Below are 117,320 nucleotides of genomic sequence, written 5' to 3'. Positions count from 1 at the left end.
GGGGACACACTGATGTTTCTGAACAGTCTCAGCACTGAGGCTTTTTAAGTTATCAACCCAGAGCTGTAATAGCCCACAGAAGGCTCGCTGTTTCCCGCTGATTCAGTTTGTCAGAACAGAAACATGAAATATATGTAAACAAGAGCCCCCAAAATAGTAGGTTCAGCCCAGTGAAAACAGCAGAAGAGACAGACACTCACTGACCGGATCTGAACAACTCCTGACTAAACTGGCTGGGGTCCAGTTTCATTGTTTGCCAGCTCAAACGGGGGAAAAAACTTTGTTCCGAAATGTTGAGGCATTTCAGCCTATACAGGGATGTTTATGAAACTTTTCAGTCTAGACCAACCAGAGGAAACCTGTATGGACGACATTGAAAGAAGCGGAAATCTTCGAAGACAGTTGGTCTTCTGGTGAGTGGGAGTCTGCTCAGTAAATCCCACATCGCTCTCCACAGGTGGAGACTGAGGAATCATCAGACAAACAGATTCATCTCACACAGCAGTTGACCTTTGGTCCTTCTGGAGGTGTCACTCACATTACCTAAAATAAATGAAATCCTGTAAGTCTGCTGGAATATTCATCAACATGAAAGGAATTTGCTCATCGTTGTTTGTGAACACTGAGATCATGTTGAAGTAAAAGTGAAGTGAAATCTCCAAATGAATCATAGCCATTCCCCGCAGTGTCAATGGGGGGAGGGCCAGGTGGAGTCAGGGTCAGACAGTTTACAAGTTGAGTCCAGCTGAAGTAACATCTCTGATGTAAAACAACATGACATCACGTCCAAGCCCTCCCAAAGAGCAGTGAGGTGGGGCACAGGGCCAATACTACAACAATACACGCAGTACTATGAATGAAATCGTGTTGCTTTTACTGCCTGGCTCCAACTGCAGCTGATTGTTCTCTTACAACATTTCAAATGACAGTAAATGAGAGTGATAGGAGCAGAGCAGAAAAGGCCCAGGCTTCCTGTTAACAGGGCCGGTTGCTTAAGGGCCCAGGAATGTGGAAACAAACTCATCCCCCAAAGCCAACACGAGAAATCCTTTGGGGAGGTGTGAGAAACTAAGCGTGATTCTGAATAGTAGTAATATTTCAGAAACAGAGAGGCTCAGGGAGGGACCACTGCAGCCTGTCTCAAAAACAACGCCGACAGGACTGAAAGCACGACGCCACAAACTGACAGACAAACCAGAATCAGAAGCCTCTCAGATTTGGCCTGGATCTGATTGCATCTTGTAATTTTAGTTACCACACACATACACAGTCCATGACAGAGGGAGGTAATTTTATCTAATTAACCTGGGAAAGTGACCAGAACTGCAGTGTAAAACTGACATTACATCAGAGAGCTACAGAAACATGTCAGTGTAAAGTAGATTCAGTCCGGACTTCATTTCGCTCATCGGGTTCATTTGCTTAATTATAGGCAGCCGCAAAATCATCAAAAGGGCCAGCAATATAACCCACAGATTTGTGTACCCAAAAATATTTAGTATTCAAGTATTTGAGTAAACAGCTTCAACACATTATCTTCAATCTCCTCTTTATGGAAATCTGTGATAGCCAAAGTAAAGTCGAAACAAGCAATTCAAACTCTATGTGTTGGCTTTTTCACTTTAATTTGAATTACTAATATAATACTAATAATATGGGGGGTCGAAGAAAGAATAACTATTTTATATTCAATAATAATAGTTGTTCTGGGATTGGCTGGTGACTGTCCAGGGTGTACCCCGCCTTCGCCCAGTGTGAGCTGGGAATGGCTCCAGCAACCCCACGACAGATAAACAGTAGAAGGGTTTTTGTTCAATCCTGTCATTAGACCATGGGGTGGGTTAGCATCCAGTGTGTTTAAAAATACTGTACAAATGTTGTACATTTATTTTATTTTTATTTTTTTTTCATTCAGCTTCATTACCTGCAACGGTGGAATGGACATTTAGTGACACTGACAATTAATTGTTAATTGTCAATCAATTCAAATTTTACAATGAATCATGCAGTTTTAAACACGAAAATGAAAATAAATTGGTTAAAAAAACGTTAAAAACGGTTAAAAAATTGACAGTTTCAGACTTCCATACAATTCTGCTACAACATATCTACACAACAGGAAACAAAGCCCCATGTCTGAAAAGGATTCTAACGATTTTAGTCCCTTTGAAAGTCAGTGGGCCCAGGGCCAACAAAATAAAGGAATAGTTTCGACATTTTTCTCTTGTTTGTTGTCATAATATTTGTGTTAAATCTTTTTGTTTTGGTATTTTCACACTCTTGAGAGGAATGCCTGTTTGTCCTGATGCAAAGTTAGCTGCAGGAATATAACTTTCATCTATAGTTCTCATTGGGTTTATCTTTAGTAGTAGATCTCTCTCTCTCTGAGAATTGATGTGCAGAAATAAAGGAACAGCACACAGACAAACTGGGCTTACACAGGCTTATTGAAAGTCAACCAACACAAACCGAGAGTGGTGAGAGTGAACACAAAGCAGCTAAAAGACATTAAAAGACTTTCATGGAGCTCAGGGAGACTGCTGACTCAGGCGATCGTTCTTTTGTGGATTTGCTGTGTTTCCCCAGCACCACTTTGAGGGGGCGGGGGAGCTGTTAGGGGTAGTGCCAAAAAAACAAAAGAATAAACAAAATGCAAACACATTTTCTGTGTTACTTATTCAACTCTTTCACTTGTTTCATTTCAGCTGAGTGAGAAATAAAATGAGAGACAATAATGTGTTTTGTGATAATGAATCATTTGCTCAGACTGGTCAACAACTCCTTGAGGGGCAAGATATTATCACCATATCCTTTATAATATATAAATATAATAAATATATATGAATATATTTATCAACACACACAATCTGACAGCAGGAGGAGGATGGTAGTATTCCTGAGACAGGTGAGTTTTGACGTGCATGCTATAACTATCTGAGGTACACTGGGACCTTTTTGGTTAGAAGGATTAATGTCACCTTACAGTGGAATCTCACACTTGGCAAGACCGAGAACCTGAAGTGCATTTTAAATCATTGAGCTATTCCTTTAATGAAATTCATCTGAAAAGATTTGCTTCTTCTTCAGACTTTGCTCATACAACGTCCCATTAAGTTGCTCTGCAGTTCCCTTTATGTGATTTTCCCAAAAGTAAAATATGTAATTTAAAATGTATAATTTAGCTTCATCGTTCACGGCACAGGAGGGGAGTGATGTACACACTCCCCTCTGATGCCTCATAGTCTAATGAATGTTTGCTCCACTTTGTTTATTTTTCAGTGGCACCATTTCATTAGCGTGCCGTAGCTGTGATTTGATGCTGTGTTTAGACAGCTACACAGCTACACAATCATAAGAGGAAAACATCTGTTTACAATATGTCCCTGTTTAATCGCCATTATAATCCTCTGTCTGATCCAGAGCAGCATAAAAAGTGCTTCACAATCTTTTGGACAACAAATCCTGAAACTCTGGTGTTTAAAAGTCTGGATTTGATTGAAATCCTCCAAAATGTGGAAGAACATCCCATCTAAACACCCTTATTGTTTGCTTTGTTGATGCTGAAATGTTTGGGCCTTGCATCCCCTGGTGGTAAAGTTGAGGGATAAATTGGACAGCAGGAGAGCATTTGGTCTGTTCGTAGGAGGCTCCTGGTCTACAAGGGTCAGGACCTACCGAAAGCGGCCGCAGGAAAGAAAAACACAGAACCACATGGTCGCTGGTCAAGGCTCATCGATGGTCGTGGGCAGTGAAGGCTGGAAATCCTGGGCCCATAATTCACGTGGATGACCTAAACTTTGCTCAGACCTGGTCCAGCCCTTCATGGAACAGTTCAGAATGGTTTAGCGAACAACAATCAGTTCAAGGTGTTGACTTGGCTCCAAATTCCTCAGATCTCAATCCAGTCCGGCATCTTTGGGCTGAGGTGGACCAATGAGTCTGATACACGGAGGCTCCAGCTCACAACACCCACACATATCCAGATATATCCAGACACTACGGCTCACCTTCAGGGGCAGGCAGAGGTGTCGAGGGAGACAAAAGCAATATTAGACAGGCGGTCTTAACGTCATGCCTGATAGTTGTCATGATTGTTTCGTGATGCGTTTCTAAAAAGTGTCTCTTCAATGATGTTGTTTTTCTTTTCCTTTTTTCAGAGAAAAGTTCATCTAAAGCTTACATCTACAGTAAGGTCTGTTGTTCCAAACGTGCTTTGGTTCTAACTTAACATTAGCGGCAGATTGTTCTTGTCATTGGGGCATCAAGCTCTTTTGTTAACCAGTTGCCTTTCCCTTCATCCATTCAGTCAGTTATCCTGTTCGAATGCACTCCATGCTTCCCTACACTCATTTGATTCTAATTTATTTCCCCAAAAAGCAGACTCTGATTAAAATCTGTTTTATTCTGAGATATTGTGATCAGTGTCATGAATGGATGGTGTCTTTGCCTCTTACATGGGAAACCTGAATGAGAGACCTCACACCCAACATTTGACTTTCAATACATCTGCGGACCTTTCTGGAAACATGTTTTAATTTTGGACAATTTAGGGTATTTGAGGGAAGAGAAATGTGAGGGAGTACCTGTGATGATGCGTCACTCGTCCTGAACGTACGCAGTTCAGTCGTATGGTCAGTATTCATCAAAATATATCGTTTCCTGAAAAAGTATCGTTATGTTAAAACAGACGAGTGACACTCAAAGTGTGAATCCATTTTTTTTTTAAGAATGAAAGAGCATGATATATTGTCTATTAATGAGTTACCTGGTAAACAATAAATATTCAACTACTTCTTGACTTTATTCACCAATGTTTTGCTTCAGTCTTCACTGGTTTATAGTCCACTTTAGTCCGGTTTATAAACCAGCACCACTTCCTGGAATACATTAGTCAGTTCAGCCTCAATGACCACGAGGCCCCCAGTTAACACTGCTGATGGATCCGTTATGTTTGTGGGCGTGATGCTGTGGTCTGGGTAAGTGATTTCATCTTAATGTACATGCATCCTAACAATAAACGAAAGACATTCACAATAATTTCCTTTTGTCCTTGAGATGAAAGAAAACCTTTATTTGATGTCATGATAGGTTGGGGACATAAAGCGGAGATACTTCCACTCTCTGTGACTGCAGCAAGGAACACAACATCACTGCTGCCCGGTAAAGACACCCTCAGTCAAGTGGCAGCCAGGAGAAGAGATGCTGCCAAGCTGACACAGATAAATCGACAGCTACTGAAAGAGTGTCAAGAGATGAAGTTTGGGCAGAATGCAATGAAGCTTTTGTTTGTTACTTCTCTAGTTGTGTACCTGTCATTTAGATTTGTCGGTCTCATGACTGAGAATTCAATCTAAGAAACCTGACCTTCATTTCTTGCACAGACTTCTGGAAGAGAAGCTCCCTGCTTCGTGCAACCAAAGAAAAAGACACGACCAGCTGTTTAATTGTAAAATACATTTAATCCCTTTATATTTGGGCAAACTGAAGTCTCCAAGAGTATTCAAGGGTTGAGGTTCAAGTGGCAGTGGCTGAGGGATACTGGACTGCTTCTGGCACTAAACCAGCTGTCGTACTGATAAATGTTTATAGTTCAACTCCCTCTCTGTTGCCACTGCCACTAAACCTTCCAGCCTTCCTGTCTAGACTCCAATGATGACGTACCACACAAAGATATCGCAATACAAAGAGGAAAAAAGGCATTACATTGTCTTTTTACAGCCTTCATAATTTTCATTAGCACAATACTTCAGAGCTGTAACCATTGCAAGACACTTTTACAGATTTTCTGTTTAAGTATGAGATGTTAACAATACAAGCTTTTTAGTTGGTTGACAAACACAGTGATAATATGGCAGTTTACACAAGATGACATGATGTTAAGTGCGAGTGTGTGTTTATGATGCGTGATGAGCAGTTAAGTGTCAGTGGCAGATGCATCTATCAGGAACCAAATGTTTTCAGCATTTGTGGTGGAATTAGGGGAAAAAATAAAAAAATAAAAAATAAAAAAAGCTGCCTGGATGTTGAGTTTCCAGACAACACCCCTTATCAGTGGGCAGAACTGATCTTAATGTGACTGCACTGACCTCTACGACTAATATTACCATTGAAGTTAGTCTGAAACTATTACACAATCAACTTGAAAGGAACAGATACAAAGACATGATTACTGGTAATAACGAATCTTATAAAACAGCTCTGAAAATATCATTGATTATTGAGTTGGACAAAAGTGATAGGATGGGTAGTTGAATATGGCTTAATTTGGTATCAATTATGAGCTACATTTAAGGGGACAGATTTGCTGGAACTATCCTCAGGCAGGTGTTGGTTTCTATGACATTATCAGTCAGTGTACTGACTAAGAAAACTATCCCAAGCAAACATTTCCCTTTCCTTCAAGTCTTTCTACTAAACCAAGCTAACCACCTAGCCCTAGCTTCATACTTCGCATACTTAAAAGACGAGAGTGATATCAATCCTCTCATCTTGCTTTTGACGGGCACGTGAACCGAGATGTGGACGGGGAGGTGCGTTTGTGTATGTTCACCTCAGTGCAGCATGGTGAGACCAACACCAGTGCCAGTCTTTTACACCATCATCTGGTTCGGTGTGGGGCAGGACGTATGAGCATAGTGCAGGAAGAGTACAGGAGAATTTACTGTCATATCCATGCTCATGCAGTCATAAAGCATTGCTAATATATATATTTATATACAGTTTATACATAAAACAGAGGGAAAAACATCCGTAAAACCAAGAGTATAAGAGCATGTTCATAGGCAAGGAGGCAATAAACAACTAATGAATCCCTAAAGGATTAGAGCACCAGGACTGGTGGAAATAATTCATGTGTGACACTGTGATATTATATCTACATATCAGGTTACAATAGCACTGGTCAAATATGCATAACGGCATCTGTGACTAACAAAAACTCATTGACAGTGTACTCAAAATGCTCAATAGAGAACAGTTTACATTGTCTTCTCAACGAGCTGACTAAATCCAGCAAGCAATAATATGTGACGTCTCCTGCTTATAAAAATAAAATAAAATAAATGAGACAGAGGCTGTGAGGTCATCCTTCTTTCATTGGCAAGTATACCATCACAGCCCGGCACTTCAGTACACGGGGCTGTTGCGGATCCCGCAGCACAACACCATGCTGAAGATCATCTCAAAGATCTGAGGGAAGACACAAACACCACAGATGGTCAGAGATTCTTGTCTACAGAGCACCTTCAATTTTCTCTTGGATAAATGTAACTGAAAAATATGATGCTGATTCAGGTTCTCACCATAATAACTGCGACCACCAAGGCAGCAATACCAATGAGATAAATCTTATCTGAGAACAAGTCATTGATCCTCTCATGGCAATTCTGCAAGGGAAAAACATCACAACATGAATTTATATCAGTAATAACCTGTTGATTGTGCTGTCCACGTCTGCTTTTGCTAATTAGTGTCTACGTTCTACAGAACAGTTATTCCATTTATAGCTGTCACCTTTTAAAAAACGAAGGTTGAACAAATTTGCTGGAGCTAAAAATTTACTAGCTGCACCCTCCCCCGAAAAAAAAAAATCTTATTACTTATGATTTTTATTACTCTAACGGAAGCCATCCATTTTACCAAGAAAACTACCATTTTCCTATTTTCAAATTTGGGGTAAAAAGTGAAGGGCTGTAATCTGAGTTCGGGCTCACACAGTGGCGAGGCTATACAACTAGAATTGCTCTCAGCTGTGGAAGACTGTTCACAAAGCCCTGCCGCCCTAGTTACTGTTGCTATGTTCTGACATTTACAGGGACCGTGGAGGCAGATTTATCTCGTACCTAAACCCGAGCCCTTTCAACTTTTGCCATAGCTACATTGCCGAGATTAGCATTAGCAGCTTTTACGACCCGAGCATGTTAACTTCAGTGGAAGAAAGTGATAGACGTAGAAAAAAAATCTGAAGGTGTTTTTCCCCACCCCTGACGATGTTTTTTCCCCAACCGCTAAGTGAGCAGCTGTTAATGCTCAGTATGTTATAACAGTTAAGTTTTCAAATAGCTTTTTGAAACACAAAAGTTTACTCAAGAGGTGCTAACTTTGCATGTCTCAGTCCAGGTTGTTTAAATTTTGACATTCTTTAATTTTGAGGTTATATGTAAATCTGTTGCGTCACGGCAAGAAGGTTGTCTTTCAGGTCAATTAAACAAAAATGATTAATCAGAATTCAAGCTATGATAACCAAAATTTGTTGAACCTTTTTGGATGTCAGCTTTGGCTATTAAGTCTGTATGGGATGTGCATCTCATTACTGACAGTTTTTTTTTTTTTTTTTCGGAAACTAAGATGACATGAAAAGATCATGTCATCTTAGTTTCAGAGAAAAGAGAAAAACATGTCCTAGTCAACAAATTGGTTCAATGCTTTAGAAAACTATTTAAACTTCTAACAATTATGTAAATAGACATAAGATCTCTTTCAAACTGTTGAGACTGTAACAAACAGGTCTTAACTTTGTAATGGTGTGCTGCACAACAATGCCAGAACATTTCGTAATTGACCAGCATCATGTGTTTTTTTTTTTTTTTTTTTTTTTAACAGTTGAAATTTAACTGCATTGTATTGTATTGGCTCTTATATATAAATTCCAGGTGGTGAAAGCAAAATACAAGCAGCCTAAAACAGGCTGTTAAAACTCACTATTACAGTCAACAAAGCTCTGCTTTTCATCCGTGGTTCTCAGCATAACCCAACCAGTGTGACTGATAAGCCATTAATAACTTGACCTTATGTTGTTTCTCTTTCTTGACAACACTCCAATGAGAAGATCCGGACCGCTCTTCACTGTGGAGTTGGAGCTGGATCTCATCTCAGCATAACAGAAGTGATAAAAGAAGCAGCTTGAAGCAGCCGAATGTTTCAAACAACATTAGCAGCTTTTCAGCAGCATTGTGCACACTGATTACGTTACATCTTGTTTCTTTAATACACAAGAAATCAGTGGTGATTTGTTTCATGGCTCCAGCTCTGTAATTATGAGAGTGGGATCAGTTTTCTCATCTGCCTCAGCAGGAATGTGAAATTCCCTGTTCAGATACTCTTTTTGGTATAAGTTACAGCTGCATCTAACAGAGCAGTCTTTACTGGTATTGGTTCCACCTGTGCTTTGACCAGCAGCATGGCAGCATAGTGGTTGGTGCTGTTGCCTCACAGCAAAGAAGGTCGTGGATTTGATCACTGGGCCGAGCGCTTTTCTGTGTGTGTGGAGTTTGCATGTTGCCCTTGTTCTGATTTCCTCCCACAGTGCACAGACATCCATGTTTAAGTAAATTGGTGACTCTAAAGGTCTGAGTGTGTGTTAGTAGTTGTACGTCGATGCTCTTTGACCAGACAAGATGGCGCCTTGTGAAGGACCGACAACATGACAACTCAGAAGGACCAAGGTGTCGCACGTTTGTGACAGATGACCGATTGTTATATTTTTGTGGGCATTGTGTCAAGTTCAAAACAATTTATCATTATCTGCTTATGTCTGATTGGTTAGTGTGTACATCACACAAGCTCAAATGCCCTGAGCTGAGTGCTTCCTGACTCCTAACCCCTTCTCCCTCCCAGCATTTCCTGTCTGTCTAAGGTACTACAATGTTCAAAGAACGCACAGAAAAAGCCAAAAATATTGCCCAGAACAAACCATCAAACCAAAGAGCTTTTACATTCTGACTGCCGTAAATACCCCTACTATCATTTTAAAACAATTTCATACTCAACACCTTCCCCATCAATTTATTTTCGAAAGAACTTTTTCTTTCTTGCTCTTCCCTCCCTTTAAAGCTTCATTTCAGATATATCCAAGTCACAAAATGAGTGTGTTGTCTTCTGACCAAGCTGAGGCTGTCGATAGTGGAAACGCTGTGGAGACGGACGGTTATACTTACATGCATTTGTATGCCGCTGGGGCAGAGGTCAGTAATACTTAACGCATCTGTGAGCTTTGTCAGAAAACTGCTCCCTGTGCCTTTACCGCAGCAGTTCAGCTGAAACACAACATCGACAACATTGTAAACATCCCAGGCAAAAATGCATTTTATCTAATCACCATCAGGGGGTGACTTCACTCGTAAAAGTCAGATTGTATTCAAGTTTATGTGAAAACGGCCCTATATATTTTCTTCAGGAGTTTATGGAAAATAGGGTAAAATAATAAAACAATACTATCCAGAGGCCTGAGTTACTCAGGCCTCTGGATTTAATCAACTTAAATCAACTGGATTTAATCAACTGGATTTAATCAACTTTAATCAATTTATAAATCGATTTAATCAATTTAATGGAGTTAATCAACACACATGTTAAATAAATTAAAAACTACACTTGTTAAGTGTCAATGAGGGAAAAGACTCCTGATCAGGGTCTCATTTCAGCACAGTACCATCTAGTGGTGAGATGCATGTTTCCCATGTGATATTTATCTGGGTCACTTGCTCTCCCGCTCCACCACTGAAAGGTTCCAGGAATCATATGAAGATTGGTGGAAGGTGCTTGCTTTTTATTCATGTGCAATAAATATCAAGATTTGAGGCAATTGTTTTCAAAAATTATTCTACAAAGTTCATTTCAAATCTTAATAAATATGGATGCGTTCCTACCGTCTCATGGAAGACCTTGAGCACAGTGACAGCGGCCTTCTGCTTGTTTTCATTAAAGCTCTCTGAGACGGCTTTGTCGTATGCAGAGTCATAGAAGGTGATCATTTCCTTTGCCACCTGGAACAGAACCAAGAAGGTTTTTGCAGACTCAAACTTAAAACTTAAAACAGCACATGTGTAAGTGACATGAATCTGAGTGTGCACAATAGACCTGTTGCAGCAGACACATCAGTCAACATGTTTTTCTTACCAATTGATACAGAATGAAAACTCACGCAATGTATACTGACTAATCTCCTGCAGACATCTGTCTGATATAAGCATAGAGTTTTCAGATTTCAGAGTTAAAAAACAAAGAAGATTGCCTCAGTAACCGAACGCCATATATTTGGCCCTCTGTAGACCATAATAAAACTGTACGAAGGCATAGGCCAAGGTGACATTATAAACAGCAGCAATGCCGGGCAGACGGTGGAGTTGTGGGAGGATTAATGTAGCTAAGAAAAGAAAGAAGTTAAATATGCATGCGAGTCGTATGCTCCATATAAAAGTGATGCAATATAAGCTACTTACATCAATGAGCTAAGAATACTTACTATGTATAATATATAATACTGATGGCTATTTTATATCCATTAACACTGCAATTAACAAGATTTTATTAGTATAGCATGCCCCAATACCATTAAAAAAGTACTTCTCATGGGTCACATATGAAACTAAGAAAAATTCTATTAGTTCTATTAACTCAAATGACTAAAATTAACTCTCAACCATAGACGATACATAAAAGTGGACATGGAGTATTGGTCTGTAAAGTGAAGCCAGTGCTGAAGAACCTTAAATCTGATTTATTAACCATTAGTGGTGGTTGTGAAAATAAGTGAAATTATCTTGAAATCTATGTGAAAATGTCCCAAAGGAATAACACTGAGTTAGAAATTATTTGCTCAGTAAATGCTTTCTTAGTGAGTTTATGGTCTCATTCTCTAGTTTGAAGTCTTCAATACAACATGATTGTCACTTTTTAATGAAGAAGGAAACTAGAGCACAAACACCATATGCATTTGGCTGTTGCTGCTGTGTGACTGACTGTTTCAGCCAATCAGGACAGAGTACAGAGCAGGTCAAATCCAGCCCTAACAAGTGTAGCTCTATGGTAAACCTACAACACATGGTGTGAATTGGTAGGTTCTGCGTTACATGTCCAATTCCAATAGAAAGAGCATGCAGTTTTACCCTCTCTCTGTGCATAAAGCCCCAGATTCCAGCTGCAACTTCACAGGCAAACAGGATGACCAGGCAGGCGAAGAACTGCAAGACAGAGAAACTTCAGCTGGTTCATTTAAAGATGAAGCTGACTCAGCTTTTACTTGATTGTGGAATGAAACAGAACAAAGGTTTATAAGTTACAGGAGCCATGTTTTGTTTGGTTGTAAACAAGACGTCTGTGTGTTATGCTACTCAAAACACGTTTATTTCTACACTATGAAGTCTATTGAACATGTCATCTAAATTTGAATCTTCAGATAACAAATACTTTTTCAAACCAGCTTTGTTTAAATCGGTGCTCACTGACTTCGTATCCTTATATGTCTTTGCCACTGCACTGAAGCAGATCTCAGACTGTTACTGTTGTGTTGACTTGCAGGGTGTTTTTGTGTACATTTGAAACAAACAAAGCTAGGACCAACTCATGGATATACATACGTCCAAAGAGTTCTAAAACTCCCCTATGACCTTTCAATGTTACTGTGACTTACCGTTCCCAATAGACACTGGGACTCCTGGATGGCACCATAGCAACCAAGGAATCCGACCACCATCATCACAGCACCAACGGCAATCAGGATGTGGATACCTAGATTTAACAGATACACAGCAAACCTTAGTATACGTTATAGATAGATCCACAGGTAAAAATAAGAGCGGCAAGAGAAAATTCTGCTGTTTAAATAGAGAGGCAAGTAAATACAGTGTTAAACTCCACCATGTGAGGGTGGTGGCAGATGCATTAACATCTGATGGACAATAGGGGGTGCAAGCTCATTTTTTTAAGCCAGTAGAAAACAGTGAGTCATTTTTACAGGGAGGTTTTTTTCTGTTTTTGTAGACAAAGCTGCTGCTCAATAACTCAACATGACTACTTTAAATCCAGGACATCAATCAGGTCTTGTTTCTTCCTCCCACTGTACAGTGCATGTGTAGAGATATCCATATGGTCTGCATTAAACTGCCAGATTCCTGCAGATTAATATTTTACTTTAAGGAGGGTGGATAGGATAGAGCAAAGAAAGAAAGTAAGAATGTTTTAATGTTCTCAGGCGACTCATCAATGGCAGTCAATCGAATACTTTCTGAGTAGTGTGACTGTAAACCTCAAGCTGTGCCTGCTGCAGCTGGATGGAGAGGACCGGACAGAAGAAACATGACTCTGCTTTAAGATAAATAAACAACTTCATATTCACTGATAATAACAATCTCTTTTAATAATAATATCCCAAATAATATCAGTTTGTTCAATAGTAACTCTATCAAGCAAAATGTGGCTCATTTACAGAAAATTGTCCCCCGCCCCAATCTGCTGTTTTTACTCCTGTAACTATAAAGGGCTGCGCTCCATTTGGTTTCCCTTCATTGCAAGAAACAGAAGTGCTTAAATAATTTATTGCACTAATTTGACTCATTTGAAAAGTCAACTGGTGCTGCTACATATGAATGTGGCGCGTTCATATGCAGCTCAAAGGCTCAGAAATGGGAGATATTAGCCTCAGCTAATGATGAACTTTGCTTCTACAAAGAAAAGGAACAAGGAATAGGATCAAGCTTGTGATGACAGCAGAAGTGTCAAATCCAAAGCTCCTTGAATTACAACATTCCTGTTCAGTAGCTGATTTTCATACTTTAAGGACAAAACAAAAAGACTGGGTTATAAGAGGAGCTGTACATACCAGACAGCCACAAGTCTGTGTTCACATATACAATGTTTTAATACAAATGTATTGATTTGAAACATGGTACATGTTAACCTGCGCTCACGTCCGGGCGCAACTAAAGTCTTGATCTTTTAACCAGGACTTCAACCAAAAGCATGATCAAAAACGTCAGTTGCAGACAAAGACGCTGCTGTGATTTCAGATGGATTTACTGATAAAATGATCACTCAGAGACAAGGACAGAACATCTTATTTTGTTGTTGTTAGACTAAATTTTATTGTGTTAATTTTATTAAAATAAATAAATAAATAAAAAATTATTAGCTAAGTGCATATTTCTTGAGAGTGGTGGGACTGGTCAATGTACAGCAAAGGAAGAAAGCTCTTTAGTAGGACAGCAGCAGAGATATATATATATAGGCAAGGATGGTGGTCAAATGGCACCATAGTAAATCAACAGAAATCTCAATCACATATTCACATTCACCTCTTTAACTCTATGTATATCATGCCATGAGAACACCATGTAAATAAAGAAATGTCAGAAGTAATCATCTGACTGAATGTTTCCAATAATTTTTCAGCAGCTCTTAAACCTAAAAGGCAACAGGTAAAACCTTTCTGACAGTGTCATCCTTGGACCACAACGCTGGTACGATTGATGGTAATGGTCTAAGTCATTCTGAAGCCAGGAGTTAGACGCTTTTGCTCTCATCAGGGTTCATGGCGCAGTAACAACCCTCATCCATATTTTAGTGCGACACATGCTTTGGCTACATATGCACCCACTGAGCCATCTGACTGTCTGGCCTGGGTCTGTTTGGATTATTGCCTTATGGATAATTCTGACTTACTCACTTTTTTCCCTTATATTATGCAACAAGAACTGCCGTACGCTAACAGTTAAAAGTTGCAGTTAAAGTTAAAAATTAACACTGAACAACCGAGGCCACATAAATAGTCCAACTCCCACGTCAATTTTCTCCAACCAAGCACATGGTTAGTTGGATAAATCCTGATGTCAGAGGAACAAACCTCAAAAGCCAGAAGCACAGATAAAGGTACAAGTGAGAACATGTTCATTCTCTCATGGTATCACTGTGCTTTATCAGGTAGAGAATGCAGCTCTCTGCTCTCAGTTTTCAGCCTCAGACATAATGTAGGTAGACATAATTTGATTCTGGACCAGTAACTGGTCCTGTACCTCTTATACCCCACCCCCATATCTCTCTTGCTACACACACACCCACCCCTGCACTCTCACTCTCACACACACACACACACACACACACACACACACACACACACACAGAAGCTAATTCCTAAATTGATATCTTGGTAACTGACCAAGTGCTCCCTCAATCTCATGTATTGTGGTTCTTGTCTATCTTGATTTAATTCTCTGCTGGACCACTCTTGCTTCCAATCATCTGATGGATGACAGGAATCTAAGCATTAGAGGTTTGCCATGAGTCGTGTCCATACCATCTGAAATTTCAAGGCTATTTATGTTAAGATCATTTCATGTGTTATCACGTGATAAAAGCTGGAATAAGAGTTGGTTCCCTAACTACGTAGCTCTACATTGCTATTGCTTAGCTTCAAGGCTTTATTGCTCTTTCAAGTATCATTTTGGGATGGTGGAAACCCACCATCAGGTCTGCGTAGGAGAGATAGTGGAAGCAGCAGCAAGAGCACCCAGACACAGAGAATCAGCTCTTTTTAACCAACTGGCTTGTTCCTGCATAACACTGACTTTAGTGAATAGACTCATTAATGAAGTAAAGTTAGATTTTGGATCAGTCTGACCCTTTGACTGGACATTTCTGCTTTACATCTAGGTGTTATCCATCAAATGTCATCTTCCATCTTTGACATCAAAAATCGTCTCTGTATTGGCCGTTCCAACCGACTCTAGTGGGTGATGTCAGCCAATCAGAGTGTCTCATTCAGATGCCTCGCTGTCAGCTGCTTACAGCCCAAGTCTCTTGGACCAGTACTGAATTTTTGACAGAATAAAGAACGAGAGATGTGGAAAATAAGATATTTAGAGCCTCAGAGGCTTTGGAGCCGATTTGTCATTACTGCTCAAAAGAATGAGCAGGACTACTGATCAGATGGAGACAGAAACTTCAAATAAGATCTGGAACAACACAAAAATACATGTGACTTTCTGTATTTTCTTTATAAAATATGGCAAATTACATTTCTGTGTTTGTATATCCCTGGTTTATGAAATACTATGCCCTATTAGGATGTCCAGGGTCCTGAGTGAGATATTTATATAATTAACTGAGATTTCAAAATGTGAAGACTCTCCAACCTGACCTGAAGTCGGCACATATCAATACAATGTCCGATGAATCACAGGTTTAATGAAGAAATAAATACGATTGGTTTTAAATCAATAATGGATTTACAGTCACATTTTAAGAAATAGTAGTGGAATTAAAGTATTATCTTCAATTCCATTTGTTTTTCATTGTATATATTGTAGACAAACAAAATAAAAAAAAAATATTTTCTTAAGATTGAGTACAGTACTGCTGTCCTCCTGATATGTACAAATACAAATTCTGCCAACTATTCGTTCATCTATTGTTAATAACATGTACAGGTGGAATTTCCTCCAATTATAAGGTTAATAAAAATAGGATGTCTCAAAATATTCTATGCAGGCATTTTAAGCCGCTTTGCTCAAGGCATTTGACCATTGTTTAATATATTGAAGCCTTCCTTCCATCACTTCCTGTACCATTCTCTGGGTTTTGCTGGGTTTTTGTGTGAATGCAGTTTAGTCATATTATGACATTAAGTCTGACCTGAGTTACAGGTCAGTGGAAGAAGTCTATAATGTGGCATATCCTGGAGGACACCAAATACAGCAGAGGAAAAACTGAAGGCCTGTGACCTTGATGATCTGAGCAGGATGTCAGGTCTCCACAAATCAGTTCACAACTGGGTTTATAATGAGTCCACTTGGGTTTAGTTCACTTCCCTACTTGGATGTAAGCAGGTATACATTGCTATCGTTACCGATCAGACGGATGTGTGTGTGGGTGGGGCTGTTAAGCAGTTGAGACTGATTGGGCTGAGTAACTGCATGAAATGAAGATTGCTCTTGATCTATCCATCCCCTCAGGTTAGAGTACACGCTGGACAGTCTGCCAGTCTATCAGAGTGGAGGACTTATAGACTGACCTGAACAAATATTCACACCTATCTGAGTCGACAGTGAACTGAAATGTGCATGTCTGTCAACTGGGGAAGGAAGCTGGGGAACAGTATACTATACTATATTACACTATCCTGCAGGAGGATATAAATCACGATAATTATAAACTTCCATTTATAATCAAAATTATACAGCATACTGGAGACACAAAAAAATAAATATAAATTACCCTATTCTGGACGGGTTGTCCATATTACGTCTCTACCATCGGCAAGACAAATATAAACTTGATCTTTAAAACTATGTCGATGTTTATGCCCAAAACCTACACACCTAAGTACCTACTGACCCATTTAAAACTAGAAAGCCCCCCCAAAGGGGGGGGGGGGGGGGGGGGGGGGAGCAACCACAGCTGTGCAAACATCAGCAATCCAAGCTGTGTTAATCTGCAGCTAACAAAATATACACAATCATGAGATATATGCCAGATATTTATTCAGCCAAGGAACAGAACAGCTACAATGGTGAAGAAAAAAAAAAAAAAACCTCTTTATTCTTGGATTTCTTTATTCAAACATAATAAACATTTAACAAGTGGACAACAGGAGATAATTTTTTTTTGCCAGATTTCTTTAAAAGATTTTTGGTAAACTAACAAGCAAACAATTTTACACAACACATCTCATTGACTTCAGATGAAATAATAACCTGAACTTGTGTTGATCTTAAATGCAGTTTGACACTAATGCCCTGTGTTGACCTGTCAACACGCTGCATGATACTGTTTTTCGTGATCTACAAATGGAGAAGGCAGATACAGAGGGGAATGAGACAGGAGTGCTCCCTCACAAAGTTTCCAGTGACCTGGGGGGGCCTCTCTATGAGCCTCTGTTAGGGAACCCAGGCATATGCTGTGGGAAAGAAAAATCTTTTTAGATAAAATCCAATGATAAGACAGTTGATTCCTGTGATATATATTAATACACAGGGAATAGTAAACTGGATTCTCCTGGATCAGGCAGACTATCCAGAGAGCTCACCATCGCTTCTCTGATGCTGATTTCAAGGTAAAAACCATTTTTACTCTTTTATTATGGAATACTGAGGGATCACTGCTTTCTACAACTAAAAAGTGCCACAAACTGTTGCCAGTAAGAAATGATCATAACCAATAAATATTTAGCTTGTAAAATTAATCACTTTTTGTTGCATTATCTTGTGTGACACATGGGCTGTCCAGCTGCAGAACCTTGGTTATATATACCCCCTGAGAATTTATAGATCTTGTGCAATGGAACCAAAATATACCCAGCACCAACCAGCACTTCAAGGGGCAGACCACTAACATTTTCAGACACATACTGGACACATTGTATTACACTTACTTTTACAACCAACCTCATAATTGACACGAGTTGCTCATGTAAAGAACCAGTACCTGCTGGACAATGGGAGACTCAGAGGCTGTACAGTTTTGCAACTACTCTAATAAGACCTGCAGTGTCTCAAGAAACCTTATAAGACCACAGTAAAATTAATCATTAATGAACTAGCTATGCAAATATGTCACAACTATACCAGTATGCTTAACAGTTGTAATGTTAGCAAACTGAAGTTATCAATCAGTAAATTTGAGAAAACAGCATGCTAATACTAGCTAGCATTAGACATTATGCTATGAAAATTGAATAAATCATTGTGAAAATAAGACTTACATGACACAGCTGGCATTTGTGTAAAGCTGGAATTTTCTCCTGTGGCAGAATCAGAGTTGCTCCTGATCATGGATTAATTTCAGCCTAGGGAACTGCACCACATGACGTTCGCGTGTAAAGTGAGCACCACATACGACCATCTTGACAGGTGCAGCAGGGAATCCCTGACTCTTTGCCTGTGCAAAATGTTTCCAGAGGGGAGGGCAAACAGCAAGCTGGCCCTCCCCTCTGGTGAATGAAGCGCACAGGACTCTGCAAGAAGATTAAAAAACTAGAAAACATTTTGGGCTTAAAGTAAATTACACTTAGTTTACATTTACACATATAGGTTTATAATTTTTTCTCTACATCATTTAAAAATTCTAATGTACAGCCTACAAGAAACACTGAGTGTAGCACAGTCTATAAAACACCAACGCCAAGACCTAAACAATATTACAGTTCAGCCACACTCCTGACAAAGCAGATCTTTTACTATGAGGGAGTCATCATTGGCCTGTTGCGTAGGGACCAATGATTTTTCTGGATATTCCAGTTTGTGTTATCACACTGGAAAGTTAAACTCAATGGTACCCGACAATGATTAACACATTTTAAGGATCTGGATTCCATTGCATTTCCTGGCACTGCTCAAACATTGCAGACCTGATTCCTTACTGTCTGTATTTGTTGCTTTAACTACAGATTGGGCATTTAATTTTAAATAAATTATTACTTAGCAATTATAAGTTCTGAACATGGGGTGACAGCCTTAGTAAGATATCATGGATGGCACATGGCTTTAGCTTTGCCTTTTTTTCCCTAAACATAATTTTGGGTTTGGTTAATTGTTTGGTTGGGCAGGTTGACAATGCAGGTTGTGGGAATGGCCTCATCCTGATGTCTCTGTACACAAAATTAAGCGTAACTTTAACAAATGAGACGACAACTGATTAAAAAAAAAAATAATAATAATAATAAAAATCTAGTGGAGTAAAAACTGCCTTTTTCGTCAATTAATATAAACTATATGACAAGTTGAAAAGAAAGCCAATCAGAACTTTTTTTTATTTTGTCAGTCAAGAGCAAGTCTTTTTTTTTTTTTGAGGTGGTGATGCAGCAACTTCAAATACTTTGGGTGTGGGAAAGTCAACAGCATCTATACTCTGAAACTCTTTGCGGCCATTGATAACAAATCTTGGTTGCAAGAGATGAGCAGACGACTGATTGAGTTTATTTTGTGTACTTGATTTGAAGCTTTGCAAAAATAAAAAGGGTGGTTTGTAGTCATAACACTTAAAATCATGTTTTCCAGTAGTGAGCAGAGCGCCTGCCTCATTAACAGGAGCTGTCTTGTTCAATAAAAGATGCCCCCCCCCCCCAAAAAAAAAAAAAAAAAAAAAAAAAAAAAAAATCAATCAATCCATAAATAAATTTGACCAGGTTAAAAGATGTTTCCAAAGAGTAGAAATCCAAATGAAATGTTTGACATTGCACTTAAACTAAACCTTTTACATTTGTAGATAACAGATTGAGTTATAAACGTTTTCTTGACCTTAAAAGAACAGATTCCTCAGCTACTGGTGGAACTGAAAAGCATTATGATTTAGCTGGAACTTACACATTAACTTCTAATATTCACATTTTCAACTGAGTTTAATAAAAAGGAAGAAAAAAAAAATCTGTTGACTTTCAACTGGATTTTCTGCTACAGTTCAATTAGTTTCTTTCATTGACTGACTTGGGCGATTGTCTGGAAATGTAAGTGTTTGAATTCATTTCTATTGGTCTGTACACTTCTGGGTGATGGTGTGTGTGAACAGTCGGGTAAGAGAAAGGAAAGCAGCAGATGTAAGACCTCATATTGAAAAGTTCCTGGCAACAGGAGACAAAAACAGGAGGGGAGGAGGGGAGTGGTGTAAAAAAAGGGCAGACAGAGGGAGGGTTTGGATACCAGGAGGGAGAGCGAGAGCTATGGAGGAATAAAAAGTGAGACAGCGTGACTAGAACACTAACCACAACCAGATGGGGAAGTAATGGTGAGCCACAGTGGAAAGAAACTGAGTGAGTCAAGGAAAAGAAACGTTTCAAAAGGCAAGGGGATGAGGGGTGGGGCTGAGGAAGAGAGACGGGGGCTGGTGAGGGGGCTTTTTTCCCTGCACAACTTCCCCCCCCCCCCTCATTCAAAGGGGGGGCCCTTTGGAATGAGAGGGAGGCTTTATGTAATGGGTAGGATGCAATCATTGGACTTTTTTTGAGAGAAAGTCCCAGAGGAGTTCCTCTTTTTTCCCCCCACAAAACACAACTCTTCTGCCTCAGAGGACGACAAAACAATCCTCCAAACAATCACTCTTTATATAAACAGACTATTTTCTAATGCATTTTCCTACTGTGTCTTTCATCCCTCCTCTCAGCTCAGGGCTTTTTAATCAGACTAATGTGGATGTTGATGCTAGTTTCCGAGTTGACTTTATGTGGGAGTGTCAGCTTTTTATAGAGTCATATGATGAGCTGTGTGTCCTCTGTTAGACCAGGTCAAAATGGTTTTCATGTGGGTGTGGCTGAGGCAGGGCCTTATGTATTTCAGAGCAGTCTCATACTCTCACATCCAGGTTCCTGAGGCTCAGCTGTCCAGTTGTGGACTGCTTGTGCAACACGAGTAAAACTGATTGATAAAACAAAACAGACGTAATACTGATTCAGAGACTTCACAGCTTTTCTCCGTTTTATGGCATAATGAAAATGTGCTGGGGACTTTGCAGGTTGGAGTCAGCTAAATAAAGCAATGGCCAGGAAACTTCACCACTTGACCAGCTGACCAGTGCAACTTGATCACTCAAACCCCTTCAGATTGTTGGCCATGCTCTAAGCTATCCCATACTGCGATGAACTGTCAACCACATGATGTTATGTAAAAACCAGATACCAGGTTTAAGACTCAGTTTTAAGTGGAGAAAACAAACATCCGCTCTCCCAGTACTAAACACCCAACGACAGACCACCAACAGACTCACATAAGTGTGACTTTTGGCTGCGTCTTTCACTTTGGTGTGACATGTTCCTTACCTTCCAGCTATTTTAGTGCACCATACAATTTTGACATTTGCATCAATTCATCACAATGTTAGAAAACAATACATGCCTAATTTCTGTTATTAGTGACCTACAGATTTTTGTCCGATTCTGTCCAGTGTTTTGTATAATTTTGTATAATTGTATAATTAAATAATCGACTATCGTGTAGTAAATTTCCTGCCTAAAAGATTGACTCACTGTGGACTGACTGTCTAATTTATTTGTTGGGTCTGATTTAAGAACCTTTTGCCAATTATTTATTTAAGAGAACCATCTTCAGTTTAATCACTGGGCCTCAAAGAAATACACTTGTTCTGGTCATTAATAGTTAATGTAACTTCTCAGTGTGTATATCCCTTGACTGCACATACAGCACATCAAATAATATTAAAAGATATGTCAATACTGGTTTCAATAATACAATTCCTTCTGGAGTTATTTAAAAGCAGCTTTATGTATGAAATGACCATTTATGAAGGCATGAACTTTAATAGTGATCACATAATCAATGATGATGTATTTAATCTTGATTTATTTATTTATTTATTTTTAAATAAGGCTACAGCATATCCTATGGTCTGAACAACCCAATGTGGGCATGGGTGTATTTTGTCCACCATAATGTGGCCCCATATGACACATTACAGAATTGTCAATATCAGGTTGTTTCTTGCCTCTATACAATTTGATGCCAGATAAGATCATTTCGAGCACAGAACAGTGTTTGAGTCCATGAACTGAAAGATTAAAGGAGGGGACTATTCAACTGATAATTACACGTAACAACAATGTGTTTGGTTAGTAGATGAAGATCAGTGCTGTCAAGTGGACGTGATGAAGATGAACACAAAACCGACACATTCCAGATGTAATTAACTGTGTTCACAAGGTTCGGCAGGAGTCTTGTCCATAAGACAAACACACCGTGAAGACAGACACAGAAACAGATGTAGTTGGTGCAGAGATACATACTAATGTAGAAGGTGCTGGGGGCATGGGCTCCCTCAAATTCCAGCCCCAGCAGGTTGCTTGTCTTGGGGTCATGCCTCAACCACAGGGCCACGCCCAAGATTACCCCTCCGGCAAGCTGCAACAAACAAAGCACATTTAATTTCATTCAGGATATCACACTACAAAATGCTGGTCACAATTTTTAAGCCTGCTTTAAAAGGTTTGCCATTTTCACATTTAATGGGCACTGACGTGAAATCCATACCCCAATACTTATGCACAGAGATGGAACAGATCTAACTTGCCTCTGCTGAAACCTCAGTTAAAAGGTGAAATTGCTATCTTAGATTTGTGACAAAATCTTCCTATTTTTGAATCACAGAGAAAGCTCTTTGTGCTGAGTTGCGTTAACATGTTGCAACTTAATATTTTATTCTCATCTGACTCTGGAGTAAGTGATTCAGGACACCTCCCTAAAAATTAAACAAGGGAGTTGATTTTAGGAGTTTTAGAACATGAAACATTTTACTTTACTTTAACATCATGTTGGCCTTCATGGACTTAGGGGCTGAATAATACAAATGAAAAATGCAGCTCTTGTGACTTGTACTCATGTCTATATTGTAAGTTTAATACTATTTAGATTGCTTATTGATGATTAAGTGAAAATCAAAATAAGACAAGCTGGATGAAAAGGGTTATTCAGATGGAATATACTTATACAAACTATTGTCAAATTACTGTGTATAACATCAGTTATTTTCATGACTTCAAGTTTACAGGAGTTGGTTAGTTTAACTTTGTATAAAGGCTAGAAGAAGGAGATTGTCTTGCTTTGCCCTGACATCTCTTGGTTCTCACCACATATTTTCCCAGTATTTTAAAAATGACAACTTGTTTTGGTGAAAGTTCATTCCTCTAAGTATTTCTTGGTGGACATTAGCTGGGATGCAGAAATTGTAACAATTCAGTATCCTAGGTTTCAAAAAAGCAGCCAGTCTCGGTTTTTGTGTATTTAGTGTTAATGTTAACACAACTGTTAAAGTCGAACTGACCTACTTGTCTAATAATTAGAGAAAAGCAAGCGTAATTCCTAAAACTGTTTAAAAACAAATGTCAATCTGTTCTCAGTTAGGTAAACCTACACTTCATCTATTGACCGATATCCAAGACATAGATATCCCCCACAAGATATCCCCTATGTGTTTGTCAGAGTAAGATATTGTTTTTTGGGTGGTTTTCTGAGTCCCTTTTGTTTGACGTCAGGACAAAGAAATCCTAAATATAACCAAAGTTAGCATATACCACAGCAGGCACACAGGACAAGCATCGCCAGACACAGCAGCAGTGAAATAAACCACCAGTAGAAACAACAAGCACCCCTTCGTCTCACACTTACATACATTCAAAAATAGACAATGTGGCTGAGGAGAAAATCTAAATGAAACTGGCTCGTTTCTGTGAGAAGATCTGAACCAAAGCAATCTGGGCAGTCTAACTCCTTCCCCATCTCTCTCGTCTCCAAGTGACGTCCATTCCACAGCTAAGGCCGACCACTGCCTAGCAACCAGATAAACAGCACAAATGACTGCAGAAATTCCACACACACACACACACACACACACACAACATACCAGAGTGACTTGACTTACTGACATTAAGAGAACTCCCCACCTCTGTACCACATGCTTCACCATCAGGATGAGTCACTGGAATGGCCACAGATAAACATTTGCTGTGACTGGTTGGGTAAAAAAAAACAAAAAACAAACTTTTCATTATCAGCTTGGTCACAACGCATGGATTTGCTCAGCCTCTCCTAACTCTCATGGTCTTTCTCACAGACAAGGCCAAAAACCTTTTTAAGAAGAACTGTGTCTTATGGTGGTGCCCAAAGACTTTTGGCACTCATGATACAAACTGAAACAACACATCACTCACTCAGCAACTGTAATGAATCCAGGGGTGTAGCCTGTACCACATTTTACTTTCCTTTTCTTTGTACTAAAATACATATTATTGCATTCTAGTCTACAGTAATGTGGCAGAGATGGAGACAGATGGGTAGGTGGAGCTTCAAATGAGACAACTTTCATGGTTCCATAGGAAAAACAAAGTGGGTCCATATTAACACACATGAAAGCATACACAAAAGTCCATTCATGCAAATGCAAGTCATTGTAAATAAGAAATGGATTGTATACTCTCAGTGACACTCAGCTGATTCATTGTACTGAGTACTGCGACTAAAGACAGTTGAACTGCACTGAACAGCTGCTACAGAGACCATAAAGTCAGGAGCACTTGTCATTACACATGTTGCTTTCAGTAAAGTGGGACCAGAAAAACCATGGGAACCATCCCTGTCTAAGGCAGACAGGGATGCATAAGGCAGACATAACTCAGTTGCAGTACAGAATGAAGTCAGCAATTGTGGATCCATCTTGCTTATTCATAATGCCCTGGTTGAATGATAGGTTCTGCGCTTGTTGAAGTTTTTCTATAACCTAATTAAGCCCGACAGCAGTTGACCACAGTTGTACACCTCCCACTTGGCAGGATAGTGCGAATAACTACTAGAAACACATGCTTACCATTTTGCTGTTGTTAGTTAGCAACAGAGCTAGTTAAAGCCACAGCTCCTCAGTAGAAGGCAGCTAATGAGCCGTGAAGGCAAGTTTACAGTTGCGGCTGTAACAATAAAAACACACATTCGTACAACAGTAGTTTTTCTGTAATGTTTAAAAATATATAAATATCTGAGAAAAAAAAAGTTGAGACAAAATGGGCACTCATGAAATAGCCTTGACAGTTATTAATTTCACACACCTTTACATTTCAGTTTTCAGTAATTGTTCAGCATGTGTTTGTTGCTGCTTTTGTTACCTTATCTGAAATCACTTTGTATCTGGATTATCATTACTATAAATTCTTTCGCAGCTGACCCAGGCCCATGACAAACCATTTACTGGTTGTTTACCCGGTGCATTTATTTTAATAAATTACATACCAAGGAAACGAAACATAAGGACAATTATTGTCATGTATACCACTGTCTGCGTTATTGAAGAGACTGCCCCTCCCTGTGTCCAAGCGTGTAAGGACGTTACGCTGCTTCTACCTAATGATGAAATAAAGGACCTTTTGAGTTTCTTGTAAGACAGGAAGCCAGTTTTAATGGCTCTGACTTAAGTTATCACACTTAGAAACAAACTAAAAGAAGAAGCAAAACACAGAAATGAGTGAAACCCAGGAAGTTGCTCACATACAAGTTTCCTTGCAAGCTTTTCCTCTGAAGTCTATTTCTGCATACAGCCCAGATACCGAAGGTTGTAAAATGCTGAGCATGTTGAACAACTCTACCAACACAGAGGGTCTCCTCCCCCCAACCCATCTAGTCACTTAGCCCTCTCAGAGTCGAGCTTGATTTATAGAAACAGGAGGTCTCCCTTTTAAAGTGGCTAGGTGCTCAGGAACTGCACATTAGACTCATAGTCTCTAATGATAAACTGGACAAGTCTGCCCTGATACATCATTTCAAAAAGCTGTTAGAGCAGCCAATAAAACAACTTTATCAATTTCTAATTTGTAAATCACACATCCCACAGGACATTATCTCTCAAAATAGGAGAGAAAAGTGCCACCAATGTAGTCCAAGTGAACATATCTTTCCAAACAAAATCCAGTTTCCTGGGGACATGCTGATTAAGTTTTTTCGTAGACCCTGTTACTGGTCCAAGTCCTTTAGTATTGGGCATCAGCTGCTGCAGAATTCACTCCAATATTTTGAAAACAGGTAAATGTGGATGGATTTGATACTTTATAAATCACAAAGGAAATTTAAGGCATCCAGGAGCTTCATCAAGAATAATATAGCAACAGACCCTCAACCCACATATCACCCCCATAACAAATATGCAACAATAGAGAGACAACCTACAATCATCCACATGAAAAATTATAAAGCAATATTAGAGGCAATAATATATTATAAATAGAAGTAGAGTACATATAGAGCTGATACCCATGAAACATAGGATTATTCAAAAACTAATAATATTAAGTGAAAGTTACTGTGTTGGATTTACTGAATGTCGGGGAAACCCAAACTTTGGGACCCCAAATGCCCCTTGCTCTTAAGACATATGTAGCTCTTGACTGATTCCTTGAACTGATTAACTTGGTGTTTGAAGGCCTCATTCGTGAAGATCTTGTGGACATATTCAGGACAGGAAGGCTCATCTAACCCCCCCCCCGGGAAACAATGGACAAAGGACTGTCAACATCCTTTGACCTCCCCATATGTTACATGCATAAAACTGAACTCAAGTCACAGGGTAATTGTCAGATTTCTCTTACCCACCTGAGAGGAGAAAAAAAAAAAAAAAAGTATGTGCCTACTCAGCTAACTAGATAGAAACGACTGACTTGTTGCTTGCTTGTAACTGTCAGAGTCATCTTGTCACTCTCAAAGCCTGGCAAACTAACTCTGGTTGAAGTAACAATCACATGCAAATACAAATGTGATGGTCCCTTGTAAGAGGGGGGCCACCAAGTACTAAGACCTGGTCCAACAATGTCAAAGGGGCAGGTCTGGCTATTTCAAGTTCAGGAGTTTTCCGGCACAGATGAATTGGGATTGAACTGTGTGATCACAGCAGCTTTGCACACCTAGATGGTAGCTACTAGCGGGGGTTTTGTACCATTTGTAAAGCAGGTGATCTTCAACGTGATGTCAGACAATTCCTCTACATGGCACATTTGTAAGGTAGGACTTGACTTGACTTGTAAGATTAGGACTGACGACGATGGCAATTTTATAAAAATCAACTTTCCTAAACTGCTTTGCTATAAATGCACCAGAAATTTTCCAATCCTAATTCCAAAATTATGGAGCCAGAAGATCACACAAACTCACACTCTCCTGGAAAACGTCGCCATTTGGCTGCTGTGGCCCTGTCAAGAGAAAAAGAGGTGCCAAAGCCTGATGGGCATTTTAACTGCCTTCGGCCCAAAACAGCTACTTCAGCAAAAACAAACCATGATGTCACATCAGTAGATCTGCTCAACCACAAAACCATGTAGATTGACACATGAAAGATTTTTATGACTTGCAACAAATAAAATCGTGTTTGTTACTTGCAACTTGTATGTGATTGATACAATGTTCATGAATTTCAGGGTTAAACTTATATACTGTTGATTATCTTAAACCATCATCTATAAAGGCTGGTTTAAATGATACCTAGAAAAGTGGGCGCAAAAACACTGCCCTGTGGAACACCACATTCCTTCAATCCCAGAGCCTTGTGATTCAGTGGAAAAAAAAGAAAAAAAAAAGGTGGGGGGGCGACTGAATGACTGTGGTCCATAAAGATTTGGACAAACTGCGTCCTTGACTTGGTTTACATAACAAGGCTCCCTTAAATTGCCTGCGAGTTTAGCAGACAACCCAAACAGCATGGCGGAAACAATCAGGATCAGATATTTCTGATGCCTGCAGTGTGGAGGTCTTGCCTGTCCTTACTTAATGCACCAGCTTTGATAAAAATTTTGACACAGCTATGCGAAAACAAAGAGTGTTGGTGGATTTTAGAGTTAATGCACTGGGGAGCCAAAACAGACAGAGCTGACAGGGAGAATGACAACATCACATATGAACATTAACCCCAAGAGCAGGAAACATTACTTTATCTGGAGCAGTACCAGTCCAGCATACTGACATGACACAATCTGGATTTTTCCTGTCAGTCTTAAAAAATAACCACATATTCTGTCTCTCTGATCCTTCTTCGTGTCACAGGATGCTGGTCTTACAGTCTGAACAAAACCTGGTAACAAAACCTATGACCTTTGGTTGTAATAGTAATCAGGGGGCTCTTAGAAAGTGCTGACTGGTATGAGATGGCTCACCACTTCCTCTCTCCCTCCCTGCAGCCCTTCCCCCCCTTCAGGTGTTGGGGCCCTCCTGTCCCACTCCGACATGTGCTTGCTTGGGCCAGTCAGTGGTGCTCGCCATTACCCGCAATGATCACTGGGGGCTGCAGCATGCAGCGTGGCTGAGGTGGCTCTGTGGGTTTGGTGCCTCTTGTGCTCGCACACAGACAGGGTGGCACGTCTGGGCCCCTGATCTGAGTCATCTTTGGACCAGCTCTGCTATTGGGACACCTTCACCATCTCTCCAGGGATCTACACAGAAACCCTCTGGATTCTCATTATCCTGAGTGAGGTGACAGGAAAAGCACAGCATCCTTCACTCCTCTAGCTCCTACCAGCACCGCCTGCTACCCTTCCCCTGTCCATCCTGTCCAAGATGCAGATACACCTCAGTGAATATCCCTCGATATTCACCGAGGCGTAGCACTGGCCTCCCTGCCACACAAACGCAATTTCACTCAAAGATCGAGAAACTAGCTTCCAGGGAGGGCTGGTGATTGTCACACACACCCTGCGGTGTTAAACTTCGAGAACAAATGCAAAAAGAAAATAAAGTGCAAAATCCAGCAGACTACGTTCTCAACAACCCTGACAGGCATTTTTCTTCAAGGGGATGAAGGAGGGCAGCACACTGTATGGCCATGCACAAGACTGGGTGGACCAAGTCTATTGATTCCTGGGTGGTTTCTCTTTTACTATCCAGGCTAGATAGTGTTGTCGCTGTACTTTTATTATTAACCCTCTACTCCCTGAACAGTCAGTATGAAGACAAGTGCAGTGAATGGGACATAAAAAGCTTTTCCACTCAAGTACTTTTGCTGCCATTCATCACGGATAATGGCTATTAGGCTTGGATGGTCATCAGGAGTAACAGCATATCCTGTTGGGCTCTGGGGGCGAGAACTGTGGCTAACCCATTTTCCTGTCACATGCCTGTTGGAAGCACTAGGATCTTAATAGGGGGAAAAGCCTACAGTGCATTATAGACAAATAATTTATGTTGTAATATAACAAATCGAGTTGGTGTTTCTGTATACAATCTAGAACCCATTTTCTAATTATCTGTAATAAATAAATAAATATTTAATCTAAATGTCACACAAAATATCACTCAAGAATGTTTGCTAGTATGAGAAGTCAATGTAAATGTGGCGATATTAAAATAGTAATGCAGGATAGGACAAATGTAATTGATGAGTCAAGCAAAAATATCAAATATTCTGGTTGCTTATCGCTTAAGTAACATGTTTGAGACTTCACAAATTTTTCTTAAAGAATTTCATGAAAAGTTCAAACTATTTATAATCTCAACAGCTCTCAAAGTGACTACAGATGACTGATGTACAGTGACATAGTAAATTCATTTCAGGGATGAAATAACTAACTTCCTCTTAACACTCAATCAGCCTTTAGCACTTAGAGGAATATAACACTTAAGCATTGTATAGTTGCATCAGGTTGTTTGAAAAAAAAAAGTTTATTATAGTTTCACTCAGCAGTGGGTGTTAGTGAGTGCCTTCAAATATTTGGTGAAAATTAAAAATAAAAAAGGTTGTAGGCAATGATTAAATGGATTGCTTTAAAACTGTGCACATAATCTCCTGGCTTTTGGGGATTCAAATGCTTTGGAACAATGGTCTCATCATACATTGTCATCATGCTGTATAAATTGTCAAATCTTCTTGAAGGGTTCATCTACACTTCAACCAATCAATAAGATTGGTTGAAGTTTATATTTGTCTAGTACTTTGGTTTATGACCAAACGGCTCATGACATCCCCATGAGCCTCAGCTGAATGATGTCTTTAGAGCTAACAGCTCAGAGTTTCTGTATTAGAGCTGGAACCCCGCCAGTGGAATGTCCATCGGCCTTACCGGCACAAATCTCAATACGGGTAAAAAAAAAATTTTTATAAAAACAAAACAAACAAACCATTAGACAACTTCTTCCTTTTTACTGTTCCTCTTAGTCATTTGCATATTCTGGGACAGGACTCACTTGATCAACCTGTGCACCCTGGAAAGCATAAAAATTATCTAAACAGTTGAGCCGCCATGTCTAGTAAGACACCCTTACACAATGTAAACTCAGAACAATCTGGAAAAAAAGATTCAAATAATTTTTGGCCACTGTATTGTGTGTTTGCTTCTGGGAGCCTTTAAATGTATTGATTTGTTCCTCCAACTAAAGTGTCTGGATCATATTTTATTGTCTGCAGAAGAACGGCACATGGTTTGAATCCCCAGTTAAGCCTCTTTTCCCTCCCATTTTAACCAGTGTACTAACAGGAGTCCAATCAGCCAATCAGGTTATTTGACATTCAGCTCTCAAAATAATAACGATAATAAATAGAATAAGCAGAGTCTGGTTTTCCTATTAAGAGTAAGACTGCTTTTTTTAAAACTGAAGGATGAGGGAAAAAATAGGAACCAGGCACCAAAGCAGATCAGTGAAAGAGTTGTTTGAGTCAAAACTAAACAGCAGCTCTTACATAAGAAGAGTAAAAACTAAACACCCACAAATGTTTCCATGAGCAATCGCTCAACTCTGACTCACCAAAAGAAAAACCACCAAGAGTCCCCTCTCCCCTCTCCTTCACACACACGGTGGAGATTTAAAAGCCATCGTCCAAACCTTCAAGCAAGCAGTCGAACAAATTAACACATTAGTCTACTTCTCAGGCCAATGTCTCCTCTGAGCTTCTGTCCGGGGCCTAAATCGTGCCCTGTTTTTGTCACGGCAGACTGCTGTTTGAGCGATGGAGCCTTTCTGTCCGTGTGAAGCCCTGAGCTGACTCCCTACAGGTCCGTTATGTGGGCTGAACACCGCACTCACTCCTGCGGCCAACACATGGCTCCGTAGCCCCTCGTCTTCTTCGGTTAGGGAGCAGATAATAACCAAATCTGGGGCGTAAGGGTCGTTTTGAGTTGCCCAGCGTCGTTCATTCATCGACGGCTCGGCGGCCGAACCAAACCCCGCGACAGACAAAGAGGAGGCGGCGCAGCGGCGTGGGGCGACACGGTGTGGGAGGACAACACGTTCAAAACAAAACAAAACAAGGTGGCCTCTTACCCAGAAGATAAAGTTGAGGAAGAAAAGCATATACTTGATGCATTTGGTGCAGCCTTCGACTCCCATGGTGCCTCAGACGGGAAAACTCGAGAGTAGACGAGACGGTGTTTGACGGCGGTCCGGACTCCTCGACGTGCAGCGGAGATGAATGCGATCCGGGAGTCCCGATTTCAGCTCTGAGACCGAGGCAACGCCCAACCCCCCCCCACATCCCTCCCCCCACACACCCTCCGGCCCCGCCCCCTCAAACTGCCCAACATTGTCCAGTTAGCCGTGTCGGATCTGACCGACAGCCCAATCAGAGCCCAGAGCCCGCCCCCGGGGAACATTTGTCCTGAGATGTACCGATCCGATACCGAGGGAACACTGGGCCAGCACCGAGACTTTTTCATGGTCAAGGTGATGGAGCTTCAAACTGCCAAATACAAATGAATTTTCACGCCCTTTCGGTGTTTTGGGGGGATTTTTTCTTGTGGATTATTAATTAGTTTAAATGTTGTTGTCGTTCACTGAGACTCTGAGGCGAACAGTGTTGACATGTAATCACAGGCTCTGGGAAACAGACCCAGAGACAGACAACTAAAATCCCCTGGATTTATAATCTGACATGACGCACCGCACGCTGCTTCCTCTGAACTCATGTGCCACACAGGCCCGGAGAGGCTAATCGGGAGGACCGGGACGATTCCCGGCGGGCCGGTGTTCGCTTATTTTTAGGCATTTCATGGCACCGGGTAGAAATATATCGCCTATGCTGCTCCTACCGGCCGCTGTCCCTGACCCCGGACCGCCTCCTCTGGCAGCTCGTTTTTTTTTTTTTTTTTTTTTGTTTATTTATTGTTTTGCAGTCGTGCACCCTAACGTAACAATGTGAACGTAACACGTCCGTGCAGGGGTGCATGAAGAAAAGGTGGTGATGTTTGAAAAATGGGAAGTGGAAACAGCAATGCTGGCGCTGAGAAGGTCGGGACTGGAAAGAGGACGCAGCCAAATGTGCCAAAATTGGCAACTTTTTTTTTAACAGAGCGAGCTTGCGGTTTGAAATGACAAAATGAAACGGACAAGGCGAGATGCTGAACAAGGCTTCAGAGAGCAGTGCGCTATTGTAGACTTAACACGTAACGTTATAATTACATGATCTTCATATGATAGGTCGTGATCTAAAGTGGGCCGGTCTGAGTGAAACTCCAGGGCTGAAAATGAGCCCCACACTAACAGACCACATGTGGAGCATACACACCGTAATGATAAATACAGGATCAGCCAGAAATGTTAACAGGGCTTAAAGTACTCCGACACCGAGTGTCATTGGACTGCGTTTAAAGATCAACATTAAAAAACAAACCCCTTGAGTCAGTTGAGTTCGCCTATCAATGGAATGAGAGTAACAGCTTTCCCTCTCAACAAACTAACATCACTCGCCAATCAGCAGGGCTGGACAGTATTGAAGTACATTTACTTGAGTAGTTTACTTCAGTACAGTTTTTTTTTTTTTTTGTATTATTTTTGGGGGACACTTTTACTTACTAGATTTGCGGTCAATATCTTTGTCGGAAAGTGCGGAAATAACGCCAACAAGTTAAATAAATCCCTCAGCCCCCCCGTGTCACTTTCTCTGTGACCTGACTGCAGCTGGAGCCCTCTCCTCTCTGTCTCTTCATTTCTGATGAAAGCTACCAAACTCAGCTGTTTCTCTCAATGATAACGTTTTGTGTCTGGCTTCAATACAAGCTAGGCTAATGGACGTTAGCATTAGAGCTGGCCAGTTAGCTTACGTTACAAGTTAATGGCCCTGTTTCTTACCTTGCTCTATATTTCTTGTCCCAGCTTCACCGTCACCACCGTTGTTCAGAAAATTTCTTTCAAAAAAGTCTTTATTTTCTAATTCTCTTTTCCTTTCTGATCACCGGACTGATGCTGACTGGACATTTTCCTACCGAACTTCAGACAACAGAAAGCAGCCTGGCATAGCAACAGTAACCAAGAGGGGCGGGTCTTAGAGAAGGCCAAACCATTACTGTAACCAATTACCAATTACTTAGTCATGTTCATGCATGCGCACATCACAAATGGAACCTTGTCTTTCTGGTCTAGTCCTGTTTACCATCTGTCTATCATCCGCTTTTCCTTGCTGTAGCCCCGTCCCTCTTCATCAATTGGCCATCTGAGGCCACTACGGCAAAACGCCAACCACTACGCCACCATGCTGTTCAAGTTACTTAACCTATACATGTTCAGGTGCCCACACAGGAAATCAAACCCTGCCCTCTGTGTAGGGGGTTGGCAGCGCTAACCACTATGCCACTGTGCTGCTCATTTTTCAATGGCAGAAAAAAATCTCTCAATCTGGCAACTCATACCTGCCGCACTAACATACGCATACCAACATTTACTGAACTGTGTCTCAGTTTCCGAACATTTCTTGTTTAAAAGAAATTACAAAAAATTGTGCAGATGTTTTCATAGTTCACAATGAAGAAACTTCCTTTTTTTGAGTCTTACACGCAGAAAACCTCAAGGGCATTATTCATAATATATTGTTCATAATGTATTGTCCACATCAGTACTGTCCTCTGTCAGTTCTGTCCACTGTGTGTGCTGCTCATTGTCAGTACTGTCCATCGTAATTACTGATCACTGTCTATGCTTACATACTGAAGCAGGAAGAACCAAACCGTGATGTGTAGATGACAGAGACAGAGCATCTCCAGCTCTGCAGCACTCTGGGATGATCCTGATCTGCAGGGGTCAAGATCTGCCAGAACTAGTCCAAGGAAGGAAAACAGGGTCAGTCGAGGCTTTTCATGAGTAACAAATCTGTCCCATGTGCTCCGATCCAAAGGAGAGCTACTGTAGCTACTGTAGACAAGGGGCGACAATGTTATGTCTGATTGGTCTATGCTGTGGTCTTCACAGTCACAACATCCATCCATTATCTATAATAAAAGGTAATCACACTGCCTAAGAAAGAATGTGTGTAGTTTGTACATAAGCTACATTACATTTAATTACCAATTACACAAAGTTAGTAATGATAGAACAGACATAGTGAAATCAGAACTGGGCTGAAAAGTTTCAATAGACTACGCAATGTAAATGAGTAAATGATAACAAGGAACTGAGCAATGTGCCAGAGAAAAGTGTATTCACATCTAAATATGTTGCTGCTCTTTTGAAAGTTTTAAATGAACACAGTGAAAAGGGCTAATATAAAAGTTAATGTTAAGTTTGTTGGTTGCAAGTTACATTTAGGATGGGAGAATATATCAGAATTATTATTGTACAAAAATACTTTACTTGTTTTTTATGACAAAATTTGATTATGTGATTATAGTTATTAGGATTGTAAAGAAATTAGTCTCTGTTCAAATTTCTATCAAAGACTCATAAAGTCACAGAGTGTCTGCTTTGCTACAGCAGTTGGAGGTTTTGAACAATAAGGGTTGATGTTTTAAAAAGGGATGCTGCTTTAAATTAAAAACAAACCAAGTTAGAACAAGGCCTGATTTACAGTGCCACCATTGGGCATAGAAAGCATTCAGATTAGATAAGTAACGCAGGACATCTTATAAAACAGCAGGAATAAATTAATAAAAGACTATTCTTGATTCTCTTATAGCATGTCTGTGTTTTTTCATCAATCTACTCAAAATACTCTAAAGTGACAAAGCAAAAGGTGTTGGCTTTTTTTTTTTTTTAGTATTTTACAAATTTATTGAAAATCAAAGACTGAATATCCCATCACATTATTTGAGTTTACAGAGTTTTCTCAAAGCCATGCTACACATACGTTTCTTGGGCGGTAGCCACGAATCAGTGCCCTGATGAAATGTAAGCCTTGCCCCCAGCCTGATTCCAGAGCAAAAGGAAAAGGTTTTCACTTGGGATTGCTCTACATTTTTCTGCTTCCATCTTTCTTTCTATCCTGACTAGACTCTCAGTCCCTGTCGCAGAAAATAGCCACAAAGCATGATTTTACTACTTCTGTGTTTGACTATTCATGCAAGTGTCATAACAGAGTCTGAATATCTATGTAAATGGGATATTTCAGTCTTTCATTTTAGATAAATTAACAAACAACTCCAACAACCTTTATTTTACTTTGTATTTTGGGTAGATTGATTAGGAAAAATTATATAAAACCATTAAGATGAGTCGGAAACAACAAAATGTATAACCACACTCCACACAATATTAAATATATATATTATTTATGCATATAAAAATATGGTTTGCCTGAGCAGCATCAACGGACACAAATTCAGCACACAGCTGCTGTGGTGCATTATGTCTTCACTGGGAGTAATCAAGTTTGCAGTCCACACACACAGCCATAATAATAGCTAGTTTTCAGCCCAAGTAACTCATAAAAGTAAAAGCATGAGATTAAAATGATTTAAATGGAAAAGTTCACAAGGCAGCGCAAAACACTAATAAGTCCTTACAGATAAAATAAAAATGTAGTAGATTTCAGAAAAGCACTCCGGCAATATTGGATGGTGGGTCCAGGGAATATAAAGGTATAAAGGCTTGACAGAAGATTTACGGACACACTGATGGCTCCTTAAATGAATAATTTCCTAAATGTGCTGTGTGCATTTCTGCCATGGACTGACCACTTTGATACTTTCACACTACTAGTATGGCAGCTCTCTAACTCTCTCAAGGTAGGTGTTAGTATTGAATAATGTTACAGTTAAATTAAAGCGGGCGAAAATATTATAGTAATGTCAATGGATTCATAAAGCACCACTCAGACATGAGCAGAGAAACATTTTATTGGCACTTCAGTGATATACAGTCAAGGCTATGCCCATCAGGAAAATCCATATACCCTATGCCTGGCAAGGGCTCAACTTTCCAAAGATAAACCTAACTTGAAATTTTTATTGTGAAATTAATCCTGCATTTAACAACGGTAGGGGAGTTTCTTTTATGTAAAAATTGCAAATAATTTGATAATAAAATCATAAAATGTAATGTATTAACTATATTACATGCAATGAAAAAATATACATCTTTTTATGAATTTCTGCGATTAAGGGAGATTCGATGAGCGTTTTAAACATAATGTGTTTTTGCCAGGCTTACTTTCACAGTTTGACAGTTTGAGCTATTGGCGGTTAATCAGTTAAATTAGTAATGTGTTCGTCACATTTCGGCTGAATGAATAAATAAATAAATAAATATATAAATAAATAATCATAAAACCCGTCTGCTGAACTGCTCCAGCCTCGGTCTAGTTGGTAACTCCACAGGTATGGAACGCAGCCCAGCGAGGTTGAAGGTGTAGTCGGGCATCGAGTGGACGCAGCCGCAGTCTGCCCTCTTCCTGCCTTCGTCACGTATCGGGGAGCCCAGTACTACACACTTCTCCGTTAGCTGCTTAGCAAAACAACTTCAAAAACAAAGTTAGTCTGTACAGTTCGGCTTTTATTTTTCCCCCCCGCACAGAACAGGCGAGTGCCAACAGGAAATGAACAAAATGCCGGCTGTGTCTAAAGGGGATGGGATGCGTGGCCTGGCCGTGTTCATCTCTGACATCAGGAACTGTAAGTTTGTTTCTCACATTCATACTCGTTTTTTTTTTTTTTTTTTTTGGGTGGGGGGAGGAGGTTGTCGTTTTATCAACATCAGGGATGCGGCGGGTCGCTCCGCGGACATGCTGAGACAGGTGTCCGCTGCCCGGTGTGTCACGCCGCCCGATCGTTCGGGTAACTTTGCGGAGTCCGCCGCTCAGCTGGCTAGCCTGCAGCGGCGTCAGTTAGCCGTTAGCTTCCAGCGGCTAACGTCACGTCGAAAGGGCGTGGACCGCGCTGCCGACCGGAGATAACGATCTCACTGGCGTCTCAAAGCGTTTCCAACAGCTTCCTTCTGCCTGTGACAGAAGCGTAGCCACTCGGCTCTGTTACTACCGACGCGTTTCTGTAATGCGTTACAGCTGACAACCGCACCGGACTTTGAGGTAACGTGGCGGGGACGCGCACAGTTAAAACCACGGTCAGCTGAGGTGCGTTTGACTTCATCACCTCCTCCCTCCTCCGGGGCTTGGTCCGAAAAACAGCCCAGCTGCGGAGCTAACGTTCCCCGCGCTTTACAGCGAGCAGACAGAAGATAACAAGAGCAGTCTGTCTGTCTGAGAAGACTTGTACATAATTAAACACTTCATCATGGCCTCTCACATAAATATAACATTCATTGGGCGTTAAACTGTGTTTCTCCACGGCGGAACATTTGCAAAACAAGTTGTCATTTCCAAATTCAAAGTCTAGTCAGAATTTAACTTTGCACAAATAATAATAATAATAATAATAATAATAACAACGGAAAAACGTTTATTAGATAATTTTCACATTCCATACTTATTATTTAGCAATTAGTTGTAATACTAATAAGTTGCAACAAATATGGCAAAACATTTCTTTATAAATGTTTGGCATTTATGTGGTTTGTGTCTGGGAAGTGTAGTAAGCTGACTTTTGTAAATAGGATATACTTACATAAGATCTGCGACATAATCTTTCTAAGGAACATTTGGCTGATGAATGTGAACAACGTCTATGTAAATATTGGTCTGGTGTTGTTTTTGTTGGAAATGTCTCACATCAACAGCCCATAGAGTTTAAACAGAACTGACTGGCTTGACAGTTCCCAGTTTCAGCTCCTGTAGATTTTGGCAGAACTTGTGCTGAGATTTTGCTGTTTCAGTGTACTGAAGCCACCAGCATATATCAGCAAGTACACCTGGGTCGTAACTGTTTCCACAGCCCTCACATCCCAGTCAAATTGCTACTGTATACAGGCAGGACAGATGTACTGATCATCTTTGCACTTATAACACTCAGGGATTTTCAACTTATCTTAAGGGCACTAGAAGAAGCATCTTTTGAAAGTTGTTCCTGTTATTAGTATTTCGTTTGTGCTTGGCACTTAATTGATAAATGTGTCTATCTCTAACCAATTGTTCATTGTATATCTGACTGAAAAAGGTCTGAGACCCCCCCTCTCTCCATGAGATTGCCTGTGTCGGTGAAGGTTAAAAAAACAAAAGAAAGAAAAAATCCAATTTGTACACAAGGGGCATCTAGGCTAAAGAAAGGATTCAGAGCATGTTGAGCTACAGTGAGTACATACCTCACCCTATGTATCTCCAACTCCTTGATGAAGCAAACTTTGAAGAAATGTGTCTGTGGGTGTACCTATTAAATTGTCTTGTGAACGTCTGTATCATGGAGCTCCACTGCCATGCATATATTATATGGATACAGGTTGAGTGAAGATTATGTATGTTCCTTTCAGCAAGTCAGAAAACAGGAGAATGAGAGGATGGTCTCTTGATCACAACACCATGTAATGTGCAAAATGTCTTGATCTTTTTTTTTCCAGGTAAAAGTAAAGAGGCAGAGATTAAGAGAATAAACAAAGAGCTTGCCAACATCCGATCCAAGTTTAAAGGTAAGTGTGACCAGATATAAAGGTAGGCCAGGCAAATTGCAGGGAATTGAGGGAATCATTTAACATTCAAAGACAGATTGCACTCGTATAATTTATCATTTCTAAATCTGTGACTGAAATAAAAACCATTGCTTTATATTACATTAGCATTGCCTGTAGCAGTTCTCGCTATTTCTTGACTTTTCAGTTTCTTAGTTTTTTTAATGGCTGTTGCTAAGCCTATACTGTTGAAAATCCACGCCCTGCTCTGAGAACTTGTTTAAATCTGCTATTGGTGTTGTTTTGCCTACCACCTGTTCCACTCTGCCTATAATTAGTTTGCTCCAGAATGAAGCCGTCTCCTCTACCCGCAGTACCAAGCATTTTGCCCTCTGTTCTCTACAGCACATTCCCTATATCCTCTAGCTGCACTGAATGAAGCCAAGCACGTTTTGCACATCTACTTACAAAGAAGAAGAACTTCGTTTCAACCATAAAGACCCATTTACTATTGTGTTTAATACCTTGTGGATAAGGCCGTTTAAAAAATAATCGAAATCATACTTCTGTTCATTCTTGTGCGATCATAGATTGTAAATAATGATGGACGTAGCCTCTGTGACATAGTGCACAGGTTACTAAAGAGTGGTTTGGAAACAGAAGCCCCGTTTACACGTACATGGTTATTTTTAAAAACTGAGAAATTTCCTTTCGTTTACACGCACACGGAGAATTAGCCTCTGAAAACAACTCATTTTTAAAAACTCCGGCCAGAGTGGAGATTTTGGAAAACTTCGGTTGCATGTTTGCATGTAAACTGAGAAAAACTGAGGAAAAACAGAAACAGGGGAAGTGATTTGTTGCTGTTGTAGCTATTTTCAGGATTTTGATTGGCTAACATGTACTTGAGCTTCTTGTGACACTGCCATCTACAGTTTTGGATTGTCCTGATGGCATACGACTTCACCATTGAGTCAGGTTCTAACTGACTCGTTAAGAGTCACCAGCTGACTCTTAATTCTCCACTAATCAGAAAATGGGGAAAAAAGGTGCAGCATATGTGGAACCAAAACTTTAGTGTCTGCTGGTTTCTGGCAAGCACTCTCAGAGTTGCCATGCCCTTGATTAGTTATAGTAATAAGAATCCTTATTTTAGACACAACTGGTCAATATTAGCATTAATTAAATTACAAAATACACATCCATGTGTGTATGTGCATGCATGGGCATATACACATGCATACAGGACTTATGAGGCGGCCATATAAGCTGTACAGCATAGTCAATTAATTTGGCACCCAATCTTAAAAACCACACAGGCTGATGTAAACTAATAACACCTGTACATAGGACTGACTAGAGCCACTATGATGCATTTTTGGGCCACATCCAGACAACACAGCGAGTACTGCCCTCATTCAATTGCTTTGACATATCATCCATATACACACTGAAAAAAATGGAAGATAAAATACCACCTTGATGGACCCCATTACGTCCATTAAGTGGAGTCGATACAGCATTGTATCATTTAACCAGAAACACATTACGAAAGACTGAGATTCTCACTGTATGTAATGGAACCCCTCTTGTAGGCAATTTTATAACCCATTTGTCATGATTAATTCTGTCAAGTGCCTTGGATGCATCAATAAAACTCAGAAATACAAAGGAGTTTTGGTTTCCATGCTTTTCTTTTAGAGTATAAATACATAATTCAGAGTCATGTTTTCTTTTCCATCCGAATTGATTATCAGTAGTAAGAATACAAATTTCCAAACTAGATAATAGAATTTTTTCCAGCACTTTAGGTAAGATACTGATGAGAGCAATAGCTCTATAATTATCAGTGCTTTTTAGTTAACTGACCTTGTTTTTATGACCAGGAACCAACAGTACAGACATGATATTCTGGAAGGACATTAGAGGACCTGCCTATCACATAAACAGAGAGAGCAGCATTTTCAGCTACTGCTTTTGACACAACTAATTAGAGTCACGCTCATGCTATCTCAGCTATTTTTTTCTGGGCCACTAAAACACCATCCATACGAGATGGTGAAGGAGTTTTATGACAATTTACGGTCTTGACATCTTTCCAGAAGTGACAATGGTTGTTACGCAGCAGCCTCCTGGCAAGAGACTCTGTTCTCACCGACTCCTCATTTTTCTTAATGAAATGTAAAGCCTATTTAAACATTAAGTTTTTTTTTTATGATCAAGTAATGCTTCCTGTCTAGGTCCCATATGCTGTACTGAATGGTGCATAACATACCCCTGAAAATCCTGTGTTTGGTATTGACATTCAAATCTATCTTTGTGCATGGATGTGGCTGTGTGTATTTTCTCATGTGTGGCCAGGAGACAAGGCTCTAGATGGCTACAGTAAAAAAAAGTATGTCTGCAAGCTTCTCTTCATCTTTCTACTGGGCCATGACATCGACTTCGGACACATGGAGGCTGTCAACCTCCTCAGCTCCAACAAATACACAGAGAAACAAATTGTAAGTTTATCTGCATGTTCATCTTGTGTCTGAAGCTCAAAGTCAGTTATAATATCCCAGTCAGAGTGACTAAAACGTGTGTCAATAATTTCTTCTATTTCTGCCCCAGGGCTACCTGTTCATCTCAGTACTGGTGAACTCCAACAGCGACCTGATCCGTCTCATCAACAATGCCATTAAGAATGACCTGGCCAGTCGCAATCCAACTTTCATGAACCTGGCCCTGCACTGCATTGCCAATGTGGGAAGCAGAGAAATGGCTGAGGCTTTTGCTTCAGAAATTCCCAGGATCTTGGTCGCAGGGTCAGTATATGAATATTAATGTAGTTGCATTAATGAGACTTTACCTGGAGTCTCAGTGATCACATCTGTCCAGGTCAAATTGAACACACACAGCAGCGGATGACTGTCAGAGAACAATCGCTTTCCCTTATGCTCATACAGTTTGAGCAGTTATTATAGAAATTTTATATAATGAAAGAGAGAACTTTGCTATTTACCAATTTGAAGATCATACATTGTGCCATGGCCACTTCCTGCTCACCATCTGATCCAAATTGTCATACTTACCCTGGAGTCTGTGTGGAGTATTCTTCCTACGCCTGTGTAGGCTTTCTCTGGCATCCTCCCACAGTCTAATCAGCATTAATAGAAATTGGCTAGTTCTAAAATGCCCATTGTGTGATCTGGCAATGCATTTGTCTCTAAATGTCACCCCTGTGATAGACTGGCCTGTACAGGGTGAATCCTTGCCTAAAATCAGCTGCGATTGGCTCCAGCTCCCCAGGAACCCTGCATGGATAAGTCGAATAAGTCGGATAAACTGAGCATCTACATTCTTACAACATGCAGCAGAGACAGTTACAGTTTTCAAAACATCCCTTGACCTGAGGGTATAAATTTTAAGGTTATTTACTTTTCCTTGGCACTAGCAAATGCAAATTAATGTGGCTTGAAATCTTAAAGATATAGCTATCACCATGGGCATTATAAATGATGTATTTGTTGGATCCTGAAGGGTGAAGTTCTGCTGTGTGTCTTTTGTCAGGGACACCATGGACTGTGTGAAACAGAGTGCGGCATTATGTCTGCTACGGCTCAACAGGACGTCACCTGACCTGGTGCCCATGGGTGAATGGACGGCTCGAGTGGTCCATCTACTTAACGACCAGCACCTGGTAAGACCCAGTGACACATCATGCACTGAGCCCCAACAGAATGCAAAATACAGAAAAAAGTGTGCTGTCAAGACATCAGTTTCTCCTGCTTCTATTGCCTTAAGCATACAATAAGTAATATCTTCTACAAGGGCCTCTCATTCAAAACAAAAATAAAAGACAACACAGATGAGAAATTTCTTTCTGGGGGAGAACATGCAAAACGCCACATAGAACTCAACAACAGATTGTATTTTTAGGTCTGACTTGCTCACTAACTCATTCAAACTTAAGTGAAATATTCTGATTTTTGTTTAAAGATGTATGCATCTGTTTTAGGGAGTTGTGACTTCAGCTACCAGCCTTATTACCACTTTGGCCCAGAAGAGCCCAGACAACTTCAAAACCTCCATCTCACTGGCTATAGCCCGGCTCAGTAGGGTGGGTGTCTTTGTTCCCACAGGATTATCTGTCCTCATCACTCTGAGGTCAACAATAGAATTGATCACTTCCATATCTGTTAATGCCTTGTCTTGTTCCTTCCCTTCCAGATCGTCACTTCCACATCCATTGACCTACAGGACTACACATACTACTTTGTCGCTGCACCGTGGTTGTCTGTTAAGCTGTTGCGCCTCCTTCAATGCTACCCTCCACCTGGTATAATACAGTCATTCTGATCCAGTGTAAAAAGAAACACTTCCATCACCTTGCATGTGAAAAGTGAAACTTTTTGCATGTTTGTTGGTGTCTTCATCATTTTCCAACAGATTTGCATCTTGTCCAACATTTTGGTCCACACCAAACTTTTTTTAACCAGATTTTAAAATAATTCTAACATTTTCTGATTTTATTTTTCCACTTTGTGTTCTTTTTTGCCTTCTCTTCTACTGCCAGGTCAAATTTTCAGCTTTCTCCACAAGGTAACTTATGGCCACATTTTCATCAGAGTTGTTATGGGTATACGTTACAACTCTTGATGTTGGTAATTCCATTATTACCCTTTTCTAGCACAGTGATTCCCAACCTTTTCCAGCTCAGTACCCACTTGAAAATATCAAATGTTGGTGGTCAATACCTGATTAAAACAATATGTTCACTGAATACTTTCTGATTTAATGATAATGAAACTTTCAGGACTGGATTTCAAAGCAGGGAAACATATAGGAAGCTCAATTCTTTTTTCATTATGTATATAAACCAGTGGTGGAACCCGTTAGTTTGTAAATTTATTTTTAATATGTGTTGGGAACCACTGCTCTAGCATCACCCTTACCCTTTGTGAAACCCCAGCTTGCCAATTCCAGAACAGAAGTCAGCTTGACAGAGAACAGACAGCTGTTGTGCTCCAAGTCAGAATAATGCACAGGGGGTCGGCTACATATGTTTAACCTGAAAAAGCATGTTTCTTTACTTTGTTGTACCTGTATGTTATAGTTCTTCTTACCTGCCTCCTGAAAGGTGTTGAAACAACCAATTAACTCACCCTGAAAGCCCCCAGAGAAATAACACACACACCAGCATTACAGATGCAACTCCTCTTTCCTCACATTTCCTTTGTGGACCTGCAAATCCAAGCTATAGTCTCCTGGCCTGCCAGAATGTGTAACTCCATTTTTGTGACATCCTGTATCCTCTCTGGACAGAAGCACTGGACACATAAGATGATTTCCTTCTGAAATCACAAATTGGCATTTTGCAGACAGATTGAATAAACAAGCTACATCATGTGAGTTAGACCTACAGTACAGGACAAAAGTTTGGATACACTTTCCTATTCATTTGAATGAGAAGGTATGTCCAAACCTTTGGCCTGTACTGTATGTTCACTCACATCCAGCAGAAGATCTGCAACATGGGCTTCGCATTGAATGATTAATGTCTCTGCTTATAAATGACATTTCTTATCTTCTTATTCTTATTCTTCTTTAGTGTAAAAAAAAAAAAATGAAATGAAAATGAAAATTTCATAGTGAGGGTTTGTGGTAGTGATGAAGTTGACAAGATGTAAAGTGAAGGTTAACAGGGTGCTAACAACAAAGCCTGTGTTGTTGCAGAGGACACAGCACTGCGAAGTCGTCTCACTGAGTGTCTGGAAACCATTCTGAACAAAGCCCAGGAGCCACCCAAGTCCAAGAAGGTCCAGCATTCCAATGCCAAGAATGCAGTTCTGTTTGAAGCCATCTCCCTGATTATCCACCATGACAGGTAGTAATTATCCATTGTGCCAGCCAATTAATATCAGGAAGCTGTGTTGTGTTCAGTTGTCGGATGCTTTTTGGTTTGGGTTTGTAGATGTTACAGCCAGATTTTGTTTCTCGTCTCTCAGTGAGCCCACTCTGTTGGTACGAGCCTGCAATCAGCTGGGCCAGTTTCTGCAGCACAGGGAAACCAACCTAAGATATCTGGCCTTGGAGAGCATGTGCACGCTGGCCAGCTCTGAGTTTTCTCATGAGGCAGTAAAGACACACATAGACACTGTGATCAATGCCCTTAAGGTGAGTCCTCCTTCTACGATTAGCATTTCCTAAACAGTGCAGGTTAATGTGAAAGTGATGGTTTTTATTTAAACTCAGTGACTTTGAAATGTGCCTGTTTGTGAAATGTGTGAATTGGGCTGTTTATTTCTAATCTCTTAATAATATAAAAATTTAAAATTACTGAGTTGGAATGAGAATTCATAGTTTTGGATATTCTTCACAAACAAAGCGGATGGCCAGAATCAGCCACTTCACGTGCCATTGCTGCTTCTATCTATTCCAGTGGTTTGCACCACTCTTTCAAAGTTGGAAAGACCTTCTTGTACTGAGCTTGTCAGTCCATTCTTTCTATTTATAATGACAAATCGCCAAAAGTTAGCTATAAAAAAGTTTGTTTTGCATTTTACTTCATGAAGACATGTTAGCCTTCACCTGGATTGTAACAGTATTTTAAAATCACATCTTGAATTATCTCCCGACCTCCTATAACATGGGAGCAAGTCACATATGAACATAAAGCTGTCAGTCAGTTGTTTGACTTTGAGCCTTGTGAGCTGGACAGTTAATGGGAAATTAGTTTTAAATCCCTGACACAATCCAATGTGATTGTTTCTCTTAGCTCAGATTTACCTGAAACTTTCCTAAGCAGCTACAAAAAAATTATATAAAAAAGAAAACAAAATAAATGTACTAATACATTCATTTAGTCAAATTTCACTTGTATATTATGGTTCAGAGCTACAACATTCATGACAACAGATGATTCACACAGCCAAATAGCTTTCAAACATGCCCATGCCAACCGAATATTGACTCCAAACAACCGTTTGTGATTTTTGCTTATTGCTACAGTGTTTGCAGTGAGATTAGTATACTTACCAGTCTCATAGAAATGTTGAGTGCACCATCAAACTTGATCTTCCTCAACTTTACTTGCCAACAGGTCTCTCCAGTGGTGGAAAGCAAATGGTAATTTTGACTCTTGTCTCTGTGTTTTTCTTTTACTGGTTATCATGCTAACCTGCTAGCATATATCGTAGCATAGCAGGTCTTAGCATGAAATCTATGCCATCGCATTCTTTTTTTCAAACCTGGAAGTTCACCTACTTCCCAGTAATTCTGGAGGTTGTAATGAGCCCATTTTGTTTTCAAATATAATTATTATAATTTGGGATGCACATAAATGAATGAACAACATCATCCACCCAGGGCCTCTGTCATTTTATAATGCCATATTGCAGGTGCCTTTGACTTATTTTCTATGGTAATATTTGTGACAATCTGATCTTTCAATCTTTCTTGCATTTGTGTTTTCTCTACAGACCGAGCGAGACGTAAGTGTTCGTCAAAGGGCAGTGGATCTGCTCTATGCCATGTGTGACCGCAGCAATGCTAAGCAGATTGTGGTGGAGATGCTCAGCTACTTGGAGACTGCAGACTACTCCATCAGAGAGGAGATAGTGGGTCTTCAGACTAACCCTGCGCACTATGTAATTCCTCTTTGTGCTGCTCTCTCTCTCACCCAGTTGTTTTTCTTCCTCAGGTCCTCAAAGTGGCCATCCTGGCAGAAAAATATGCTGTGGACTACACATGGTACGTCGACACCATCCTCAACCTCATCCGCATTGCTGGTGACTATGTCAGTGAGGAGGTGTGGTATCGCGTCATCCAGATTGTCATAAACCGGGATGATGTCCAAGGCTATGCTGCCAAGACTGTCTTTGAGGTGGGTGGGTCATTAGAGAAAAATAACTGTGCAATAACAGTGAGAACTAAAATCAGGTTTTGATTGTGGCCTGACACACTTTATCATTAAAAAAGGCTCAAGGAGTCTGCACAGTGGAAACCAATGAGGGATTCATTCATTCATTCATTCATTCATTCATTTAAATGGACTAAGGTCGTACTCAGACCTGGTATTTTCTCTTTCTCAGGTGATTCAATCAAAAGTGAACACCTCTAAGGTCAGGCCTGAATGCACCTACATTCAGGATGCATTTGAGAACTTGATTTCTCTGTAGAGCTGTTTGAAGCACCCTCTCTCTCTCTCGCTCTCTCTTCCACACAAACAAATTGACAACAGACCCATCTGTTAGATTGTCAAAAATAGAAATTCGAGACACACGTAAATGTAAGTGTGAACAGGATTTATAAGTCCACATGTACATGTTGTAGTTATTGCCACCTGTTTCACTTAAAGTTTGCAGCATCTTTGCTTTCATGCTTTGTCAACACTTGCAGGCACTTCAGGCTCCAGCCTGCCACGAGAACCTGGTGAAGGTGGGGGGTTACATCCTGGGAGAGTTTGGTAACCTAATTGCTGGTGACTCACGCTCCAGGTAGAAACAACATTTACATAATACAATCCAATGATCTGAAAATCAACTAATGTTTGCCTTAGTGCAGCTTGCTCAAGTCTTTCCTGTTTATTCACCACGTTTATTAAAGCAAACCTGTTTTCTGTGGCATCTGTCGATGCAGATGGTTTTCTCTGGTCTTCTTGCATTCACAACACTGAAAAATAGTGAGAATGTAACAGCAACATCTTGTCAGAGAAGTGTTACACTCAGACTTGAGTGTAAAAATTTCATCAACACTGTCTCTTTAAAGGTCCCATGTAGTCTAAAAGTAGACCTCTATGTGCTCTTTGATGAAAAAGCAAGTTTAGATTCTATATATATAAGTCTATAGGATATACAGCGTTTAATGAAACCAACACAATCTACATGGCTACATGTGATCAGGTTTAATTGAGACAATAACACATCTTTTTGAAATCTTAACACCTATTATGGTAATGTGGCTTAGATTTGCATTCCTGCTTGTTGTGTCCTCTCCTTCAGCCCACTGGTCCAGTTCAACCTGCTACACTCCAAGTTCCACCTCTGCTCTGTGCCGACCCAGGCTCTGCTGCTGTCGGCCTACATCAAATTCATTAACTTGTTTCCAGAAGTGAAGGCCACAATACAAGAAGTCTTACGGTCAGACAGCCAGCTCCGCAATGCAGACGTAGAGCTCCAGCAGAGAGCCGTGGAATACTTGAGGCTCAGCTGCATCGCCAGCACTGACATATTGGTTTGTGAATTGTGCAGAAAGTGTATTGAATACTGATGATACCTAATTTTCAGTATAAATTAGTTTCACTCACTCAGGAATTGAAAGCACAGCAGGCAAAAGTTGCAGTGGGCATTGTTCAGTTAGATACAGGATAAAAGGTCATTTAATTAGGTGACATTTTAACCAGTGATTGTTGATACAACTTCATCCTTTAGGGAGAAACCATAGATTGACCATGCCACGCAGCAAAGGTCACATTTATTTGCAGTTCTTTATTTATTTAATCCCTCATCAGATAATACTTATTAAAAGTGTCTGTCAAAATTGGAATTTGAAATTTGCATCTCAGACATTTGCTTGAACAGGATGCATTTAACGTAGTCTGGATTGTGCCTCTTTCCTTTTACCTGAACAGGCTTTCATATAGGATCAGACAACTAATGCTGAAACCTACTAATTGACTTTGACCATGCACAAGTTCAATGTACTACTGATCTTTACTACCTAGACCCCCCCTACTCTTTGCTAATTGTACCATGGTTGAGTTAGCGTTATCTGTGTCTGTGATGTCCAGGCCTAAAGTTTTGTCTCACGCTCTGTCACTTCAGGCCACAGTTTTTGAAGAGATGCCTCCATTCCCTGAGAGAGAGTCTTCAATCCTGGCCAAGCTCAAGAGGAAGAAGGGCCCTGGAAACCTTCCTGATATCGATGCCCGAAGGAATGTCAATGGCAACACTGAGCATAGTGAGAAACCTGAGCCTGCAAACAAGGTACCTCCACAGCAGAGTTTATGTTGTTTAAAGTGAAACTGCCGTGGACATTTTTTCTCCAACACCCAAATCTAATCCCAATCATTTTAAATCCACAGTAGGGTATATTGTTAAAAAAAATCACATTGGTCGCTTTTATTATTTGTGATGGTTTGAATTGTGTTTTGTTCATGAGCAAAGTTGGGTAAGATTTGGATCAGTCTAACTCCAACTGAATCTTTACCAGTGAGAATCACGTCTCTACCTGGCACACACCTATTAGATTCCGTGGGTGATATCACAGCAAATCAGTGTCTCATTCAGAGGCCTAGCTGTTAGCTGCTAGCTGCTGAGTTTATTGTAGTGACAGAGCCAAGACAGAGAAATGGAAAATGGGATGTTAGAGCTTTAGAGGATTTGGAGCTGATTGTTCTTTGTTACTGTTTGAAAGAATGAGCAGGCCTCCTGATTAGATAAAGATAAAAAAAACTTCTAATCAGTTAGAACAACACAAAACACTTATGATTTACAAGGTCTTTATGCATAAAATAAGGGCGATTTCAATGTCGTTTTTTTTATTACTACCCCCTATTACTGTGAGCAGAAATGCTTATTGAGAGAGATAGATAATTAGTTGAGAGACACTTGGTAAAATCTTAAAAATGACAAAGAAAAACACAAAGACATTAAAGAACAGAAAACTCTTAAAGTGGATCTAAGATTGAGTGAGTGATGATGTATTTTACTCATAACTAGCTTGCAGCTTGATACTCTTTGCCTTTATTTTCTTTCATTCTTGCTTTTTCCTTGAGCTTCATCTTTACTTGCTCTTTCTCCTTCCTTCCCTGTTTCCACCCCATGTTGTTCTCTTCTGTTTCTCCATCAGTCTTCCTTTGCACTGTTGGCAGACCTTCTCCCTACCAACAGACCTCGTCCTGCCTCTGCTAGCCCGATCATGCTCTCTACTGCGACTCTGGTATATTGACAGCTAGAAACAACACATGGGGATCTACATGATGGTTTATTACGACTGGAGTGGCAGCTACTTTTTTGTTATATTGTCAAATATAATGTGGCCCTTAGAAATGTATCTGTGGGACACACAGTAACCATGACTGCAGGATGACTCATATTGCCTCTTGTATTTCTGCTTATATAAACCAGCAGAGGTTGGCTTTTTGATGAAAGATATTCATTTCATCGTTCCACATGCAATCATTATCACACATTTTTGTATTACATTCAAACTAAAATTACATTTTCTCCTGTTCTCTAATTTGATTGGTTTAGAATCTGTGTGGGCAAGCTTATAAATAATTTCTTAAGTCAGCAACAGTTCTGTATAGGTCAGTTGTTGTGTTAGGAATCATTGCAGAATATTCTGAGTAATTTCACACAACAAAATGGTGATATTGATAATTAAGAATTCCAAAGAACATGAAAGGTTTTGCTAAAGTTTTCTTCCTGTAAACATTCAGCAGAAGCATGATCAGCAGGGCCATCTTCAGGTTTACAGTCAAACAAAATGTGAAATGCTCAAATGCACAATAGCTTTAAAAAGTTTCAGTTTGACTTTACTCTCCATGTATTAGAATACTAATGAAATAGATTAGCGAAGCATTCACCCTGCCACTGTGGCCTTATTGATAGATATATAACTATCTGTGTGTGTGTGTGCACATAAATACATATATATGTTGTATGAATGAATGATCCACACTGCTGTTCAGATTAAACATTAAAGATGATGTTTGTTGATGTTTCTGTCTCAGGGCTCCACTCCCCCCATCACAGCCCTGCTGAATCTAAACTCACCCCCCTCAACAGGAGCAAGTCTGCTAGTTGATGTATTTCCTGAAAGCTCTTGCCTCACAGCCCCAGAAGTATCTGAGGAAAACTTTTTCAGGTGGGAACAGTTTGCTTGGATGAACTTGGTAAATCAGAGTTTTGGTGAGTGGTCAAGTGTGAGTCCATTTTGACACCGCCCATTGTTTTGTGAGCTATCATTTTGAAGCCTCCCATTTCATTATTTGGCTGTTGGCCGTTTCAGTTTTTTGAGACCACAATTGGAGGAGAAAATGGAGCTTACAGAGCTCACAGAGGCCACCTTGGTCCTTATCATCTGCTGAATGTTATATCAACAGTTACAAAGTGAACATTTTCAATAATGTTTTAGATTACATTGAAAATAAATAGAATTTATTACATAAAAGTTCTTTGGCGTTTTAAGTTTTAAGATTTAATAATTGTGTGTTTGTCAATTCCAGGTTTGTTTGTAAGAACAACGGTGTGATCTATGAAAACCAGCTGCTGCAGATTGGACTGAAGTCTGAGTACAGACAGAACCTGGGTGAGCAGCTTTATGGTTGTGTTTCTTCTGGGAAACCTGACTGTCTCCCGTCAGAGACAAATGAAGGGAATTAGAAGTGAATTGAGACTAATGGTTGTCCGTAATTTCCACATGATTTAAAAGTAATGGACACCAGTCACTGTGATTAGTTTAACATGAACTCTTTGGTCCCCTGTTTGGTCTTGTTCCCCAGGTCGCATTTATGTCTTCTATGGCAACAAGACTTCCACCCAGTTCCTCAGCTTCACCTCATCTGTGACGAGTCCTGATTCGCTAAAGACTCATATCCTTTCTACTGCCTGGCAGTTTTTGTTTTTTATGTTTCAGACCACAGAGAGCAACAGTTCACCTACCACAATTAAATCAGCAAGTACTTTCTAACTTTAGCTCTGCCGTACTGATGACCCTCTAACACAGACCATATTCAAGAGTATAAATACTTTGGACGCTAGTTTCACACTTTTCAAGATAATGTTAAGGCCATTTAGTCATTTGTAGAATCCTTTACAAGTTACTCCACAACTGATTGTCCATGCAAAGACAGTAGACCCCATAATCGAAGGTGGGGCTCAGGTCCAGCAGATCCTCAACATTGAATGTGTGTCGGATTTCACAGATGCTCCTGTACTCAATGTCCAGTTCAGGTTGGTGACTAAATCCAGATTTTTGATTTCTAGGTTGCATAGTTAAAACGTTGCTAATGTCTGACTCTGTGTGAACAGGTATGGTGGAACTCTGCAGAACATTGCAGTGAAACTTCCTGTGATGCTGAACAAGTTCTTTCAGCCGACTGAGATGACGTCCCAAGACTTCTTCCAGCGCTGGAAACAGCTCGGAGCGTAAGGCTCACTTCGCAATATTGATTCCATATTAGCAGGAACTGATGGGGGCGCTGTTTAATCAGTTTGATTGGATCCGTATTGATCTGACTGTCACTGTGTTTTATCTTCTAAAACTTTGCTGGAAAGTATAATCTTTGCCGAGGAACAATTTAGTCACCAACTTATCTGCATGTCTTTAGATCTGGGAGCTTAGTTTCATCCCCTGTTGAAGATTCTTCTGTTTTGGATGACTGTCTAAGTTGATCAGATACCATTTGGCTTTTATTCAGTGTTTTGACCTTCTGGAGCTTCAGTGTTTAAGCTTCACTTATTCTCATCTGCTGGGCTTATACGGTGCTTTTATCAGCATATTCAAACTGAGTAAAACACTGAACGAAATCTAGTTTCTGTATTTGATCAGAGATCATTTGCAGCGTAGACGGGTCTTCACTCTTCTGTACACTTAACATGTCAGTTAAGATTTAGTTCATGGTGTGGGGAGACCATGAATGCCCTTGCTAGTGGACTCATAAGTCATGACTCTTTCACATCTGTATCCTCAGTCCTCAGCAGGAGGTTCAGAAAATCTTCAAGGCTAAACACCCAATGGACACAGACGTTACCAAGGCCAAGGTAAAAAAGGAAGTGCTCAGCTTTCTACGAGCTGGTTAAACTTTCAAATATGACATCACATTCACATCTGTTTTTGAGCAGCTGCATTTACTGTTTTCAATCAGTGAAATTTTTGGAACATGGCAGTGTTTGTGTGTATTAACAGATCATTCTTCCTGCAGATCTTTAGATCGGAAAAATAGTATCATACTACCCATTCAGGTATATTTCAAGCAATAGTGGAAAGGAAAGAACTATATACATTTTTTTCAATTAAACTTTTTGACACTTTAAAGTAACTCTTCACACTTAACATCAAGTATTTGCACATCTTAACCTGCAAAATAATCAAATGTATAATTGTTTAAAAATAATCAATCAACCCGCTGTTGGTGCAGCCTCAACATTTTGTACTCAATAATAAAAGGATAAGCATGACACACCTCTGCTCTACCTTCTACTCCAAATATTTTCTTCAGGTTTTAGAAAAACAAGTGGGGCAACAGGCAAATGACAAACTAATGGGTGGTGATCATTGATTGAAGAGTTGACCAGAATACTGCAACAGATACAAAATAAATGTTGTTGTTATTGAAAATGCACATTATATAGATATTATATCCTGTATGGAATTGATCTTTCAACTGTTCATACAGTAAGCCCCAAATACGAAGAATGACACGTAAGAATTCAGATTTTAATTCAAGCTAAATTATTAAATCTGGATTGAGTTGAGTTTTAGGGTCATTCAAATAATGTCTCATTGATACATTTAGCCTAAAAATATACATTAAGCTTTTTATATTTGTGAAACATTATTGTTATGATTGTTTTCACGATTGTTTTAGAATGGCTGATATACAAGAGGCCATATTGTGACATTGACTCCAACAACATGCTCGAGTCATCATGAATCAAACCACACCCATCGTCACAATCTGCATTCATCTTTATCTCTGTTACACACTTGTTGAGTTTCTGTATCTGTACCTGAAACGACAACTGCCATCACACACACATACACAAATTCCTGCAGCCTCACAAAGTTAAAGCAATCCAGTCGCACACGATTGCAGAAAGAAGGCATAGACACAATCAGGATAAGTAGATAACTCCATCTTCAGCTCTCTGAATTAAAATGACTGCAATCCTAGTTTTTGCAAAGCAGCAATGCTATGTTTTTTTTTTTTCCTCTCTGTGACTTCTATTGCAGATTTTGGGTTTTGGTGTCACTCTGCTGGAGCGAGTGGATCCCAACCCTGAAAACTTTGTAGGGGCTGGAGTCATTCACAGTAAGAACTCTCAGGTGGGCTGCCTCCTCAGACTGGAACCCAACACACAGGCACAGGTAAAGACACACACACACACACACACACACACATACACACACACACACACAAAACTCACATCGTACAGTCTGTGTAACTTTGTGTATTTCCTACTCAGATGTACCGTCTCACCCTCCGGACCAGCAGGGACTCTGTGTCTCAGAGACTGTGTGAGCTCCTCTCTGAACAGTTTTAGCCTCACCAGACTTTTTTACACCTTCACTCTGCTTCTGTTGGAACTGATTTATTGTACTGTGTACATTATTTTTTATTTGATTTACTCTACGTGTAAACTGGGTGAAACCGATTTTTCACACACAGCTTTACTAATGTTATTGGTTTAAACCTGGATTGTGTGTTTGAACACTGACCTGTTGTGAACTGTGCAGAAGCTCTGAACGATTTTGGATTTCATTAGTTCTGTAGTTGTGTGTGTCTGCAGCTCGGGTTCTGCCGTTCATCACGCAGTCATTTTGATGAGGAGTTACGGCAGAAACCGATTTAGTTGCCACTCACAGACGATCTCTTGAGTCCCTCTGGTTACATTTCTGAGACATTTATTCTTGTTGCGTTTCAAATAGAGTGAATGCTGCACTGGTCTGGTAAGCGTTCCTCAACTTCTCGCCAACTTGCACTATTGTTTAAAAATAAAAATAAAAAGTGAAACGAATTCACATCAGATTTAGACCACAGAATTTTGACCTAATGTCACTTCTGCATTTCACCAATTATACACATCTGTCATCTCAAGAGGAAATCACTTCTTTATATTGTGGTATATTGTTAAAATGATATAATTTTGTGTATTGCGTGTAGCTCTTAAGTTTTACACAGAGAATCCAGACATTTAGATAAATGTCAGAAAGCTGTAGAACACTGTAGAAAATGGACATCATTTCTGATGGTGTATGAATTAGTTTTTCAGATTTTCTGCTTTACATTTGTGCCTTTGAACTTTTAGTACACACAAAAAGAGCCTTCAAACCAACTGGAGTGACAAAGCACTGACACTATTTTTACCTAAACACACTTATTCACAGAGCACGGATGAAATAATGTCTTGTAATTAAGTGTATTTTCTCCTTTACAAAATGAAAATACTAATAATGTCAAATTTAATGCCCCTCCATGAAATTGCAGCTTCATTCTTTAACACTCATCTGGTCAGTGTAATATCCAAACATGTCTTTTTAACACTAAATCCTTAATGACAGTTTGTCAGTGATTTTAACAGAGGCTGTGGGCCCATAACAGAGACACACTTAGGTCTTGTCGGATATCAGGTGTTGAGGTTTCACATCACTTTAAATCAAGACATTAAAGACTGATGGCCAAGTGTCACCCGTATGTCCTCTGAAGTTGAGCACAGACAGTGGCGGGGGGGGTGGGGGGGGGTGGTGGTTCAAAAGTTCACCTGTTTTTAACATTCAAACGAATGCACTTATATATTATGTGTATCATGGGGCATCTTATCTGCAAATAGTAATAACTCATAATAAAATAAATCTATAAATAACCAATTGACAAAAACAGCAATCTACCTTTTGTCCTGTTATGGATCAAGTACTACAGGATGAATCTGCACTTCTTGCTTCTCTGTGTGTGGTTGTGCTTTTTTTTTTTTTTTTAATCTTCTTTCAGTTCTTTGTTTTGGTTTTACAGCTTTCCATAAATTTCCAAGGTCAAGTATTCTCAGTGAAACGGCTCTGATGAGTCCACACTTCTCAAATGACAGCATTTTGGCCACATGCTTGCCTCAGGAGGTGAACACTGAGTACTTGATCCTGAGTATTAAGGCTAGCCGAAACACAGCCACATGAATACCAGTGTTTGAGTATTTCAGATTCTGTTTACAAAGATGCTTTTATAGGTGAGGTATTAATGCTGCATTTTGTACTCGCTTCCGCTGCTTCCTTTTAACCAAAGACCAGTTGATACATGTTCAAAGCAGCTCTCTCAAAATGTATTACTTTGGTCATTTTCATACTTTTGTGTCGGTTATTGTCGACTAAAAGGACTTCAGTGACTCACATCACTGTGGTCTGAATGGATTCTTCTATGAAGTAACATTGAAGTGCAGCACAAATTAGGGCGTTCCACTGAACTGTACCTTCGGTGTTTGGGTGTAATCTGTGACATCAGATCTATATTGAGTTTGTGTCCTTGGTACTGTATCCATCACAGTCAGTGTTCACCTCTTACACCTTGTGACAGTGCTGTTATTTCCTGCGCCTTCTAACAGAAGAAAAGGCTGGATCTGTTGTCGCTCACAGAATCTTTCAATATCCACATCCAAAAGTTGTTTTTACAAATAAAAAATTAAAACGGATGACTTGTCTTTATTGATTACAAAGTATATTTATATGTTCTTCATAATTCAATTTCAATGTGTCACTTTCAAGAGCAGAGGAAAAGCACTTGACAAATAGTAAGGTTAGAATTTTCTAAATAAGGCGACAAGTATTTTGTAATGAACTTCATAGGAAAAAAAAAAAAAACAAAAAACTTCAGTTTGTGTTGCGACCTCATAAGAGCACTTGTGTGCAGTTTTAGCTAGTCTGCTGGTACGTTGATCAGGTTTCACAGTCTAATATCACATGTTGTACTTGGATATGTAAAGACATGATGTCATGATAAAAAAAAAAATAGACAATCAAGTTGAGGTTTAAGGGCAGTGTGCTGCTGAAATCACTGTCCAGTCATCGAGTTACACAGGCGTGTCCATGATCTCTCTGGTAAGGCACTAGCTGCTTGGACTGTAAACAGCACAGCAGATGACACAATTGTGAAAATGACAACCAAGTACACAAGGATTGTGTCTGCTCAGAGGAGCTGATGTGAAGTCCATCTGCATCCAGAACTCAGTCGTGATACTTGACCTCTGCTCTGAGTTCTTTTGCGATGTAGTTGAGCAGTGCAGCGGTGACCTGCTGCTGGAGAGTAGAGTTCCCCATCACAAGGGCGATGAGTTGAGCTGCATCCGTCCAGCTCAGGTTGTTCAAGACTGCCATGATGTCATCATAGAGCTTCTTTTGCTGGTTTGGTGGCAGCTCCATCAGGACCTGAGGCAGAGGTCTGAACTGCCCGCTGGTCATCCAGCTGCCCAAGAGGCCGCCGACTGCTCCACCTGGTGGGGAGACGGGCCGGGTGGCTCAAATCAGCCACAGGCTTATAGTAAATCAAACACACCTATGTATTAGAATGAAAGCATGGCTCAGGGTGGCTGAGCACACAACTGATTAATTATTAAGTTAAATTAATTGTTTTATTTTGAAATCTAATGCGACACAAACCAACATTTGAATGTGCCAATCCACCGCTGAAAATAGTCCACAGCAAATTAACTATTTTGTGTTGAAGAGGTGACATGAAAATAAAATGTCACAGGGAACACAGTTTGTTTGTTCTATCTTATCCAGAATCAAACCCCAAAGTTTTGACTTTACAAAGACACATAACCAACTACTGTCCCGCAGTGACGTCAGCCATCTCGCGTTTTAAAGTCTTGATTTGTGGAAACCAGCAGAAGCCAAGATTTAAGACTCTCAGGTTTGGCTTCACTTTACGGATCCTGAGTGTGAGTCCGCTTGTAACTACAGTCTGTACAGAAAAGAGGAAACCTGCTAATGGTCCTTTTCAACGGATCAAAAACAGAAGTGACACATAGGAAGCAGTGGGCTCCCATCCGTCCACAGTAACGTACAAACCTCTTCCTTCAGTGGGAGATATGTTTGTGTCACAGCTCAGAAACACAGGAGGACAGAGTCTTACCGACAGCGATGCCTGCAGGCCCACCCAGCAGCCCGCCCACAAAGGCCGTCCCTCCTGCCACCGCCGCTCCTTTGGCGGAGTTTTTCACTGCAACCTGGATCTGCTCCTGAGCTGAGATTTCACAGCACAGACGCATCACGTCATTCATCAGAGGAGCCATTCTGGTGGCCAGGCACTGACAGGAGCAGAGATGGGACACAGTTTGACAACACAAATTACAATACAGCATCAACACAACTACCAGAATTTATTTGACTGAAAACCTGTCTGTCTGTCCGTCTGTCTGTCTGTCTGTCTGCCTGCCTGCCTGCCCGCCTGCCCGCCTGCCCGCCTGGCTGACTGACTGACTGACTGTCAGCCAGTAGATGACTCACAGTAGTGACATCATTGTGTGAATAGCAGCGTGTCCCTTTGAGGTTGTGTGATAATAAAACGCATCTTTATGTGTATTATTGGAAAGTCTAATTTGCTCCAGAATGAGCTCTCTGTTAGCATCATCTTGACTCGCCTTAAATTCAAAAAGTCCAATAAATAATTAGCAGTGGAACTACTCCCCTATGAGCTGTGAGCTGCAGTGGGTCAGAGCTGTCATAGTAGCTTAGCTTCTATTCACAAATAATCAGTATAATACAACAGTGCTACAAAAACCCCTTCCTCCTTTTGATGTCCAGTGTTTATGGACTTGTGATTGTATAGATGTGTTTCTGTTTTTTAACAGCACCTGTCACATTTTAAGCTGCATGAAGGTGGTGCCTGGGAAAGACTGTTGGACTGAAAGGTGCTAGTTTTACCTCAGTGTTTCTAATAAACCGAAACTGAGTTCTCTTCACTCATCTTCTGGAGGGAGAGGAAGAAAAGTGCATCTCAGAGAAGAGTTTGTGCTTTCAGTTTTACTTTCCCTTAACTGAACTTAAACCTTAAATTGACAGTATGTTGTCAAAGTTTCTCTGCTTTTAATTTAACATATTTTAACAATTTTGACTTTTTTTTATTTGTATTTTAATGACTGCTGTGACAGATAAATTGGAAAGTTCAGATGGTACAACTTAAAGTGAATACCTAGTTTACCGGTCAATAATCAAAAAGGTCTCAGGGTCGATTCAACAGAACTCAGGACATTTAACACACACACACACACACACACACACACACACACACTCAGAGAGAGCTGCCCCCAAACCTCCACCAAACCTCTGCCAACACATACTCACGTATGACAGATCCTATCTCCTCCTGCTCGGCCCAGACTGAACAAAGCGCCGGCTCTTGTTCAACACAGGCACTCGGCTCTGCTACTTCCTGCAGACACACAACAGAGTCAAATAACAGCTTCGACCAGAATAACAGCCTGACTCCGCCTCACAAACCCCGCTGGGTTGGAGTTCAGCAAAGTCTGATGAAAAGTGAGCAATCCGACCTCAGATCAGTAGATGTGTGAAAAAGCACAGACACGTAGGGAGGAAATCCAGCTGCTGCAGACCAGAGGAAACCAGAGGAGACCAGGAGAGACCAGGAGAGACCGGAGAGACCAGAGACCAGAGGAGACCAGGAGAGACCGGAGACCAGAGACCTGAGGAGACCAGGAGAGACCTGAGGAGACCAGAGACCTGAGGAGACCAGGAGAGACCTGAGGAGACCAGGAGAGACCTGAGGAGACCAGAGACCAGAGACCTGAGGAGACCAGGAACCAGAGACCTGAGGAGACCAGGAGAGACCGGAGAGACCATGAGAGACCAGAGACCTGAGGAGACCAGGAGAGAACAGGAGAGACCAGAGACCTGAGGAGACCAGAAGAGACCAGAGACCTGAGGAGACCAGGAGAGACTGGAGAGACCAGAGACCTGAGGAGACCAGGAGAGACCGCAGAGACCAGAGACCAGGGGAGACCGGAGAGACCAGAGACCAGAGACCTGAGGAGACCAGGAGAGACCGCAGAGACCAGAGACCAGGGGAGACCAGAGACCAGGAGAGACCAGAGACCTGAGACCATGAGAGACCAGAGACCTGAGGAGACCAGGGGAGAACAGGAGAGACCAGAGACCTGAGGAGACCAGAAGAGACCAGAGACCTGAGGAGACCAGGAGAGACTGGAGAGACCAGAGACCTGAGGAGACCAGGAGAGACTGGAGAGACCAGAGACCAGGGGAGACCAGGAGAGACGCCTCCTGTTTTCCTAATCGACTCTTTGGTGTGATGCGTTCACGTCCTGCCTCACAGCGACCCCTGCTGGACAGTAAGGACGGGGCGCAAACGACGTCACGACCACAGCGGTTAGTTACTTCTGTGTGGGGATGATTTTATTTTGGTGTCGGCCGGTGTGTTAACCGATTTGATTCCGGTGATGCGTGTTTGTCCCTCACTCCGATTCAGCGGAGAGCAACACAACATAGCTATATAGTGACTACGTCACACATTACCCACAAGCCCACCTGGTTAAAGGGGAATGCTCAGGTCACACTGCGCAGCCGCCATGGGACAAGTGAACGAGAGACTCAGGACCGAAAACCCGGAGTCGGATCCCCTAAAGTGGAGCTGTGTGGATATTAACCAGCTGTTTTAGCACAAAACAAGCTGTTTGTCATGTTGGGAAGTACAGCACATTGCAGTGTAAAAGTGAGGCAGCATGTCTGTATGTCTGCTGTGTGAGTGATGCATGTAAACTTCCCTCAGGACAAATAAAGTAGATATCTATAATTTTTAGAGTAAAAAATACATTTAATATGTAATATTTCTGTTTCTGAGTTCGGGTTGTAAAAGGAAAATACAGATGGAAGATGCCGATCTACCGATTTTTTTTTTTCTTTTTTCTGCCGTCTAAACTTGAGCAGCACGGTTTGGTCAGGTGACCAAACCGGAAGGGTTCGATTCCCGTCTAGGTGCGGGGCGGCGATGTTGATGATATAATGATAATGTAACCCCGGGGTTTAGTGATGTAATGGGCTGTAATATCTATACATGATGTGAATGAATATGTAATGTAATGTATGTATATGTAATAATGTAATGAGATTAATGTAATGTTAAAGGTTTGATTCCAGGTGTGGGCACCTGAACATGTCTACAGTTCATTGGTAGAGTATTGGACTGGGCTAATGCAGATACGACGCCCCCCCCCAGGACCTAGGCCGAACCAGTCCAGACTGGTGACGGCACCCCTCCAGGAACGGACCGAGACCAGACAGGAGGCAGGACATGTCCACAGACTAGACCAGTAAAAGAGCGACCGAATTACCCACTGAGATGATATGTTTATGGATACACAACTGTTTTAGTGAAAGATTATGTAATTATGTAATATTTGAGTTACATAAGCTTCTTACCTGTTTTCTTAATTGTTAATTGTAACACCCCCCCCCCCCCCCCCCCCAAACAAATGGTTTGGCCTGCGATCCTTCACTAAGCCCCGCTCCCCCCCTTGGTTACTGTTGCTATGCTAGCCTGTTCTCTGTTGTCTGAAGTGCGGTAGGAAAATGTCCGGTGTGTCAGCCGATTTGGTTCCGCCCAAGTTTCTGTTCCCCTTTACGCTGATTTACTGCTGAGTCGTGAGTTACTGTGCGTACCTAAAGAAGAAACACAAATAGAAACACAGCTGGGTGTACGGAAAGCGAAATGGAACAAACCAATGTGTAGGTTACTGGTATGGTATTTATTATATAAAAAAAATTTGAGAATGCATTTGTTCGGCCATTCGTTGTCAATCTTTGTGTAAATGGATGCCAGCTAGCCTAGCTGTTAAGTAAACCTCACTGCCGGATCACTTACACTACGTTACACTACGACTGCTAGCTAACTGGTTAGCATGCTCGACTGACAACTGATGACATTATTTTTGACGTATAACGTTACTATTGCTTCCCGTTCATTTGGAAACGGGCGGAGCGCCTGCGAATGACATATTTCTGCTCCTCGGAAACACCCACCGGATAGTGTCCGCATGTTTCATAATTCACGAACTCGTTGAACACAAGTTTGTCCATTTTACCATAATGAACATACACTCACATGACAAACGCTCATCCTGGCCGCCCTTCAGGAAACTGGGTTGGGAATTAGGTTATGTCCTGGGTAGGTTCAGAGTAAGGGCATGATTTATACGAAAGTCAATATTTTTCCCTGAAAGCCTACACATTATCTGTTATCTCTTGCACGACATACCCATAAAATAGGCTATAGGTCTACATAATTGTCATTGATCGATCAACCAGTTAAACTGTGGCATATACACAAGTCGCATATATACAGAAAAATTTAGCAACAAAGCATGGTATTTATTTACTCCTAAAAATTATAAACAAGTCAACAGGCGTGGACTCGAAGCTAAGAAGAAGAAGAGGTCACGTGGGATGCTGGAGCCAATCGCAGCCCACTCCGAGTGGGACGTCATCACGGTTAGGTCAGGTGACGTAAATGTGAACGGATGAAGTAGAGCAAATTTATGCTGCAACTCGAGCAGCGCTGTGGCGCAGCGGTAACGCTGCCGCCCCGCACCTAGGTGGGAGGGGTTCGATTCCCGGGTAGGGTAGGTTGATGTTAATGTAGATGTAATGTATGATAACGATAATGTTAATGATAATGTTAATATGTATACATGATGTAATGGTGATTGTATGATTTACTGTAACCCTCAATGTATGTAATGTTGAATACGATTGTAAATGTGTGTATGTAAAGGTGGGCACCTGAACGTGTCTACGGAATTAATTGGTTGCGAGTGATGGACTGGGCTAAAGCAGATATAGCGCCCCCCCAGGACCTAGGCCGAACCAGACCGGACCGGTCTGGCACCCCTCCAGGAACGGACCGAGACCAGACAGGAGACAGGACGCGTCCACAGACTAGACCAGTAAAGCCAACAAGTCACCCACTGAGATTAACTATTTTAGTGAAAGATTATGTATTATTTGAGTATATTAACTTGTTTTCTTCCTAATTGTAACCCCCCCCCAAATGGTTTGGCCACAGAGCCTTCGCTAAGCCCCGCCCCCATTGGTTACTGTTGCTATGATAGCCTGTTGTCTGAAGTTCGGTAGGAAAAGGTCCAGTCAACATCAGTCCGGTGATCAGAAAGGAAAAGAAAGAAGAATAAGAAAATAAGGGGTTGAGAAATTTTCTATACAAAATTTTTTTAAAAAGGTGGTGACAGCGAATTTGGGAAGAGAAACGGAGAGCAAGGTAAGAAGCAGGGCCGTTAGCTTGTAACGTTAGCCGTTAGCTTGTAACGTGGCCATATTCTTAACTATAACACGTACAGACATGGCCACGATGTATAATCCTCACCCTACCTGGATTATTTCTCCATAACAATAGGCTCATTCTACATCATATATCTTGGTCGTATTGTTACCTGGTGTGTATCACCACGTCTCTTCAAGTATGCACGGTAACATAGCACCTATGCACGATTCAGCAGTAATTCAACATAAAGGGGAACCGAATCGTTTGACACACCGGTCCTGGATGCTTCCTGATTGACTCCTGGTTCAGCAGAGCTTGATGACGAGCTGATCATTTGAGTCAGGTGTGTTGGAGCAGGAAACATCTAAAACATGCAGGACGGTGTCCCTCCAGGACCGGAGCTGGAGACCTCTGAACTGGACCGGATCCCTCCACATGCCGGTATGTTAACCGATTCGCCCCAAAAGTTCCTGTTCCCCTTTACGCTGATTTACTGCTGAGTCGTGAGTTACCGTGCGTATGTAAGGAAGAAATGCAAATAGAAACACAGCTGGGTGTACGGAAAGCGAAATGGAACAAGCCAATGTGTAGGTTACTAGTATGGTATTTATTACGTAAAAAATAAATTGAGAATGCATTTGTTCGGCCATTCGTTGTCAATCTTTGTGTAAATGGATGCCATTTCACTTACACTACCGGATCACTTACACTACGACTGCTAGCTAACTGGTTAGCATGCTCGACTGACAACTGATTACATTATTTTTGACGTATAATGTTCTTATTGCTTCCCGTTCATTTGGAAATGAACGAATGACATATTTCTGCTCCTCGGAAACACCCACCGGACAGTGTCCGTATGTTTCATAATTCACGAACTCGTTGAACACAAGTTTGTCCATTTTACCATAATGAACGTACACTCACATGACAAACCCTCATCCTAGCCGCCCTTCAGGAAACTGGGTTGGGAATTAGTTTATGCCCCGGGTAGGTTCAGAGTAAGGGCATCATTTATACGAAAGTCAATGATCCATTCACTGAACACTTAAAATATTTTTTCCCTGAAAGCCTACACATTATCTGCTATCTCTTGCACGACATGCCCATAAAAATACTCATAAAAATGATAAACAAACGGAGCTAAGAAATCGCAAATATGCAATAATATCTTTTCCATTAAAAACAATCACTGCCAATGACAGTCCGTCCATGTCGTGACCTGTATTCTGTGATGAGGAGTTGGACCGTGTTGTTGACAGTGATGTCCACAGAAAACATCCATTGATTGGTGATTGTTTCAGCTTTAACTCTTGAATGTTTGTTATAAAAATGACTTTAAGGTTTTTACAGTCACTAACGCTGAATCAGATATTCAACCCGGTTAAAATCAGTAAACCTGCTCAGGAGCCAAAACAGGACGCAGGGCGCATGTGCAGCCTGACGGCCCTTCAGGGGGCCGTTTTCCTCCCTGTAACACTCATTACTGCACTGAATGAGCCTGACTTTGTTTTTAATCAGATAAACTTCTCTGCCGTGTTGATATCCAAACAGGATATTTCCGTCCTGACTGACTCATCGCTTTTAAACCGGCGTGACAGGCGGACGCCCCCTCTGGGCGGGGCTTGGCCGTGACGTTTCAGGGCACAGGGGGAGGAGCCTCGGAGACAAACAACTTCGGGATCAAAACAATCCGTGAAGAACAACAGCAAACAGCGAAGCCAAACCGTGGGAGTCCCCTGAAAAACACAGTCACCTCGACCGGTGAGTCGCTGCATGAAATGTCTCCACGTCGGTGGAGTGATCCTGCACTCGGATAACTGCTGTTGTTTTTTTTGTTTTTTTTTTCTAACTCCAGTCATCCTGGCTGTGTGTCTTTGTGTTGTGTCACTGCGTAATGTGTCTGCAATCCTTTGTTTGCTTGTTGTTCGGGCTGTATCGTCATGTAATGTTAGAGCCCGGTCGACATCCTGCCCAATGAGTCAAATGGCCCGAAGCAGCAGGGCCTGCAGAGCTCACAGGCGGGGTGTGCTGCAGAAATCTGGGTCAGGAGACAGTCTGCGCCACTAGAATCTATACAGGCACCGATATGTAAACAGGAAGGCATCCAGACAATGAGGGCAAACAGCAGAAAAGCTCTAACACATGATGCTGTGTCAAGGTCATCATGTATAGTAATATACAGTCTAGGCTACTGCAGAGACCTACAGTAAAACAAAGGAATGTGGAGCAAAAGACTGGATAACTGAAATCATAAGAACGTTATACGAAGACAGTAAATTCCCCCCTCATGGGAACTGCAGTCACAGTATGTTTCGCATAAGGCAGATTAAAAAGTGAGAGGGTATTTATTTTGGGCCAAAAGGTCAGAAATAATTAAGTCCCTTCAAGATTTAACATGAACAGAATCACAGATTATGTAATGCTGCTTCAGTCGGTGTAATTTAAACCTCTCGCACCATCATGTTCTCTCAGCTGTAAATTGACCCCTGACCCCACATCGCAGTCATGTAACTGCTCAGGCGGCTCAGGTTTCAGAGCTGGTGTACTGACAGTAGTTGTTGACACAGCGGGACATGGTGTACTGAGGAGGTCCTTCTGGTTGTTTGGTTGGGATGTCCTCAGGGGGGAGCCCTTTGCACAGTTTTCATTCGACCCTCATCGAACCTCATCAGATCACTGTCACAAATATTTCGATATGGATTCACTGGACTAATGCACCTGCTTTCGGTTGTGAATTCACAGATTGAAATTGAGGGATAGAGATGATTGGAAAGATTCTGTCTCATCTGCTTGGCAATCCCAACGAGGACTTTGAGGCAACAGGTGACAGCTATGAGGAGCTGATGGAGTTTGAGGATGGAGGATGGGTTGTTGTCAATCTCCCAGGTGAGACTCATATCTTTCTGGGCTCAGTGAGGTTATAGTTCATTTTCTCATGAGAGCTGACTTGTTTGAATTGGAACCTTCCTCGTACAGAGAATGGGCCGCTATCTACACCTGAGGTGGGTCCTCTGGAGAACCTGCTGATTGAGCACCCCAGCATGTCCGTTTACCAGGTGACACACCGAATGACTGGAGCAGAGGAAGAGGAGGAGGAGCTAAGCTTCGATGAAGACGAAGAAGACACTTCCAGGTAACTTTTCATTTTGACGTTTCAGCTAAAACACAAAATGGCACCACTTACAATGGACACTTCAGAATATTATTCAAATATAGACTTAACTTTTTTTTTTTTTTTTTTTAAACCCCTTTTAAAATGGGACATGGGGGTATTCATGGTTTACAAAAAGCTTAGAGGTGCGGAGCCTCACTGAACAGCAACTGGCAAAATCCCAAGGACATTTGGAGCATCTGGTCGAGTTATTTCTGTATATGTGTTGTGGAAGAGGAATTACCCCGCTACTTCATGAACAGCAGCAATGCATTATAAAAATACAGCAAAGATTTAGAACAAGAACCGAAAATATCGTCAGTAAAAAATACTTTAGTATGAATAATAAAGATCATTATAGAGTAAAACGACATCTAGCACATTACAATCTCTTTTAATTATCTTATCTTGTCTGTCAGTGTGTAATAAAAGTGTTTTTATTATTCTGAAGTAATTCTGTTTTTATTGTATCACACTTCAGTCACTCTTTGGGCTATTGTAAAGAGCTATCAAAATAAACATTTATTGATTTATCTTGTGGTATATTACCTCACATTGTATCAACTGGTTTTCTTTTTTTTTTAAGTTGAATCATGACAAAACATTTCAAAGCAAATATTCAAAGTAAATAACCGTGGAAGATGATGTTTACTCTTTCCTTCCTTCTGAAATGTTTTTAACAGAACCACTGTTGAAGTGCTAATGTGAGGCAGTAATTACTTTTACATGTTGGCTCATTTCTAGTTGTGGTTTCCCTCACTTGAGGATGTGATTCTGGTTTATGCACTTTCTTATCTAGATAAAATCATAACGTTCCCTCATGCTGTACCTGGATCTGTAATTTAATCTGGTCTGACTTGACTAGTGTAATGAGAAGCAGAAGGTAATAGGAGTTTTGTGTAGTAGTTAGAAAATAGACAACCTCCCCTCATTTAAATTGTTATTGTAGTAATGAGATCAACAGGCTGAACTTGCAGCAGTGTGTTGTGCTTCTATCTGTGTTGCAATGTTTGTATCGTAGTTTCACCTTTAGTCTCCATGTACCAAAAGAACCACGTCAGCAGTCTAGCCCACCAAACACTTGTCTTAGGTTACTCTGCTGACAGCTTATCGGGCTGAGGCCACCTTTTGTGTAAAGGGTCTCCAAGTTCATTTTCCATGTGTCCAGATCTGCAGTTCACTGCTGAGTGAGGGAAACGCTCTAGATTAATCATTCCCCGTTTGACGTCACGTGGTGTAAGAAGGTTTGGTTCTGTAGGCAGTCAATGATCTGAGGAAGAAGGTACTTGCATTGAGATGCTGAATTGTTTATTTGAAGAACAACAAATCTTAAATGCTTAGCTGTCAAAAGTGTTAGTTAATAAGCAAAAAATATGGCAGTTACACAAAAAGACCATACCATGTCAGTTTCAGCTGAAGAGAATGGGGATTATTCAAAACTCAGAAAAGTGGGTTCAGAACATTTCCCCTGAGCTTGCGTAAAGTAACCTTTTATCTCTCGTATTGTATCTAACCTAATATTTTATATTCCTCTCACACTTGTGTCTGTCTAGGCCAGTGGCAGTAAGACAGCACATATCTTGGCGTCTAGCTGGCTGGGGAATCCCCCTGCCCTGCAACGTCCAGCTGCTGGCAGTCCAGAGGGCCAGGGCCCAGGCAGAGAGGAAGAAGCTGAGCCGCAGCTCCCTCCACAGGCAGAATCTGGCTAAGCTGCGCTTCTCCCCAGCAGAGAAGCGCTATGGCTTCTTTAAACAGCCCTGCCAACGCCTCTACAACTACTGAGGAGGAAAAATGCCCATCCTTCCAGGTGAGGAAGGCCTCAAAATGCCTCCGCCCAGTACGATCCAGCACTGTGCTATGTGACTCTGGAGCACTCTGATTTCACCACCACACAAAGTTTTTTCATTTTGATCTTTATGTAGGCAACAAGCACAGTGGCCCTCACATCTGGACAGAACAAAGAAATTAAACCTCCTGATATCATGAACGAGTCAGTCCCTGAGATTGGGAAATGTTAGTAACACATCCAGACCGAAGAGTTTGTAAAGTATAAATGAGTTTTGTGGCTTTTTTTTTTTTTTAGATGGATTAGGTGCTTAGTGTGATGCGAAAGGAGGCGTTAATGTTACAGTGTGTAACACTGTTGGAAACGTGAGAATTTGTTCAGTACTTCATGTAATCACGATGCAGGCGACTTGTGGCACTTTTTGATTGGTTGTTTTCTGTATGAATTATATCATGTGCCTAAGCTAGAAATGTGCTTGTGCATTAAAAGCTAATACTATTCTCAGTGAATTCTCTTGATGAAATGTTTAAGATTGATTGTACTAAAGGAGTAAATGCCACACACTGTTCATGTTTTGTATTGAGTGTAAGATTTTATACTTTTCTGCTCACTTTTTTCATGTTACGCTAAATACTCATTTTAATCAGAAGTGTAAATACGATTGAATAGGATTTGTTTTTTTTCTATTTGTGTCTATTTATAAAATGTCCAAAAAAAAATTAAATAAATCTTGTTTTCCTAAGGTGGTGGCTCTGTGTTCAATCAGACAGTACAAACATGTCTGCAGGATTCTCATAGTTTAATTATGACTGTGCGATACAGAGATGTTGCGTATATACAAAACTCACAGAAACAATTTCTGCTTGTATAAATAATCAGTCACTGTAATGAGGAAAGCGATAGTGAAAGTTTTTTGCTACAATGTACACTTACTGATTATAAGTCAGTAAACTTTATAAGAAGTTACGGTGTCTGGAGAGGTGAACGCAACATGTGTACCATTTTTGACATTCTCTGGCCTAAAGGTCGTACATATGATTATTTTCCAGTGTTTAATGTTGAAGAACTGTTATCCATCACAAGATACGTTTGTTTTTAAGAACCAAAACCATCTCAGTGTAGTTTTACATTTCATCTCCGGGGCTCTTCGTAGGAGTGGTAGTCACAGACTTGGATCTGCCCTTTCATTTTCGTAGCTCATTTATCTTTACCATGAACCTCTCCACTCGCCTAGGGTCGAGGGCATTGGCCCAGTGGCCGCCCTCCTTGAAATGAGAGCCAATGATTAATCCACTTGCACCGAGGTAGCATTCGACATTGTCATAGGTCACTCCAGAGCCAATGACCACCGGGATTCTCACAGACTGGGAAACCTCTGCAAAGAAAAAAAAAAAGGTTTTAAAAATAGCCATCGAATACACAGATTTATGCTAATTCACGGATGCATTTTAATTACAATTGCAACTCTCAAAATCAAAGTGTTCCAATGCATCTGAGATGCGTGGTTGCGTCTGTGTTAAATCTTGTTAAATCTGGACTTGTTTATGAGTGCTACTGTAAACGTCTCCTGCTCCATCTGTTGTGCTGATGAAGGGCGGCTGTGATCTTTGGACACAGCACAGATGAAACCTCACACTGGCATGTTAGATACAACCAGGGGCTGCACGTGTGTGGGAAAGGGACTGTGTGTGTGCGTGTTTTGGTGTCAGCGCTGTTGTGTGTTGGTTGGAAACTGTGCACCTAAGTCGGGCTCTGACTGTTTACAGTGTTGTGTCGGAAACTTCTTAAAATAACAGCCCTGGTGTTGCTATGTGGGAGTCTGGCTCCAGATTTCAGAGCCATTTACCCTTTTGCCACAGCCTGTTGGGCCAAGTGTTTAGCTCAATATTAATTATAAATCATGCAATGATAATTAACTTTATCATTCAAAGTTTTGAAAAAGTGCTTAAAAATGTTAAAACAGATGAAAAACCATACAATCAGTGTAAAATGTTGATTTTGACTCGGTCATTTTTTGAGACGGATAGTTTTGAGACTATATTATTCATAATCAGGCTAATTATGGTGAAACAGTGGCGTATTCGCACACAAAGCAGGTGTGAAGCAACAATGAGCCGGAGTCATGTTTCTGTTTGTGTGGGTGCTGGATCTAACACTCACTGTCCTTTTAGTGCCTTCAGAGGCTAAATGTTCTGTCGCCCCCCCGGCTCAGTGAGCGTCAGGGGAGTGGCCAGAAATCCCGCCTCAGTGTACAACAAAGAGGCAGACACTTGAACATCTGTTAGGCTGAGCTGTGAGATTTATTCTCAATGCCCACAAAACCAAAGTACCCACACATTAAGTACACATGACTCAGAATCCCACCCTCCTTTCACCCCCCTTCATCTGTTGGGCTCCATCCATCCTTGTCTCAGTGTTGTGTTTTCAACTAGAAATGTTTGCGTAAAAGTGCTATCCTAGCAGCAACTTTCCCACTTTGACACATTGGAGCAACGCCAACACAGTCATAACAAACGTACCATGGCCAACCCATGGCATTATATCATGCCATTTATTTGGCTCAGAGTAATATTCACCCACCTATAAGAAAAACAAAGAAGCAGATATAGGATTTATTGTCCATTTATTGTCTTTCTCTGCGCCCTCTGCTGGCATTTTGGATTGTTATGCTAATATGCTGACCACTGACCAACACTATTTCAGGCAAATTAAAAATGAAACATAAATGGGGGTGTCTGTTTTTGACCAAACTTAACTCAACATTTAACCCTAACTTTGTTCCTCAATGGACACATTTTTTGAATGTCTGACACTGTAAATTGATCTTCCTCAATCGTCCACGACCCTTCACACTCTCCCCTGCTTTTTGAATGTCTCCTGACATCTAAAGTGAAAGATGAATTTAAGTGTACATGAGATGTGCCTGATCGCTCTCTCCTGTCTTTGCAGCTCCTGACACACCCACCTGCCTGGCAATCACCTGGTTTGCCCCACCTGAGGCTCATTCCCCCATCAGTTTTCCTCTCTATATACCGGTCCACTTTCCCCAGATTGTGTAGTGTGTCTTTGCCGAGCTTTCGCTATACCTGTCTGCCCGGCCATCTGTTTCCTGAATCCTGCCTGTTTACCTGTCTCACAGATTCTGCCCAGCCCCTTTGGCTTATTCTGCTTGGTCTGCCTGCCTGCCAGGTTTCCTGATCCCTGCCTGTCTCCCCGGTCTGAAGCTCCTGCCTAGCCCTCTGGAACTGTCTGTGCTGTCTGCTTGCCTGGTATTTTGACCCCTGCCTGTCATTTGGACTGATGAAAAGCCTGTTGTTTAGGTCCTTGGTGTACGTTTCCTGTCTCACAGCAGGGTGAAACTCGCAGGCTGTGGCGCTAAGCTTTTTCTCCCTCTGTCGCTGGCGCTGTTTGCAGCAACATCCTCTTTGCCTGTTTCTGTGCATATGTGCCGATCAGGTGTGTCAGGATCTCTTTGGTGGATAGAGATCAACAGGTAGGGATGGAGGCCAACCGTATAAAAATGGTTAAAAGCCAGTGGCTTCATACCTTGTACAGTTGTAGGCAAGTACAAATGTGGAAGGTGGTGTTTCCACTTGTTTTCTTCTTCAATGGTATCCATCCATCTCACCACTGAGTTACCATAAGATTGGTATAGTGTAAGCCAGCTGTTGTAAACTGCTGAACAAACGCCCTACCCTGATGATGGAGCCTCTCTGAGGTGGAGCCTCAGGATAGCCAATCAAAGGATGAGGTCTTGAAACATACTGTACACATGCATCTGTGTGAATCAGTATGAATTAGAAGTCAAAGTTTGGGTAAGTTAGGATGGTTGAACTAGCCAGAACGCTCTACTGTTCATGTAATGGATGCTTTTGAGGGGAGCTGCCCTCGTAGCTCCACTTTTACAGGTCCGGTTCTGAGTGTTGCCTTCATTAATTTCAGCAGCTTTGCCGGCTGACAGAAGTCTTGCATGTAGCACAAGAGTAATAGTTGTATTCCTGTAGGGATTTGACATCTCCAACTATGCAAGGCTCTTTAAGTGTCATGACTTCTGTCAAGTCTTGTGGCCCTAACTTGACTCCTCCAGACACAGGTTGGCCGAGGTAGGGCACCTCTTTCTATCTCATGTGGTTGAGAACCTGTCTGAGATGGTGTACGTGATGTTCAGCAGACATCACTGAAGTTTGGGCTACAGCATTCATCCTGGAGAACTTCCAGCACACCCGTCATACACCTCAGGAAAGTCGCAGGTGCATTCATCAGGCCAAACCAAAGACAAATCCACTCATGAAAATCCCACAGTGTCTTGAAAGCTGTGAGGCACTGGATTCCTCACTCAAACTGTTGATGGTATACGCTGATTGATCCAGGATTTAGAACCACATGCTGCCCTCTAAACTGTCAGGTCTTGGATTCGTAGCAACGAATGACGATCTGAGATAGTCGTTCTGTTCACCCCTCTGAAGTCCACGGACAGTCTCGGACTGTTTTTGTTTTTTTTGAGCCAAAAAGAACAGGGAAAGAATAACATGAAGCAGGTTTGTAGATCTATCCTCTATTTAGAAGATTCTGCACATGCTCCTTGACCTCTACACTGGCTTTGGTATGGTGTTAAAGCACTGAACTCAATTGTTGTCCACCACTGCTCTTGAGCTGTGGGTTGACTCCCTCTTTTTGCCAACACCTATGCGTCCTTCTTGGCCATATTGGAAGCAGTGGTCGCAGCTTCCAGTCCCTTGAGCTGTGCATGACTGGCATTTCTCCCTTGTGGTGGGCTGGCAATTGTTGGTCCTGATATAATACTTACTGTGGTGACTTGTCATGACTTAGGAGTTAGCCTTTTCAGTAGTTTTTGCTGCTGGCTGAGACACGTGCTGTTTATCTATAGTGGTACAGTTTGCCTGGACTTCAGCTTGAGTTAGATGAATGCTGGCAAAGTTTTCTCAGATTCTGTTCCAGTGAGTGAAGAAATATTCCATGGACAAGTTGATTATCATATTGAAACTCTGAGCTACCCTGCTAAGAAGCAAACAACAGTTTTAGACAATATATGAATTTTACTGGCCTTGTTTTTCTTGCTGTTTTGTGTTAAGCCCCTGCTATTAACTACCCCAAACCCTCCTGCTCTTGTCTCCTAAGTGTGTTCTGAGAAAATGCTGGAACTCAGCAACAGTTCACCCAACTTTGGTTATCAGCTTCTTTAAACGTACCAGGTTTAATTATCCCTGGGACTTATATTCCCCCTCTGAAATTCTCAGATAGCTCCCAATTCTTTTGTCCACACAGTGAGCCATGGCTAACATCAGAACCTGTCAGCAGTCTGTCCACTGTGTAGCTTGCACTCCCTGCAGGGCAGTAAAGCAGCGACTTCGGCTACCTGACTGGCTACAACTGGTGATCTCTGACTCAACGGTCATCACTGAAGGGGGTCTCATCCACCCATGTACATGTCCCTCTTCTGTCACTGCTGGCAGTCGGTGCAGTGAACTATCCCGTGGTCCTCTTAACCTTCCAACTTTCAACCTTCCGACAATCAGCATTCCAGAGCTGTGGCATTATCCCATTTAGGTTTTCGTTCCTCTCCTTCTCAAAGGACGTAGCCAGTTTGTAGAGCACATGTTTCGGCAAGGCTTATCAGCCATCCCTTCGCAGTTGCGTTAGTGCAGATATCTTTTCACCTTTTTTCACATATTTCCATGTGGCTGCACCGGGTTCAAATTCCAGCCAGAAGGCAAACCAATGGTAGGTTTTTGCCATCCCAAGTCCACAATAACGGACAGGGTTTCAGCAGGAAGGGCATCCAGCATGGATGAACATGACATTAATCTTTTTTTTTTCGCACTTTGGCTCTGGAATACATTTTTCTGTCGGCCTCCTACACAGTTCCACTATGTCTGAGAGCATGACACACGTATTAAGCTGACACACAGCAACATTGCCATTGTGTCCGTCCAACAATACTCAAAAAATCCAATGCGTCTCAAGCAAGCAAAAGCTGTCTCAGAGTTTAAACGGCTAATTGTGATTAATTTCTGTTTGAGGCTCAACGGCAGGTTCAACAGGAGACCAAACTACAATAGTTACATTGTAGATTGTAAAACAATATTGATGCTATATCAGGGCTGAGAGGAATTTAATACAGCCTTAAAGGACAACACTTAAGCGAATGTACCCAGCGGACCACTGGAAACGTTGCGGCAATACAGAGTTTTTAATTTAAATATTCAGCATATGTGTGAATAACCCCAGCCCCACCCTTTTTACAACTAACTATCCAGACTGAATAAAACCAAACCTTCCCATCCAGTGGAGTCCAGTCTTCATGTTACTTTTCGTTCTTTACACGGAGTGTGTGTGTGTGTGTGTGTGTGTGTGAGCGAAACAGAATGAGAGCACATATCCAGCATTCCTAAAGTAAGCCACAGCCAGGCTTCAAATGGATGCCATATTGGGTGACTACCAGTCGTGATCTGAATGTACACTGTCCTGACGGTGTCAGACTGAGGACACTGGACACTGCTGACAGGAACCGCCCACAGGCCCCAGTGATCACTGCAGGTGAGGGGCCCCCTGCTGGTCAGTCAAGGCAGTTAGGCATTGTTTAATGCGACAGCGCTTCTCAAATCTGAGGAGTTACTTGCTTCATGTTTTTTGCCCTTTTAGAAGATCAAAGCAAACTTAATCAGTGCTGAAGTGTCAAACAGGGCTTTGCATGCTCAGAGGCAGCAGTCATGACAGCAACATAAGAGTCTCCAGGTCGTGTGAGCTGTGGCAGCACCTCTGAGCTCCCTGATGTCGGCCTCCATGCCGGTGGCTGTCCCTGTGATGATGAGTGCATCTGAGAGGAAGAACTCCGCGGCATGTGCTGTCTCCTCAATGCTCACATCTGAAGTCAGCGCATGGGCGCTGGAAGACACACACACAGGACACATAATGTAAAACAGTGTGGGGATAAAACTGAGTCTAGGCCTGGACAGTAGATTGACTCCTGGGATAAACTATTAGTATTAGTCTGGGCTTTTATTTTTTCAGACATAAAAGACTCTCACATGTAGGAATAAAGAGTCAGAGACAATAATTTAATCCACAGTGCAGTAGGCTGTTTATCTTGCGTTTTAATGAGCAACCTGTGACCCTGGAAAGGAAATAGGTCTTTAATTCTTACTAAATTGAACTTAATGTGTGAAATTCTTCATATTGTATTAAAATGTGAAGTCTACAGTACATAAACGGAGGGAGAATCATGGCTGGCTGAAATTAAAACTAACAGAGAAACAAAGCAGAAAGCCACTCAGCTGTACTTCAAGGAAACCTCTTGTATAATAGGCTGGGAAATTAACTACCACACTGACAAGAGCAGAGAATTAGGATGCATAGAAAATGACTGCTAGCAAAACTGCTTACAGTTTTACAGCTTACAGCTTACAGACTGCTTGCAAAATTACCACTTTTATTGTCATTTACATCCCTGAGAGCTGTGAGAAAGAGTAGAGTAAATTCAAAAAGATGTTTGGGGAATATTTCAGAGCAGCAGCAGCAGCAGTAAGTACCAATTTTAAACTACCCAACTCTAAATAATATAAATAATACAGATAGAACTACACTGTGGTTATTCAGAGGCAGCAGCTGGCTGGTTCTTCTTAAATAATTTTTGGGCTCTTTTAAAAATTTCAGATTTTTATTTATATTGTTAGCTTTATATAAAATGGACACTAAACAGAGAGTAACTAATGGGTGGGGGAGAACATGGCTGCCCACTGGAATCAAACCCAGGACACTGTGGTGTCATGATATGAAATGTTCATAACTCTCTTAAGTTTAGGAATATTTTTTAGTCAAAAGATGTTCAGTAATAGGTTTAACCTAAGTTTGCTATGTAAGTTATTTGGAAGGAAGGATTTTAACTATAATAGATTTATCTAGACTTTTTGAGCAGCCAAAGGAAAGAGAATTTGTTTCTATGCAACTGAGTGCACTAGAGTCATTGTTAGTCCTGTGATATGTACTTTTGCCAGGATGATCAGAATGTTAAAGCGCCACAGGTATATTTTGGCTATTTTCTGCACATCAGTGGGTCACCTGCTTGTACTTTCTAATCCAACTGTGGAACAAGTGATCTCACCTGTGCTTCTTTTTGATGTCCGTGAAGATCTGCACATGCTCAGCTCCAATTTGTCTGCGATATCTCAGCAAGTCTCCAGCACAGGCATTCAAGAGGCCCTCGTCGGCCACGTGAGAGTAGACAAAACCCTCCGCCCTGATGAAGTCCAGACCTGTCACCATACAGTAACATCATTATGCTGTGCTGGCCACAGAAGTCAATACAGCTATTTTTGCCCTATAGTCTGTTGATCACAGATAGTTACAGCATCATGTCCACTACAACGATTAATAAACTGAACCTGAAGCCAGCGCTATCGCCAGCGCCTGCTGGTTAGCTGAAGACAGTATCTGCACTCCAAGTGGAAGGGTGGGACAGACTTTTCTCACAGCAGCACATACGGCAGTCATACAGGCGCACACCTCAGGACCCACAGAGAACGAGTAAGGCACATCATGCATGTTTTCGATGATCACACCATCCTTAGAAAAGGGATTTGCGAAAAATGTTTAGGAATGTTTGCCGGCGTCACTGGTGAGACCTCAAATATGAAGGGAATTCATCCAACGTGCAATAACTTACAACTCCAGCGTCCTGGTAGATTGATGCCTCCTTGGATGCTTCTTCAATTATTTGGGGCATTTTCATACAGCTCAGGGGGGTGCCTGAGAACAGACAAGGAATTTGGTCACAGACAGTAAAAGATATAATCTGTGATCATCAAATCATAGCTTACAAAACTGCAGCAGTGCTGTCTAACTAATTATTATTACTGAACTTCAGGAAACTATTAAATGTTTGCCCTTTTCCTCCCATCAACTGCATTTATAACCTACTGCTTTTGTCTGGGAAAGTATATGGTATAACATTTACCCCACGAGGCCATTTTTATGTGTTTATAACCCTCCCCCCAATGCCTATCTCTCTCTCAACACAACCGGTTGAGGCAGATGGCGGCCCCCCCTGAGCCTGGTTCTGCTCGAGGTTTCTGCCTCTGAAAGGAAGTTTTTCCCTGCCACTGTCGCCAAGTGCTTGCTCATCTGGGATCTGTTGGGTCTCTTTAAATAATTTTAAAGAGTTTGGTCTAGACCTGCTCTATATGTAAAGTGCCTTGATGTAACTTTGTTATGATTTGGCACTTTACAAATAAATCTGATTTGATTTGATTTGATTTGATTTATTCTCTTTTCGTAGAAAAAAATCTGTGTGGTTCACTGTGCAGACGTCAAGCAAAGTTCTGGGTTTACTTCCTGTGCTGACACAGGTGCAGGAATCTGGGTGACACAGCTACACATAAAGCTGCACTGAAGTGTGCAGGCTGAAATGAGAAAACGTGTGACGGTGGAAGGCAGATGTTCTCGCCGACATGTGGGCAGACATTTTCAAAACATGAGGCATGCTGGATTTGCATAAAGTCCCCTGAGCTCGTTTTAACGAAGATAAGAGCCAAGTTCATGACACCTTCAGAAAAGAAAATGTGGAACTGAACTTAAGGAGGGACAGAATAAGGTATAGAAAACAGAGCCTGTATGTCTGAGTACAAGTCTGTTTTCTATTTAAACTTTGATTTCAAACTTCGCACTTATCTAAACAAAGTATTTAGAGCTGTAGAGAAGTCAATGTTTTCAGAGAAATCTGATCAATCTGACACATCATCTGCAACCACTGTTACTGTGCAAATTAATGTAAAAATAAATACTTCTTTGAACTGCTCGGGACTTCACATCCTAACAACGGATGACACGGGTTGGTGTAATCTCGCGTTACCTGGCAGGGCATTCACGTGGACCATCCCAATAACCACGGGCTTTAAGCGGCCAAAAAGATCCGAAAATCTCATCCTCCCGTTTTTTTTTTTGTGTGTGGACCGGAGCACAACGAGCAAATCCTTTTATTTAGTATAGTATTTATTTAGGCATCACGTGATCACATGGGGTCAATAATATGGGGAGGGCTGCGGCCGTGAAGTGCTGGAAATTGGGGCCAAGGGAAGAAGCACCCGCAGCTTAGCATAGTTAATTTATTAATATTTATTTTTTTTGCTCGGTAATAAAGCGTGACAGCAGCTGGAGATCGTATGCGGGCTTCACACACACACAAACGACTGAATTAGCTCCGATCGGTCGGCCTGAACGTGAAGAAGTCGGTTTTGTTTACATCTGACAGACTAGCCACGCGGTGCCTGGGCACTTCCTATTCGGAAGCTCCGCCCCTTCAGCTGTCATCACACGCCTCCCGCCTGTCGGATAAATTATAAACTTATTTTTCCTACTTTTTCGGCGCAATCCGGACGAATTGCACGAAGGACGGGCGCCATCCGATCCGCAGCAGGTGTAGAAGTGTGCTTGATGGAGGTGAAGCTGGACTATAAAGAGGCGCCGAGGTTGGAGATTTAGCGCCAAGTTAAATCTACTCCTCCCTGCTCGGCGCCAGCTCAGAGGAACTAGCCCGGCCCGGGTACACACAGACGGACACACAAAGAGACACACAGCTCCGAACCTCACCGACAGACAACCCAGTCCTCAGATATCCACATTTACTGTTTTCAGACGTGGATCGGAGTGAACTTCAAGGACTGAGTCTTGAGGTGAGCGGATCGAGCAACACGACTTGTTGCTGCTGAACAACTTTCGTGTAGCCTCGCTGGCTTCGTGTAACGATGACTGTAAGGCGGGTTTCTGAATGAAAAGGTCAGCCGTGTTCGTCGGGCTGTAATGCGGCCGTGGTGAGCTCGGTGTTGGCACTTTTCTCCGACGAACAGCCGCCCCAGCTGTGCCCGGCTCGTTCGGCCATTATCGCGGCAGGGCCAATCGGTCCGAAGTTAGCAGCAGGAAATAAACCGGGTTCCCCTTAAAAATACACAAAACGGCAGCTCCCGGTGGATAGTACAGAGTCTGCTGCTCGCCATCCGCGGATTTTCCCGGAGGTGCTGGCAGTGTGAGGTGCCTTTTGGGCCGTTTGTAACTCGGCGTACCTTCTCCACTTCCCCGCGCCAGACGGAGTCGGGCTTTGTCAGCAGGAGGGAGCCCGGAGTGGGGGTTGGGACGGACTGTCTGCCTGTTTGTTTGAAACCCCAGAATAAAAGTTTGTTTTTTAAAAAGAAAAACGCATGTCTTGTTCACAGGTTTACTCGGGAGACTGACACCGGCCCCTCAGAGTATCATGAGAGGAAAAGGGTGAGTTTGGCGGGTTTAACTCGCGGCCCTGTCAGCCGTGTCATCGTGCGGCGACACAGCGGGCAGGCTGATGGAGCTTTAGCCGCTTGGCTAGTTAGCTTACGGCTGTGTGACCTGATCCCGAGCATGTTAGCATGTCGGACCAGGCCTGGCACAGGCTGCTCTGGTGACCCTGTGCACTCACAGCTACCTGTTGTTTATGTTGTTGTTGTTGCTGTTTTATGGTGTTACAGGGAAGACACACAACCCAAGACTGATGCTCCCGAGGCGCCCAAAGAAAACACAGCACGACCCAGAAAGAGAAAGGCAGATGTTGCCATTGTGAGTTGACTAAGAGGCTTGAAGACTAGCCTTTAACTGCCACCATAAAGCCCTGGTCCCTGTGGCTGCTAGGCCTGGATGATTTAAGTGTTCCTCATCAGTAAAGTATCTGCTCCTGAGGTGTTTCTGATAGTTGCAGCTGTCATTGCCTATGACTAGTGTGCTTACTTTTTTTTTTGTTTTAATTGCTGCTTTTACTGTGGGAAAATACTCAGTTCAAACCCTTGTGAGGACTAATTCTGTAGTTTGGACTGAATCACACCGAAGATCTCTTTTCCCCTCAGTACCTACAGGATCTGGATGAGGAGGTAGCAGAGATGACGAGGAAGAAGCAACGTGACAGTGAGGTAGGTGTGATGAATCTCTGCAGGTGACTGTCTCTGATTTAAGTGGTGAGTGTGGGCGTCTTGTTGGCCTTAATATTTGCAGTGAAGCTGGTGATAGTGTTGCCCCTTAGTGTGGCTTTACGCTCACATTTTTCTTGTTGTCTTGTGTGTCTGAAGCTGGTCTGGAGTCCTGGTACTTGTTACAAAAGTCCACACAGATGGATTCCCACACCTGATCAGGAGGAGGACCAACCTGTTGCCTTGATAAAAGCAGGCTTCCCCCTTTATGACTTCAAGAACATATTTGTAACCCCCGTGCATTGTGCCCCTCTCCCTGCACTGTGGTGAGTACTGTTTATCGCATTGACAATATGAGCATCTAAAACCCTTTGAAAACACCTGGTTTTCTGTATCGATTGTCCTGAAGTGCAATTTGTCCCTCATCTAAGTCACAAATGTAGTTACCAAGCTAATATCACTTAAGAAATGTACTGTAATGTTGCAATTAATGTTTGGGAATATGCTTTCATGTTGGTCTGCACTGAAAAACCATACATAGTGCTCCATGTGCCTCCCCAAGAATCAAACTTTGGTTTCAACAGTCCACAAATCATCATTCCAGTAGTGTTGTGGTAATTTTAAAGGAAATGGCTTCTCCTGATCCTTTTGTGACAAACTCGTGACCACAGATGCTATCCAACAAACTTGTAGCTCCTTGTTATGTTAATGATCAGTCTGTGTTGTGTTCAGTTAGGGACAATTTGTTCTAAACAAGTCTGTCTCTAATAGACACATACAACCTTGTATGCGACCGGACTCTAGAGTTGCCATATTTGAAAGACCTCATAGTTTTCTAGCCTGTACTGTGAATGTTTATCTTCAGCATGGAGAAGAACCATGTAACAATTTATTTATAATTAAAACCTTGGTCTGTTTATACATAAATGAGGGTGATTTCAGAGGCTTCACCAAATGCTTGCATGAAAAACAAAAAACCCTAAATAAATGTAGGCTTTTCACTTCTTCTTTTTCAGGTACTTGTTTTTTGTACTAAAAGTCAAATGGCTAAAGCTTTAACCATCCAAGGAAGAAGTTAAAGTGTTGCTTCTGTTTTCCATACATGTTATTGAGCTCATTTTTTTGCAAGTTACACAGCTTGTACAATCGCACTGAAGGAGACAAAGGGTAGAATCCTTGACCCTTATGTCCATATGTTTTGTTGACCAGCTGGGCCAGTAAGGATGTGGTTTGGAGCAATATGTTGGCGAAGGATAAGACGTACACCAGGGATGTCCACGTGATGGAGAAACATCCTCATCTTCAACCTAAGATGAGAGCTATTCTGCTGGACTGGCTCATGGAGGTCTGTAACATGTATGACTTGCACATAATTATTTAATTGGCTTTCCATTAATTAATGGCAGCTGTATGAATATGGCACAGCTATGACAAGAGGGAGAGGAGCAAACAATCAAGCTCATTAATACTTTTGCATTTTTATACTTTTTTTTTTTTTTTTAATTGAGGAACTTAAAATAACTAGGGCGTTTGAAGTGAGAAGAGACCCGAGATCCAGCGGCATATGCCAACACTGGCATACAGACTCCAGGTTTTGCCTTTAGCCACACTCACCTCACAGCCCTGCAGTAAAAATCACTGCATGTGGTGTGGCAAGACTAGGTCTAAATCAAGTAAATGACAAGACCATTTTGTATATTTGTAGCATAGGGTCAGCCCCCCATTTTAATGCTGTCGCATTAGTGAAAAGTTGTGTTCATGAAACCCTGTCAATGGTACATCGTCTGGCAAAAATGATAACATGTAGTAAAGACAACAGGACTGTTTTCACTCAGTGACATTATGTGAATAAAGCTGGATTCTTGGTTGGAACTGACTAAGTACGATTGAGATGCACCAGGCACAACTTAAATGTTAAAGATACGTTACCCAGCTGCATAGTCCAGAAAAAATGCACTCATGTAAAATGTGTACTAATAGAAATGCACCTTGTAGCATGCATATGTAGTGGCAACCTCTTTCTGGTTCAGTCAATTCAAAATGCTTGATCTGTGCAGAACATCATGTTGGGTGTGATCATCACAGACCTGCTCTCTCTCGAGGGTGAAGTATTGTTGCTGATGAAGATTGCACTGTATGACACAGCCGACTCTGCTCTCACTTCATGACAGGCCAAATTCTGCTTTGATCTGTTTATTGAGAAAACTTGTTATGTAGATAATCATCAGCAAACATCCTGTGGCATAAACAGTGTAGTAAAAACTCTGGCAGGAGCCAAAAAAAAAAGCACCTTGAACGCCGTCTCTACTGAAGGTGAATAATCTGCAATGACTGGAACACTACTTTTTCTCTGAGAGAGCTCAACCCATCTGATTAAGTATCATCACGATTAGTAAAGACTATCAGCTATAGGTGTTGGATTTGGGATCCTCTTCATATCATAGGGTAAACCGAGATGTATAATGGCTGTCACTTTCACTGCTGTACTAGTTAAATACTCTGATTGCCCTATTCCTTATCTCCGTCATGTTGTAGCTTGATTATTTTAGACAGATTTAAAAGGTGCAGGAAACTTGATTAAGCGTTACATTAGGCATATCTTTATGTAGGAAGGTGTAAATAAAAACCATTGTACAAAAAACCCACTCACGTACACAAACCTACAAAATGCTGAGGGTGGTAATGCAGACACATGGTTCACAGTGTAAAGGTAACGGGAGTCTCAAAACCATAAAGTTTGATGAGCCTTCTACAAACAGAACTGATAAAACTTACAGAGTAGCTTTAAGTTGTACAGTCAAGGGCCATACCAAATCAATGTGAGACAATGCTCTGCACACAAAGAAAAAAGAGGAAAAAAAATCACAGAAATAGATGTCTTTACTGTTAAGTCCAAGTAGATTTTTTTTTTTTTTGGTCATTGTGAAACTGAACACTGAACTAACTTTTGAACCAATTTTGGTGACGAGTTAAGCATCACTTAGTAGTATCTCTACATACCAACATGCTTGACTACCCCTAATTTTAACAAAAACGCGCTCTCGTGGCTCCAACTGTGTTTGCACAACTTATGTGCTGGACAGGGAAATGACAGGCTGTCATCCAGAGCCATGTCACTGAAGCTGGTGTGTGTGTGTGTTTGTGTTCCAGGTGAGCGAGGTATACAAACTGCACAGGGAGACATACCATCTGGCGCAGGACTACTTTGACCGCTTCATGGCCACTCAGAGAAATGTCTTCAAATCAACACTTCAGCTCATAGGCATCACCTGTCTCTTCATTGCTGCTAAAGTCGAGGTAAGAAGGGTTGGCCTGGAGACAATCTGACAAAGGATTCTGAAAGTTATTGTTTTTCATGTGTTTGTACTTTTGTTTCTCCCAGGAGATGTATCCTCCCAAGGTCCACAAGTTTGCCTACGTTACAGATGAAGCCTGCACTGAAGATGAGATTCTCAGCATGGAGATCATTATTATGAAGGTAAAGAACACCCACTTCACTCATTGGTCCTTGACACCTCAGTATGACCTGAACTGCACCTGTCCAAATGTCAGAAACTACGGATCTTGTAATTGTTGGCTCTCAGTTACCCATCAACCCTTCCTTTTCGTTTGAAGCCATGGTTCAAAAAGAGTCACTGACCGAAGTAGTTGTGTTGTTGCAACCCTGAAAGACTTTGGCACACACAACCACTTGCTGTTTCAATCTAGATAAACTCAATGTTGGACGTCTGTAACGTTACGCCTCCTCTGTCTTCCCACAGGAGCTGAACTGGAGTCTTAGTCCACAGACTCCCATCTCCTGGCTCAATGTTTACATGCAGGTGGCCTACCTGAAAGAGACAGACGACTTGCTCATCCCCAGATACCCCCAGAATACCTTCACACAAATAGCAGAGGTGTTTGCCTTCATTCATGAATACATTTGTCCATTTGACACTGGAATGCATAAACTGGGCGACACTTTTTCTTTCTGCAGCTGACCACGTTTGTTGCTCATGTTTACACAGCACTTTATTTGAAACATGCAGTCACCTGCTTATTTAGGAAGATAATCACACAGCAGGGTGAAATAAGTCCTTCTGATACAGATCAGCAGCTTCAGTTCATGTTCTCATCAAACATCAGAATAAATGTGACTGAGGTTGCTTGTTCATTGACGTTTCTAAACCTACTGATCTCCTGGATTGTCACACACAAACAGATCATATTCAGAATCAGCTCTGAAGGAAATGCCTTGCACATGAGAGGCCAGAGGAGATTGTGTTGGTCAGACAAAAGGGGCTCAGTTAGCTCAGCAGAAAGGCATCAGTGAACTGACAGACCTGTGTTGGGATGTGGTAGAGCAGGAGATCGACAGCTCACAAATGGGCAGAGAGAAGTGGAGTAGTCTCAAAGAAAAGTTTACATCATGTTGTGGATCATCAGCATTGTTTGATCTTATGTTTTGCTGGGATGGTGATGCTGATATTTAATCACTTTGTATGTTTATTTTTTTTTTTCGTAGTTGTTGGACTTGTGTATGTTAGATGTGCGTTCTCTTGAGTTCTCCAATGGCATCCTCGCTGCCTCAGCCCTCTTTCACTTCTCCTCTCTGGAGCTGGTGGAAAATGTTTCAGGTAACAAAACAAACAAAACAAAAAACTAACATTTATATAAACTCAACTTCTTTATCAAAGCATTCTGTTCTCCCTTTTCCATGCAGCTTTGAAGTGGTTGGAGGTTGAGGAGTGTGTGAGGTGGATGGTGCCCTTTGCCATGGCTCTGCGGGAGGTGGGTGGGTTGCCCATAAAAATATTTAGTGGAATCCCTGCAGATGACATGCACAACATCCAGTCCCACGCTCCTTTTCTGACCTGGCTGGTGAGTGACCACTCTGCTGTGTCTTGTTAAATAGAAGGGAGCAAATGTTTGACATGATGTGTGTTGTGTTTTCCAAACAAAATTCTGTTTAAAAAAAAAAAAAAAAGTGTCGTACTCTCAGTGGGTGACGTAGTTAAATGGTGTTGATTCAGTTAACCTCTGTAAATCTGCTGTCCACAGGACAAGGCCTATTCTTACCAGGACGTGGAGCTAGAGTGTCAACGCCACTGCCCCGTCCCTTCAGGTGTCCTGACTCCGCCCCTTAGCAGTGAGAAATCTGAAGACCTGGTCCGAACGGAGGCCACTGTTATGAAGATCATACCAAGGATGCACACGACGTCTCCAAAGTAGTGACGGAGCAGCTCTGAAACATTTCCTCTGAACACTAACACCTGCAGAACCAGAACACGTGTTTGGACAGAGGCAGACCAATGAATTGGTAATTTTTCATTTCAAGGAAAGCTGCTTGGACCCAGATGATTTTATTTGTCTCTGGAAAGGGTGCACTCACTCACGTCGGATAAAATGGGGCTGTACTGACAATGAATGGGTTTGATCCAAAGGAATATCCCCAGACTGACCCTCAGTTTGGGTAAGAAAACAGAGCTAAGGTCTATTAGGGAGGGGATGGCCTGAGAAGAGAATCTTAGATATTATAATAATTTTTTTTTTTTTTTTAAGTATAGTACCCTCATACTTGCATTAATTACGTGTCATACCTACATTTAATGGTTGCCACCTTTATGTGCTATGCAGAGGCCAAATTGAGTTTTATGGAGTTGGTATTTGATTGCATGTGTGTGTCTGTCAAAAGTGTGGGGTTTTTTTTTTTTTTTTTTTTTTTTTTTTTTCCCCCCTCCCTTCTTTCCCCCCCTTGTTTAATTCTATTGGTGGCCTCATTTGCCCAGAAACTATCCTAGGGCTGTCTTGGCTCTATGTGCTGCTAAAAAGTGGGCTTTGCATGATGGAGAGGGAAGACTGAGAGTGTGTATGAATGGATGTTTGCTTGTGGTGTGTGTATGGGTTTTTTTTTTTTTTTTTTTTTAATGCTATAAACTAGGGTGTTTTACATTTTATCGGACACGGCCATGTTTTACTTTGGGATTAGTAGCTTGGCTACATGAATGAACAAGTGACAAAGCCAGGCTTCAGAAGCTAAACTATTGATTGTATTTAACTTTTTCTTTTTTTGAATCTCAATCTACAGTTTGCCCACCACCAAAATGTAAGATATCTATTTTGACTTTTTAAAAATAAAGTGCTGCTAAATATTTTCCATCAGACAGTTTCTGAAGACTTTTAAAATTTCATTTATTTTAAATATATCGTATGTAAAGACTTTTCATTAACTTTTTTTTTTTTTTTTTTTTTTTCCCTCCCCCGTTTTGCTGTACATTTCAGCATTGAAAATATCTTGACCACGTCTTCACTTATCAGTTGCACACAGACTTTATTCCACTAGATGTCAGCGTGACCCTGTCTGCTTCAATGCAAGAGAAACAGAAACACCGAGTATGCATCAGAGATTGGATGTGATATCAAAAGTTCACAAGATGAAACTGTGACAGCGCAGTGTGTATCTTTAAATGGAAGAGCACAGTTGTGAAGTCTCCAATCATTTGAGGTGACAGTTGTGACAGGAACAGAGTGAAATGTCTTTTTGTTTAAAAAAAAAATTAAGACCTGTTCACATTGTCTCATTTAGGTTTACCTGCTGGAAAGTTCAGAAAGAAATTAATATTCAACTATTCACACTGATAGGACTTTGACAAACCAACCAATCAGAGTGTAGCATGAAAATACCACCCTACACCAGCTGGTCTGATGTATAATTCATTATGTCCTGAGTCTAGAGAGGAAACCTTTGAACTTTTAAAGACTGAAACGCAGCACAGTCGATTGACCAAAGCTCATGAAGTGTCTCAAAATACTGTGCTAAATATGTGTTCTTTCCACAATCTGACATCCCTTTTAACTACAAGGTGTCGATCCAGCCCAAGGATTTATCATCCATCCACATTAAGTGAACTGTGTGAAATGTGAGCAATGCATTGTTGAATGACTGAAGGCTCTGTGCCAAAAAGAAAAGGTGAGCATGAGGATGGTGGTGACGAGAACTGGTACAGACAGAGGAGAAGATGGGGAATCCTCCATTGGGATGTGACCCGGCAGCTGGCTGAAACACAAACACACTAACACTCAACAGGGGGAAGAGAAACAAATGGAAAATACACCTGTCCTGTATCATTTTCTATTGGAGACTTTTTCTTTATTTAATTTTTTTTTTTGCCGACAGCATGAGGAGGGGATTTGTTCACTCCTCTTTACCCTGGTGCAGCAAAAAGGACTTGGGAGCACGTAGATTCATGTTGGGGGCTATAACAAACCTATATAGCTGTATGTTTTTTACACTGCATCTTTGTTTTTGATCACAATGGTAATGGTCTGATATTGTTTGTAGCCCACAGTAAAAAATGTGACATGAAAACAGTTCTGCAGAGGACTGAAAATAATGAGGGTCTCACTTGATGAGGCTGTGGAAGGGGGAGTCATATCAGTCAGTGTTAAAACACAATTATCCATTTACTGTGAAAGGAAGATGTATTTTTTGCACAGTGGAGAGAAGGCCCACAGTGAGCCTGCTACCCATCCCCCATCACAAAAATTCTGTCCTCCAGAAAAGCAACAGTAAATTCAACCTATCACGTACATTTACATCCGATCTGTTGCTGCTGATCGCACAGTGGGGGGAAAAAAGTAGAGTCACACGATGTTGATAACTTTATTTCATGAGGATAGTCGGTGTGACATTGGCATTATTTTAAAGTGAACCACACAAAGAGTTAGTTATTATGCTAAAGCCACTGTATTATGTATTTAATTTGTTTCAGTTGGGTGCTTACACTGTGAGAGCACTTTACAAAAAAGAAATGGAGCTTGAGAGTATAAAAAAACTGAAGATCAAAAAAATTTAACTTGTGGTGGAAAAAATAGCATGAGAGAAAGATAATTCACTTATTTTCTCAGGCATCACAGACAATGAAGCTTATATATATATATATATATATATTTTTTTTTTTTTTTACAGGAACTAGAAAAAAGAAATGGAAGCAGGGAAATAAAAACAAAATAAAAAGTTCAGTGATGGCCTCTCACTGCCTTCCCTGAGGGTGATGGGGTGATGGGGTCTACCACATCAGGGGCTGGGGGGTTTACAGCAGGAGTCCTCTCCCTCCAGATGGTCACCATATTGTGTAGTACAATGCATGCAGAAATTATTTTGTATGCCCAGTCTGGGATAAAGTACAAATTTGTATGTTGAATGTATGTCTTGTTGCAGAAAACCTGTGACCAGAAGAAAATACAATTAAAGAAAATATAACAGAACAAAAACAAACCAAAAATTTTAAATTCAAACTGTTTAGATGACAATGGAGAAGGAGTTAATGTCCTTTGCAGACCAAGCAGCTGGTGCTGGGAAAAAGACCAAATGGCATATGTTGAGATCAAAACCTGTGACAAGAAGCAGACTTAAGAAAAAACTAAAAACAAACAAACAACAGCAAACAAAAAACATTGTAAATCTCAGACTTTTTAGGTGTGAATGGTGGAGTTAGTGCCCTTTAAGGATCAGCGGCCAGTGATGTGAAGTGACAGGTGTTGAGAACAAAACATGTGACATGAAGCAAAGACCGAAAAGAAAGAAAAAACATCTAGAACAGTAAAGATAGGGTAAAAACCAAACAGCATATGTTGAGAACAATACCTGTGAGGAGAAGAAGAGAAGACAACAGAAAAATAAAAGAAAAAACAAACTAAGTTAAAATCTCAGACTGTTTAGGTGTGAATTGAGAGTTAATGTCCTTTGAAGACCAAGCAGCTGGTGGTGGGGAAAAGACCAAATGGCATATGTAGAGAATAAAACCTGTAACAAGAAGCAAAGAAATAGAAATCAAAACAAAACAATCAAACAGCAGCAGCAAAAAAGAAAGATAAAACATTTATTCATGTTTGAATGGAGGAGTCAATGCCCTTTAAGGACCAGGGACCAGTGATGGGGGAAAGACCAATGACGTATGTTGAGTACAAAACCTGTGAGAAGAAAAGACAAAAAAAATAAAACAAAACAAACAAGCTACAAACAGAAAAATGAAAGAAAAAACCTACCAAACAAACAAACCAACAAAAAAAACTAAGCTAAAATCTCACTGTTTAGGTGTAAATGGAGGCGTTGGGACAGAGAAGCCAGTGCTGCAGTAAAGACCAAATAACATGCTGAGAACAAAACCCGTGAGAAGAAATAAATAAATAAAGACACAAACAACAGCAGCAAAAATAAAGATAAGACATGTAACATGTCAAACTGCTTAGATTTGAATGGAGGATTAATGTCCTTTGAGGATCAGCAGCCAGTGATAAAGTGGTAAAGAGCAAATGACATGTTGAGAACAAAACCTGTGAGAAGAAAAGACAAAGAAAATAAAACAAAACAAACAAGCCAAAAAAACTTAAACAAAAAATTTCAAACTGTTTAGGTGAGAGGAGAAGGATGTAATGGCCTTCCACGACCAAACAGCTGGTGCTGGAGAAAACAGCAAATGACATATGTTGGAAACAAAAGTTCTGACAAAAAAAAAAGTATACAAAACAAATTAAATTTTGACTTACAACAGCTTAATCAGCAAAAGAGCAGTCAAAACGACGTATTTTCTTCTGGCATTACTTTCTGCCTCTCTGCTGTTTGTCAGCAATTCTCGGTTTGAGGGCAATATTGCCAAAATAAAATGAATAAATACGCTTTCAAGTGAGCTTCGGTGTTTACACGATTTTTAGTCTGCAGGCATCAAAAATATTAAAAATTAGAAATAACAAGAAAAACAAAGTTGAAGAAGTAGTAACACCTGGACCGACCGCTCAGCCGGGCTTCCGGTGCGTCCTGTGCGGTCAACCCCTCCGGTTACCTTCATACGTCATAACGACAAAACAATTCTCTCCCGCGAGCGTGAAATGCGTCACGAGCAACTCTGTGCGCATAAAAAGCCCGGGCTGTGCTTTTTCCAGAAGCCCGTCTGAGAAAGAAAACCCAGAGAGGAGGCGATTGTGGAAATGTGCCTTAAGACGTGCCTCCGTCCCTGAGGAGGGCCAACAATGGCAGCCATGGCAGCGAACATTTCATTACAAGGTGAGGTTTGTTCACAGCTGCAAACAAAGTGCAGAGTAAGGCACCTACATGTGGACACACGTCCCCCAAACCTGCCATACATGTGCACCAACATCTCAGCTGATGTCAGCTGTGGGCCATTTAAACCGTAGGAATGGTTTACCTGACATTTGATTAGATTTGTTATAACCTAACCAAAATGTTCATGCTTTGTAGAAGTGGACACTACTCGACTTCACTACTTGAGTTAAAGTACGGATACTCCTTGTCAAATATTACTCCAATGAGTAAAAGTACCTTCGTCAAAATATTACTTAAGTAAAAGTGCAAAAGTATTTGCTTAATACTCAAGCAAAAGTAGAAAAAAAAATACCTCAGGAAATACAGGAACGGAAAGTAGCTTTATTGTCATAATGCACTGATGTGCTTTTTATGATAGTACTTCTTGTCATAGATTCAGGATGACGGCAGAAATGGAGGTAAGAATTAGTTGCGGCTCCGCACTTTAGCTAGCTTAGCTTATGCTCGTGTAGCTAGCTATAAAGCTAAGTCTGTTTCACCTTAGCTTGGCTTGTTGATGCTGGTAACCATAGTAACTGGCAGTCCGGGATAATTTCGCAGACAGAGAGTAGTTGGACACATGGACCGGCTTTATTCGGCTCTTTTCTTCCTTCAACATCACAACACAGGACTTTTAGGAGTTTCATCACACTGACTATGAAGCTTACAGCGGCTACAGCTGGAGTTACCGGAGAGAGGGACAAACACGCAACACAACATGGCTACCTGCTGACTTTATCTGTCATATTGGGAAGTAAAGCACATTACACATTGTCTTTTTGTTTGCCTGTTGTGTGAATTTCCCTCAGGATAAATAAAGTAGATATATATCATATCTATCATACAATCCAATATTGCAGCTGTGTATGAACTGGGATGTAAATGAAAAATACAGATGGAGGTTGCTGATCTATAATTTTTTCCCCCTGCTGTTTATCACTGCTTCCCCGCAACAAGAAGGGTGCGGTTCTATTCCCGGTCTGGGCAGCCAAATATGTCTAGGTTAAATTGATGTAAAGGTATCTGGTCACTTGAGCAGCATGGTGGTGTAGTGGTTATCGATGTTACCCTGCAATAAGAAGGGTGTCATTCGATTCCCAGCCTAAATGACATGTCTAGGTTCATTGGTTACGAGAAATGAACTCCCCCCCCGCTACTAGACCGGACCAGACTAGACCAGCAATGGGCCCCCTCGGAGACTAGACCAGACCAGACCAGAGCTCTCCAGACACCAGAACAGTTGAGACCAACCATGCGCGAATCAGCAGAAAATTTATTTTCTCAGAATTTTGCGGGAAAAACAAATCATCAGTTGATGTAAGTGCAAAAGTAGTGAGTAACGAGAGCATCAATCGAAATGTAATGGAATAAAACGTACAATATTGCCCTACAAATGTAGTGGAGTGAAAGTAAAAATATCCCCCAACAACAATACTCATGTACTCAGTACTCAAAAACTGTACTTAAGTACAGTACTCAAGTAAATTTCAACGTTAGCTAACACTAGCTCTCACATTTGTTTTGACAATGAAGAATTTTGTGTCCTTCACCTCCCAAGCCTCTGGGGTTTCCAGTATTAGCCGCCATCTTGGACCTGGTTTTTTGCCCTCCAGGGGTCAGCGTGAGTCACATGACTGAAAACTAAGAATAATGAACTCTGTACATCATCACTCTGCTTTTATTAACTTTTATTAACTATAGCTCGTAAGAGAGAAGACCACTTACTTACTTGTTAGTTGCACTTGAGTGCTTTTTTTCCCTTCTCATTTGTGTGTAATATGTACAGGCACATTGTATGCACAGCTACTTGTGAGTTATATTTTTATGGCCAATCGCTGCTTCTTTCTATATATATATATATATAATCGAACTTTTATAAATCAAATTTCAAAAGGGAGCTCATCAGTTATCTAAAAATAGAATTTTGCAATATTAATGTCAACTGTCCATATTTCGTTGCTGACTAAAAGAAATAAAATGCAACCTTCAATTATGTCAAATGAACCGCTCCTCAAAAGCAACTGCCCCTTGTACAATCAATAAAGTTGTTTGAATTTTATATATATATATATATGTATGTATGCATGAATGCCTAGGAGTGTCAAACAGCATTTGCTGTGGGACGACTTACTCAAGTCAGCTTCATTGTTGCACTTTGGAGCAACAGTCAGAGGACATCTGGTTCTCTCTAGAGTCCAATCTTGGACCAGCAAGTTTTATATGCTTTTTTTGTGACTGGTTAAATAAAGCTTCCTGTGTGGGATCCGTTTCTGTCCTGGTTTAGCTGTTCTGTGAATAACTTCTGTGAGATTCTCAGCAGTTCTCGCTATTTTATGACAGAGAATAAACTCCTAAGACTGGTTGAGAACATCGCGCCGTCAAAAGTTTGCTGGGCATCCTAATGTTCAGCCTAAACATTATAGGTGGACTAACAAAAGCAAAAACAAACAAAAATACATCACGCTGCTGAACCAGAGATAATTTATAATAGAGTGACAACAATCATCCATTCAACTGTTAGTAAATAATTTCATTCATGTTTGGAACGTTGTTTCATTTACACCAACGTGCATGAGCACAACTGCACAACCTTCATGAGCAGTAACATGGATTTTACAGCAAGCCTCAATGATGTTAATGCACCTGTTGAATTAAGATGGCATGACGTTGATATGGACTCGGACAACAGATGGCAAGGCGGGGAAATCCTTAGTAGCCATAGCGCTGGCAAGTCAACTCATTTACTTAATCTGACTTGGGGGGGATACAGTAAACGCTAAAATGAACAAACCAAAGCTTAATCAGGCAAGCATGGTTAGCTGTTCCCTGCTGCTACTTGGACTCAGACAAGTGAAATACAGTATCGTAGAAGTGTATGCCATAACAGGGCAGGAATAACATTATCCTGCTGCAACAGTTCATAAAATGTATACAAAGTTGTTTAATTGTTGTGAAATTGTTTTTTATTTTGCAATTCTTTTCTCATGTAAAGTCACCAATTTGTCAATTTGTAATGTTAAAATTTGTTTAACCATAAAAATTGGAATTTCAATTGTAACAACTTCAGGTACCAGCTTCATGTGTTTAAAAATAACACAAATAACTAGATTGTCCGATAGACAATAAAAATGTCTTACAAATGTATGATGTGTATGCCTGCTGCAGCCCATTTGCCTCCAGTATCTTTTGAGCTGCAAATGCAAAAGTAAAAAGTGTTTTGTTGTTGTAACATCCAGAGAGGCAACATCGCGCTTAAACTAATCTGTTTGATCTGCCAAGCAATTGTGCCAGGGTTTTACCTAGTGATGTGCGTTCAATCACCTGCAGAGCTGTGATCACAAATGTTGCTACTAAATACATTATCATTCAGTTGGCTCATGGGCTGTTAAAGATTGGCTGCATCTGTACAACAATCACAGGGCTGAGGAGTGAATGAATCTGACAGTTAACCCACCCTGGCAAATCCTCAAGGCAGCTCTTTGCTTATAGCGGCAACAGCATCTTACCCACGAAACTGGATAGTCAGGCATCCAAGAAAAGACAGCTTGGACTTCTATGGAAATCTTTCAACTCTGACTTTGTGTGATGTAGATGCCAAAATTATATCGTTTTTAAAGCAAAAAATGACAACCTATTGTCTTTGAAATGGTCCAGAACGTCCAACCAATCATCTTCCTCAACGATCACTTTGGTGAATAATTCATATTTCCTGTCTGCCTGTGTCAAGAACACTGAGTGACATTTCACTAGCACATGTCTTATAGATCCTGATATGGGAAAGCACACTGCTACTGTGTGTGGTTCACTGAGAGAGTGAATGACAAATAAAAGGGATATACATCCAGCCAGCCAAATGAGTTGGCTGGCTCTCAGTGACTGTCCAACGCTAATGAAGATAGCTGCCAACTGATTATATGTTTAGAAAATACCGATTATGCTGCAAAAAGCAAATGGATTGAATGATTACTTCTCAATGCTAAGTGAAAGAAATGACCCGATATATCACACATGTTAATTGGGTATAATGTGGTCTGTTTCCAGTGTATCTTCACCACTCCACTGTTTGTACTGTAAATTCCTCTACCATACTTACTTTTCCTTGGCCTGAAACATTAATGTGTACTATTGCTATGAAAATAGGTTATTTAACTTTAGTATAATTTACCAAAATATTAATGATGGCGGGCAGCACAGCGGCATAGTGGTTAGCGCTGTGGCCCCACAGTAAGAAGGTTGGGGCTTCGGTTCCTGGGCCTGGGGCCTTTCTGTGCGGAGTTTGCATGTTTTCTCCATGTCTGTGTGGGTTTCCTCCCTCTGTCCTAAGACATGCATGTCTAGGTTAACTGGCGACTGTAAATTGTCGGTAGGTCTGAGTGTGAGTGTGTGTGGTTGTTCATCTCTGTCTCTTGTGTGTTGGCCCTGTGATGGACTGGCGACCTCTCTACGGTGTAGCCCGCCCTCACCCAATGTGAGCTGGGATTGGCTCCAGCTCCAGGTCATGCAATACAAAATTTTTGTATCTTGTGCCAAAGAAAGTGCAGGCAGCAAATCCATAAAAGGCGTCAGCACATCTGAAATTATGTTTGCGTTGCAGTGACAGCTCTGCTTTACCAAGATGACTTTTCACAAGGTGCATTTGTTACACAAGGGAAATCACTCTGGAGGGGGAAGTAAAACATCTTTTTTAAATTCCTTGTAACTTGTTCAAAGGCCCTCTGGGCATTAATGGATTGATCAAGGACCAACCTTCCTCACTTATCCACACTGAGATCTTTAGAAGGAGACAGAGGACAGTGATATCGGCTTCTTTCTGCTCATGCAGTCTCTCAAACACGTGGAACATGACCTTATTCAGCTGCTTGAATCAATCTGTTTGCAGGAATAATCTGCTGTTTCTGAGTTTCTTTAAGAGTCTTGGTGCCTTTGTGGTGTGGTAAAAGAAGACTGCTGTATCTTTCCTGTGTGCAAAGTATATCCAGATGAGCCTCCGAGGAGTCTTTTAAATTTATAGTGTATGCAAAACATGGATAGTGCATTCAAGCTGTTTTTGACATTTGGCACCATTATCTGCCTGAACTGCAGTTATGCCCGATTGCACTTATTTCTGAGGAAATGTTTTCATGCTGTGCTGTGAAATGTGAGGTTGTGAAGACAAGGGCTCGCATTTGCCAGGTCTCATGAATAAAGTGGCACGGGAAATTTAAATAAGCCCATTGTGACTCTTGATGTCCACATACCTGTCATATTAGACCATGCGCCACTTGTTTGCAGCATTCAGAGATTTACATCTTCTTTCAGCAGAGTTATTCATTGATGTTGTTTTCCATTCCAATTAACTTTGAATCTGCTTGAATGGAAAGAAAAGAACAATAAAACAAACAAACAAAAAACATCTTTAGTGGAGAGAGGGAGTGAAGGTGTTTGAAACAACAGTGCCTATGGCAGCTTACATAAGACTCTTTTACGTTTTTGCCATGACACATAAAAAAATGCAATTTCAGGTAAGATGCAGGTAATAATAAAGCATTATATAGGGCATAGCTTTCTAGCATTTTTTTTTCATAATGTGCTGAAACCAACCCATTGTGATAGCACAGTTCCAGATAATACTGCTATATACAAAACTATTTTTCCTTTGAAAGAAATGAAGTAGAAGGCCCAAATGATATTCAGTTATCAAGGGCATACTTTCCTCAACCCACCTGTTGTGTCGTGTTGTGTTGTGTGCTGCTTGCGTGTGCTCCCATTGCCTCTTGTTTCAGGGAAGCTGAGGTTAATGCACTAAATGCTACCAGGCTGTCAAAAATAGAGCTGTTTGCATGGAGTTCTGTTGGAAATTTTCCACGGCTGTGTACTTTAGGAAAAAAATGAGTGGTTTGAGTTTTGGCCAGTCAAGAATAGACATTATTATTATAAGGTGTACCCTGACGTCACAAAATGTCAGCAGGGTTTGGTTCCAGTGCCCCCTGAAGCAGTGAAAAATGGATGGATGGATGGGCGGGTAGGTGGATATTTTACAGCACCTCATGCGTAATGATAACAGTTGCTTTTAAATTTCACATAGAATCTTTTATTGTTACTGTGTTGTTATTTCTGACCGCTGCAGCTCATTTTGACAATTGGAAATAACTGAGAAACCAAATCTCAAATTACTTTGAGCTTTTTTAATGATCGTTTGGCGGATAAAAGACTTTACAAAGCACCTCTTTAGTCTTTGTCAACTGAAAAACAAGAACCAACTTAGCAATTGGGCCTCATGGAAACTAGACCAGTAACCACACCAAGGTTCTTGTTAACCACCAACACAGATCTAGACTTGTTTGTCTCTAGTGGTTCTTCTCTGTTTGTTGACACTGCCATAGCTGCTGTTTGCTCGAGCTGAGCAGAGATAGAACCAGGCCAGACCTCCCTCAGGGCATTGCCACCATCCCATGTAAACAAGTTGCTCCAGTGTATATTAGCAGACACTTTGATGTCACCAGCTGACTTAGTTTCACTTCTCTTGCTCTTAAATATTTAATTGACTTCGGCTGATTCGCAACAGTGGGCTGAGATATTGACTGTGACAACTGCTGTATTCACAAACTCAGAGGGATAAGTTTATCCATGGAAAGCACAAACATGGCAGCCGCACATGCTGTGAGAAAACCCTGCATGATTTCAAGCATCCTGAGGTATTGGGAATATTAGAGCTGACCTGTTCAGGGACTCACACACAGATGGGATGCTCTTGTGCTTTTTAAATGTGCACCTGCCTCCCTCTTGTGGTTGTTCTTTTGAAATACAGGCGCCATAATGTCTTCTATGCATTCTATGGTCCTCCCCCAAACCCACCCCCCTTTAAAGCAAAATAAAAATCTCTTGCTTTTTCTGATTTAAATTAACAAAATGTGCTTAACATTTGAAATTGTATTTAATCTGAAGAACTGTTGTATTGGATTGCTGCCAATGAACCAGTAATGTATTTGAGTGGACTGTTTCTTGCCTTCATCACTCCATTCTCTCTCTACTGCTTATGTCTTTGTACGCCTATTTCACAGCAGTTACTTCAAGTGATCTTACAGACAATATAACTTTAAATATTAAGACATATACCCCCTGATCCTGACGCATAAGTGGTTGAAATTAAATTAGACATTTGTTAATATATAATCACCACAACAGAAATGACTTAGCATTTTCATACATCACAAAACAGATAATAATTATAATAATAATAATTGTTCTTATTATAGTAATACTGCTGTCTCAAAACTATGGTGAACAAATATTGTTCTTCCATTCTATATAGATTTGTTTGTCATGTTTATGTTAGGTTTATCAACCTGTCAATTGTTTTTACTTTATAACCAAAAAGGTATTACATTAGAGGCGATATCGTCATATTTTTCAACTGGCAAACATTGTTTCTCTGGAGCAGGAGTGTCATTGAAGCATGAAACCATCTTTGGCTGTAACCACACTAATTTCTGCTCCTTTTGAGTGAAAAAAGAAGGTTTGATGCTATTTTTGCAGTTATCCGATATGCTGCATGAGCAATTCTTACAATGAACTGCTTTAAAGCAATATTGTCTTTTCTAATCAGATCCAAACACATAATATATTGCCCATGACTCATACACATGACCTGCATGTTTATTACAGGAACCATAATGACAAATGAGGGAGTATATATTTTAACCTGGACCACAATGCTGTACTAAATATAAATATGCAGTTTTTGAACCTAAGCTAAACTTTGACTATTCCATGTTTTGAAGTCAATCCATTAATCCATTCTGTGGGTGTTTGTACACTAACATTCACCATTATTGTAGTGTCTCCAATTGACTTAATTGTGTGCACCCCTTTCAAAATTATTGATTGAAAAATAGTTATATACATACAAAATTACTTGTATATTGATTTCAATATCCATACCATCACACAAAAGTTAAGTGCTAAAAATAATAATTAAAACTAACATTCACTATATTTATCAGAGGAGTAGAAAAAACTCCCAAAGAAAACAATGGCATACTACAAAATAAATTCCACTCTACAATATAGGTTGATGTTCAGGTGGAATAATTAGGATCATTGTGTTCTGTATACTGATATGAAGGGCACAATATGAGGCAATTGGTTACTGAGCAAAATCTATTTTGTGCATAATAATTAACGCTGAATTTCCCAAACATATACCAACAGCAGGACATCGTTCCTAACTTCAAGGGCCTGATAACGCCATTACTTTTTCTGAAGTCAAATTTAAATCTAAAACACAAGAATATAAAATTAGAATAAGAATAAGATACAAATCCTATCAGAAGCTAAAGGGGCAAGTGCTGGAACACCACCTGAGGTCTATCCATGCATGTGCCTTCATTACTATGTTACATTACATTACATATTCTCTGTACCTGTAAGTGGAGCTACATGAAGTACAGAATGTTGACTCCTACTTCGTCACTTCACTCACTCAACAACCACCTACCGCAAGAAAGGATGCAAGTTCTTACTGTATAATGATGTTTCCGTGGTGCTAACATTGAAAACATGCATTTTAATAATGTTCACCTTAAAGCCATCTGGGAATTGTGTTCTAGATGTAAAAGTAGGTCTGTGGTAGACCCAGAACTTTCAAAAAAATTCTTTGCTTAAAGCTCATTCCCATGTAATGCTTGACAAAAGGTTAAATAAAACCAGCACCACAGGAAACCAGCCAGATCTAATATTTGCCTGTCATTAATTTTGTTGTCCTTGCTTAAGCAAACAAATACCTTATGAAATTGCATGTAGAGTTTTGTTATTTGTTCAAGACATTTGTTTTTGCTCTTCAGTAGGTGCCACGCTCCCAGACACTGCTAAAGTATCTGTATCTTCCCTTATAATGTAGACTCGGGGGGACATATTTGGAGTAAATCTTAGAGCTGTATAGTACAATAGAGCATGTGTGGATTAGACCCAGTTAATAATGCAAGCACAAAGGCACTCTGTTCTTTTAAGTCTTTATGGGATTTCATAGTGTGTGTGTGTGTGTGTGTGTGTGTGTGTGTGTGTATGACTATGTCACACATGAGAGGCCGCTTCCTGTCGATACTACTCCACACATCCCCGGTTCCTTCTCCATTGTAATTCCTTTAATTAAAGTGATTTTATTCACAGGCACACAGCTGGCACCGGCTACTTTCCATTAGCCATCTGAGTGGACGCCTCGTTCAGTGGGAGGACCCGCACTGGGGCTGCTTCCTATGGAGCGCACAATACTATTTTCATCTCCCAGCTGAGTTTGTTGTGTGTTTTGAATTTATTAATCATTGATTTTAATGTGCTGCCTCTTGACAGTGGCAGCTACCCTTGCATTAATTAATTCCTGTTTCCCAGACTTACAAAATGGCATTTAAAAAACAATGAGAGGTCGACTGGTGTTTCCTCTGACCTATAAATGGAAGGCGTCAAAAAGCAAAATGTCAAAATTTGCTTTTATTTGTTCTTCTCTTGGCAGATTTTATTGCCTCCTTTTATTTGATAGAGCAAGATAAAATGGAGTTATTTTAGGTATATTGAAATGATGTGTAAATACAGTTGTGTCACCTTTAATATTCTGCTCGTCTTTTTGGAGGTTGTGAAATGCAATAATGTCTCTTTTGTTGGGCATGTTTCCCTCTGTGCACCTGCTTTGCATACAGCATCTGCCAGGAGCACTCTCAAAGGAACTGTGGGTCTTAAGTTGAGGATAAAAGTGCATTGCCATCAACAATAGGTAGTCTGTGTTTATCCTTTGAGGTTTTAAACAACTACGTGTACAAAGATTTGCCTTTCGTGAATTGGTGGAAATAGAAAAAGGGAGATTAGATCTTAAATTAAGCATATGGTGGTGGAATTTGAATGGAGGTGGGATTTGAATGTATTTATGGAAGTATATTCTTTTTTATTTATTGAGCAGACGTGAATTGTTCATCCATTTAAATGAGTGACTGGTCTCTGTGTTTGAAGAGATAAAAGCTCACTCTCATAATCCTTATTGACACTCCCGGATGCATAAAGACAGCTATTGCTTAGTCCTCACAGTGCCCTGCCCCATGGAAAGGGCCTCATCCCTATTCTCTCTGGGTTATTTAAAGCTAAAGATTTCCTGACAGATTGCTCTCAACAGATTGATTAGCACATGTTCAGAGAGAAAAAAGTTCCCAAACTGGGTTTGTGTACATTTGCATGTTTGTGCATATGTTTGTGAGTGCACAGTGGTGCTGCTGTTTGTGCACGCCACCCCAGAGTAAGGGGGAGTAGTAGAATACTTATCACACGCTTCAAAAAACACTCCTGCTATAATTAAAAAGAGCAAACAACCACAGTTGTAACCTGATGGCATTTAGTGGGAGCCCCGCGTGGAGCTTCGGCACAAAACCACATACACTGCTGACGGTTGCAAAAGATAATACACTCACTCCTCTCAGCTCACCTCTATCACACTTCAAACAGCTTTTATATAGAAAGAGGTAAATAGATACTAAATGCATACACACACTCACAAAAAAGTGCTTATGCTTCACAAACCTGCAGCACAGCGTGGCGGATCTGTTTGGATTGCGACACAAAGGCTGCCTGATACACCCAGATTTGTGAGGTCATGGAGCATTTTGGGGGAAAAAAAAACAGCTGTAAAATACTCAGCCATATTGGTTTGATAACAAAAATGTGGCTTGATTTGGGAGCGTTTGCTCATCACCCACACTGTATCTTCCTCTCCGCTGTGTGTGAGTGCTGTGATGCTCTTCTTTGGTACAGATGTGAGGCCCCTGGCTCAGCCTTGCTACACAGTAAAAATAATCATTCTCATGCAAATGCACAGTTTGACACGTTCAATTAGACCCTTGTGAAGAAAACGATCTGCGCTTTGAAGAGAGGCAGTTCCCACTGTTAGAGCACCTATGAAGCCCTAAAGCTGCTTGGCTTTTCTCTCTCCCTCCTTCCCCTTCCTCCCCTCTCTCTCACTGTCCTCCTTGTACGAGCCTTCCCTTCCTGTGCCTGGCCTCTAAAGGGAGAGAGAGCGAAAGAGACAGAGAGATCCATCGATCAGTGGTGATCATTGAGCACCTGCCCCTCCTCCTGCCTTGCATTGTTTTTATCTCATCTCACAACCCTGTTGCCATGATACTGAAGATGGCACTTCAACCCTTGTGCTTAATGATCTCTTGGATGATAGCCTACTTGTCAGGCATTCATGCCCTGTTCTGTTAAAATGCAAGACAGTGAGGAATGAGCTGCTGCCTCTTCTGCTGGACAGAAGGGGTGCTTATTTGAACGTTTTATTCCAAGCTTAACTGGTAGTGAACACGGTGTTATCGGTTATTTACCAAATGAGCTATCTTAAACAGCTGTTTCGTTTTCTCATCCTTGTAGGCTGAGCTGTGTTCTCAGCGATGGACATTCAGAATGACAGAGAAGCCAATTTGCATTCATTTAGTGTCCCCTTTTGTTTTGCAGCGTTACTTTAAAAGCCATCCCTCTTTTCTGGCAGTTCAGTGCTGGTTGAGGGATTACCACTCATATAAATAGCTGCCATTGATTTGACTAAGAGAATACTTTGTGTCATTATGAAGGCAGAAAATCCTAATTTGGAAATTGGAACACACACAAAAAAAAAAAAGAAGAGCTGAGCATTCAATTCATATCCATAATCCGCCACATTGCATGAAATCAAGGGTGTCATGTTACAATGCTTGATTTTAGTCATCACTGTGATGGAGATAAAGGTACGGCCTGGAGCCATCATGGTGATGCTACTCGGTAAAGGAATGTGCCATTTTCTGATGTTCCATCTGGCAACCTCTCTATGCTTTGCTGTGTTAAAACCTGTGTAGGGAGTGCACAGGGGTGGTGATCCTGGAAGACCAAGGTTGAAGACATTAGCAATCTTTATGACTCTCTGATATTTAAATATGGATTCAGGCATCTCACTCAGTCAGAGACATTAGAGACTGCTTATTGATTGAGGTTCCTGGAAAAGAGGAGATATGCTGGAGATGGAGCTGTTCGATCACATCTGACCTGCTATTTACACGTAGCTTTGTTGTCAAGTTGTCGAGTCTTGGTGAGACTATGATATCCATTTTTTCTGATATTTAAATTGGTTTCTTGATGATCAAAACATTTCTAGCCCATAGAATGATTAAAATATGTCCACTGATGAAAGAGGCCGATAACTCTGAGGTCTAAGTTTAGTGTGTTTTGGCTTTTCTGAGAAAAAGCAGCCTGGTCTGTGCTTAGTCAAATGTGTTTACTTGTGTTTTGTCTCATGCACACAAAGAGACAGCAATGTAAAGTGACTTAATTCTCCCCTCCATTACAGAATAGAACACAATGGAAAACACACTCCTCTCTTCATCTGCTTTTATCTCCTTTTGTGCCAAGGAGCCTTAAAGAATCAGTGTGTTTATCTCTCCCCCAATCCCTATAATGTAATAAGGCAAATGCTTCCTGTGTGCCCAAAGTAAGGTATTGAAAGGTCCAATTGAATTAAAGTAAAAGATCTGGGAAGAAAATGGGAAGTACTCTCACTTTTTCCCTCTCACTTTTGACAGTGGGAATTGCTGTAAATTGACACTGATACAGTCCGTCTGGCCTCAGCCACCCTCCCTCCCACACACGCACACACACATTCACAAAGCTGTTGGATAACGTGCATATTAACTGCATCTGTATCCATCATCTAGCAGATAGCATTTCCCATAATCAGAGTGGCTTGCTTTATGTCCTCCCCTTCTGATGTCTGATGGGTCCACAACTTAGCTGCTCCAAATGAACTGACCTTGGGGTTGCTGTTTGTGCACATGCATGCACACACACACACACACACACACACACACACACACACACACACACACACACAAACTGTGTATTCAACAACCTTGATGCTAGTTCATTCACTCATCTTCGACTGCTTATCCGTTTCCAGGTTGTGGAGGGTGCTGGAGCCAACCCCAGCTTACACTGGGCGAGGGCAGGGCACACCAGTCCATCACAGGGCCAACACACAGAGACAGACAGAGACCAACAACCACTCACACTCAGACCTACAGACAGTTTAAAGTCACCAATTAAGCTAAACATGCATGTCTTTGGGATGGTGTGGAGGAAACCGGAGTACCCGGAGAAAACATGTAAACTCTGTTCAGAAAAGCTCCAGGCTGGGAACCGAACCCATGACATTCTTGTTTTGGGGCAACAGCCCTAACCACCATGCGGCTGTGCTGCCCCTTGATGCTACTGTTGTATGAATTGATTGTTCACAGCGACAAAGGCTCGGAATGGCTCAATATTATTGTATTAAAAATGGATGAAGTGACTGTATGTAATGTTTGCCTTCCAGATGAGGGTCAAAATTCTCTGCACAAAAACATGTTCCTGCAGATATGAGTTATGCATGATTGCATGTCTACTGCCGTTTTTAGTTTTCAAAGCATATCTTAGGTCATTTACAATTTCACTAACTGCATTAATGCAATGGTTCTCTTACAAATCTCATTGAAGCCACTCTCAGACGCATCAATAAGCAATTTTCAATTGAAAATTCCTATAAAATCTTGCTATAATCCAAACTGCCTGTTGATCAATGGGGAGAAGCCTTTACAACCCTTCATACAAAGGAGCAAAGCAACTCACACAACAGGACGTGCAAAACTCTGTCCTCAAAATGATGACGAATTCCTCAAATGATTTGAATTGTATTTCTGCGCACCTTGCCAATTGCTACGCAATCTGACTATAGTCAAGAGAAAGTGGCAGAACTATTGATCGAAGCTCTTTTGAAAGACATCATTGCAGGACCGAGCAGCTAACACGAGTCACAGAGAGACAAGGTTAACAGAAGGAGGTTGATAAATGTTGAGCCATGAAATACGAGGTTTGCAAAGCCTGAGGTAGAGCTGCAATCAAGTTTGGCTTTTTTGCTCCCTCCATTGAAAAATAATATCTAACACCTATAGAAAGAGATTCTGCCTCTGTAAACCCAATTCTGTTACAGGCTGTGGATTCAAGGAAAATTTGTGTTGAATTGGAATGCTGTTTGAATTCTAAGGCTCACATATAACTTTGCAACGCACCTTAATAATAGGGTGATACTTTGTGTTGTGGTTGGTAAAGTTTGGGATTGTGATTATAACATCTTTATATTTCTGTATTTTGTACATCTCTCCATCTCAACATTTGTCTCTGCCTCTCTGTCTCATTTGGTCACTTTCTCTTTTCTCTCTCTTCTCTTGTCAGACCCTCTTCTCTCATGATATGCCACAGAGAGACACAATTATCCACTTCATTTGAGTTGTGGTGCTAATGGTTGAGACTAGCCTCTTGGGAAGTTGGGGGTTGGGGCACTGTCGGTGATAGGTAACAGTAATTGTAAATGGTGTGATGATTGTGGAATGGCCACAGTGTAGAGCTCGCCATTACAGGTGACCTACCTCTATCCCTCCTTTCCTGACAACAAGGGTTCAGCAGAGACAGAGGAAGATTTAGCCATCACTCCTGCCATCGCTCTGCTTGTCTCATTCTGTGAGTGGCCTCTTCATTTCATGTTTCACTTCTCATCTTTATATATATATATATATATAGCAACTTCTGTCTCTTTTCACTGGGAGATCATATTAACCCTGTGGCTCTGGACTGGTTTCAGTTGTCCAATATTTATGTATTTATTTACCTTTATTTGTTCGAGAGGGACAATGTACATTAATGAACATTTTAAAAAGGATAAAATGTAAATGCACCCAATTGTGGCCAAAATAATTTCCATTGGCAAGTCCCCTTGCCAGAAGGAACATGGCAATAAAACCTAAATAAAAGCAACAGATTACAAAAAAGAAACATATTCACTCCAGTAACATTACACTTATTATGTTACATGAAGCCATGACATACCACATGTAGCTCATACTCAAGCCTTCTTCTTCTTTAACAAACCATCTTATCTTACATCTGTTTAGCTTTGTGAAATTCAAAATCCTTTTATTAGCAGGTCTCATTGCTCCATCTGCCAACTGTCAAACCCTGGACAGTGCTGAATTTGCAAATCTGTGTCGCTTTGCCTGAACCAAAAACTATTAGTTAAAATGATACGAATAACAAGAAATGCAAGAAACACTTGGTGACTGAAATTATAATTCTTTGTTTTCAACTTGGATCTGGAGAGTTAATTGGCAATTGCTATTACTACACCTACTAAAAATAATGGAAAACAGCTATTTTGACAGGCATAAGGTTGACAGTGTAGATGACTGATGCTAGATATATATTGCTGATTGCTTCATACACCAAATTGGGCACATGCAGGTTCCATAAATATGGGTAACCTGCTAAAAAAATATAATTGACCCTGTGTCTACACAGTGTTCACCTTTCTATAAATTTTTTTCTAAAAACTGAGTTAGTAAACAGGAGAAGCACCATGAACAACTAGGGCTGGGCGATATGGAACAAAGTCCTTTTACAATATTTATAATTAGTGTATCAATAGTCGATATATCACAACATAAATCAAATAACTATTTCTGTCAAGTTTAAAGGTTCTTTTTTACTCCTATGTGAGATGTGAAGCTACCACAGTAACATTGGTTTAAATATTATTTATTTTCTGTCAGAATTTAAACATGAAATGTACTGCAGACCTTGTAGAAATGTATTTCAAATAAATAAAATGATTATATAATAAACTAAAATCTTAATTCTGACCAGTCAAAAACTCGACACAATTTGCAGTGCACGCTACTCTGCTTGGTGTTGGACTTTAAATAGCCAAAATATCCCCACACTACCGAATTCCTTGGACCTTTCTTCTCGACAATGTCCTTGTCTTTTGAGCCTTGGGCTGTGTCTGTTGGAGTGTCGCTCGTGTTAACATTTTCTGCCATTTTCACGTATTTTGCTCCCACTCCTAACATACATAAGCACGTGTGCTTACGTTTAAGCACGGCTGTATCATCTAAATGTGTGTGTGTGTGTGAGAACCTAGCCTGACGTGGCTGTAACTCTATTCCAGCTGCACGATTGGCTCAGCATGGTGCTATTCTCATTATCACTGGCTGTTCGTGTTGTCTGTCAAAGCATGGATGGAACGAATTCTATCAACCATGTCTGATATTTCTATCGAGGAAACGTTATTTCGCAATAATTATCGTTATTGTTTTATTGCCCAGCCCTATGAACACCAGTGACAATAGTCCTTTCTCCAAAACCACGGTGGCTACCCTGAGCTCTTGGATGACTGTGTAAAAATTAGTGAGGATGAGAAAGTGAGGATAATAGAAAGGATGGTAGTGTGAGTGAGGATTATGAGGAGTATGACAGAGTGATTGAGGAGGATAAGGAGGATGAGAGAATGAAAATCACAGGTTGAAGATGACAGTGTGAGAATGATTTCTTGAGAAAGGATGACAGTGAGGATATGCAAAATTTCTGAGGAAGCAGATGGGAATTCCACCATCCACGGACTTTGACAAGCAGAGGCATTATGTTGGAAAAGGAGTGAAAATGTTTGTTTGAACAAACCAACATATTCCTTTGAAGCTTGACTGAGTTGGAGAAACTGTGCAGCTTTTGGTCCATTATATTACCTTTTTTTATCAACGTTTATGGGATACTTCAACTCAGTGTGATAATTCATTCATTCATCTACCAGGTATCCATTTCTGGGTCACAGGGGGTGCTGAAGCCAATCCCAGCTCACACTGGGCGAGGGTGGGGTCACCCTGGAAAGGTCACCAGTCCATCACAGGGCCAACACACTGAGACAGACAGAGACCAACAACCACTCATCCGCACACTCTGACTTACAATTTAGGGTCACCAATTAACCTAAACCTAAATGAACAATGTATCAAATTCCCTCATCAAAGAGCTGATGAGCAGATTTGATATTTTCTTTTGTGATCTCCACAGACATTTTCAGAAATGTTAGACAAATGTTCCTGTGACAGAAGTACCACTAAATGTGTTGTCTGAGTTGCCAACACTAGTATATACTATCTTGCCAGGTGTAATTTCTTCTATTTTTACGGTGGAAAATATCACTTTAAAAGCCTGCTCAAGGCTCTGCCCCTAGAAACTTACTCCAGACAGATTACATTTAATTGCCGGTCTGTCAGAGTAAGAGGCAGCGCTGTGTTGTTTTGCAACAAAGAAGACGACCATGATCTGTAAAGTAATGGAGTGAGAAAAAAGGACTTTTGTTCATGTTGATCATTCTCTGATCTCCCACCATTATGGCAATAACCATTACGGCAAAAACCTACAGAGATTCATCAGAACTGCAGCTCACGTTCCACTTTATGGAGCTTTACAGTGAGTTTGGGCTCATTGTTTACCTGTCTACCCTCTAATTTTACTCTTTAGGTTCATTTGTTTGTTGTTGTTCTCAGAGCAATTGTTTTAAGTGAAGCAGCTATAAAAACGAACTGTACATGACCTGCTCTACAACAAACAGCTCACAATTATTGACACCTGTCAAAGTCCTCAGAACCACCTCTGCGGCGGACCACGTGATGCCGTGATGACACATACCGATTCTCAAGGTGAAAACAGTAGCAGCCGTGCTGAGTGATTATTGGTCTTACATTCACCAAGAGGCCAGGAACATGACTCCAATCACAGCGCTCGTCTGTGATTGCTGGACTTATAATTAAGCAACTGTGTCACAAGCTTGGATGACCTATTCATCCTCTGCAGCAGACTTGTTAGTGGTGGCTCTGACCGAGAAGCGTCCTGTGTTAAATCAATGTGAATGGGAGGTGACTAATGAGACCGTGAAACCTGATCCCCAGCGTCCAGAGTCTGAGGGTTTATCAGGAACGTTACTGTGAAGCAGGATTTTACAACTTTTTCCATTTATTTTTGGTTATAAAGATTGCAAGGTTGAAGAACAGGATATTAACGTTCCATAGTAATCGTCCATAAATACTATATGTGCTACCAGGTATTTGACTGGCTGATGTGGGAGCCAGAGTACATGAAGCAGAGCCAGGTCCATTTTTTATCTGGGATACTTTTTTGCTTGATTCCTATGTTCATTGCCCTCGGTTGAATCATTGGACCCGCTCAAATGAATGGGCAAATATTTCTGTAGTGATGATGTCTGAATAATTGATCTTACAAGGTTTTCCTGGCAGAAAAATACATATCTCAGACATAAACATGAAAAACTTTAATACGGAGCCTTGCTCTTTACATAGAAATTGATTAATCATATTTTCAAAGACAAATGTTAGGCAACAGTTAAGAGTTTCTGAGAGAAAGATTAACGCCGATAATTAACAGTCATTTTGACTCCAAGCAGCCTAAAGATTCAAACATGTACACATCATGGACAGTCTGTGGCTAAAATGCAGCTTTTCAAGATATTTCCAAATAAAAAACAAACCCCAAGAAAAAGATCAATCACGGTCACTTTTAATCGTGACAATAGATCCTGTTATCTTTTTTCTGCCTTAAGAGTCTTTCACAGCCTTGTGATATCTCTGATAACTATTACAATCCATTGGTGCCTCTGCCAACTTACTCAGCAGGAGATATCAGTCTCTATGAACTATTAAAGTCAGGTGTAATTCCCATATGCCGCACAGTCTGAGAGAGGATCTGGGTCTTATCTGCTTTAATGACTGCTCACATGTATGATGATCCAACAGAGAAGTAGTAACCTCAAAGCCGAAGTCTCTGTGTGTGGGGAGGTCTTCTCTTTGTAAGATGAGTTAAAGTGTTACTAATGCCACAGATTACATGTGCTGTTGTACATGTTGTCCGAGTCTGTGGGCTCTGACCAAATCACACATAAAAAAAGAGATCATGAGCACTTTAGGTTCTGCTGCTTTGAGGTCTTCCAACACTAAGGAAAGCTTCAATGTGGCAGAACGTCTGTTGAGTGGATCGGCAGATAGTCTTTTCTCTCATTTTGGGTGATTTGCTCTCAACTTGCTGCGAGAGAAGCAGCAGCGAGGTGTCACATGCAAAGAGACACTTCTTTTTTCGACTAAAGTTAAAAGCAAATCGCAAATACGGCCGTCATGTCTCATGTTAGCATAATAAATATCAGTACCTCAAGAATTTCCACGGTGTTCACGCTTGTTGAATAGAAACACCAAACACAACTGATTTTTATATTCACTTCCCTTCTTGTATGAAGCTTTGTAAAAAGTTATTGCTGCTGACCTTCTCTTCCTCAGCCAGATTTCCATAGTTTATCCAGTTGACAGTTGCCAACCAAGGACAGAACTTTACAACTAACCCAGTGAAAAAATACTTTTTAGTCCATTAAATACTCTATAACCTTCGTTTTTTTTTAGTGCTCATTTTGTGTAACTGATGGCTCCACATTGAAACTCTATTTACTGCTTCACATCAACTGGGGCAGCATGCTCGTGCAGCGGTAAGTGTATTGGGCTAAGGTTAGTGCAGTGAGTTGTCTCCGGCCTTCCCCTGTGACTCTGGAACCGTATAGGTAGTGGTCTCATGGAAATACTAACATTAACAGTGACATGTAGAAGATGCTCACGCTCAGGATACACAGTGAGGTATATCTTGGACTTCCTAAGCAGAAACATTGTGAGGACCAGCCCACAGTTTCCAGGCCTGATTTAGAGCATCACAGATCACCTATACTGAAACTAAGAGGAGAACCCAGATGGTGTCTAACTGTGACACTTGTGTAATGTGGTCCTAATGTTTCTGTCATGTTGGGTCGTTGGATTGAAATTGAAAAAGAAACTGAGAGCAGACTTGGTGGAATGGTTCAGGAAGTTTTTCCTCTGCTGGGCCTTTTTCCTGATTTAATGATTGAATGGACTTTGGATACCCACGTCAGGACTGGGAAGAAATTTCAGAAACCTGGATGATGTCACAGACGCGTCACTGCCATCTTCACAGTTTTGACCATGTTCAGCTCCAGGTTGACTGTCTCTGTGGCCTTGACATTGTGTCTTATGAGGCTGATGACTGTTGTCCTTTGTAAATTTCAGGAATTTAACAGATGAGGTGTCCTGAGGTGCTGTAGGAGCTCTAAGAGTGAAGCACTGGGATGAATATACATCACCACTGCTGACTGTCTGGGTGCTGGATGGGATTTTCAACCTCCACTGCTGTTCCCCATCGAAGAAGAAGTTGAAGAAGAAGAAGTTGGAGTTCTCTTGAAAGATGGAAGTGGGATCAATTGGCCAGGTGTGACAAACCTGAGGTAGGTCAGCAACAGTTTGTTTGAGCACCATAACCACAGATGTCATGGTTGTAGGAGTGTGGGTCTATCAAACCTACAGTAAAGACACTCAAGTTGTGAGCCATCTGACGGATTCCCACAGTGTTGGGGATGGTCCACTGTAGTTGGTGAGGCCCTCCTCACATAAACACAGGCTTCCACCTTTTCAACTTTTGAGGTCAAACAAATCTTTGCTCAGGCAAGCACTTTGGCTGTGTACCAGGAAAAAAATCCATCCACTACAATTACTCTGAAGTTGGTTGCCAAGTTCCAGAAAATACTATGAATATGGAATAACAGGGCTAACAACGAGTTTAATCTGGTACTGAGAGACAAAATTTGTATAAGTCAGTCATGGCGGTAGAGAACAGAGCCTGGGAGTGATTGCAGGCACATTCATGCATTATCCAATGAATCCATCAATCAGAGATGGATGTATTGTACCCAGTGGGTCTATGCTATTGTTTTCAGGAATCTAACTTTGTGCCAATCCAGACTCATTAGAAACCTGGAGTACTTTAAACTGAGTTGGACCAACAGCGTTTCTTCTTTACGCTGACCTCCTCTGATCTCGCAGCTACAGAATCTTTTCTGAACTACAGTCGGCCTCCTCCCTGGCCTGACAGAGCTGCTTGAGTTTAACTGTGAACCAAGACTCATCCTGTGTCATCCATCTCTGCAGTACAAAACATGTCTGGCAGGTAGTTCCAGGTTCTTTACGTTGGTTCATCGTTTCAGTTTCTGCTTGCAAGTGGCAAGAAGTTCAATCAGACAATATGGATGTCTTTTAACATGCTACAGAAATGCTGTGTTAGGTGTGTGTGAGGTTTTAATTTGGATCGGTTGAAACAGAAACACGTGAAGAAGATGAAACAGACATCTATAATCGCTCCCTGAGTGGAATGATTGGACAGTCAGATCGAAGCCTATCTTCAACAAGAAAATAGTTTTTCATGACGGTCCTGAAGTGAAGGTGCGTTGGAGCATGTATGTCATCCTTCTTCCTTCTTAAGACTTAAGTGGCACAAATCTTAAAAGAACAACAGGGTGATTCCCATCCTAACATTTCGGTGTCTCTCTATCATTACATTTCATATCAGTGTAAAAATATTCAATACATTGTGATGGTGACCAAGTGAAGCGTTCTTTTCAAGGCTGCAACAAAACATGTAAGGCCAAAGATGATATTAAATATAAAAAAAAAAAACCCTCTGCTTTAAAAACACTCACATTTTGCTGTTGACATTGTGGATAAATGAAAAAAAAAAAAAAAAATCCTCAGATGAAGTTGAAAAGTTGTTGCTGTGTCTTGCTGCGTTTAATGTTGTCCTGGAATAGCTGAGCTGAACTTTGGTCTGTAGCTTTCACTCAGTGGGTGGAGGTCATACATCATGACCAGAGTGTGAGAAGCTGTGCGTCAGTGGGGAGCCAGCAACTTGTTTTGCTTGTTTTAATGCTTCAAAATCCAGCAGTACCATTGCAATAAAACAGAGAAGTCTTGCTCTTCATTACATTTTTTTGTCAAAGTCTACCAAGCTCAGTTTGGATGAGAAGGAGGTCAAATTCAGAGGGATTTAGTTGGCATATTGTTAACAGAAATGTGAGGTGTTCATAATATTTTGTCCATCCACTGTACCCTTCTGCCTTGTTTCCTGCAATGAAGCATGTGTCAATACTTCATTTCCTCCAGTAGGGGGTGGTATTAGCACTTGCTTGTCTGCCGGGGCCTTTTGGGATAGACAGCTTGAAATGCCAGCACTGCCCACAGAGGCAGACGGATAGGGGAGGGGTAGAGCGTTGGGTGGGGGTCTAAACAAGCCAGCAATTTCAGACATGTAGTCTTAACAGAGTGAGTAGAGGCTGATTGTTATTCAAAGTTCCGTGTGCCGTTAAACGAGTCAATGAGAGGGATTTCTCCCGCAGCCCGCCGCTCGTTCCCACCCGGTACCTGCAGCTCACATCCATCTGATTCCCTCAACATATGTGTTTGAATGGGAAATGATTCATAGTTCATCATCGGTGTCTCAAAACACTGTCAGTCATCTCATCGCTCATCGCGGCGGTCTGTGTCCTCCAATGCTCTACTTTACCAGTTCTATTCTGTTTTCTAAGAAATGCACTTCATGTCACCCATCCCTAACATCAACCCCTTCAAGCTTAATCCAGGTCTGGTCATTTGAGAGAAAAAAAAAAGGCAGCCCAGCTGATTCTCAGTTAAAGAAATCAGCTTTTTCTTTTTTTCCCTTTTTTTTTATACCAGTGGATTTAAAGTCAGTCAGGAACATTATCAGGCTGGGCCCAGCCGAGCAGAAACATTCCATAACCCCAACCTTCCCAATGACCCCTCCCTTGCTTTTAACAACTGCCGACATAGTTTGGCTCTGTTATGTGATCATGCTTGGATGAAATCTGTCAAACAGCTCCCTGAGTTATTAGGCTGTCTGCGCCTGACCTTTCCGCAATCAAAGATATATGACTTAAGGGCTCAGATTTGCCATGGCAACGGCTCCAATTTGCCGCCGTGAGAAAAGGTCTAATTGTTGCAGAAATTTAATGATCTAGCCCCGACATCAGGGGCTGTGAGATTTTATGAACTGTTTACGCTATAATTTTCTTTTGTTAATGCATTCCGCCTTAACCCCTTCCCCGCTGGCTGCCAGCAGGGAGGGGAGAGGAGTGCGAGTGCATGTGTGTGTGGTGGAGTAGTGATGGGGGGGTCGCATTGGGTGAGGGAGGGTGGCAATGAGGAGGGGGTGGAGGAGGAGGGAAATTTCTGCCCCCAACCTGTTAGCTTGTGCGTCTGGCGCCTCTCTAAAAAGGGCAGTTTTGTCTTTAAGAAAAGCAGCTGCCTGCCGCATTATCTGCTCTCAGCGATGTAGACATCAGTAATATATTCTACAAGGTCAAAGACAACTGAGATTAAAATGTCTAATCAGTTAATTTGTTTTATTGAGAAGGACTGCCGTGTGATTGGACACATAGAGAGATAGGGGGGTGGTGGTGGTGGGGGGGTGGAGAAGCGGCTAGAGGAATATGGAGAGATGGAGAGATGGAGGGGAGGAGGTGCTCAGATTTGCACATTGGTATTTTGACTGAGCTTGATGCTGGAAAATATGGCCGTGCCACTCAGTTATAGCATGTTGATGAAGCTCTGACACCCTTTGTTTTTCTCCCTTGTCTCCCCTCCCTCCCTCCCTCCCTCCCAGTCCTCCTCCTCCGCCCCTTTCCCTCTTGTCTCGCCCTCTCTAACCATTCAATTTCAATCTATGGCACATTCATACAAGACTGATTTTATTAGTTGCTGAAATAGACTTATATTTTATATCTCATTAAATATTCAAAATAAATTCAGCATATTTGAGCTGTTCATACATATTCAGTTTCTGTAACTAGGATCAGAATATTTTGATTGAGCCCGTACAGCAGAGACACTTTGAATTTCTTTTTGTGTGCAGATAATTCCATTCAGAGGAATGAGTTGAATCACAATTGATCTCATTGTTTTCTTTTCCCCTCATTACAATTAAATGTGGAGGAATATATTTCTATGGATAAAGTGGCTACAGAAGGTATCGGTTTGTGCGGGACGACACGTTTAGCAGTTTGACTTCGCTCAAGCTTTCTGAAGAAAAATATCTGCATAATGAGAGCAGTACTCGTTCCTCGGCTGCTGTTTATATGTGCAATATGTATATTTAAAGGCAACCTGACTTAACATCGTAAGGATTACTGTAATAGCTAATGACCTTTAATGTCTCATAATTAGCTATATCAGCATGTAGGTGAGGAGTGTGGAGAACCTTCTAATTAATTTCATGAAATAAGATCTTTTAATTGGTAATATGTTACTCTCACACACGGTGCTCCTTTACAAATGCAAGGTTTAAGTTGCCACTTTCTCTTGCACAGCGCATCTAAATGTGGCTAAAGCAGGTATGATACAGCGTGGACTGCTAGAGGTCATAAAACATAAACTAGAATGTAAAACATGTCATTGCAATGTATTATTGAGATTAGAAATCACACTATATAGTCATTTTTCAATGAAGCAGATCATTTAAACTAATAAAAAAAAATTACAGGCCTTCATGAAATCAAATATTTTTTTGGACAGAGCACGAAATCTGAAGTTGTCAGCTTTGTCTTTGGAAGTGTGTAATTTTCACAGTTTTTAAACATTTTGCAAAAGTGATTAATGATCGAAAATGTTAATAATTTTTTTTATGATTTTTTTAAGGCAAGGATTTGTAAATATGCATACTTGTTATTAAATGATTATGCTTCAATATTTAGCAGTTGGGAGCATCGCACTTTAGAAAGATGATGAGTTCTCCACTTTGCTCTGAGACTCTGCTCCATGCTGACATGACTACATCGCATCATATCTGGTGATCTGTCAGCTGCATATTCAAGCCGCCAATCTCCTGTTCTGTCACATCCCAAAGGGATTTAACGGAAGTTAAAGTTCACTGAAGTCGTTGTAATTGCATTATCCCTGTGAGATGGAGCATTATCTTGCAGGAAGTAGCCAGTTGAAGACCGTGAACGGGACTAAGACTGTAGTATTCAAACTGTGATTGATTGGTATTAATTGCCCTTAATAGTGACAAGTGTGACATCTTGAGACCGCATTATAACCCGCCATTTATTGACTCTGTATAAAATCCAGATCCATGAGAGCAGTTTGAGTTTGTCTCCACTGCAGCCTCAGGTTTCTGGTCTTGGTTCACAGAAGAGGGAACCGACGCGGTCTCTGTTGTTATAGTTAATCTATCTCAGGCTTCTACACGTGGTTCATTCACATGCCTTTCTGTTCAGCTTGGCTGTAGAGTGGTTATCTGAGTGACCTTGACCTTTCAGTCCGCTCCAACCTGTCTGATCAATCTCTTCCGACCTCGCTCATCAACAAAGAGTTTCCTCCACATGTTGCTGCGACTGTATGATTTGTTTTTCACTCATTCCGAATACATTCCAGAGACCGTGTGTAAAAAAAAAAAAAAAAAAATATTCAAAACTCTTGCACCAACAATCATACCTTTTTTTTATTCTTTTTTTTTTTTTTTCTCCTCAACTCATTCTGATGTCTGATATGAACCTGAACCGAAGCTCCTGACCTGTATCTGCAGGACCTCATACACCGCACTGCTGCTACGTGATTGGCCGCTGAAATATTTGCATGAATAAGCAAGTATTTCTGATGAAATGCTCATGCACCCTTTTACCCAACAAATACTATCACCAAAGCTAATTTGTCCATGTTCATATTGAAGTGATTGTGTTTTTCAGTGTGTTGTACCACACATGAAATCTATTTTTTTTTTTTTTATCCACAGCAGGATCATTAAAATTATTCTTCCTCCACTTAGTGCAAAACCACTGCTTTTAGTCTTGACAGCATATGTTTTGTTTTGTTTTTTTTCCTGCAGGCATGTGGGTAACTGTGTATTTTAGAATGCGACCTCCATTAGGAGCAGCTGAGGAGATCCATCCAGGGGCAGTTTGTTTTCCAAAGAGGTGCAGCAATGGTGGACAGGCTTTGATTTATTAGAATCATGAGCCAAGTGACCATGATAAAGAGCATCTCAATTTTAAAGACTATACAGCTTCATCTGGAGAGGGGAGAAAAAAGTTAAAGTGGAGAGAATGAGCTGATGATGAGAGAGGTGCATGCTGGAAACAGAAAAACAGATTGTGACAATATGTTGAAATATGTTGTTTAATGCTCCTCAACCTAATGTAGGGATAAGTGTATTTTCAGGGGGGGGGTTAGGGCAAAATATGTTTTTTAGAAGCAACATTGATATTAGATGTTTAATCCTGAGTGAAGTTGTTAACATAGAGTAATGCGTCATACTTAAGCAGGAAAACATTTTGGTATATTTGGTGCCAGAACCTTGTAATCCTGCAAGGGTTGTGTAATGAAAGCAGAGCTATGCTTTTGAAAATCTGCAAACGTCGAAAATAAAAATAAAACCGTAGACCCTGTACAGATGTGCTCGCCGTCCACTCAAAGCATCCTTCAGACGAAGTGTATCCGTCCCCATCCCATCCGCAGGTTTGATGGAGTGCTTTTTAAATGAAAATACACCTGTCTTTAGGACAAATATGTGCCACTAATTACCTGTCTAACCTAAATCTCTGGGCACCAGATGTTGCTAAAACACAGCAAGACAGAGACAGATTGCAGCAGGCTGTTAGAGCCCTGCACGTAAATATAGTAGAAGCTTAAATCATATTTTCCTTGACCCTGTTTGAGAAGTTGTTCAATGTGATTTTCGAGTGCGTGTGCCTGTAGGAAACTAATTGTAAAGATAGGGTAAGGTATTTACAGTATCACATAATCTCCCGCTCTCTCTCTATCTGCCTGTCTGTATCTGCCTCTCTCCTCAACTTGACCAAGCCATAAGCAGGATTACATTTTGATCTGTATCCTTGCTTCCAATTCAGATTTCTATTTCAGTTATGTTGACTCCCCACACCCCCCTCCTCCCCTTCTTCCCCCTCCTCCCCCTCCTCCGTTTCTTTTGCTGTTACTTTTGAGCAGAGGCAGTAAAAAATTGTGCTTGATGACACTCACAAAAAAGTGAAATATTCACAAGCTGGATTCACAAAGGACCTTGAAAAACTTTCCAGGTAACTGAGAGTAACCCAGTAAAAAATTCTCAATGCAACTCTCTCAGTGCACCTTCCTCTTCACATTTCTCTGCCTCTCATCCTTCTCACCTCACAGCGCTCTGTTGTTCTTCTCCACAGACCTACCATTTATATTTGGCATACAAGATGACATTCATCTGTCTTCTTTTGCTTTCAGCCTTCAGAGTTTTTTTTTTTTTTTTTTAAGAAGGGACTATAGAGCTGAAACACCAGCTAACACATGGTGGATCAGTTACCTACCATGTATTGGACTGTCTTTGTAGCCATTATGGAGCTAGATTTGGGGGTGATAGAAAGAGCCTTACATCCCACATTCAATAATGATATACTGGTTGAAATTCTTCTCAGGCAGTATTTGGATGACTAATGGGGGCCTGACAAGTCAGAAGACCTCTAAGTCACAGTTTTTATATGAGGCACATTGCAGTAGTAACCTCCATCACATCTTTTCTCCTGATCTGGATTTGAGTTTGTGCACAAAATGCAAGATTTCCCTCTGGAAAATCAAGAGCCTTTCAAAGGGGAGATGTCCCCGTCTGACACAGATCTGAGGTCCAAAA

General features: G+C 41.0%; 6 protein-coding genes across 13 annotated transcripts; 3 read left to right on the top strand and 3 right to left on the bottom strand.

Moving 5' to 3' along the window:
• Positions 1-5,439: 5,439 nt before the first annotated feature.
• Positions 5,440-31,668, bottom strand: LOC115041441 (CD81 antigen). Of its 2 annotated transcripts, XM_029498883.1 has the most exons (9): positions 31,488-31,668; positions 22,499-22,613; positions 12,410-12,507; positions 11,886-11,960; positions 10,647-10,763; positions 9,932-10,034; positions 8,494-8,507; positions 7,302-7,385; positions 5,440-7,188 (listed from the first exon to the last, which is right to left on the bottom strand). In XM_029498883.1, exons 1-9 carry the CDS (start codon positions 31,551-31,553, stop codon positions 7,126-7,128), a joined length of 735 nt encoding a protein of 244 aa, XP_029354743.1. In that variant the 5' UTR covers positions 31,554-31,668; the 3' UTR covers positions 5,440-7,125. The 2 variants fall into 2 exon arrangements, with proteins under 2 accessions (XP_029354743.1, XP_029354742.1); XM_029498882.1 differs by lacking the exon at positions 8,494-8,507 and having other exon boundaries at positions 9,936-10,034; positions 31,488-31,666.
• A 5,128-nt stretch (positions 31,669-36,796) lies between these two features.
• On the top strand, positions 36,797-56,308 carry LOC115040655 (AP-2 complex subunit alpha-2-like). Of its 2 annotated transcripts, XM_029497542.1 has the most exons (23): positions 36,797-37,039; positions 38,874-38,942; positions 41,283-41,425; positions 41,535-41,728; positions 42,474-42,603; positions 42,922-43,023; positions 43,134-43,242; positions 44,640-44,790; positions 44,912-45,080; positions 46,385-46,522; positions 46,606-46,788; positions 47,304-47,401; positions 47,906-48,137; positions 48,728-48,889; positions 49,755-49,844; positions 50,641-50,774; positions 51,136-51,218; positions 51,412-51,501; positions 51,739-51,862; positions 51,941-52,057; positions 52,603-52,672; positions 53,865-53,999; positions 54,098-56,308. In XM_029497542.1, exons 1-23 carry the CDS (start codon positions 36,964-36,966, stop codon positions 54,173-54,175), a joined length of 2,877 nt encoding a protein of 958 aa, XP_029353402.1. In that variant the 5' UTR covers positions 36,797-36,963; the 3' UTR covers positions 54,176-56,308. The 2 variants fall into 2 exon arrangements, with proteins under 2 accessions (XP_029353402.1, XP_029353403.1); XM_029497543.1 differs by lacking the exon at positions 49,755-49,844 and having other exon boundaries at positions 36,800-37,039.
• Positions 56,303-59,870, bottom strand: LOC115040657 (protein C19orf12 homolog). 5 transcript variants are annotated; one of them, XM_029497546.1, is made up of 4 exons: positions 59,855-59,870; positions 58,962-59,049; positions 57,751-57,925; positions 56,303-57,106 (listed from the first exon to the last, which is right to left on the bottom strand). In XM_029497546.1, the coding sequence occupies exons 3-4, from the start codon at positions 57,908-57,910 to the stop codon at positions 56,841-56,843; spliced, it is 426 nt and encodes a 141-aa protein (XP_029353406.1). In that variant the 5' UTR covers positions 57,911-57,925; positions 58,962-59,049; positions 59,855-59,870; the 3' UTR covers positions 56,303-56,840. The 5 variants fall into 5 exon arrangements, with proteins under 5 accessions (XP_029353406.1, XP_029353405.1, XP_029353408.1 ...); XM_029497545.1 differs by lacking the exon at positions 59,855-59,870 and adding an exon at positions 59,168-59,337; XM_029497548.1 differs by lacking the exon at positions 59,855-59,870 and having other exon boundaries at positions 58,958-59,337.
• Positions 59,871-64,565: 4,695 nt separating this feature from the next.
• LOC115041277 (tumor protein p53-inducible nuclear protein 2) lies at positions 64,566-68,608 on the top strand. Its single transcript, XM_029498623.1, has 4 exons — positions 64,566-64,689; positions 65,671-65,814; positions 65,905-66,061; positions 67,633-68,608. Exons 2-4 carry the CDS (start codon positions 65,691-65,693, stop codon positions 67,859-67,861), a joined length of 510 nt encoding a protein of 169 aa, XP_029354483.1. The 5' UTR covers positions 64,566-64,689; positions 65,671-65,690; the 3' UTR covers positions 67,862-68,608.
• Positions 68,609-69,049: 441 nt separating this feature from the next.
• On the bottom strand, positions 69,050-78,341 carry LOC115041097 (uncharacterized protein F13E9.13, mitochondrial). Of its 2 annotated transcripts, none has more exons than XM_029498394.1 (6): positions 78,239-78,341; positions 76,549-76,631; positions 76,268-76,448; positions 75,988-76,138; positions 74,644-74,771; positions 69,050-69,240 (listed from the first exon to the last, which is right to left on the bottom strand). In XM_029498394.1, the coding sequence occupies exons 2-6, from the start codon at positions 76,612-76,614 to the stop codon at positions 69,050-69,052; spliced, it is 717 nt and encodes a 238-aa protein (XP_029354254.1). In that variant the 5' UTR covers positions 76,615-76,631; positions 78,239-78,341. The 2 variants fall into 2 exon arrangements, with proteins under 2 accessions (XP_029354254.1, XP_029354253.1); XM_029498393.1 differs by lacking the exon at positions 78,239-78,341 and adding an exon at positions 77,734-77,806.
• ccne1 (cyclin E1) lies at positions 78,253-85,471 on the top strand. The gene is made up of 12 exons (XM_029498392.1): positions 78,253-78,553; positions 79,091-79,142; positions 79,376-79,463; positions 79,748-79,810; positions 79,967-80,133; positions 81,017-81,152; positions 82,958-83,104; positions 83,190-83,285; positions 83,569-83,703; positions 84,312-84,423; positions 84,510-84,667; positions 84,848-85,471. The coding sequence occupies exons 2-12, from the start codon at positions 79,129-79,131 to the stop codon at positions 85,016-85,018; spliced, it is 1,287 nt and encodes a 428-aa protein (XP_029354252.1). The 5' UTR covers positions 78,253-78,553; positions 79,091-79,128; the 3' UTR covers positions 85,019-85,471.
• Positions 85,472-117,320: the final 31,849 nt, after the last annotated feature.

This window comes from Echeneis naucrates, chromosome 3, assembly GCF_900963305.1.
Source record: "Echeneis naucrates chromosome 3, fEcheNa1.1, whole genome shotgun sequence".
Lineage (NCBI taxonomy): Eukaryota > Metazoa > Chordata > Actinopteri > Carangiformes > Echeneidae > Echeneis > Echeneis naucrates.
The sequence above is the reverse complement of the archived record's forward strand: the minus strand, read 5'-3'. Positions and strand labels throughout refer to the sequence as shown.

Bases quoted from the DNA above. Each gene is read 5' to 3' on its own strand.
- LOC115041441 (XM_029498883.1), bottom strand. From the start codon at position 31,553: ATGGGAGTCGAAGGCTGCACCAAATGCATCAAGTATATGCTTTTCTTC. The intron at 11,961-12,409 runs GTAAGTCACAGT...TCTGTCTTGCAG, and splicing joins CCCAGTGTCTATTGGGAACG to TTCTTCGCCTGCCTGGTCAT. The intron at 10,764-11,885 runs GTAAAACTGCAT...GTTCTGTTCCAG, and splicing joins GCTTTATGCACAGAGAGAGG to GTGGCAAAGGAAATGATCAC.
- LOC115040655 (XM_029497542.1), top strand. From the start codon at position 36,964: ATGAACAAAATGCCGGCTGTGTCTAAAGGGGATGGGATGCGTGGCCTG. The intron at 51,502-51,738 runs ATATCCTTTCTA...AAGTTACTCCAC, and splicing joins TCCTGATTCGCTAAAGACTC to AACTGATTGTCCATGCAAAG. The intron at 52,058-52,602 runs GTAAGGCTCACT...CTGTATCCTCAG, and splicing joins CGCTGGAAACAGCTCGGAGC to TCCTCAGCAGGAGGTTCAGA.
- LOC115040657 (XM_029497546.1), bottom strand. From the start codon at position 57,910: ATGGCTCCTCTGATGAATGACGTGATGCGTCTGTGCTGTGAAATCTCA. The intron at 57,107-57,750 runs GTAAGACTCTGT...TCTCCCCACCAG, and splicing joins GCCTGCAGGCATCGCTGTCG to GTGGAGCAGTCGGCGGCCTC.
- LOC115041277 (XM_029498623.1), top strand. From the start codon at position 65,691: ATGATTGGAAAGATTCTGTCTCATCTGCTTGGCAATCCCAACGAGGAC. The intron at 65,815-65,904 runs GTGAGACTCATA...TTCCTCGTACAG, and splicing joins GGTTGTTGTCAATCTCCCAG to AGAATGGGCCGCTATCTACA. The intron at 66,062-67,632 runs GTAACTTTTCAT...GTGTCTGTCTAG, and splicing joins GACGAAGAAGACACTTCCAG to GCCAGTGGCAGTAAGACAGC.
- LOC115041097 (XM_029498393.1), bottom strand. From the start codon at position 77,806: ATGAGATTTTCGGATCTTTTTGGCCGCTTAAAGCCCGTGGTTATTGGG. The intron at 76,449-76,548 runs GTAAGTTATTGC...CCCTTTTCTAAG, and splicing joins TCTACCAGGACGCTGGAGTT to GATGGTGTGATCATCGAAAA. The intron at 69,241-74,643 runs GTGCTGCCACAG...TTTTCTTTGCAG, and splicing joins CGACATCAGGGAGCTCAGAG to AGGTTTCCCAGTCTGTGAGA.
- ccne1 (XM_029498392.1), top strand. The intron at 83,704-84,311 runs GTGTTTGCCTTC...TTTTTTTCGTAG, and splicing joins CCTTCACACAAATAGCAGAG to TTGTTGGACTTGTGTATGTT. The intron at 84,424-84,509 runs GTAACAAAACAA...TTTTCCATGCAG, and splicing joins GCTGGTGGAAAATGTTTCAG to CTTTGAAGTGGTTGGAGGTT.